We start from the raw sequence: 122490 nt of genomic DNA, 5'->3' as shown, positions 1-122490 counted from the left end.
TTTTCTATTACTCTGCTACACCTACTAGTAAATTATTTGCCATGTAGAAATATAATTTCTACCAAAAACAGTGATGGATCAGGTTAGTGATGTCGGACTGCTATTATTCTGAACACAACTGTAATTGATTATGAAATAGATTAAGACATTCTTAGTCAATGCCCTTTTATTCCATAGGGCTGTTCTAGAAGCTGCTGTACATAAGACAATGAGTAAAATTCACTAAAGAGTGCATTTTCGCCTCAGAAGGCTTCACCACACTTCACGCAACTTTGTCAGGTGCAAATTCGCTACCACTTCTCTAATTCACTAAAATGAGAAGAAGTTGTGTCTCAGCAGCCAAACCCTGCTGAAGTTTCTAAACTGCACAAGTGATGCTCTCTTTTGGTAGCAAATTGTCCTCTACGCCTGTTCGTGAATTAGCGATGTTCCTGTAAATTAGATTTCTGGTGAATTTTTGCTGGCGACGGCCAGTTTGCCCTTTAGTAAATTTTCCTCAATGATTCAGCTGAAATAGTTTTCCAATACAGCATCAGATGGCAATGGCAAGACTTCATATACATTTTCAGGGTCCATGTCTATATGTTGCACCTGGTGAAAGCTGAAATGTAACCCTTTAAATATAGACTCTACAGAACTGGCACAAATGCACCAGCATGCCAGAGCTGCAGACTCTATGTGCTTCCAAGTTCTCTGATCTATGACAACATCACCCTCACAATGAGCTTCTGATGGATTTTGCCTAGTCCAATAGGCTGAATTCAGAATTGTGCCTAACTATATTGATAAACAGTTTGGCTGAATTGTTTCTCTTCCTCATATTAATGAAACTGCACTAGAGTTGTGGTGCATATTTAGATCAATCCAAGTTCCATTACTAATGACAAAAGTAGGGACATTTCTACAGTAGATCAGATATCACTACACATAGATTTGGGTCATTTTTTCAGTTAGATCTCTTCTTTGCTCACCAACTGAATGAAGCATATCACCATTACAGATATAAAATGCCCAACTTTTAACCTTAAAGGAACAGTTTGGTGTAAACATAAAAACTGGGTAAATAGATAGGATGTGCAAAATAAAACGTTTCTAATATTGTTAGCCAAAAATGTCATGTATAAAGGCTTGTCAATCAAGGATAAGTTTAGTGGTTTTGTACTTAAGCACAGCAGTAGCTATACTAATGGTCTTAATAGCAAATTATTTAAAGGTTCCAACTATCTACACAAAGCGGCACACAATCTAATCACTTAGTTCTACTAGGCTTCCTGTGGAACAATATCTATATATACAAAACAAAGGCATCGTTCTGCTCCATTCTGTTATGTTAAGTGTATTTTGTCAGAAAATAATAAAACCTGACATTTTGGGCAGAACACCTAGACACAGTGATGGTTCTGGAGTAAATATTTCCTTAATATTGGTTAAAGTGAAAAAGCTGTACATTTCCTCTGAGCAAGGGCTTGTGGCTGATCAACTGATTGAGTGTTAAACAGCACCGATCTTGTGATGATGTTCCTGTAAGCTACACGAGGGTGAATCAGAGAATGATGTGAAAGCAACTTCTCCAGTCTCTGTCCTTTTCCAAATCCTCTCCTCGGTAATCCCGAGTGCAGGCTTCAGCAATCCTTTCTCATTGCTTTCATTAGTGTTTTTGATGGAAAACAAACTATAGTCCTTTCTCTATATAAAGAGTTAAATACATTTTATTATTAAGGATAAAAGTGAGGCATATAAATATTGTAGAAAAGGGGCTATGTCCAGAACATATTTGTCCTATGCGCTTTACTTCTTGGCAATGAGAATGTGACAAGTGTTCCAAATAAATATGAGTAATAAGTGCTAAAGTTTATAGAACGTCTGTAACAAATTCCCCATTGAAACAGAGTGGGGTTTATCAGGCACAGATGGTATAAGAACTGGTGTCTTCAATAGCTTTCCTTCACCCACTGCCTTTCCTTTTCATAATGAACCTCAAATCTTAGCCTTGTTACAAAAGGACACATGAATTCTTTTCCTTCTCTTTTTCTCGAGGTTCTTTCCTCTTTCTTTCCCCACTAGTGGTTGGTCTGCTGCTGGATGGACTTGAAGCAGGCACTGGTTGCTGCACTCCCTGAAACAGAAGAGGTAATGGTTAGACCTTAGTCTAACCACAGAATAGGAAAAGGAGGAAAGAATAGAAAAAATGGAAAGTTGTGCTCACTACTAAATTTGAAACCATTAGGCGCAGATGCAATGAGGCTAAGGCCACAAAATGCATACAGACAAAGACAAGAGGTCATCTGAACTCCCCAATTATCAATATATTAAAGACACTGAGATAATTTGTGCATTGAGCTGCTAATAAACGACATTTCGCCCCCGCCTAGTGATTTAAAATTAAGTGGTGACCACAATTTCCCTTTTTGCTCCATAGTTTATACAGGAGCAAATAAAATAATAATATAAATAGTTATAAATAATATAAGAGAAAGAAACTTCAACTGGGAAAATATTGTTGTGAAGAATAAATACAGAGCGGATGCAATGATGAGCTTCTGAAGAAACTGCAGAAAAAGGAATGGATGATATTTTCATGTATCTTAGCAGCAAGTCTTGATGGTTTTCATAAAGAAAAGGACTGTTGCAACATTCCCCATGACCAGAGGCCTTGTACAATATAAGACAGAGCTCACAATCTGCTTACCTTCTAGGGTTGATCTGTGCTGCCCTGCACCTTTATACTCTAGGCAGTGATCTCCTTTGGCTACCATATCAAAGTAAAATACCCTTTACTCTGGGGAGGTTTATATGCATGAATTGTGTGCTAGACAAACAGTAGCAGGAACTCTGGGCTGTAACCCTTTTACAGTGGGTCACCAGAGGCATGGGTCATTCTTACAGTTAGGTCCATAAATATTTGGACAGACAACTTTTTTTTTTTCTTCTAATTTTGGTTCTGTACATTAACACAACAAATTTTAAATGAAACAACTCCGATGCAGTTGAACTGCAGACTTTCAGCTTTAATTCAGTGGGTTGAACAGAAAATTGCAGAAAAATATAAAGCGTTTCTTTAACAAAAACACTTCATTTCAGGGGCTCAAAAGTAATTGGACACTGACTCAAAAGCTATTTCATGGGAAGTTGTGGGCAATTCCTTTGTTATGTCATTATCAATGAAGCAGATAAAAGCCCTGGAGTTGATTTGAGGGCTGTATATGGCTACCCTACATATGTACTAGCTGTTGTGGTTTATGGGCTTTATTTAAACCGTAAAGGGAACTAAGCGTACGTGAAGGGTTTGGTGTTTATTATTTGATAAAGGGTTCTGCATTATTCTTCATTTTTTTTTTTTTTTAAATAGCACAAATTGCTTTATCTTTATACAGTACACCTGCCACAATGTTCTGAGCTGGGATGGGAGGCATGGCTGAATACAGGTTGGACCTAAAATGGGGGGTCAAACTGAAGTCTGATAACCACTGCACATTAACAGTATGCCCAGATAAAGTGGGTCTGACATGGTTGCAGCTGACTTAGGTCAGCTCCATCTAATCAATGAGAACCACCAAAAACAAATAAGAACTGGTATGCAAAAGTTAATTAGTTTTCATTATGTCCACTTCAGTTAAAACAACAGAGCTTTGTTGTTCTGGGGGCTTTATGACCACACTCAATTCCCATTATGGGTGCTAGTAATTATAGGGGGTAAAGAATTGTGTTCACTTTGTACAAAACTAGCATTGTTTTTGACAGATTATATATATATCTCTGCAGAAAACTGTAAAGAATATTAGAAGTCACCTTAAAGTTCTGGTGAGTTGTATATATTCACTGAACTATGTTACCATTGAAATGCTTATTTCCTCCATTACGTTATCCATGTTTTCATGGGGCCAATAAGAGTTTTGGAGGAAGCAGACAATTGTATGCCAATACCTGGGGTGGAGCAGCTGATTCCGCTTGCTCTTGCTCCTGGTAAAACTGTGAGGCTCTCCGGTCCTCCTCCTCTTGAAGTTTTTTAGCCAGTTCTAGATCACTAATACCTTCTGGAATTTGCTCCCAATCAATATCTTGGTTTTGCTGTTCTTGTTGTAGTGACAGAGCCATTAAATAATCCTGCAGTCAAAAAAAGTAAAACAAATTGAAAATATTTCTAAAGTGAATTTATATATACAGTTGTGTTCAGAATAATAGAAGCGTTGGAGCTGAGCTTCACAGGTGCCTTTGTCACTCACAAACAACTCAAACTGACTGGAGGCTCGTCCGAGGTTTTGAAAAGAAACTCAGTAGTGGAGAGAGGCTGGAGGGCCGAAATGTCGAAGTACAAGGAGTAAACAGAAGAAACATCAAACTAATCTAGGGCGGGCGGCAGAGGTTCACAAATGGACAGGCAAAGAGTCACAACAAGTAGCATTAGTAGAATAACACAAGGCACAAGGAGTAAGGCGTTCAGGCCTTTTGAAGCATCAAAAATGGCGCCAAACATGGTGACGCAACTGCGTCTGACCCAACGTGTGCATCAGGATTGACACGCACGTCCAAACTGAAACGCACAGGAATGCAAATGACGTTTACTTTAGTACCAGGCTGGCAGGCGTCTTGCTTTAGTGCGCCTGAACTGTGGGAAGATTGGTGAGTAACCTTACAAGCAGTGTGTTTAAAAAAGTGAATAAAGCTCAAAATCCTTATAACAGCCAACCAACTTCTGGCACCTGTTACATTCCTAAATTGTTTTTGCCTCAGAAACAGCATTTTTGATGTCACCCCACACGTTTTCTATTGGATTAAGGGATTAAGGTTTTGGGATTAGCCTGGCTGCTCCATAACGTCGATCTTGTTGGTCTGGAACCAAGATGTTTACTGGTGTTTTTGGGGTCGTTGTCTTGTTAAAACACCCATTTCAAGGGCATTTCCTCTTCGGCATAAGGCAACATTTAACCTCTTCAAGTATTTTGACGTAGTGAAACGGATTCATGATCCCTGGTATGCTAGAGGGTACTCTGACAAACAATCTGGAAGGTGGCACCCAGGAGCTCCGCTGCTCTTACTCTGCACCGATACATGAGCAAACTCTTACGGCAATTTTAGAGGTAACAAACTAGACGGGAGAAGCGCGGGGGGGGGGACTACCTAGGGTATTTGGTTGGTGCCTTTCTTATTGGGGGGTTTAGTTCTCCTTAAAAGGCCAGTCAATGTGTTCTTTGGCAAATTGTAACCTCTTCAGCATGTCTTTTTTTTTTTTTTTTTCTCAATAACGGGCTTCTTGCCGATAGCTTGGCTTCACATAGGCGTCTTCTAATTGTAACAGTACTCACAGGTAACTTTAGTCTTCCTGGAGTTGATCATTGGTGGAATCTGCCATTTTGGCTATTCTTCTATCCATTCAAATAATAGTTTTCAGTTTTCTTCCATGTCTTTCAAGTTTTAGTTGCCATTTAAAAGCATTTGAGACAGGGCCGGAACTAGGGGTAGGCACGAACCTCCTCTGTCGCCTACCCCAAGTCCGGTTCCCTTCTCTGCATTTTTTCTCGTTTCTTTGCGCTTCTGCACATGCGCGCAAACTTGAATTCGCACGCAAATTCGCGCACACAAATTCGCGCACACAACTGCCGGGCCTGCCTAGGGCGTCTGCCCAGCGTGGCCCGGCGTGGATTTGAGATCATTTCAGCTGAGCAGCCTATTTTTTCTGCACTTCTTTATATGTATTACCTTCTCCAATCAACTTTTTAAACAAAAATCTCTGCCGCCTGCCCTAGACCAGTTTGACGTTTCTCCGGTTTACTCCCTGTACTTCGATATTTTGGCCCTCCAGCTTCTCTCCACTACTGAGCTTCTTCTGGATAATGTCTGGAATGACCCATTTTACTCAATTTTAACCATTTTCAGAGAGAAATAAACTATAACCATTATGCACAACATTTGCTGCCTTCCTTCCTTAAATAAGGGTCGTAATTGACACCTGTTTTTTCACAGAATGAATGACGTCACTAATTGAACTCCACATTGCTATAATTTGGAACAAACTATTATTATTTTGAACACACCTCAATTAATTCAGTTACACAGAATCAGCAGCATGCATGTCATGATTGTTGGGTCTGTTGGTTTTCTATTACTCTACTACACCTACTAGTAATTTTTTTGCCATGTAGAAACAATTTCTACCAAAAACAGTGATTGATGAGTTAGTGATGTCAGACTGCTATTATTCTGAACACATGTGTATATATCTATATCTACTGGCCTTTCCCAGAATGCATTGCAAATTAAAAACCAGTAAACATTAAACAAAGATAAAAAAAAAAAAAGAAAAGGAGACAATACTAAAATAAATCTTATATAACTGCACTATGCTTCTTACTGCTGGTTATTTACAGAGAATTACTATATTTCTATTGAAATACATGGGCTTTTTTGTTAAAAACAAACATTAAGATTATTAATGAACACAACAAAATTATTTAGACATCAGCTATGGAGTTGAAACCCTCAGGTACACTAAGCAGGCTATGCAAATCCATTTGTAATCTGCTGCTTCAATGTTAAGTAATTAGAGGAAACAGCAGCCATCAGCTATTGTCACAGAACTGCTAAATAATGTATCAAGGTTTCATGAGCTCTACCATAGGATATGCAAACATTATGACAGCAGTATTTAATCACCACACATACATCAGTAGGATCCGATGATAATGGAGAAAATCAAGTGGATTATTCAACTAGGCTCTTGAAATAACGAAGAGTCCTGTAGCAACTAATTAGTTGTATTTAGTTTTTTGTTTTTTTTTTTAAAGCGATCGAGATACAGTTCTATAAAGATCCACATCAGTCTTCCTTTAGAATTGTGCCCCCAATCCACCCCAACCCTACTTACCACAGCCACAACTCCAACATAGATTCAGTTCCCTAAAAGCAGAGAGGCCACTGCATCAGTTAAAACTGGGCTTGAGGCACTTAAGCTGGTGTAGAACTGGAGACCTTTAAATGGATTATCACCAGAATCACACTATCCCAGCCCAGTGTAACTGGGAGAAGGGCTCTCACAGCTCTCTCTTCTATTGCTGTAGGTACAATTGGGCTGGAGGTCGGCTTGGAAGGCAATTCTCTACTGAAAAATATTGTGCCCATCCTGCTTCAATAATAATGATACGTTATTAGGAATGTGTCTATCACTTTAATGGGTTCCCCATTGAACTTTTACTATGATGTAGAGAGTGATATTCTGAAACAATTTGCAATTCGTTTTTATTTTATTTTATTTGTGTTTTTTATTCGCTTTTTATTCAGCAGTTTTCCTGTTTGCAATTTCAGCAATCTGGTTGCTAGGGTTCAAATTGCTCTAGCAACCATACATTGATTTGAATAAGAGACTGGAATATGAATAGGAGAGGGCCTGGCTACCAAGATGAGTAATAAAAAGTAGCAATCGCAATACATGTGTAGCCTTACAGAGCATTTGTTTTTTTGGATGGGGTCAGCTAATTTTGAAATTCTAATTTCTAAACCAGCATGAGGAGCCATGCTGTGGTAGGTACAAGCATTGCAAGGATGCATTAGATAGTATTTTTTCTGAACAAGACCAATTTTCAATGTATTTATTTTTTATGTATCTCATTTATGTAGGCTATAAGACCAAAGTTCCTGGTGATCACATATTTTCTACTTTAAAGAGAGCAAAATACAGAACAAAATCAGACTTTCTTGGCAACTAAAGTTGTAGGGCCTTGAAGTTTAACTAATTATACTGGAAATCTCAACCTGGGTATACATGAATGGATGCTGAGCTATCAGAGCCAAATGTCGGTGGTAGTAACTTCCTGGGTTTCCCTGTATGTAATGTGCTCTGTACTTCATGCTTTTCTTTGAAGAAGGCCTAACTGGTACGTTGATGGTACACACAAGTTGTGTACTAAATAGCACCCAAGCTTGCACAATGTATCATGGAGTAGAGGATTGAAGTGGGAAACGTCATTTGTTTGTACCTGATCGATTTGGTCTTGCTGTCCTTGGTACACAGTTTGTGGATCAGAAGGAGGCCTTAGGTGGAATTCAGCGTTGCAAAAGTTTCCATCACCGTCCACATTATGTAAACTCTCCCAGACAATGTTTTCTTCAGTAAGAAATCCTTGGTCTGTTACAAGAAGATACAGGTCATCCTGCACAGAAAGATTGACAGTGTTCAAGTTTCTTGCAATATGTACAATAGTAGCTCAGTCACGTAACAGAGTAAGATCAATTTAATTTAGAAACTTATGATGTCGTTTTTATTTCTAAATTACATTGTTTGCACTGCAAGTAATTCACTCTACAATTTAACATTTAATTCCTGAACCAGCAAGTGTATTTTTTAGTTGTAATATTGGTGTGTAGGTACCATTTCAGGTCATTTTGCCTGGTCATGTGCTTTCAGAAAGAGCCAGGATGGAACTGCTTTGTGGCAGGCTGTTGTTTCTCCTACTCCTGAGTGTGTCTCAGTGGGACCTGGATTTTACTATGGAGTGCTGTTCTTAGATCTACCAGGCAGCTGTTATCTTGTGTTAAGGAGCTGCTATCTGGTTACCTTCCCATTGTTCTGTTGTTAAGTATCTGGGGGGTAAAGGGAGGGGGTGATATCACTCCAACTTGCAGTATAGCAGTAAAGAGTGATTGAAGTTTATCAGAGCACAAGTCACATGACTGGGGGCAGCTGGGAAACTGATAATATGTCTAGCCCCATGTCAGATTTCAAAATTAAATTAAAAAAAAATCTGTTTGCTCTTTTGAAAAATGGATTTCATGGCAGGTCTGCTGGAACAGCACTATTAACTGGTGCTTCTGGAAAAAACATTTTTCCCATGACAGTATCCTTTTAAACAATAAGGCAGATACCTCAATATCTAAAGGTGGCCATACACGGAAAGATCCGCTCGTTTGGCGATGTCGCCAAACGAGAGGTTCTCTCCCCGATATGCCCACCTTGAGGTGGGCAATATCGGGCTGATCCGATCGTGGGCCCTAGGGCCCAACGATCGGATCCTAACAAATTGCAACGGACGGTCGGATCGCGGGACCGCATCAACGAACAGATGCGGCCGGGATTTTTACTCCCATCCGATCGAGATCTGGCCGACTTTCAGCCAGATCTCGATCGGTGAAGCCCGTCGGGGGGCCCCATACACGGGCTGTCGGCAGCTTTTATCGGCCCGTGTATGGCCACCTTAAGGCAATGCAAACAGATGTGTGTGTGTGTGTGTTATTTTATTTATGAAGCAGAAAACACCATAATCAAATATAAACACTAACATACACAATGATCAAATTGAGTGCTGGGGTCCCACCCCTTTAATACAAAATGAGCCTTATTAAATAATAGTTTTGTACTCCGTTTTGTACTGCTTTCTATTGATATCACCATCAAAATGTTTATGTTTTTTTATATCAAGGTGACTAAAAATACAGTTCTGCTAAGTTCAATTTCTATCTGATCCTTTGCACCAATTATAACTGATTTACCTGACATGGGTGTCAGGACAGTTTATAACAGAACTGAAGGCCAGACCAGAGTTGTGCAATGTTTAGAGAAACCTATGATGACCCAAACACTGTTTTTTCGCATAATGAAAGAAAAGGTCATTCTCAGCAAATTCCCAACATTCATTCAATAAAAGTTCTCAGTGGGTTTAAATGGGACTGCAAAAATTATTCAAGTTAATCTTTAGTATGTCCATCTCAATGCTTCCTTTATGCTGAGGTCTGGGTCACATTTTGATCGACAGGTAAGTCTTATATGTCTTTTGGGGGGGATTCCTTTTCTTAGCAGATGTTTTTAGAGTGAACTCAAATAACCACTTCCAGCACAAACAAAAGCTAACAAAATGACAGACTCTTGAAAACAACCTGCATGCAGAGAAACAGGATTTCATTAGAGCCGGTTATTTTGAAAGAGTGAGCTCTAATGCTTAGGATACAACCCCCACCCCAAGGATGTATTAGACCTAACTGGCAATCAAAAACTGTCTGCATGATGAGAGAATGAGAGACAGGTTGCTCAGAGGGGGAGAGTGAATATTAACCATTATTCTATAAACCATACAGAGTTTTTAATTGGATTATATTTACAAAGTTTCTTATTTCAACGAGTCAAATCTTATTACATTTTCATGACAGATCCCCTTTTAAAAGTTATTTGATAAGTAATTCCTGACAAACATTCTATGTCTGATTGTTAATATTCTCTGCACTCATGGTTCTGACCCCTAAAACAATGTTGCTAATTCGTTTGAATAAATCTGATAAAGAACCTAGAGAAAGCTGGGCTCCTGATACACCGTTTTAAGTCAGACCAAAAGAACAAAACATTGACTTTTTAAAAACACTGAAAATCTTTAATAAACGTAAATTGAAAGGTTGCTTAGAACTGTATTTTCTTTCAATATGCAAAAAAAGTTGCTTTTGGATGAGGGCGCCATTTAATATAATTCCATATTTTTCAAGTCACCCACTAGTAACAGTAAGAGGACCATTTTTCAAAGGTCGAATTTTGAATTCATATGAAACTCAAAAACTCAAATCAAATTTGATTAGAATAAACTCGAATTGATTCTTTTTGTCTGAAGAAACTCGAATGTCAGGAAGGCTATCAACATCTTCAAATGGGTCACTAGACCTCTCCCATTGACTTATAAATGTCAAATTTTAATTATTCCAAGGGTCAAGGTTTGATAAATCTCGATTTTCAAATTTGAATTGAGTTTGGATTATTCCCAATTTGAATTTGAGAGCTTTGACCAATACATTTTTTTTCGTAAATTCTAATTTGAATTTACAATTCGGCCCATAATAAATCTGCCCCAAAATGTCTTCCAAACAAACCTTTTTATCATAATGACACAAGCCAAATGCTTACTAATAAGAATTGTGTAAATTATTACATATGGTACCCAATAACCCCTGCCCAGCCTGTATAGATACTTGCTATTCTAAAGTAAGAAATAATTGTGTTATACTGGAGGCTCTTCTATACTATATGCCAACATTTGAAAATAGTTTACACATTTGTAAATGAGGCTTTGAGCTAAACAGAACTATGCTTAAAGGGCTTTATATATGGCTGGGGTTTGTTAAACTGTGGATGTGACCCCCCTGAGAGGGGCCCGAGTAGTTGAAGAGGTGACCAGCCTGAAGTCAGTAAAGGAGTGTTATGGGGAAAGCCTCAATTAGATTCTTGAAGCTCAACTAAAGTGCAATTTATGGTAAACATATTTGCTGTCCTAAATATTCTTGGGACTATTGATGAAAGGTGGATACAGCAATATTTCACAAATCTATAAGCCTAATGTAGTTTAGGCAGCCTGTTTTTAGTTTCCTGCTTATCTAATAAGGTACAAATGGAGGAAATACTGGTACTGCTTATTAGGACATACTTTACCGAATGGTACATTGAAAAACGGTAGATAATATAAAAAAGGTTTTATTGCTACTGGCTGTAAATGATTTCTATCAGGTCTGATACCGTTTTGCCAAAAAATGGCGGTTCATAAAGAGCTTGGGAGCTAAGATATACAATTATGATTTGGAATCACAGCCTATAAACTCCAGCCAATGTATTATTTAGGTCTGCAATTTTCTGAGCCTTTAATCCTGTCACCGCTAAAAGACTCTTGCGAATCATTTGCCAAACAATTTTTTAAATCTTTTGTACAATCACACTTTCCTGAGGGGAGCTTTTGTTTACCTAGGAAAACTATATACTGTATACGATAACTACATTTCTTTCATGACAACAACATCTAAATCAAGTTCTGCCTGAATTTTTTGTGTAATTCCACTTGTGTAACAAGACATGCAAGTCATTACATGAAACATGTAAAAATTATACTTTTCCCACAATATGACAAAATATCACAAATGCATCCTATTGTAAATACATGATTTAGAAAACCTCATGTCTCCAAAGCATGCCAATACTAAATACAGTTAGGTCCATAAATATTTGGACAGAGACAACTTTTTCTAATTTTGGTTCTGTACATTACCACAATGAATTTTAAATGAAACAACTCAGATGCAGTTGACCTGCAGACTTTCAGCTTTAATTCAGTGGGTTGAACAAAAAGCATAAAAATGTGAGGAACTAAAGCCTTTTTTTTTTTTTACACAATCACTTCATTTCAGGGGCTCAAAAGTAATTGTCTCACAATTGACTCAAATGCTATTTCATGGGCAGTTGTGGGCAATTCCTTCGTTATGACATTATCAATGAAGCAGATAAAAGCCCTGGAGTTGATTTGAGGGGGGGGGGTGCTTGTATGTGGAAGATTTTGCTGTGAACAGACAACATGTGGTCAAAGGAGCTCTCCATGCAGGTGAAACAAGCCATCCTTAAGCTGCAAAAACAGAAAAAACCCAAAATCTACAGTTTGGTACATCCTGAGAAAGAAAGAAAGCACTGGTGAACTCAGCAACGCAAAAAGACCTGGATGTCCACAGAAAACAACAGTGGTGGATGATCACAGAATCATGTCCATGGTGAAGAGAAACCACTTCACAACAGCCAAACAAGTGAACAACACTCTCCAGGAGGTAGGCGTATCAATATCCAAGTCTACCATAAAGAGAAGACTGCATGAAAGTAAATACAGAGGGTGCACTTCAAGGTGCAAGTCACTCATAACCATCAAGAATAGAAAGGCTAGATTGGACTAAAAAACATCTAAAAAAGCCAGCACAGTTCTGGAAAAACATTCTTTGGACAGATGAAACCAAGATCAACCTCAACCTCCAGAATGATGACAAGAAAAAAGTATGGAGAAGGCGTGGAACAGCTCATCAACCAAAGCATACCACATCATCTGTAAAACGGCGGAGGCGCTTTAATGGCTTGGGCCTGCATGGCTGCCAGTGGCACTGGGACACTAGTGTTTATCCATGATGTGACACAGGACAGAAGCAGCCAAATGAATTCTGAGGTGTTCAGAGACACGGTTTGCTCAAATCCAGCTAAATGCAGTCAAATTGATTGGGAGGAGTTTCATAATGAGCCAAAACATACAGCCAAAGCAACCCAGGAGTTTATTAAAGCAAAGAAGTGGAATATTCTTGAACGGCAAAGTCAGTTACCTGATCTGAACCCAACTGAGCATGCATTTCACTTGTTGAAGACTAAACTTCGGACAGAAAGGCCCACAAACAAATAGCAAGTGAAAGAAGCTGCAGTAAAGGCCTGGCAGAGCATTAAAAGGAGGAAACCCAGAATCTGGTGATGTCCATGAGTTCAAGACTTCAGGCTGTCATTGCCAGCAAAGGGTTTTCAACCAAGTATTAGAAAAAAACATTTTAATTTTTAGTTTTTTAATTTGTCCTATTACTTTTGAGCCCCTGAAATGAAGTGATTGTGTTAAAAAAAAAAAAAAAGGCTTTAGTTCCTCACATTTTTATGCAATCTTTTTGTTCAACCCACTGAATTAAAGCTGGAAGTCTGCAGTTCAACTGCATCGGAGTCGTTTCATTTAAAATGCATTGTGGTAATGTACAGAACCAAAATTAGAAAAAAGTTGTCTCTGTCCAAAGATTTATGGGCCTAACTGTATATACCTTAAACTACCGGCTGCAAGGCTTTCATAAATTTAGCTGTGTAATTAAATTCAATTTAGCTGTTTAATTACATTTCTAAATATTTACTCAAAACTTGCATTTTTAAGGCATCCTACCTCCCATATATACAAAGATTAAACAACATAAATGTCAGTGCTTCTCTAGCAGTTTGATGCCCATATATGTGGGATTACAAATTATGTGGCATATAACTCACGCAAAACACAGAGCCTCTCTGCAGTAGGCTCTGTCACCTCTTCAGCGTTGACTGCAATTGCACTGAGGTGACGCTTGGGTGCAGACATCACTACTTCAACACTCGTGGCTTAAAAGTTTTTCAAATACCACAGAGATTTGAGGCAACTTGCTGCTTTTACAGACTCTTGTTTCTGAAAACCTCTTGAATGTTTCAGTATTACTTTGCATGTCTGAATTTAGCAAACATACCCAGTAAGACAAATAGCTAAACAATTAATGTCATTGTATAATAGACCACCCCTAAATAATCAACTTACCTTTAAATTAGCATCATTTAGACATAAACTTTATTTTATTTTTTATTTTGGTTAACACAGGAAAAAAAGTCAGGCAGCAATGATTTGATAACATGCATCCTCCTACCTTGTGTTTAATCATGGTGCTAAAATGATTATTCCTGAAGAACACGCATAATTCTCCATCTTGTAAGGCTGTAGTCAGCTCACTTAATCCATGGTATGTCAGCTGTGTGGCAGTGCCATTTAGAAACTGTTCGGCAACTAAGCCTAAATATTAATATAACAGATCACTGTAGAGCATAAATAAAACTTATGGATTTAAGATACACTATCACAGTCAAAGGAAATGATTGACTACTTCATTTTAAATACCAATGAAGGATACAGAATTTAAAAATAAACTAGTTTTAAAAAATAATTTAATAAAATAAATTAATTTAAGCAAGTAAAAATTAACACTAAGGGCTATGGGGCAAATTTACTAAAGTGCGAAGTGACTAACGTGGGCGAAAATTCGCTAGCGTGGCGTCATTTCGGTACGTCGCCAATTTACTAACGGTCTCTGGGGTAACTTCGCTAGCGAAGGAGACAGACTCTAGCATTACTTCGCTTCCTGCCTGGCAAAGTTGCGCTCTGGCGAATAGACTTAACTACGCAAATTCAATAAGATGCGGATTTTACTGAACGTTACCTCTTGCTCCAGACTTGCCCGCTGTATGCAAATTAGGCAACACTAGAGCAACTTCGCTTAGCTTGGCGCAGTAACGCTAGCTACACTTCACCAGCATTCGGCGCCCTGGACGCAACTTCGGATTTTAGTGAATTAGAAAAAACAAAGAATAAAAAAGTCCCAAACCAAGTGTAGTTCCCAGTTGTTTGGAACTTTAGTGAATTAGCGTTGTCCTGGCGAATCTACACCTGTCGTAGTGTTGCGCTGTGAGTGAAGCCGTCGCTGGTGAATTTTAAGAGGTTAGTGAATTTGCCCCTATGTCTTTAAGGGCACCTGTTACAGAAATTTGTTTACCCCAGTGGAGGTGCAGTGGCTGCCCCCCAGATGGGGAAACAGTAGTATCTTTTAAGAAACAGGGCTCCACTGAGTGCTATGTTCTACGCAATGAAAGCCCACTCCCAGCACAGGTGGCCATGCTGGGGCACACACATGCCCATAATAAGCAAGTTGGGTGGGACAGTTCCTCATTATGCACATGTTGTCTGTCCTAGCATAGCCAGTCACTTCAGTAGTGGGTGCCTCTGGTGGGGAACCTAATAATGGCCCTTTAAGCTGCCAATACACTGGCAGATATTGATTGCAGATTTAGTAGTTTGACTCCACTGAAAAACGATTAACCCCTGTTTATATTAAAAGAATCTCATTAATGTCGGATATCTAAACTGTTCAGGCATGCAGAAAGCTGAATGAAAATGACTATATTTCAGAACTATTATGCGAAGCTGTAAATACACTAGGGGCTTTGGTGCAAAATGACCCATCTGCTTTAGTTTCTCCTACCAACTACCAGCGCAAGGGAGGAAGAACTACAGTTCAATTTGAAAACACAACATGCTTATGGTTAAATTAAAGAAATGCAAACATTTAAAAACCACCAATACTACAACATGTATATGCCCAACAATCATGATCATATAGAGTCAAATTTATTTAAGTAGCACAATATCCTCACATAAAAGGTAGTATTTTCGTCCTACCACTCAAACCCCACCAGTTTGGCACAACAAATCTGCCCCATTTTCCTTACACGCTAATAAAAAGACACAGGAAGTTTGCCATCTCACATCCACCACTCCTCCCTTTCAAGTTAAAGGAACAGCAAAAAATTAACGTGTTTTAAAGTAATGAAAGTATCATGTACTGTTGTCCTGCAATGGTAAAATAGATCTGTTTGCTTCAGAAACACTACTATAGTTCATATAAACAAGCTGCTGTGTAGCAAAGGCGGAAATTGAAAAAAAGGCTATATGGCACAGGTTAAATAGTGAATAACAGATAACACCATCATGTTCTACAGAGCTTATCTGCTATCTGCTGTGTAACTTTAGCCTTTTCTCCTTTGAATGGCTGCCCCCATGGCTACACTGCAGCTTATTCATATAAACAATAGTAGTGTTTCTGAAGCAAACACACCAGTTTTACCAGTGCAGGGCAACACTGCATTATATTTTCATTACTTTAAAACACTATCAGTTTTTGATGTTACTGTTCCTTTAATGCAGACACAGAGCATGAGCAGTTCAAGCAAAGTCTGGATCAGCTTCAATCATATCTGTTCAGTAAGACCCACATTTATTTTGCCAATACCTACCACACTAGTAGGATATTTCTAAAGGTGACCATTACTATTAAGGAGGATCTATATTTTTTGAAATAAAACTTGACTCATTATGTATATTCCAATATACAACATAAAAAAAATCAGATCAAAGTAGCTTATACATGATTTATTCATGATTTTCATTTGTAATTTTTTACCTTTAGCACCAATTGTGTAAAAGTCATGATGGACTATTAGCTGGATGATGTACCCTACTCAAAATTATAAAAAGTAGCAATAACAATAAATATGTTTTTAGAGGGGGTCAGTTACACTCATTTGGAAGCTGGAAAGAGTCAGAAGAAGACAGCAAATAGTTCAAAAACTATAATAAATAAATAATGAAGTCCAATTGAAAAGTTGCTTAGAATTGGCCATTATATAACCTACGGAAAGTTAACTTAAAGATGAACCACCCCTTTAAGTTTTTAAAGAAATTTCCTTTGCAAATGTTGTTTGTTCGCTGTATTTAACTTTTAGGCTGCTATCCATTCCTAAACCTTAATCTGATAGTAATTAAAATCAAGCAAGAATTGTCACATGGACCAGAGAAAACAGATACTAAAAACATTTTTAAAAAGTAATTATTTTTACTAATTTACCTTCACTGACTAATTCACTGCTGTCTGACTGCTTGCAGAGGATGATTTTCTCCACCAGTTGGTTGTAGCTGCAGTTACCAACTGCTTTTACTACTTCTGGAACCTGGGAAAAGAAAAACATGGAACGCAAATATTTATTATGAAAACAACTGAATTGGGAGGTAAAAATTATAATATACAAGTGATAAAGATCTTCCACTATGCCAATGTTGATGGCGGTTGATTCAAAGTAAAGAAAAATACTTAACACAGGGTAAACAAAAATTTAGGGAATTCACTGGATATTATAAAGCTATGGTACCTTCATTATAGTATTTTCTATTTAAAAAACATAAAAATTGCAAAGTGCTGAACATCTGATTAAAATATAGGGCACATTGACACTGCAGATTTCCCTCTGATTTTTATCTGACTCAGGCTGGAGCCAGTCAAACGATCCAGTTAAAAGCAGCACAAGAAACTGGACTATTATAAACAGTCTACTAAATGGCAGAAATCAAGCCCAGCTAGACCAACACAAAAAACTGGTTGGATAATTAATCAGACCTACACAAGTAAAAACCAGGTTTCCATCACTCTCTATATCAGGGGTCCCCAATCTTTTTTTTATCCATGAGCCACAATTAGATGTAGTTGGGGAGCAATGCAAGCATGAGAAATGTTCCCGCATGGCACAATGTGCCTAGGTGGGACTCTGATTCGCTATTTGGTAGCCCTTATGTAGACTGGCAGCCAACAGGAGGCTCTGATTGACAGTACAACTGTTTTTTATACATCCAAAACTTGCCTTCAAGTCAGGAATTCAAAAATAAGCACCTGCTTTGAGGTTACTGGGAGAAATATAAAGTGAATTAAGGAGCTGTGGCAGATGAAATATTCAATCCTAAACAACTGAGAAAACAAACAATATCCATCTCACAGCGATATCTATCAAGATGGTCCATCCAATGTAAATTTTTTTCAGCCCCAACAAAAAAACTGTTGTGAGCCTTTTACTAAAATCAACATTGATGTCCTGATGATGAGTCCACCTTAACCGTCTTAATCAGCAGCATTAAAAACCTGTGACTATTTCTTTCTGCAACGCTCATATGAAATTTCAGTAATGGGGTACAGTAATTATCACCAAAATAATAAGCAGATCATGCATTTATTAGTCACCAAAATCGGCACTTGATTTGTTTCCAGAAAGGTGATTTCTACAGATGTGAATCTTACCTCATTTTCTAGTCTTTCCATTGGATAAAAAATTGAGCCATCGATTGTAATGCAGCAGTACAACTTATGGAACAAAACACACACAAAAATCTGTACTGTGTCATTGTGTCAGTGCAATACATACCTGAGGGTCCACCAGCCATCCATGGTACAAAGGTATATCAAGGAGATCAAATACAATACATTCAGGAGTGTACTCAAATACTCGAACGTCAGTGAATTTCACATTGACATCAAGGCCTGTTTGTAATTTATGCAGGATAGCCATTGCATCGCTCATGTTCTGTAGGTAAAAAAAAAAAAGGGGTAAGAGGTTATTCTTTATAAAATAAATGCATAGACTTGCTAGGTGACCTTTTCATAAGCAACAGAACAATAAACCAGTATATTTTAAATCAACTGGGCATTGTTAATAATGTTCTCATATGAAATATACATTCAGCACATGCAGTAACGATAAATGCAACACGGTACTTATTTTATTTATCTGTACATAAAAACACAGCCTTCAAAATTTAGAAATGTGTACGCAAATAGAAGCTTTGCTGAACCAGTCAAGGTGTTACAAGCTCAGATAAAACCAGATTTTGCGGAACAACGTCCCAGAAATGATATTTGAGGCCTTGGAACCTTCCTCATTTTCTTTAAAAATGTAAAAGAATAAGTTAAAGCAAGAACACTTTTATTACCTGCTCATAGTTCAAACGTTGCACTTCAGATATTTCTTTCGGTTTTGCATCCAGAATGTAGTCTCCTGCAAGAAAAAAATCATCAACTTTTGTCATTTTGCAGCATTCTGCATTGCTTCCGATGACCCCACAAAGAAACTGATCCTCCAGTGCTGAATTTCCTTAGAGATTTTATTTGATAAAGGATGTCCCCAGGTACCTACAATCCTAGATTTTACAAGCTAACATCTTCCCTCAGGGGAAAGAATCCATATCCATTGCTGAAGAATACAGAGACTCAAATACGGAGTGCTCTGCAGAACATTTACATTACATCTCAATTTAAACACACAGTTACCCAATTATTGTGTATAGTGAATGAACACCTCAAAACTGGAACCAAAACGTCTATGGTTGAAGCCTTTTATCAGCTCCCGACTGTCAACATATAGATAAACAGTTCAGTAGTTTCCATAAGTAGGGCCAAATCAAGTGCCATAGCTAATTAGCCAGTCTAAGGGACAAATAAATAGGCTGCATATTACTCAGCTATTGTATTTCGGTAACATTTTATCTCAAAAAATGGTTTGCAATTGTGAGATTTTATCACATACACTGCGATTGTTTGCAAAAGCAATTTGGTTGCAAACTTTTAGTCGTTGAGGTCTTTAATCAATCAAAAATGGTGCAAACATGGCTGCTAACGTACGCAAAAGGTATTTACAAACATTTTTCGCGCTTATGAAACATATTACACTCCCCCAGTAGGCCCATATGATCTGCACTTTACAAACCACTTAAGAACCCTGTATTCCAAATGCCTGATAGTAGCACAGTATCAACGCATAACATCACAATAGACATCCATGTTTCCATGTATGTGCTTCAAAACCATTAATTATGAAAAGGGATCAATGTGATGAAGGTCATAAAATAGTCACATTCACTTTGCTTACATATTAATTATATTGTGGCCCACAAACTGAATTAAAAACTGCAGGAAGCTGTGTAAGAAAGATGTAGAAAGCTATATAAAGATCACTGAAGAGCTCACAGTGCTCGAGTAAAGATGAATATGCGCAAAAAGGTGCTACCCTTTATTAAATATCTGTTGTGCTTTGTTTTAGCTGAAACTACAAATGAAACCATTATAAACAAAAAGGTTTGTTCAAGACATGTACAGAGATATATTATAAAATTGTATTTCTCTGTATTAAATGAAGTTAACATAAAACTTGAGCTAAAACAAACCACTGATTTAACACCTTTAGAATGCTTTTGAATTATAAACAGTAGTTGACTGAACCAATGTTTTTGGAAAAAGAGGTATGGTTGTATACATTGCTTATTTAGTCTTCATAGCAAACCTTCACTTGCCTGTAACAGTATATGTTTGTAACATTAAACTTACTTACGTAGGTAAGTGAGCAGTAAGCTTAGAGAAAGACTTAGGACTATACTAGACGTTGTTCTACATTGGTAAATTTGCATTCAGCACAGTACATAGCAGCCATTTTGCTATGTGGCATTTGAGAATGAGCAACACCAGCAAAATATGAACATTCTGCAAGACCAAATTAAAGGCTTTTGTTCATGCAAGTACTTGGAAGTATATAAATAACAATTAAATTGCAGTTCTAGACAAGGTAAATATAGAACAGAACCGCAAAACTGGGCAAGCCAGTAGTTTACAATACAAAAATATCTCTCTGTACATTGGCTGGAGATTGTTGTTGTAACATTATAACTGAGCAAGCTGTGCAAGTGACCAACATGTTCAACTTAGCAAACATGAGGACATTAGTCCCTGCATACCAGAATCTGGACCAGCCATTATTCTACAGTTATAATTGATATCCAATGTATTAAAACCTTTTAAATAACCAGAATATTTGAAAGAACCAACCCATTTCACTGCATCAAATGGAAGTTTTATGAACTGCATCTATGCAAACATGCATTCTATCACAACAGGGTTGTCGGACTCCATCTCAAACCACTTTATGTCCTCTTCTGTGCAACTGTTGAGATGGAGCATGCTCAGTTGAAACCTGATGCAGACTGGATTTAATTGAGCATGCTTCTGCAGCCAGCTCACACAAAAGAGGACATGAAGTGACACAAGATGGCGACTACCACCCCACGATCTGAACTGCATTGGCATCTAGGCACCAATATTGGCATAACTGTGCCATGATGGCTTAATGATATAATTTCTGTCACATGATTCAACAAGATTTCAGACCAAATTAAAACAGTAGTGGTATGCAAGCCAGCAGGGTATAACATTTATACAGTATTTATCAGGATTTTTACAGTATTTAAGTGCTTATCCCCTCCTTCTTGTATGTACAGCAAACTATTCCAGATAAATAGTTTAAACCCATATAAAATAAATAATATAATTTTTAGATGACAAAATGTATGTAGCAGTTATCTATAAAGTTAAGGGTTGATTTTTTAAAGAGATACGCCTGCCATATTAAAAAGGGATATGGAGGATTACAACAACAGAGCTTTACCGCTATGCAAGATATTTAGAGGCAGATTATTAAAGATCCAAATCCTGTTGTGTTTTTCCCACAGATCAAATATTTTTCATGTTGTATAAAAACTTTTCACAGCTCAGTCTGGTAAAGCTTTTCTTTTCTTCCACATTGGGTTTTTCCATCAGAATGTGTACCCTAGCCTTGAAAAGACAAAAACAATTCAGCCCACTGAGCTAAAAAAATTGTTAAAAGTGTATAGTACTAAAAAGTCTTTAGTACTTCACTGAATGCACTTTGTTCGCTCAGGAGTAAGAAATAAAATGTAGAAATAAAGGTAAATAAAGATAAGGTAAATAAGGAAACAAATTGTTTGCACAGGTGATAAAAAAAAAGTTGATTTTACAGTACGTGTTTCAATATACTAAATAGATGAGTCTTCCCCTGAAACAAATAATAATGCAGGACAATACCTTTATATGAGTTTATGTCATTTAAAGGATATTCACATCTACATTACATTTTGGTGTGTTGCTTTTGGAAATGAGCTTAACAATTAAGCCTTCCTTTTTATATGTCTTCATAGAACAGGTATGGGACATATTATCCAGAATGCTTGGGACTTGGAACTTTCTGTAAAATCATGCAAACATTAAATAAACCCAAAAGGCTGGTTTTGCTTCCAGTAAGAATTAATTATATCTTAGTTTGGATCAAGTTTAAGGTACTGTTTTATTATTACAGAGAAAAAGGATGGATTACTTGATTATAACAGGTTTCCAGATAACTGATCTTATACCTGTATTTCTAAATGATTCTGCTTTTAAAGGAGAAGGAAAGCCCCAGGGCGCAAAACCCCTCCCCCCCTCCCGTGTATTGCCCCCCCTCCCTCCTCCCCCCTGGCCTACCCCTCCCGCTGGGCAAATGCCCCTAACTTTTTACTCACCCCTCTGCGCAGGTCCTGTCCACGGAGTTCGCAGTCGCCATCTTCTCCCACGCGCGTCTTCTTCCTGCTCTGATCGGCGTTTTCTGGCGCATGCGCAGTAGGAACAGGTACCGGTACGGCTCTACTGCGCATGCGCCGAATGTCACGAAGTGAAATCGGAAAACTTCGTGACATTCGGCGCATGCGCAGTAGAGCCGTACCGGTACCTGTTCCTACTGCGCATGCGCCCTGGGGCTTTCCTTCTCCTTTAACAGGGCATTTGATTCTAATGTAATGATCCCCAACCAGTGGCTCATAAGCAACATGTTGCTCACCAACCCCATGGATGTTCCTCTCAATGGCCTCAAAGCAGGTGCTTATGTTTGAATTCCTAACTTGGCAGCAACTTTTGGTTGCATAAAAACCAGGTATTCTGCCAAACAGAGCCTCCAGTAGTCTGCAAGTCCACATGGGGAATGTGGCTAATGGTTACAAAAGGTTGAGGACCCCTGTTCTAGGTTTATTGTTACTTCACAGATAACTGCTTCTTTAAACTAGAGGAACAGAACTTTAATTTGAAGCAGCGTAGGAGGTTCTTCAGTGAGGTTGTGGAATGCACTGCCAGATGGTGTTGTGATGGCTGATTCTGTTAATGTTTTTGAGAGGGGCTTGGATGATTTCTTGGACAAGCATAACATCATAGTCTATTGTGATACTAAAATCTACAATTATTATAGATATTGGTTTATATAGTTTATGTGAATGTATGGAGAGCTTGGTGTGAGTGTGTGTGCACTGGGTTTCATTTTGAGGGGTTGAACTTGATGGACTTTGGTCTTTTTTCAACTCAATTTAACTATGTATCTATATTTATCTGTGACAACAAAAGGAAAAGTAGGGCAGATTTATGCATTTCTTTAATTCCAATTAGGGATTCCACTACTTCATACCTCCCTACTGTCCCTGAGGGACAGTCCCTTTTTTGAGAGCTCAACCCATAGTCCTGCGTTTGTACTGTAAAGTCATGATTTCTCTACACTGAACAGCCAAAAAAGATACAATGTTTCTAACTTAATTGGCTCTTGGTACAGAGCCCAGCATAGATACTTAAGATACATTTGTAACAGTTTTGTCCCTTGGGAGAAGTTAGACTCACAGCTTTCATAACCTGTCAAATTTTGTAAAATGGGCATGGTAATTAGGGGTTGTGGTCGCAAAAGGGCGTGGTAAAAAAAATGGGTGGGAAGGGGGAAACATTTTATCCTTCCTTGTTTTGTGGCAAAAAGTCACATGATTTCCCTGCCCACCTCTAATTTGCATATGCAATTTAGGATTCAGTTCAGCCGGGCAGAAGGATTCGGCCAAATCTGAATCCTGCTGAAAAAGGCTGAATCCTGAACCGAATCCTGGATTTGGTGCATCCCTAATTTCAATAGTGTGGGTCTGGTATTTACAAAAATAGTGTGGGTTTAGTTCATACAAAAGAATACAGAAGCAAAGTGCTTAATTTTTTTTTACATGTCATAACGGATGGAAAATACATGCAAGATATTACTTAAAAAATTAAGTGCCACACCATGCAGAATCTGCATTCTGTGGTTAAAGTACTAAAGTGCCACAGATCATAGATTCCACCTTCTGTAAGCACTTCTGGGCACAGTGTACAAAGAGCTTCCTTCTATTGCGTAGCACACTTCAACTGATTTTATCCTAAACTGTTTTCTGTACCAAGGCAAAATGAAGATCCCAGGAATACCGTGGAAGAATGGCTGATTGTCTTACTCAAGCATTATATTTTCAACTAACTGTCCCTGAGGCATAATTTGTTTTATACAAGACAATAAACAATTTAAAGTTTACACTAAATGTTGCACTATGATGTACAAAAGTCTCACATCTATTGCCCTTTAAACACAAGTAAGAGAACGGTCTATAGGAGTGTATACAAAGATAGTAAATGTGTTTGCTTAATATGTTTTTTGGCTTACCTAGATATTCCATAAGCTGCTCAGCAGTAATAATTTCCATCATTGGTGGCAATTTTACCTGCAACACAAAGTCTGAGTTAATAAATACACCTTACTAGATACTCCAGTGAATAGAGTGAAAAAACAACTATATTTTAACATACACATAGATTTTATTAGGAAGCATATGTCAGTAGAAGTAGTCAGCAACAATCTTTTTTTTTTTTTTTTTTAGAATTTTAAAAGTCAGTCCCTGATGGAAAAAATAACTGTGAGTATATCCGTGAAGGCAGTTGTACTGTAATACAAACACAGGTAATGCCTGGATAGCCATGACCATAGCTTTCCTATTAGCAATGCAAATTAGCAATTTGGATTTTAACTGCATTAAAAATAGTACTGAAACATATTTTAATCTAAAAAGGATTCAGTAAAGAACAGGATTGCTTCATTCAATATTCACATTAAATAGCTTATAAAACTGGCAGTTTGTGAAATTATTGTGGGATGCAGTTCCATGTGTATAAAAATATTTACATGCATAGGGTTTGTTGTAAACATTATTATATTTTATATAATAAATACAAAGATGGAGAAGATAGATTATGCATTTACACTGGCAAACAATGCATCCAATCTGAAAAAGCTGAAGTGATGAGGAGTAAGTGATGATGGTCATGACATTGAGGTTTTATTCTCTAGTTCTCACAGATAAACACTGAGTAATGAAATAAATTAGGTCATGAAGCAATATACAAAATGCAAATATATATTGCAAAACAACATTTAATATATACCATGTCACTGCCAAAATAATTATGTGCAATTAAAGGGGTGGTTCGCCTTTAAGTTGACTTTTAGTATGTTATAAAAATGTCCCTTTTGCAGCAAATTTGCATTTGGTCTTCAATTTTTACATAGTGTTTGTTTTTTGTTTTATAATTATTTGCGTTCCTCTTCTACAGCTTTCAAGTGGAGGGTCAGCCAAAAACCTATTGCTCATTCACACCATTGACTGGTTACTAAGGTAAACAAGACCCTAGCAACCAGATGCTACAGAAAATCCCAACTGGAGAGCTGCTGAACAAAGGTAAACAACTAAAAAAAAACCACAAAAAATAAAAACTAATTGCAAATCATCTCAGAATATCAATTTCTTTGCCAGTGGACCCCAACCAGTGGCTCTTGAGCCACAGGCTGCTCGTCAAACCCTTGGATGTTGCTCCCAGTGGCCTCAAAACATGCAATTCCTTGCTTGGAGGCAAGTCTTGCTTTATGGTCAAACAAAGCCTCCTGCAGGCTACCAGTCCACATAAGGCTACCGAATAGGCAATCATAGCCTTTATTTGGCACCCCCAAGGAAATATTTCATGCTTGTGTTACTTTCCAACTTTTTCTACATTTGAACCAAGGTTCCAAAGTAGAATATCAGATGTAAAACTGCAAGTAGCTTCACACAAGCGCTTCAGCCTATCTTCTCATCTTCTAACCAGGCCCGGACTGGCAATCTGTGGGTTCTGCCAAATGCCAGAGGGGCTGCTATAAGGTGCCATAGCAAGTCACTATTTAGTGGGCTGGTGGGGGCTGTTTGGGCCTCTGTGTACCTGAAATGTCAGGGCCTATTTTAATTCTCAGTCCGGACCTGTTTCTAACCAACAAAAGTGATAGTTTCAATCTGTTTCTTTGCTTGTATAGTTAGGAGAGTACCTACAACACTACATAAGAAAACGGGCCCCACGGACTGGCTCCAATTGCAAAAAAAATCAACCCCCCCCAGGACAAAACATGGACAGCCCCATGACAAAAAAATGGACAGCCAGTTGCTGGATCTAGAGACCCCTGAGAACAAAATGCAATCAGAGAATTTGAGTATGCGGATTTTTGCAGCTAAGGATTCTGGTATAATTTGTTAACATACCTTCCATGCCAGAAGCAGGACATTCATAATTGCCAACAAGGGACATGGACCATTTTCATTCTGAGTTACTATAGGAGTGCTCTGCTCTTTCCATGGGATCCATTTAATATGATACACTGACTGGCCAGGGATCTTGTCCCTTGGGGCCACTCCATCTTTGCCTTCCTCCGCTTCCTCCGTACCACTGGCTTTCTCATCGGGCCCCTCGCTGTTTAATTCGGAGCTGGGACAAGACAGGAGGTTGGAGAAGGAGGCCAGTGAATCAAGGCTCTGGGAGGCTCCAGGTAGGCTCTGGCCGCTGCTACTTGGTTCCTCGGGGGTAAGTGACTGTGGGAGTGAGAGAGCACAAGGGGGAGCTTCAGTGCCATTTTGCCCCTGACTATAGTCTGGTTCTAACGTAACGGAGTCAGATGCTGCCAGTACAGAGTCCTGATGTGATTCCTGCAGCCCTGACACTGAGCCTCCTTTGCTGTCTTCAGCCACTGCCTGCGCTCCGTCACCATTAAGCCTCTCGCTCTTCTCGTTAACCTTTTCCGACTGATTTTCCGCTGCACAGGAGATCTGACTGGCTGCAGGTAGATCCGATAGGGAAGTCTCCATGGCGAACAGCCGCTGACTTATATTACTTAGACTGCACCGGCTCTTCAGCTGTTGTCCCAGAAGCCATGACAGATCCGCCCCTTGCGTCACGTGTGTGTGACTCAGGATACGTAAGCAACACTAGGGCTTGTTTTGTCTGTGAACGAGTTGTCAATAAAGTTTTATGACAGAAACAAAACGCTGCCAGCTGATTGTTTACCTCGAAGTACGTATATTGTAAAGGGCTCTGCTGTGTAGAGCAGATTCAAGGAAATAATCGCGTTTAGTAGTTGGTCGGAGAACACGAAACGGGTGGGGTTAGAGACGTCGCTTTATCTGTTAACTATAGTTAGAGGAGAGACTGCCCCGTGTTATCAATATGTGATGAGTTCAGATAAGGGCAAGATTTACTACACAGGACTATGTGACTGCCAATGGGATGTAATCAACAGTCGTCCTACGTAATGGGACGTGATGTCTCAGGTCGAAGACCTAACCCACTCCCTGTAAACCAACGAGGAAAAAATACTCTGAAGGGTTAAACCTGAGAGAAAGTGGTTGACGCCAGTGACGTCACCGAACCCAAGCGTTACGCCCACTTCTCCGCATCAGCGACGCCCTTCGGAAATCACTATTTGGCAGGAAGTTGAGAAAGGACACTGCGCATGCGCATTTATAGGAGGAAAGAAAGCCGAAAACTAACATCCTTACTGAGATATGCGACGTGTTGTTATGGCAAACGATGGCCAAAGTGGAACGTTGCAATCGTGTATTGCAGGTTATCCAGGAAGTCTAATTGATAGCAATAAAGTGCTCCAAAAAAAAAAGAAAAATAAAAGTTCTCATTAGTGGACTTTAATACATGGTTGCAGATGTGTTTGGATGATTATGGAATATGCTCATTTTACTGGCGCAATGATGTGTCATTTGTTACAGGATTGTCCATTTTCAGACAATACGCACAAAATACAGACAAATGTATCGCCAAATATGTTTTCGCCAGTGTACTAACCTGCGGTAAATTTTATTTGCAAATTTTCTTGTGCAAGAATGCGTTCGCCAGTTATCACATTCGCTGAAAATAACACTACGTATACATTAATGCCTGGTTTACTAAACAGCGAAATGTGCAAAAGACAAAATTTACGCAAAATTTTACCGCCACCTATCTAGTGGTGTAAAAGTATTTTTTCGCCAGAAAATTCTCAAGGAGCAGGAAATATCCCATAATACTTTTTTTTCACCCATCATTCATTGCTGACAGGAGAGAGATCTGTAGCTATTGCTGACAGGATGTTTTGGCTTCTGCTTCTATCTGGTGCAACAGCAGCAGTTTCAGCTCAGAGTCGTATTATTGGCAGTGGGCATCACAGTCCAAGGATTCGTCAGCCTCTACGCTTTTTTGGTTTCATTGTGATTGGCTACATTAAACTGTGCATTTCTATGAAGCAAAGAGATCAACTGGTATCATTTCTTCTTCATATGATTCTATTGGCAGAAGGGTTTGTGATTGGAGTGATGAACTATCAGTTTATATGATGCATACATGTTTGATTGGTGTTAATGTTGTTGGATGGTATTATCATCATTCAATAAAGTTTATGAGTTTTGAAGATGCATTTCTGGCCATAAATGTCACAGTAAAAATTGCCATAAAACAAGACTATTTTATAGCATAGATATTCGAAAAAACGTAATTTGCCGCCAGAAAATTCGCAACTCGCTAAAATTACCGCTAATGTAAACTGGTTCATTAACTTAGTTACCACAAGTGATGGCAATGACTTCTGAGCGCATCACTGTTTAGTAAACTTAGTCGCTGCAAATATTCTGGCGGAAAAATATTCGCAGCGATAACATGCGGAAACAAAGTCAAATTTACCGCACTTTAGTAAACGGACCCCATTATCTTCAGATAGGAATGCTGGCATCGTGCAGGTAGTCATGATAGCAACTCAGTGATTGAATTTTCATACCTCCCAACATCTGAAAAATGGAAAGAGGGACAGAAAAATCTGCCGGTTTAAGTTTGACATGCTACTTTTGCATCATTCCCCAGATTTAAACTTTACATTTTTTTAATAAAAAAATCTAAATTTAAAGAAAAACAATACCCCTGCACATTGAAAATCTCTATAAAAATACTGTGTATTGCACAAACAGGCCATACATAAAACAGCCTTTCATCTACAGTATATAAATTATTTTCTTAAAAAAGTATGTGCCAGTGGATAATACTACATAGGAAAGGGCCACCCCCTGGTTCATACAATTCACTGAGCTCAGGCCTGGATTTGTGGAAAGGTCACATAGGCCTCGGCCTAGGCTGGTAAAATTTCTGGGGCGGCATGTCACCCAGCTTAATAGCTAATTTTTACACACACTGGGGACGGATTTCAAATCAGGATTTTGCTGCAGTAGTGCTATTAACTGATGCATTTTATATAAAAAAAAATGTTTTCCCATTAAAGGGCAATATTTACTGATTCATACACCTATACATGCCAATATAATTTTTTTTAGTAGGTCATTTATGATATACATGTTCTGTTGGTTAAGTATTCATTCTGAAGTTATCATTTCCTTGAGATGCTTGTGTGTCGGGCTGAACTTTGCAGATGGCCCTCCCCTGCTAAATTCTCTTCTGCCCAGCTGCCATCATTCATTATATACTTGTGCCTGCCCTGCACCCTCAAGTGAAATCAAAGATGGTCCAGGTACATAAGGAACAGTGACTTGGTGGTTTGGAGAGGATAAATTAGGGTTGGGTGGGGGTCGACTGTAGACTGGCACATTACCATCAGACAGGGTTCATACACAACAAAAAAGCTGTCCAATCGAAAATTTAAATCTGCCTGTGTATGGCTAGCTTTACCCAGAGTGCTTCCCTGAGTACTTTTGTTATTAATATCCATTTTCTATTTTTAGAAAATGCTGATTTTGCTTTTTATGATATGTTTGCATTGTTAGACTTGTAATGCTAGCCTATTGGATCAACTGAGTGTCCGTAACACTAGGTTTAACTGAATACAGGAAATGCATAAACAGTTAGGGTTGCTGACAATCTAACCTGCAAAAAGAGCTGTTGACCTGAAAGTCTACTGTTAGCTGTCTAAAATTTATTATACAAGAAACCACTCAAAATAAGAAATTCATGTAAATTGCAAAAGAGGTCAGAGAACCACTCTGAGTAAGTTTATATGAATTCATTTTTGGGGGTTTAGATCCCCATTAATCTATACATGTTATGCTTTTTAGTGAGATCGCACTCACAACAGCATATGTACTAAATCCTTTGTGTTTTATTATCTTACTAGATGACTAATTACCATTTAATTGCCAACTAGTATACTCTGCAACATGTGCTGAAATGAATTGCTAGTTAGTCATTCAGTATGTGTATTTAATGTGACAACCCTAAGGCTTAGTTTCCATACTTCATGAGAAAGCTGCATTGCTTTTACAGCTAATCCCTCTTGTGGGCATAAGGAGGGTGGAGGCTTATATATCATACATTAACCTTTTTTCCCGTTCAGTGGCTTAAAGAGGGTGGTGACTATGCAGTGTTGGTGAATGTTACCATGAAAAGTGACTTAGTTATAGCTATTATAAAATGTTTCTGTTTTCATAAAGGAAACAGAAATGTGCAAGTATGCATAGCTTCCCTATTCACAGCTACTTGCATAATGTGGGCAGGACCAACAAAATATTTTGCAACAGTTCCCAAATCCTAATCAGGCAATTGGACTAGTATTCATTATAAACACTGAGTTGAACTTAACAAGATGTCCACATAACACCTCTGCTGCCTGCTGAAATGCTGCTGTGCAATCAGAAACCTAGTTTTTATCATAGCAAATGCTTAATTACACCAGTACAGTTGGTGACCTTAAACATAGGAGGTATACAAGAGATGATGACACACATACAGTGGCTTTGCAGAGAAATCTCTCTGCAGTTTTCATCATGCATTAGAGGGAAGTGGGACTTGGAATAGGACAGGCCAAATACTGAGAACAATGAAGGATAGGGCTGCCTATCTTCTTGCTGTCTTGGGGAGAACCACAAATAATAATTAGACAGAACAGTTAGGAACACTAACATTCCCCTTTAAAAGGTACACAGTTAAACATTTTAAATGAGTTTTGCATGGTATTGTAACGATCGCCGCCCGGAGCAGGCCCAGGAGCTCCGGGCGGCGCGTCCATCTTCGCCGGCGTCGCTCCCAAAATGGCGGCGCCCATGGCCGCCACGTGGGTAGCGGCGCCGGGCGATGACGTCAGCGCGCCGACGTCGGCGCAAGAGCGTCAATGACGTCAGAATGGCGCCAAAATTTGAAAATAAAAACGCCAACTAGACGCCAGAATGGCGCCCAAGAATAGGATTACTTTCCTGAAGCATATCCTGGGTTTCCTGTGTGCCTTATTGCCTAATCTTGTTCCTGCCTTGTATCCTGACCCTTTGCCTGGACTTTGGACTTTGTTTGTATTCTGCCTGCCTGTGAACTCTTGCCTGATCCTGACTATTCTCCGTTTAACCCTTTGGATACCGCGACCTTGTTCCCTCAAGAGGGCTTCCTCCTTGATCCAGACAACCTCCCTGGAGGGAGCTCCCGGCTCCCTGACATTATTCTTGGGCCATGGATCCTTCTGAGGAAGCCACACCTCATGTCGGACGAGCGCTCCGCGGACTGGCATCCCGCATGGAGGACTACGAAAACCAGCAGGTTCGCATTGGGCAAGCACTCGATGTCCTGCTGGCTCAAGTGCCTTCTGCGTCCTCCACTGCTCCACCTACTGGGGATCCCCCCATGGCGGCAGCCCCCACGAACACAAGCTACCCGACAGGTGAGCCTCGCATTCCACCTCCCCCTCGTTTCAGTGGGGACCCACAAGCCTGCAGGGGATTTGCCACGCAATGCCAAATTCAATTTGAGTTCCAACCCACACAGTTTCCAAGCGAGCGTTCCAAGGTGGGGTATGTGATGTCTCGATTGGAAGGCAAGCCACTGGAGTGGGCAACGTCTCTTTGGGAGAAGAATTCCCCGCTGACTTTTGATGTTAAAGACTTTCTCCAAGCTTTTCGTATAGTCTTTGATGCTCCAGGTCGGGTTACGAACGCCCCTGCCCGTCTCTTGCAGCTCCGGCAAGGAAGCCGCAGTGTCAATGAGTATGCTATAGACTTCCGAACACTGATGGCGGAGACTTCCTGGTGTGATGACGCTTACAAGGCTGTATACTACCAAGGCCTATCCATCCGCATCAAAGATGATCTCGTCTCCAGGGAGACTCCTGACACCCTGGAAGGGTTGATCGCTCTATCCATTAAGGTGGACACTCGTCTCAGAGAGCACCAGGTGGAGAGAGAGCGCAGTAGACGATTTTCTCCCATGTTGGCCCCTCGCTTTCAAAGGCCGATTCTGCAAACACCCGTTGTTCCTGTGACCCATGTGTCGACGTCTCCTTTGGAGGAACCCATGCAAGTAGGAAAGACTCGCCTCTCCGAGCAGGAAAGACTCCGAAGACGTATGGCAGGTCTCTGTTTATACTGTGGTGGGCATTCCCATTTTGCCAACGCCTGTCCTGCCAAAGCCAAGAGTTTTGTACTCCGAGGTATGTCTCAGGTTTCTCATGTAGGGGGCATCACTCGAGGTTCTCTGGAGAAGTATCAAGAAAATTCACGCAGGCTTCTCCTTCCTTTGCAGATTCACCTGGCAAGTAAGTCTATCTTCGAAAGGGCCTTCCTCGACTCCGGAGCGGATGGCAATTTCATGGATGCCTTTTTTGCCGAACGCATGAAGATTCCTCTGCTTCCATTGTCTTCTCCCCTGCGAATTACTGCCATAGATGACAAACCCCTGGAGTTTGAATTCGTCACAAAGTTCACGGCGGAACTATCTGTACAAGTTGGGGCGCTGCATCAAGAAAAACTTTCATTCTTCATCATCCCCTGTCCTTCTACTCCAGTGATATTGGGTCTTCCATGGTTACGTCTGTATAACCCCACCATAGACTGGTCCACTGGGCAGATCTCTCGTTGGAGTTTATTTTGCCTGCAACATTGCCTTCCGCCAAAGCCCCTCGAGAAGGTGAATGTCTCCTCTGCGGAATTAAAGACTTTGCCCTCCACTTACAAGGGATTTTCCGATGTGTTTTGTAAAAAGTCTGCAGAGTTCCTTCCCCCACATCGCTCCTACGACTGTCCGGTTGAACTCCTGCCTGGAGCTATGCCCCCCAGAGGGCGCACCTACCCTCTCTCTCCTGCAGAAACTACCGCTATGAAGGAGTACATCCAAGAAAATCTCCAGCGGGGGTTTATCCGCCCTTCTACCTCTCCTGCAGGGGCTGGGTTCTTCTTCGTGGAGAAGAAGGACGGAGGCCTTCGGCCTTGTATAGACTATCGGGGTCTGAATAAGATCACCGTGAAAAACAGATACCCTCTGCCCCTGATTGCCGAGCTCTTTGACCAGCTGAAAGGGGCAAAGATTTTCTCCAAGTTGGATCTCCGGGGGGCCTACAACCTCATTCGCATCCGGGAGGGTGACGAATGGAAGACGGCATTCAACACTCGGGATGGGCACTATGAATATCTCGTTATGCCCTTCGGCCTATGCAATGCCCCTGCCGTCTTCCAGGAGTTTGTGAATGATGTGTTCCGAGATCTCCTAGGAAGGTTCGTAGTCGTATACTTGGACGACATCCTGATCTTTTCCAAGGACCTTGAAAGTCATCGCTCCCAGGTGAAGGAGGTACTCTCTCGTCTGAGGAAGAACTCTCTCTTCGCCAAGTTGGAGAAGTGTGTTTTCGAGGTATCCAAGATCCCCTTCCTAGGATACATTATCTCTCCAGAGGGATTTGAGATGGACCCCGTGAAAGTGTCGGCCATCCAGGAGTGGCCTCTCCCACTGAGTACCAAAGCAATCCAGAGATTCATCGGATTTGCTAATTATTATCGACAGTTCATCCGGGGGTTCTCTTCCCGCATTGCACCTATCCTGGCCCTCATCCGAAAAGGGGGTAAACCCAGCCTGTGGCCTCCATCTGCTATAGAAGCCTTTCAGTCCTTGAAAGAGGCCTTCACGTCCGCTCCTGTTCTTCGACATCCCAATCCTGCACTACCCTTCTGCATCGAAGTTGATGCTTCTGAAGTCGGAGCCGGAGCTATCCTGTCTCAGAGACATTCCTCTGATGGAAAATTGCACCCCTGTGCGTTTTTCTCCAAGAAGTTCTCATCCGCAGAGCAGAACTATGACGTCGGGAATCGAGAACTCTTGGCAGTCAAGCTTGCCCTTGAAGAATGGCGTCACCTCCTGGAGGGTTCTGAAATTCCTGTCCAGATTTTCACTGATCACAAGAATCTGGAGTTCATACAGTCCCTCAAGAGGCTAAATCCCAGACAAGCCAGGTGGGCCCTTTTCTTTTCCCCGATTTAACTTTGTTTTGACTTTTCGCCCAGGTTCCAAAAATCTGAAGGCCGACGCCTTGTCTCGTAGCTTCACTCCGGTGGACCGTGACCCTGAGAGACAGGAACCAATCATTCCACCTGTCAAGATCATTGCCTCTCTGTATCCCCAATTTGCCGACCAGATTCTGGCTGGGCAGTCCTCGGCTCCTCAAGATACTCCGATTGGCATGGCCTTCGTCCCTCCAGAACTTCGCCTGGCCATCCTGCAACAAACCCACTGCTCCAGGCAAGCTGGACATCCTGGTTCGGCTAAGACCCTTGAACTCTTGAGGCGCCTAGTCTGGTGGCCTGATATCCGCAAGGATGTAAAGGACTTTGTGGCTGCTTGTAATGTCTGCGCCACTTCTAAGCCTAGCCATTCCCGCCCCAGTGGGTTGTTACAGCCTTTGCCGGTACCCTCTCGTCCATGGACGCACCTCTCTATGGACTTTATTGTCGAACTTCCTCCCTCCGGTGGGAATATTGTGATCTGGGTTGTTATTGACCGCTTCTCCAAAATGGCCCATTTCATCCCTCTGAAGAAGTTGCCCTCTGCGGTGGAGTTGTCCCAGCTATTTATCCAGTACATCTTCCGCCTGCATGGTTTCCCGGTGGAGATCGTCTCCGATAGAGGCACCCAGTTTACTGCCAAGTTCTGGCGTTCCTTATGCAAAGACCTGGGAATTGTTCTTCAGTTTTCATCTGCATACCACCCGCAAACGAATGGGGCAGCTGAACGTGTCAACCAAGCCCTGGAGCAGTTCCTGAGGAACCACGTATCCCTCTGCCAGGATGACTGGTCTGATCTCCTCCCATGGGCGGAATTCGCTCATAATAATGCTTGTCATTCCTCTACAGGAAGGTCTCCGTTCATGTCGGTGTATGGTCAGCATCCTCAAGCTTTTCCCCAAGACTTTGTGCTATCTGACGTCCCGGCTGCTGACGACTCCGCAGCCCATATGTCTGCTATTTGGGCTGCGACCAAGTTGAACCTAGAGAAGAGTGCTCTTGTTCATAAGACTTTCGCGGATCGTCGTCGAAGATCCTCTCCTCTCTACAAGGTGGGTGATAATGTCTGGCTCTCTTCCAGGAATATCCGGTTGAAGATACCATCTCCCAAGTTGGGTCCAAAATTCGTGGGACCATTTCCCATCTTGGAAATAATCAACCCTGTGGCTGTCAGACTCCAGCTTCCACCAGAGATGAGAATCCCCAACGTGTTCCACGTGTCTCTGGTGAAACCCGCCATCACCAACCGGTTCTCTGACGGTCAGTCTCCTCCTCCTGCCATCTCAGTGGAGGGTCAACTCGAGTACGAGGTGGAGAAAATCCTAGACTCCAGAATCTCCAGAGGGTCCCTTCAGTACCTCATTCAGTGGAAGGGCTTTGGCCCTGAAGAATGCTCCTGGGAAGGACACCGTGATGTTCACGCTCCTCGTCTGGTGAGGGAGTTCCATTCCAAGTTTCCCCAGAAGCCAAGTCCTGGTGGTCCAGAGGCCCCCCGTGAGGGGGGGGGTACTGTAACGATCGCCGCCCGGAGCAGGCCCAGGAGCTCCGGGCGGCGCGTCCATCTTCGCCGGCGTCGCTCCCAAAATGGCGGCGCCCATGGCCGCCACGTGGGTAGCGGCGCAGGGCGATGACGTCAGCGCGCCGACGTCGGCGCAAGAGCGTCAATGACGTCAGAATGGCGCCAAAATTTGAAAATAAAAACGCCAACTAGACGCCAGAATGGCGCCCAAGAATAGGATTACTTTCCTGAAGCATATCCTGGGTTTCCTGTGTGCCTTATTGCCTAATCTTGTTCCTGCCTTGTATCCTGACCCTTTGCCTGGACTTTGGACTTTGTTTGTATTCTGCCTGCCTGTGAACTCTTGCCTGATCCTGACTATTCTCCGTTTAACCCTTTGGATACCGCGACCTTGTTCCCTCAAGAGGGCTTCCTCCTTGATCCAGACAACCTCCCTGGAGGGAGCTCCCGGCTCCCTGACAGGTATACTCTGCAGACCAGTATTAGTGTAGGTCAGGGGTCCCTAATCTGATTTTACCTGTCAGCCACAATCAATTGTAAAAAGTTGGGGAGCAACACAAGCATGAAAAAAAGTTCCCGGGGGTGACAAATAAGGGCTGTGATTGGCTATTTAGTAGCCCCTATTTGGGCTGGCAGTCTAAAGGAGGCTCTGTATGTCAGTACATCTGTTTTTTATTCAACCAAAACTTGCTTCCAAGCCAGGAATTAAAAAATAAACACCTGGGAGCAAGATCCATGGGGTTGGTGAGCAACATCGGTGTATAATTATCAATTGGTGTTTATTAAATTGGGAGTTGTAACATACCGAGTATGGCTGATTAAAAAGTTGATTGGAGAGGGGAAAACATATAAAGAAGTGCAGAAAATAGATTGCTCAGCTAAAACGATCTCACTTGCTCTTAAAAAGCAACCAAAACCTGAAAGATGTGGATACTATGGTGTTGGGCCTATTCATCACATCACAGGGATCATGGATCAGTTTCAATACATCACAATACTTTAACATGTCATGTTGCCTTATGCCACAGAAGAAATGCCCTTGAAATGGCTGTTTCAACAAGACAACAACCCCAAACACACCAGTGAATGAGCAAGATCTTTGTTCCAGATCAACAATATTGACTTTATGGAGTGGCAAGCCCAATCCCTGGACCTTAATACAATAGAAAACATCAAAATTCCAGTTGTCTCCTTGCAACACTGTTTTCAGAAACAGTGGTTAAACAACTAAATATTAGTTCAGTGATTCAAAGGAAAGAAAAATCTTAATTTTTTTCAGTTTATACAGTGAATGTTTGTGTTTGTAAAGAAGAATGCAGACATTATTTTTTGGAACAACCTAATATTCCCTTTTCTTCACTTAAAGTAATAACACAAATTTGATACATGATACATGGAACTTTACTTTATTTTAACACAACTGTATCTCTGAATCATTTTGTGGACTATGTTGGGTAAAAAAAAATTGGGATTTCATGGTGCTATACTCTAAGGAGATTAGAACTGGTTTTGTCGTAGTTAAAGAATCACAACACACTGTTCTGATTGGAAATAGGGTGATTGTCATCTTGTAGCTCCAGTATTCTGCAAAAGCGTAGTTCCCATATTTTAAAAGGATTAGCTTGAAAGAGATGTTGTACCTGTCTATACAGTAGCCAGTGTGTGTCTGGGATCTCAAACTCTTGCTGAAGTACATCAAAAGATTTAAGGGAGCCATCTACGAGTTTTATGCCCTTACGATCCCATGTTATTGCCAGAAAACTTGTTGAGTGTTGAGTTTTCCCAAATAGGCTTATCTGGGTATTTAACCTGGTGGTCATATAGTGTGACCATGTTCTCTGCCCTAGGGTAACAGGAGATGGTTTGATCTAGTAGTTGTGCTTGTCTGTGTTCTCATGAGTTTCTGGGTCACTTAGCTAGGATGTCTGCAGATGGGCAGCAAGGATCAAGAGTAAATCAGGGTTTAATATGTGCTAACTGTGCTGCAAAAAATCTAGTTCAAAGTCTGGCAGAGCCTACCTTACACTGGTAAATGGGTTTGTTTGCTTCAGAAACACAACTATAGCTTACATAAACAAGCTGCTGTGTAGCCATGGGGGCAGCCATTCAAACACAGGAGACACAGTAGATAACAGATAAATTCATTTAAACACTCAAGTTACTGTTCCTTTAACTCCCAGATATTTTAACTCTGAGGCTACGACCAGTGCATGCCTATTGGGGGTGGGGTCTCTATTAGATCAGGGTTGACCAAATGGCGGCCCGCGGGCCTCATGCGGCAAACGACCCCCCCCCTTGTGTGCCCCCCCACCTAACTGCTGTGTTTCCATGTGTAAAATTTAAATGTTATCACTACAGAGATTAACTGGCCCCTGCATTGTTTAAACCTCAAATTCAGACTAATCCCCTGTGTTGTTCACACCTGTGATCCCCCTGCATTGTTCACACTTTTGACACCTCTATTGTTCACATCCTAAAACCCTGTACTGTTAATCTCCTGAGACCCAGACTGGAACTGCCCACATTGTTACCCCGTTCACACTTTATTCAAAATGCTAATAAGGCACTAGCACTGTGTCACTGTATGTAGTACATTTTAGATGGGTTTCCCTGTCTCCTGCTCTGTTCTGCCTTCCCTATGCTCCCTGTGTGTGCCCTGCTGTGCCTGTGTGTGCCTTACTCTGCCTGTGTGTGCCCTGCTCTGCCTGTGTGTGACATACTCTGCCTGTGTGTGCCTTACTCTGCCTGTGTGTGCCCTACTCTGCCTGTGTGTGACAAACTCTGCCTGTGTGTGCCCTGCTGTGCATGTGTATGCCTTACTCTGCCTGTGTGTGACATACTCTGCCTGTGTGTGCCCTGCTCTGCCTGAGTGTGACATACTCTGCCTGTGTGTGGCCTACTCTGCCTGTGGAACATAAGCCTGGTATTTGTTCTGGGGGTTTGTTAGCATTTGAAAATAAATTATTGTTAGGAACCCCTAAGGTGTTTAATCATATGCTGGGGGTACTGTGTTATCCACAGGGGATGAGGAGGCATATGTATTTAAGATTATGTCTTAATATGACAACTTTTTTCACATATGAGTGATGACTGATATCCCTGCAGTGAGCGCCAACCATATGGTGTTTTGGTGTGCTACCACAATTAATGTGGATATGGTCTTGTGATAACATGGGTGTGATTTAAAGTGGGTGTGGTTTAAAAACAGGGAGTGGTCCTCCATAACACAGAAGTTGGACAGCACTGCATTAGATCATCAACTAAAAACAGGTTTACCATTAGGTTGGATTAGTTCCCAAAGGTCTCTAATATAAGGGCTAGTTGTCTAGTGATGTATTGAAACCTGCTAGGTATGCTAAAGACTAGTCAGCATAGAGTTGTTTTTTCACATCAATGGACCTTATCTTTCAACCAACAATCTCCAAGTTCCTCAGAATGGCTCTATCGCAATAGCGAACAGGAACAGAGATGGGGCAGATCTGTCTCATCCCTTGTGTGAGTACTAAGTGTGGGGAAGGTATGCTGCTGAGCACCACCAGGGCAGAGGAGTGGGAGTATAAAAGTTGGATGAAAGCCAAGAATCTAGGACCGAATCCCATCTTACCTGCCATAGAAAGGGTCATTCAAGGCCCTCCTCCCTGCATTGTTGTGTTTCATTGCCAGGTTTGTATAAAGCCTCCTGAGGTTTACTGCAGTGCTCTTGTGTGGTGATGTTTACCTGTAGAAAAGTTGAAAAAAAAAAAACTTTAAAAAACTTTAAAAACAATCACAAATTATTTCATGAGAAAATGTTATTTAAAACAGCAAAAACTCTGTGAAAAGTCCAATTGTGCCAGGGCATTCAGGACAAAAAACGTATGCTACTCCAAAGAGAGTGCTACTGGATTTGGTTACTCCAATCCAGGAGCCCAAAAGGACTTAATGAGGAATATAACTTGTCCTGCTTTGTTTAAACTTTTTGTAAATATATTTGTGAACAAGCCTGCTATGAATAATCTTGTTCCTTTCATGTTTTTTACAGATAAGAAAATTCTTGTGTATTCTCCAGGGACAGGTAATTTGTCTTTTCTGTATTAGGGCAAGTTTGTGGTTACATAATTGGTACAAAATTGTTACCTTTTAATGTTTTTATTTTTTTAGTATAATAGGCAGTTGCCTAACTACTTTGTATCTTTTTTTTATCTTTATTACATGGTTTATTTTAGCACTCTGAAGGGATTGAATGCCCTGGCACAATTGGACTTTTCACAGAATTTTTGCTGTTTTAAATAACATTTTCTTTCTGAAATAATTTGTGATTGTTTTTAAAGTTTTTTTTTTAAAAAAAATTCTCACATACTATTAGGTAATTGGTCGAGAGCCTTGCCTTTCAAACTGAATGTTGGTAATTTTGTATGCTAATTAATTGAATTGGTCACTCTTTCTATTGTCTGCACTGTGGTCAGTATGTATGCTTGATAAAGGGGTTCGCCCCGAAATGTTGCACGTTCGCACAAGAAATAAAAAGCAAGGGGGAACCCTGCATTTCACTTGTCTTGAGTGCCAGAGTTTCTCTATTTCCGCTATAGTCCATTACATTACAGTAGATAATACTAAGGCCCTGTACCCCAGAAAGCTACCTAGCAACAACCAGGACTACATGAACCAATCCCTGACTAGAAGCAGGACACGCGAAACGTTAGCTTCCGGAAACCATTTAGGAACATATTGCCCGGCCAATAACAAGCGGAACGATGTGAGGGATAACAGGAAGCGAAAATGTCTTTACAAATATCTCGGATTGGCAGCAGATTATAAGTATTTTATCATTGTGCTCACTGCTTGCAAGACAGCTGTTAGACACAATGACGTGGGCGTGATTATGGTGTCGTGACCACAATGTGTAAAGTCAAAATCGAATCTATCATTTCACGTATACGACGTATTCCACCCCACCCTATTTACGGGCGGGAGTGTTGTTCCAGCATGAAATCTGGTACCGGAAGTGTAAATAAAGACAGGCCACTATTTGGCAGCCAGCGATTGGAGCATTCGTTTGGGGGTAGGGCCTTATGACGCCATGCAGCGGGCGGTAACGCCCTGTGGCCCCTCCCCCAGTCAGATAGCGCCGTTCGGGACACCGGAGCTTCCGCTTCCCTTGGAGCCGGAGGGGTGGAGAAAGAAAGCTCATAGAGAATACGGCTTGAGGGGTCAATGTACGAGTGCTGCTGCTGCTGACCCTCCTGATCATGGGACTGCTGAGGCTCGTGTTCCTGCTGTCCTGGGCTGCCAGTGCGGGAGGTGAGGAAAGACACTGGGGCTGACCCCTCTGCTCATTCATTCATTACCTGAGCCGGGTGGGGTGGGAGAAGAGCTGTGCAAGGGAAATAAAGGTGCCCTTACCCACAACGCTGCGGCTTTCCATAGACATATGAGCTCCGGCGGCGGGTGTCACTGCTCTTGGGGGGAGGGGGGATTGTGGGAGTTGATCAATACTTGGAGATATGGCACAACCACTGTCTCGACCGACATACAGGCTCGGCCACTGCTCAGTCGCTCTCCCCACGCAATTCCTGCCCTTAGCCAAGTGTAGCCTGGACAGATGGACATGCGGGGCCGGCCTCCGGTATCTGCCGAGGCTTTGTGTAACTTTCATTGTGTCTGTGGTGCGCGCCCATAGCTGAGCTGCTGACTGACTGGCACCTTCTAGCCTGCGGGTACATTCATTGCAAACGCTCAGTCCGCTCTCAGCCGCTGTCTGTGCTCTTCCGATAAGGAGAGACGGTCGCTGGCGCTCCAGCTGTTGCAGAGATAAAGATACTGGAAGTCGCAGTTCTGTAGCATAACAGGTTTCCAGCTCCCGTTCCAGAATCGGAGAGGAATAAGTGAAAGCTGCTATTATCTCTTTCCAGTGCTGGAAACAGCCTTGCATTGTATTTTCCACTAACACTGGCCAGTCTTCCCCCTGTCCCACTTTTCCTCTGCTGTGGACTATGTTGGCACTTTATAGTTACACTTTAATGATAGCTCTTCTTGCATTGTTTTCTCTATTCAGGTGGACCTTGAGTTTGATCCTGTAATCTCACAGCACCTTGTCATGTGCCAGTTACTGTTAAAGAGTTTGAGTCCAACAAGCTCTCTTCTGTAGGTTCCCAAATGCACATTTATATGGGGTACCCATTCAGTTCCATCTGTCTGGGAGCCTTCTGTGTACAGTATAAAGATTACTGTTGTTGTTGTGCATTGTGTGCTTGGCTGTGTCATCAGAGGACAGCCAGCTTCTTTAGTGTAGGAGAAAATTGCTGCAGACGTACCAGCACTCTCTTCTGTAGGCGGTTGTGGGAGAGAATAAAGAAAATATAGAGGCTTCAGGCATTACAAGACCCAGAGCCATTCAAGCTGTTGTTTTTGTGTTACTGGGTTATTTTCCTTCCCCCCCTCTCCTTTTTTTTAAAGTCACAAATGAGCTGTGAACGATTTAACCATTTTAACCCCAACCTCCCTGTACCATAAAGCTGTCCTTGCCTGGAAAGGGTCGGTGCTGTTTTTCCTTACCATATTTTTGCCCATTATATGTATATGGAACAAAGAGGTGCTGGAACCAAGGACATAAATGAGGAACAGAGTGCTTATTCCAAATGGTTGTATGCAAAATCTGACCCATGTTGCAATGAGCTCTTGGTGTGTGAGGTTAACTGTAATATGATTTGAATGCAATGATAACACCATGCCAACATCTAATGCTGGCTGCGTGATCCTCTTGGCTTAATAAGATTGTCATTTTCCAGTAAAATTCTGCTGCAGTCTGCACTAACTCAGCTAGATGTAATGATGTCATTATTTCATTTATTTTCTTCTTATGCATGCGTGCACAGGAATGTTTGGCATTGTTCATAGTAGTAGGGGGGGATTGAATAAATGAAGGCTTTGTCAGTCAGCTGACTGCAGCGAGGGGGAAAATTCCTTTCTGTAAAAGTATCGTGGACACAAACACTAAGAAAAAAAACACATGGCAGGGTTGCTTGGTGTCTGGATCAAAACACTTCTTAGGTCTCCATTGGGATATTGAATCACCTGCATTAGTTGGTCATTTGGTTGCGTGACATTCTGCCTTTTGCCAGTAGATTATTGGATCAATTTGCCTCCAGTCATTTTGTATTGAAATTAGTCTTGTTTTAAGCAGTCACATCTTTTAATAATCAGAATAATTCTGCTTTTTTTTTTTTTCTTTTTAAGATAGGTCTTCATGCATTGCATGGTCCTTAATATATTCAGAAGTCTACAATGTAATGGAATACAAAATGAAATATCCAGAAAATGGATCTTTCCATAATTTGAATTTTTACATTAAGTCTACTAGAAAACTATGTAAAGGTTAAAAAACCCAATAAAGATTAATTATATCTTAGTTTGGATCAAGTACACAGTTTATTACAGGTATGAGATCCGTTATCCAGAAAGCCATTATTGAGAAAGATCCAAATTATGATGAGGCTGTCTCCCATGACTCCATTTTAGCCAAATAATCCAAATATTTAAAAAAGATTTTATTTCTCTGTTAAAATAGAACAGTGCCTTGTACATGATACAATCTAAGATCTAATTAATCCTTATTGGAAGCAGAACCAGCATATTGGGGTTATTTAAGGTTTACATGAATTTATAGTAGACTTAAAGGGGTTGTTCCAACACTTTTTTTCAGTTCAGTTGGTTTCGGAAAATTTTTTCAATTACTTTCTATGTGTGACTATTTTTCTAATATTGAAGTGTAAAAGTGTCCTTTAACTGTTTTAAATTGATACATGTTATTTTTGTCCCTGCTGAGTAGAATCCCTGACTTTTATTAGGCAGCTGTTAGAATTGATACAATAGTTGCTAATACTGCAGAGATGCTTTTTAAAAATGTATTAACTAAATGTTGCAAAATTGTAACAGTTAGAGTCTGCACATGAAATACTCAGATGCCAGACTGAAACTTTAAATTTAAATTAAAAAACAAATCGGTAAACGATAAAAAATGGAAAGTAATTGAGAAAAGTATTTATTTCTGGGACCAATTTGAAAACAATTGAACTGAAAAGCTGAAAGCCCCAGGTCCCAAGTATTCTGGATAACATGTCCCATATATGCCCCAAATATGGATTATTTAGATAAAATGGAGTCTATGGGACATGGCCTTGCCATAATTCGTAGCTTTCTGGATAACTGGTTTCTGGGTTACGGATCCCATACCTGTATATTTATTTTGATCATTTTACAGACTCTTATTGTGTGTGAGATCTAGGCCACAAGATTTTTTGTGTGTGTGTGACGTTTTATTGTCAATTGTTTTATTAATTTGGTTTAGCGGTTTGATTTTAATCTAGGTTGATTTTTTGTTTGTTTACAAGAATGTACAGGAGTCCATATATTGAAAACTGCATGTTTTCTGGGTTTTTTTTTTTTATAAATATGAAAACATACTTTAGCAAAGGTTTAGTCTGGTAATTTGGAATTCAAAAAGTACTTTTCAGTATTTGGTTTCTGTATGGGTTATTTTGGGGTTATGATGAGATAAAATGCAGTCATTGGTTTATTTTCAGGGGTTGAAGTGTTGACCAAGTAAATTTTGCATGCACAGTGTAATTTTTGTGGGTCTGAAAAGGCACATACTCATTTTTTATTTTTTCTGCCTTTCAGTCTAAAGCATGCTTATTTCTGGTATTGTGTTTTGAAAATTTTCTTTCGTACTGGCATGTTGGCTGTATGGAACTATGGGATTCCATAAAAATGCCTGGCCAAGCCTTGACATGTTTTCTGTACTTTTTAGGACCCCCTTTTTATTCAAGGCATCAAACAGATGTCCTGCTTGTCTCTCCTTGATGGCAGCACTGCGTACTACTGTGTGTTTATTGTTGTTTGCAAGTTAGGAATCTCTGTAAAACAACTTATTTCATACAGCAGTATTGGAAGATATAGGGCTTTTAACATTCAGTGTTTTTACCTATGTTTGAAGAAACATTATTTTTTCAGTGTATATGTATTTAGAATACCTTCTATCTTGTTACAGAAAGTGTATATGAAGACAGAGGGCTTTCAAAAAATAATGTATTTACATTATAGTTCTTAATATCCTTACCTTATATTTCATTTTTATGAAAAATATGTAATCATTTCTCTGTTTATATTTATTTAGAACTATATATATCCCAAAAATAAACAAAATATAATTTTCCTAGGTAAACCTAAAAGTACCCAAAAGTTAATGTTTGGGGAATATTGTATGGCAGGGAAAGTGTAAATGCTAGGGCAGATAAACAATTATGAAATTAATTTTTTTTACAGCTTTTTCTTGTTATGCAGCTGATTTGTTTTCAGTCAGTGCTCTGTTACAGGAAGGGAGTTGCCCAAGATAACACAAGTATGCTGGAGGCTGTATTTCAACTATTTTATTGCTTGTGAATTAACTAAAAGTAACAGCAAATCCCTGAAAAGGTGTGGGAAAACTGTCTTGATGGCTATCCTTTACCGAAAGAATTCTGAATACCCAATGTTAGTACTTTGGATGTGTAATCTGTACTTTTGTAATGTTGGTAAATTTCTAGAATGTTATTTATTGTATACCCTTGTTATAAGCAAATCCCTGTATTGCCAACTGCTAAATAAAAACCTATTAAAAAGAAAAAAAGTAACAGCAGATCCCACAGTTATTGTTAAAACTAAAGTTTGTTTATGCCACTATATAAATTCTTTAATAATGATACATTTTACTTTTTATTTAAGCTGCCTAAATCCATATTAGTTGGAAATCAATTTTGTTGGCTTTGTTCAAATTATTTTTTTGCAGACTTAAAAGTATGATGAACCAAACTATCTTAACATCCCTTACCTGGAAATGCCCTGGTCTCAAGCTTTCCAGATAATAGATCCTATACCACTTTGTTTGCTGTACAAGAATATCCAGACTCTGTTTTCACATTTAAAAATAAAAAGCCATAAATGCACTAGAAGAGATTGTCGACTTCCACTGATTAGAAGCAGCAATCAGACTTATTATTGGTGCACACTCCATGCCACATACAGATCCACATTACGGCCTCTCTAAATCAGTCTTTAATGCCTAAGCAAGTCTGTTTTAAGAAGTGCTTAAATCCTGCGTGCCAGCCATGCTTTCTTTGTGTTGGTAATCATTATTTTTCAAGATCATATGTTGCTTTGAGTCTCACCGGATTTGCAGTAGAGCCTCACAGTTTGAGAAACTTTGTTGAAGTGGATATCTTACTTTTTCCAAATACAAGCGCTAGAGGAATAGAAAAATTCTCTGGTGGTGGATACTTTGGTTCATATTGTTTTAAAGAGACTTTTTTTATAGTGGTAGCCACAGCAAAAAGCAAAAAAAAAAAAAGCAAAGCTCAGCTGACCTCATACTATTTTTAGATATTGGGGATGTTTTTGTAGTTTGGAGCACCATGCTTAAAATTAAGTAAAAACCTTTCAAAACATTTGTCTTGCAGTTTGCTTGGGTTTATTCTAGGTTAAAATGGAGCATAAGGTATTGTTTTTTAAACTTCTACCTTTGTAACAAATTTTGTTTTTGTTTAAAAAATATTTCTGATTAATGGTGTTTTTTTTAGCTAACAGAAACTGTAATTAATGTATCTTTATAGTTGTCTGAAGCCAGTGTTTGAAGCTGTTTTGCCTTTTTTTCATCTTTCTAAATGGGATTTTATGAAAAACTTTTTTAGGTAAAAGGTTTGCTTACTGAACTAACTATGCCTGCTTCATCCTTACACAGCTGTATTACAGCATTGCTGCAAAAGATTCATTTTCTAAAAACTAAATTCTTTATACATCTTTAGCTCTTTATATTCCTGAACTGTGTCATTACGAGACTAGCCCTTTGCACAGTACATATAAGATGAAGTTCAGAACTTTCTGAGCTACAAGGTGACTCATCAGAAATTCAATACAAAGAATTTCTATACCTTTATTTTCTCAAAGAAACATTGTGCTTCCATGGAAACAAACAGGCTGCACATTCACCTGGCCAGTTATTTGCCATAAGGGGCAACAGCAATTGAACCCTGGAAAATAAAATTCTTTGTGGTTGTTTGAGGCCTATAATTATTTTTTCACAAAATAACATTTGAAGCATTTTATTTAAAAGTACTGAAACTGCTCTTCTGTTGACTACCATGCTATATCATTCTCAGATTTTAGTATGAAAGTTGCTTTTTAAGGAAATACTTGTCTAATATTGTCTGTACCTCTCTTGATGAGGAAAAAACCATACTACGGGAAAGAGATCACCATTTTCAAAGCGTTTAGAGTGTTCTGAATGTTATCAAGTGAAACACAAGTATCATACAGTTTGCAGTTATTTTCGACAATTGCCGCTTAAGTACAGTAGACCTCTTCTGAAAAATATCTACAGGGAAAGGCAGCATTATGGCCAACCGACTTCAAAAATAATTGTATGTCTCCTGTCTGGCAAGAAATGCCACTCCTTGTTTTCCTTTCACATGGCTGTAGGATCAGACTATTCCTAGGTGACCCTTGAAAGTTTTCCATTGAGTAGCCTGTCAGCCAAATAGACAGATACTGTTTGCTGCCCATAAATATTCTATCAGGCAGTATGGTTATAATTTCTCAAACTGCTTGATGAAATATGTGCAGGTATGGGCTACGTTAACGTGACCTGTTATCCAGAATGCTTGGGACCTGGGGTTTTCCGGATAAAGGATTTTTCCGTAATTGGATCTTCATACCTTAAGTATACTGGAGAATCATGTAAACATTAAATAAACCCAAAATGCTGGTTTTCCTTCCAATAAGGATTAATTATATATTAGTTTTTTTAGATCATGTACAATATACAGTTTTATTACAGAGAAAAGGGAAATAATTATTAAAAATTTGTATTATTTGTATAAAATGGAATCTATGGGAGATGGCCTTTCTGTAATTCAGAGCTTTCTGGACAACGGGTTTCCGGATAATTGATCCCATACCTGTACTGTTAATGAAAGCTGTGTTTGAGTGTATTGGGATACACTCACAGGCTGTCTGACCCACGAGTACAGCCACGGGCCCAGGCAGTTTCCATAGAACTGACTAGGAGCTATTCAATGTTACAGGGCCCTTATGGAGGACAGGAAAGAATAGTAGGTGAATATAATCTTGCATTATTATTTTTACAACCTAGCAATTTAAACAAAGCCACACTTCCAAGTTAATGTTAAAAAAAAGAGTAATATATGTTGGTCAGACTGTTACTTCCTAAAGGCAGGCCATATTTATGGAGTTTTATTAACTCGAAATGTATATATTTATATTCATTTTATTAAACTTTTTTTAAGTGTTGTTTGAGTTTGGTTATAGTAGAGAGTAATATTCTGAGACCATATGCAATTGGTTTTCATTTTTTATTATTTGTGGTTGTTGACTTGTTTTTTCAGCAGCTCTCTAGTTGGCACAAATTACCCTAGCAACCATGCATTGATTTGAATACCCTAGCAACCATGCATTGATTTGAATAAGAGACTGAAATATGAATCAGAGAGGGCCTGAATAGAAAGATGAGTACTAAAAAGTAGCTACAGTGCCTTGCAAAAGTATTTACCCCCCCCCCCCCCCCGGCATCTTCATGTTTTGTTGTCACGCAACCTGGAATTAAAATAGATTTTTTTCAGCGTTTGCACCATTTTATTTACAGAACATGCCTGCAACTTTTATTATGAAGCAATCCACAAATAGGACAAAATAACACAAATCTTAAGCATGCATAACTGTTCACCTCCCCTAAAGTCAGTACTTTGTAGAGCCACCTTTTGCGGCAATTACAGCTGCAAGTCACTTTGCATAAGTCTCCATGAGCTTGCCACATCTTGCCACTGGGATTTTTGCCCATTCCTCAAGGCAAAACTGCTCCAGCTCCTTCATGTTGGATGGTTTTCGCTCGTGAACAGCAATCTTCAAGTCAGATTCTCAATTGGATTGAGGTCTGGACTAGGCCATTCCAACACATTTAAATGTTTCCCCTTAAACCACGTGAGTGTTGCTTTAGCAGTATGCTTTCGTTCATTGTCCTGCTGGAAGGTTAACCTCCGTCCCAGTCTCAAATCACAGGCATAATGACACAGGTTTTGCTCAAGAATATCCTTGTATTTAGCACCATCCATAATTCCCTCGACTCGGACCAGTTTCCCAGTCCCTGCTGCTGAAAAACATCCCCTCAGCATGATGCTGCCACCGCCATGTTTCACAATGGTGTTCTTGGGAGGATGGGATGTGTTGTGATTGCGCCAGACATAGCATTTTCCTTGGTGGCCAAAAAGTTAAATTTTAGTCTCCTCTGACCAGAGCACCTTCCTCCATACAGTTGGGGAGTTGCCCACATGCCTTTTGGCAAACTCAAAACGTGCCTTCTTATTTTTAACTTTAAGTAATGGCGTTTTTCTGGCCAGTCTTCCATAAAAGCCCAGCTCTATGGAGTGAACAGCTTATTGTGGTCTTATGGACAGATACTCCAGTCTCTGCAGTGAAACTCTGCAAAGGATTACCTTTGGTCTCTGTGCTGTCTCTGATTAATGCCTTCCTTGTCTGGTCTGTGAGTTTTGGTGGGCGGCCCTTTCTTTGCAGGTTTGTAGTTGTGCCATTTTGCAGCCTCTGGGGCCATTCAGAAAAGTGTGTTTTATACTGACAGATCAAGTGACACTTAGATTGTACACAGGTGGACTTCATTTCACTAATTATGTGACTTTTGAAGGTAATTGTTTGCACCAGTATTTTTAGGGGCTTCATGGCAAAGGGGGTGAATACATATGCATATTCCAAATTTTCAGTTTTTTTATATATTTTTACTTCACCAGCTTAGACTATTTTGGTGCAGATCCATCACATAAAATAAGATTAAGAAACGTTTAAATTACAGGCTGGAATGTAACAAAATAGGTGAATAGGGGGGTGAATACTTTTGCAAGGCAGTGTATTGCAATACATTTGTAGCCTTAAGCTCAAATCCTCGATTCGTACGATTTTCAGACTTTGTGTGGAGAGTCCCAATGTTTTTCGTCCCACGGAGATCGGTAGTTTGGATGATCGGCCAGGTTAAAAGATTTCTGTCAGCCGCCAATAATTTCTCTGCATGTATTGCTGATCTGACTATTTTCAGTGGGAGACTGTCACCAGCTTTGTCGGATATAAACGAAACCATAAAATTAAATATGGCTAGAAATACCGTATTTTATATATTAAAATTACTTAATCAGCCTACAGGTTAAACTTCTCTATAGTAGTAATGATCCAATCCTTCAAAGTTATCACAGGAATTTCCCATCTTGGATTTTGCAGGGGTGTCTTCCACCTGAACATTCAACAGATGTTGAGAAGCTAAGCTTAGAAAATTGTCAAGCAGAAAATGAGGTTGTTGGTGTTGTGCTGGTATCTGAGATGCCATGCATCAATGTTTATTTGCTAATCGGCCTCGGCCTTATATTGTGACATTTATTTCATATGTATTCAGAATCTTGGGAGTCAATCCGTAAGCTCAGGTAACTGACAGCAGCACAGAGCATGTGCAGTGAATCTGTAGAAAAGATGATGGGGAACTACTGGGGACATCTTTGGAGACACAAATAAAGGCTGTGGTTACTTCAGGCCTGTATAGAAGCTCAAAACATAGACTACAATATTTCAACCCTACTTCCTTAGCTAAGCTTTAGTTCTCTTGTAAGGTGGCCATAAACACTCATAGAAGCTGCTGGTCTCGACCACCAGACCAAGTCAGCAGTTTATTTGCCTATGCAGGAGTCCTGCCAGTGACATGACCAACAGATATTTGCTGAAAACCCTGCTGCAGCAGGTTAAAGGGGTGGATTACCTTTAAGGTAACTTTTAGTATGTTATAGTATGGCCAACTCTAAGCAACTTTTCAATTGGTTTTGTAGTTTTAGAATTATTTGCTTTTTCGGAAACACATTTTATTTTACTTTTCGGGAACACAGTAGCACCGTGACTTAGTGGCTTATTTAGCTTTGCTTCTGTAATCCTATAGTTAGCTAAAGACCCGCATCTTTACATAAATATATTCTCTTTAACACCCACATGCTATATGAAACTCTTCCGAAATTCTGCTCATATTCAGCTTAAAAATTCAAGTAGCATGTAAGTGTGTGGGTGCAGATTGTTCTACAATCATAAAAGATCTGCATATGTATAATACTTTTACAGGTGAACCGTTACTATAGCAAGAGAAAAAGACTTTTAGGATAATGTCTTTATTTTTAATTATCCTGATCATTCTTCTGTAATGGCTTATTGACATAAAGTGCCATGCAAAATTATTTCCTGCAAATAATTAGAATAAAACCATCTCTGCTAAAAATGTAAAAATGGCATTTCTGTGATGGTCATATGGTGTTATTCTGAGTTAGTGTGTGTGAATCCAGCTTTTATTGTCAAAGTTTTCCAATCTGTGATGTGGCCCCCCCCCCATGAGAGGGAGAGATGGAGAGAGATAGAGAAGAAAAAAAACAAAACAAGTGAACGTTTGCATTCTCATGCTGAAATCTGCACCTGGGTTGAGACGATTGTTCATGGTTGTTTTGGTGCAGGGAGGACAGGAGTGGTTCACCTTTACCTTAACTTTTAGTATGCTGTAGAATGGCCAACTGTAAGCAGCATTTCAAATGGCTTATTTTCTATAGTTTTTGAATTATTTGCGCCTTCTGACTCCTTCCAGTTTTCAAATGGGGGTCACTGACCCCATCTAAAAAACAAATGCTTTGTAAGGCTAGAATTTATTTTTAAATTTTAGGGGTTGATTTTTGGCCTGCGTATTTCAGTGGGCAGATTTTCAGCCCCTTTCAAAACCAACACCAAAAATCCGCGAGTTTATTTGTTCCTGAAATTAATGGCCTGTTATGAAAAGCAGTACAGGTTTGATTTTGAAGCTTCTTTTCCTTATGCAATAATGCTAATGCTACTGAATTGACTTTCTTCCTGGTAAAAATAGCACTTAAGCAAATGTTTGCAAAGGTGCAGTTTTAGTGGTGCTTCCCTGAGCCTCCAATTTTCACTAACAATAGGACACAGCAGCTACAGATTAAAATCACCTTTTATTATATTTTTATCAGTTCAAGCTGTAGAGCAATATTCTGAGCCCCCCCCCCCCAAACTACTATCCGTTAGTCGTGTTTCACACATGGGAAAAAAATCTTTTGGATAAAGGGGTTGCTGAATCCAAAAAAGCCAAACTACATGGTAGAAAATGAATGCAAATAGAAGGGGTTGCTGAATCCAAAAAAGCCAAACTACATGGTAGAAAATGAATGCAAATAGATCATTGTTTGCACTTAATAATAGTATGTCAGCCCCTGATCTCTCTTGTCAACAAATTGCATTTAGTCACTTGCATGGCATTCCATACATTTCTATTTGCACTTCACTTCAGAGCTAAAGCATCAAATAATTTTTTGAGGTAACCCTAAAATGTGCAGGGAAACACCTTCAATTACATCATCAGAAATAGAAGTCTGTGGATGCAATTCCTGGGTGCCCTAATGAGCAGTGGGGACCCAATTATCTATGTTAGCAACTTCATGCATTATGAACTGGTGGACAGAAATACCTCCATTCATTTAGTATTTGCTCACTTAAAGTCTGTGCTGTGTTAAGCGATCAACTCAAGTGTTCTCAAAGGAAAAAAAAACCCATTGTATCAACCTGTTGATACTCTGAACAGTCAGTGATCAATGTATAATGTTGCACTTCTTTGACATTGTGCTAAGGTTCTGGTTACTTTTCGGAATATCATACTTAAGCTATGGGAATTAACATCTTTAGCAAAGATGCCTAGAACCATTTTATAAAGCCATGTCTGTTGGTATGTCCTATTAAAGGTTCCCTTTACCTAATCTCAATTGTACTTGTCTAATAGAAATTTTGTTAAAGTAGTATTTTTTCCTAAGGGTAAGGTCACACTGAGCGCTTCTGGGAGATTTAGTTGCCTGGCGACTAATCGCCTTGTCTTTGCGGCAACCAATCTCCCGAACGTCTTCCCACACTCTGCGCTGACGATTTTTCATTTTAGCCAGCACAGAGTGAGGGAAGGTGTTCGGGAAGATTGGTCGCCGCAAAGACGAGGCGATTAGTCGCCAGGCGACTACATCTCCACGAAACACTCAGTGTGACCTTACCCTAAACGTTCACTCCATGGAGTTCTAGCCTATCGAACATGCATCTAAACAAAGAATATCTTTAATTAAAGTCCACTTGATGTATGCATTGTCTCCTTATCTTCACTAGACTGATGTTTAATCAGTAACACAATTTCTAATCTGCATGGACGTTAATGTTATTTTTAAAGAGGAGTAGAGACCATGATTTATATTGTGTGTGAGTGCGGTTGTTTTTCTAAAAACAATGACACATATTGGGTGATTTGCACTGGTTTAAGGCACCGTAGGCAAAGGCAAAAATGCTCCAAACCATCCATTGAAAGTGCCTGACACAGTTTGAAAGTGCCTGACACAGTTGCAGGCATTTAGTTATAGTTTGAGAGTATTTGCTTGCCTCTCTTTACCAAATCAGAAACTATGTGGAAACTGTGATAACCCACTAAATTTGCCCATAGTGTGTACAGAGAGTTATGCTTGTATATGTTATTTCTAGCTTTTAGTCTCTGTAAGGCAGTGGTTCAGAGGACAGCCCCCCCAAGAGTGGTACAGATTTGAGGCTGGGCTGGCTCCTGAGCTGCTTAAAATCACAGGCTCCAAAACTATTGAAAATTCCCTGTGTGCCATCACTATAAAAGCGAGGAAATCTTGAGCGATATACTTCACAGTACTAGTACCTGTTCTCTCAACATTTAATCTTCTTTTGTTCAGAACTAAATATGTTCTAATCAGATAATGTTATGTTTACCTTTTTTCTAATCACCAACAAAAAAATTGAAGGTTAAACCAGTTTACTCAAAGGACAAGAAAAGCCATAATTTGACCCATAATATGTTCCCTGTACACTGAAAAGGCTGAGTTCATCTTCATGTTTGACCTCTTGGCCTCTTTCTGTATTGAAAAAAAAAACTTGTCTGCCCTTATATTTCAGGAAGATTGGCAGCAATGTGGCTACTACAGTATATAGGCTGACACCACTTCTGTAGCAAAATTGCTGCCAGTCTTCCTGAAATGTGAGGGCAGACAAGTTTTTTTCAATACAGAAAGAGTGGTTCTCTAGTAGAGCCATGTGAAGTACTGGAAGGGACTAGGTGGGAATCTGTATGTGATGTTTTGGGAAGATGTTTGTAGAAATGCCCACTGCATGGTATAAAGTTAAACAGTGCTGCTTATAGAAAAAAACACAGTGAAGCATTACATTTAAATTATTATATGTAAAGCGCTAGTTTTCAAATGTAGCAAGGTAAAAACCTAATTCCGTTTTACAAGGAGTACATTTTATGTAACATTTTTTGTCATAATTAGTATGTGAACGTGTTTTTTTTATATTTTTTTAATTTTTAATTGATGTCAATTTCTGAGATTGGCTAAGTGTTCAGCTGTGTACTACAGATTCTACCAGCAGAGACTATATGATGCAAGAAGGTATTTTCCCTCTCCCGTCTACTTGGAACCAGCAGTGACACCCTGATCTATGAATGCAGACATGTGTAAAACGAGTTGGCACATCTGAGTCACCCAGTCACTGTTTTTTAGTTACAGATTTGACTGCTGAATCTTGCTAAAAAGTTATTTGCTTACAGGGGTTATGTAATTTTACATGTAATGTAAGCACATTGGTAAAATCAATCATTTTACAAATGATTTTGGGTTCCAACTTAGAATGGTAGACATATTTGAAGCCTGCTTTACTCTTTTGTTCAGAAATTCTATGAACCGTAGATTTTGGTTGGTTTTTTTTTTTTTATTTGTTTCTTGCCCCACCATATCTGAAATTTTTTTAAGTCTCCCCTCCACCTCTGTAAGCAATCCCCATATGTTGTAGTGGGGTTTTAACTTCATTGGAGCACCTTCGTAGTAGGTTGTATAAGATCCACTTTTAAGCGGCATATGCATTACAGTTTATATTGGTTAGATGGACCCTAAAGTGGACTTACTGTATACCAGAGCCTGTAAAATGCATGCTTAAAAGCTTCTCTTATGCATATGTTCACAAGACAACAATTCTTGGAAGTATCCAACCTGGTCTCATGGTGCCTCACTGTTTACCAAAAAGAGTGAAGTCATTGTTTCAGCACTAAAAAATTTATTAAATCTAAATGAGCTCATCTGTTTAATTTCCCTTTTAGTCATTCTTCAAGAACATTAAATGGGAATCACCCGAAGATGATTGTGGCCATAGACACAACAACTACAATCTTTCCTGCGAACAATTGGTCAGATATACAGGTAGAAACAATAGAATTCTACCTGTGGCATCAGTGGCTGATGTTTGACAAACCAACCAATATCAAAGTATTCTGCTGATATTGGCTGGCTTGTCTCCCGCCGTTTCGTAAGATATTATCAGTTCATATATGGCCACTTTTAGTCAGGTTGTGTAGACGTTCTTCCTGACACTCTGTGCCTATGTTGCATCTTTAGGGGTCCCTTTTTCTTGATCATCATTTGCTCCTGAGGCATCACAGTTGCTCTCTTGGACGATGGCCCCCAGCTGCATTCAGATTTTTATTTTGTGTCTTGTTCTAGAACTGAATATTGCTGTTTTGAAATGCGTTGGTCCATGTACTACTTAAATCTGTGTTCTTGTTATTCAAGTAATTTCGGTCAAACACTCTGTTTACTCTAAAAAAAAAAAATGTTCTAGTTTCTTCCATATAATGTACGACTTTGGACACCGCTTCCTTCCTTTGATGTTTCTTTATGGCTTTGTAAATGGTTTGGTATAACTGGGAGCAGAGCTTTCATAGGAACCAGTATTCAGAAACCCTGCATGGGCAAGGTTACCTGTGGTACTTCTATAAGTGAAATGTTATCATTTAGACTAATTTTGCTGAACTGTAGACTGCTTTAAAGTTACTCGATTGAAAATGAAAATCTGTTTTTCTGATGCCTCTCGTCACACGAAGGGTGTTATGAGCCATCCCAAAAATTGGCAGACACAGCCCCTCTAACCAAAGCACAAAGCTTTTCATATGCTTTGTGCTCCTTTAATAACCTTGTTTAAATCACTCCTTAGGGGAAAATACTAGGAATCCAATTACAGGTGTCCTCTAAGAAATCTGTTCCCTTTTGGAGATGTTTATAATGAAATGCTCCAACAGGCATAATTAGCAGTTTTACTTCATAAGTGTATCATCAGAAAACTCCCATTTAAACAAATTGTGCTGATGAAGAGCTGCTAAGGGGACAGGCTTACAAAATTACACTGCCACTTTCAAACACTTTTCTGCATGTCACAAGAATATTTTGCTTTGTAGTCAAGAATTTCTACTTGGCTTGTATTCTTTATTTTTCTTGGTTATTTAGTGCTACCATATTTAGCAGTACTTTACAGAGCTTCTATATCTTTCAAATCAGCCCCAGTGGAGTTTACAATCTCTGTCCTAATCTTTTTCATGCTCATTATGATCAGTTTTATCTGGAAACAATTCATCTGCCTGTTTTTGGTAGGTGGGCAAAAACCATAGCACCCAGAGGGCCCTCCATATTTTAATATTTTGACACACCTCCGTTGTTATACCTTCCCTTTCAAGCACTTTGCCATGGTGCCCAGCGAAATGTCCTGTAAGCCATATTTAATGTACATAGTGTGCAAACTGGAGAAGGAAAGAGTCTTGAGATTCATGTCAGATTACTGACAGGTCTCAATATTTTTCTATTTGGTTACATATAAAGCTGTGCTGAGCTGTAGGAAAGTCACAGACGGGGTATGAGCTGAGTGACAACTGTTCTAGTGAAGTTCTGCTAACCCCAAAGTCTGATATTAAAGGAGAAGGAACGTTGTTTCACAATTGGGGTGCCAAATGTTAGGCACACCCAAGTGGTTGTATTTCACTTACCTGAAACCCCAGGCCAGTGCTCCTATCAGCAGAAAACTGCACCGGCCCAGGTTATTCCAGGGAGCACCATGGAACGATCCTCTTCCGTCTTCTTCTTTCTCGTCGCAGATGCGCATGCACATTAGAGTGCAAAGCCAAACTTTAACTAAAAAGCCACCTATTTCACTCTACTGAGCATGCGCCTGCCCCGGGAAATTTGAAGAAAGAACAAGCCGGGAGATGCGTATAGGAGCACTGGCCCGGGTTTCAGGTAAGTAAATACATTCACTTGGGGGTGCCTAACATTTGGCACCCCTAAGTGTGAAACAACTTACTTCTCTTTTAAGGGCCTTGTTTACCAAAGTCCGAATTTATCTGACTATTATCTGACTAATTCCAGCGCAGACCACAGAAAATTCCAAATAGGATAGGGACCTCTCCCATTGACTTATTTACAACCTCGGTAGGTCTGAGATGCTGGATTTTTTTCTATTCTCTGTGTTTAATAAATCTTGAAAAATTAGAAGTTTTTTTTTTTTTCACTAAAAATTCGATTTTAATTTTATAGTTAAAAAAAAAAAAAAACTTGAATTTTGCGAATTTTTGGCATTTGGACTTTAATAAATAACCTCCTTAATGTCTGATATGTCTAAAATGTCAGAAAGCAGTGAAAGTGGGAAAATTATCCATCCATTGAAAGTGCCTGACACAGTTTGAAAGTGCCTGACACAGTTGCAGGCATTTAGTTATAGTTTGAGAGTATTTGCTTGCCTCTCTTTACCAAATCAGAAACTATGCGGAAACTGTGATAACCCACTAAATTTGCCCATAGTGTGTACAGAGAGTTATGCTTGTATATGTTATTTCTAGCTTTTAGTCTCTGTAAGGCAGTGGTTCAGAGGACAGCCCCCCCCCCCCCCCCAAGAGTGGTACAGATCTGAGGCTGGGCTGGCTCCTGAGCTGCTTAAAATCACAGGCTCCAAAACTATTGAAAATTCCCTGTGTGCCATCACTATAAAAGAGAGGAAATCTTGAGCGATATACTTCACAGTACTAGTACCTGTTCTCTCAACATTTAATCTTCTTTTGTTCAGAACTAAATATGTCCTAATCGGATAATGTTATGTTTACCTTTTTTCTAATCACCAGCAAAAAAATTAAAGGTTAAACCAGTTTACTCAAAGGACAAGAAAAGCCATAATTTGACCCATAATATGTTCCCTGTACACTGAAAAGGCAGAGTTCATCTTCATGGTTGACCTCTTGGCCTCTTTCTGTATTGAAAAAAAAAAACTTGTCTGCCCTTATATTTCAGGAAGATTGGCAGCAATGTGTCTACTACAGTATATAGGCTGACACCACTTCTGTAGCAAAATTGCTGCCAGTCTTCCTGAAATGTGAGGGCAGACAAGTTTTTTTCAATACAGAAAGAGTGGTTCTCTAGTAGAGCCATGTGAAGTACTGGAAGGGACTAGGTGGGAATCTTTATGTGATGTTTTGGGAAGATATTTGTAGAAATGCCCACTGCATGGTATAAAGTTGAACAGTGCTGCTTATAGAAAAAAACACAGTCAAGCATTACATTTAAATTATTATATGTAAAGCGCTAGTTTTCAAATGTAGCAAGGTAAAAACCTAATTCCGTTTTACAAGGAGCACATTTTATGTAACATTTTTTGTCATAATTAGTATGTGAACGTGTTTTTTTTTATATTTTTTTAATTTTTAATTGATGTCAATTTCTGAGATTGGCATAAATTTTTTTTTTTTCACTAAAAATTCGATTTTAATTTTATAGTTAAAAAAAAAACTTGAATTTTGCGAATTTTTGGCATTTGGACTTTAATAAATAACCTCCTTAATGTCTGATATGTCTAAAATGTCAGAAAGCAGTGAAAGTGGGAAAATTATTGTAAACTGTAAAAGTGAGAGCGCGGAACAAGTTTATATTCATTTTGTTTGGGTTTAGTTTTAATTATAAACATAAAACTCATTTTTATAAGACACAGGCTTAAGTAAAATCATTTTGTACCTTCATTGTTAGCATTTCTCTTTATAACGGTGTCAGTGTGAGGTTGGTTATGTGTGCTACTTTCTTTGTGTACTGTTACCCCTTTATAAATTGGCACGAAATCCTAGACAACAGTATTGCTGAACTGCTCTCTTCCCAATCAAGTACAAAGTGTCTCCTTTCTTGCAGTGTTTTCTGCCCTTCCTATGAATCAAGTGTGTTGAACTGACTGTTCATTGACTAGAGTATTTGTACCAGTGAACTAATAGCAAGATCATTTCAGATCGGCAAAAGCAGTTTTTATTAAAATAGGAAACCGGACAGTGGCAGAGGTGCAAAGCCGGATTTGGAGGTTCAGAGGGCTGTGGAAGTCAGGCCGGATGACAGGAAGCTCAGCCCTCCCTGACACAATGGTTGAGGGAAGCTGTTCCTTGCTGGGGTTAGCAGTTGGGGGGGGGGGGTAGGGTGCCGAAACAGAGAGCGTTTATTGCATATTTATGTTGCTACTAATATTGTCTGTGCATGATTTTTGCTATGCTATTGTTGAGCCAGTTTTCTACTCTTGTGTAGAATTGCTGTTTCAGGTCTGACCAAGCAAGATGCAGTAGTTTCAGTTGACTTTGTGCAAAAAAAGAATGTTTTGAAGCATCAAATAATTCTGGTGGTTTATTCTCAGCAGGGATGAAGGAAAACGTGTTTTCAGATATGCCCTTTGTCCAGAAATGTTTACAGAGGTATTAAAACGAATTGCATTCATTTTAAGAATGTAGAGTTGAAAGAGATCAGCTAGCTGAATTTTCATGCTACTGGATTTTTTTCCCCTGCCTTTATTTTTCTAACTCTGTATAAGCAAGTTTTGCTAAAACATGGCAGCCTCAGACAGATTGGATCAATTTGTGCAAAAGTGCACTAACAGTGTGTCAAGTGTAATATTTAATGTAGTTTATCTGAGAAAGAAACTAGTAAATTAAAATTTTCCCATAAAAGGAGCTAAACACTCTTTTTCCCCACTTTCTAATTAGGAGCTATTACTTTTGAATGGTGTATCTGATGTCATATTTTTATTCTTGCTATTTCATCCTTTTGGGGGGGGTTAATATTTTGTTTATATTTTTGTCAGGTCTTAAGAGACATACGCTCACACTTCTTCTGGACGACTAATCTCCCCGAACTGACTTCCCGCCGGCTAATTGCCTGCGGGATGGCACTCTTGAGCGCTTAGTTTTCCAAAGTTGCCTCACAAGAAATTCTAGCCAGCGGGAAGGCAGTTTGGGGGGATTAATCACCACGAAGAAGAGGAGATTTTACGATGGGCGTCTCATCTCCCTGAGTCTGAGCATATGTCTCTGCCCTTAAAGTCCTATCATTAGAAGTATTTTAGGCTAAAGGTGGCCATACATGGATAGATCCGCTCGTTTGGCGATGTCGCCAAACGAGCGGATCTCCCTCCGATATGCCCACCTTGAGGTGGGCAATATCGGGCAGATCCGATCGTGGGCCCTAGGGTCCAACGATCGGATCCTAGCATTCGGTAAACGGGCGGTCGGATCGCGGGACCGCATCAACGAACAGATGCGCCCGCGATCCGACGGGATTTTCTGTCCCATCCGATCGAGATCTGGCCGACTTTCGGCCAGATCTCGATCGGGGAAGCCCGTCGGGGGGCCCCCATACACGGGCCAATAAGCTGCCGACACAGTATGTCGGCAGCTTTTATCGGCCCGTGTATGGCCACCTTTAGTCTACACTGGACTGTTTTTAAGCCTGCATATAAGTGCAGGCCGAACAATATGAACAATAGCCCCTCTGGTCATAACTGAGGTCTTCTGTGTCTGCAGGCAGCCCTGGTGCAGGCACACAACTTAACAGATACATAGTAAAACGGTATGTTAGGTTGAAAAAAAGACTTGCTTCTATCAAGTTCAACCTTTTAAGTCTATATATAACCTGCCTAACTGCTAGTTGATCCAGGGAACCATTTGAAGCCTCTCCAATTTTCCTCAGAGGGGGAAAAATTGCTTCCTTACTCCAAGATGTCAGTCGGACTAGTCCCTGGATCAACTTGTATTATGAGCTGTCTTTCATAACCTGTATTCCTTCCCTTGCTAAAAATCGAATGTATCAGCCAGCACGACTTCAGGGAATTCAGGGAGAGAAGCCCACATCTTTACGACTCTGCAAAAACCAGCCCCTCCCAATAACCTGTCCACTCGTTCTACCACATGCCGAACCCTAGCACCAGGCAAGCAGCAGACTGTTCGGCAATCAGGGTCCTTGTGGCAAATCCTATCCACCTTTCTAGTAATTGAATTCCCTATAACTAGAACCTGCCTTTCCTTCTTTGCACTCCCCCCACCACCTGTATTAGAGACACTGCCTCTTAAGGTGCTCTGAAAGTCAGTGTGCTCCATAAATGCCAGTTCAGAGCTGTCCTTCCCATCATCTTCACCCAAAATCGTGAATCTGTTGCTGAGGACCAGCTCCCCTACCCTTTTGTCCCCTACCTACCATCTTGACTGTCGCAAACCTGTCTCCCTCATTAGCCTCCACTGCCCCTTCTCCACCCCACTACACTGACTGCATTATAAAGTTCATCCTTTAGGACAGTAAATGTGCAAATCTGAAGCCTTTGTGAGAAGGGGTCAAATGATCAGGTCAGTACGATTTGTGCCATCCTGGTGAATTAAATGGATCTTCTGGTGTGTGGCCAGCTAATCTTTAATCGCGTATCGGTGCAGTGGAGCTCGTGGGCGCCATCTTTTGGATCTCTGATCTTCTTCGAGCCCTCTTCCTTCCCTTTGGCAATATCCCACACTTTTGGTGCATGCCCAGTTGCTACAAATTGGAAGACCACTCCAACTGCTCATGCACCAATACGGGCGCTCACTTACAAAAGACAAGGTGGCGCCCATGAGCTCAGCTATGCTTACTCTGCACATAAGCAACGGGCAGTAAACTCTTAGGGGCAATTTCAGGGGTAACGAACTATGCTGGGGGGGGAGCAGGGAGGAGGGACTAACTAGGGTAGTAGGTAGGGGCTTTTCTAATTGGCAAGGTTTATTTCTCCTTTAAAAATATCAACAGTAGGGAGTGTCAATCTTCTGCAGAAGAAAGGCATTTTAAAGGGGAACTATTGCAAGAATAACCTTTAAAATTAGCTTTATCCCATAGAAACCTTTCTAAACATAGTTAAAATTTTTAACGTTTTGGAATTAAATTACATTTTGACATTTGACATTCCTCTGTAAGGAATCTGCCTCTCTTCATACAGGGAGTGCAGTCAGATTGACTTTGATTGACTTTAGGTCACATACATTGTTGTGTACTCCCTAGAGCAGGGATCCCCAATATTTTTTACCAGTGAACCACATTAAAATATAAAAAGAGTTGGACAGTAACATGAGCATGCAAAAAGTTACTGGGAGTGTGTCAAACATGGGCTATGGTTTGCTATTGGTAGCCCCTATTTGAACTTGCAGCCTATAGTAGGCTGTATTTGGTAGTACAGCTGTTTTTATCAAAACTTGCCTCGAAGCCAGGAATTCAAAATTAAGCACCTGTTTGAGGCCACTGGGAGCAACATCCAAGGGGTTAGTATATTCCAGCTGTTAAGTTTCAAAATAACCAACACAGTCACAGAGCTGCATATAGAATGACAGAGGTGGGATAGTAAGAAAGTAAGAAGAGCTACATGATTATTTCAGCAATGGTGCAGATGCTTTGTTTTTTTGTTTTTTTTAGAAAGTTTCTTATTTCCATGAGATAAAAGTATCTATTATATTTTCAGTGTAGCAATAGTTTCCCTTTACACAAGAGCCATGTTGACACAGATATGCTGGGATGTGCAAGAGCAAAGCAGGAGACTAGAATGTGACTGAATGTTGAGGGTCATGACCACAATGGTGCCTTAATCAGCCATTGCTCAACTCTTGTTCTTAGTAGCTGCGAGCAGAATGTAACCCACTATTTGATAATGTAACTGTATGTTTTCAGGGCTTTGAATACAGTTGGCAGCTTTAGCACCATTGCTTTGATTTTTGTTGGCATTTATTCATGGGTGACACTTTTGACATGATTTCACGCAAGTAACATTTATTATAAATATTGATTTAATGTGGGCTGTTAATGAAACTTTTGGGGCTGTTTGAGCTCTGAAAATTTCTCACTGATAAAAACTTAAAAGATAGTAAGCAGTAAGTCCTACATTGGAAAAGTAAGAAACCTTTTCGGCAGTACGGAATGAAGTGACAGACGAATACAGATAGAGATGAGCTGTCATGCATGAAAGATAAATGATTACACAGAGCTCTATCCGACCCTGAGGGACAAGAGATTAGAGGACATTAGAATCCATTTACTGAGATGTTCTCAGAGGGGCAAGTAGCTACAAGAAGATAAGGAAAAACAACAGATGTCCTTCCTTGAGGACAATGATTTCTTAGTTTTCTTCTTAGAGCTGTAGTGGGGAAGTAAAGGTGGGCGATATCGGGCTGATCCGATCGCGGGCCCTAGGGACAACGATCGGATCAGAATCGAGGCCAAACGGGCGGTCGGATGCGGGATCACATCAACGAAAAAGATGCAGCCGTGATCCAACGGGATTTTTTAACCTGACCGATCGGCATCTGGCCGACTTTCGGGCAGATATCGATCGGGGACAGGCCCGGATTTGTGGAAAGGCCACCTAGGCCCGGGCCTAGGGCGGCAGGATTTTAGGGGGGCGACATGTTTAACCACACCCTCATTGGTACAAAAACACTGGGGATGCGCAGGAGATGCAATCATTTTTTAAATTTCCCATGTGCCAATCCACATTGCTCCTGTCACCCTGGAGGGGACAGGGGCAACAAATGGTAGTGGGCCTAGGGGCGCCCACTATGTAAATCCGGCCCTGATCGGGGACGTACGTCGGATGGCCCCACACACGGGCCTATAAGCTGCCAACTTGGTCTTTCAGCAGCCTTTATCGGTCCATGCATTGGGGCCTTAAGAGTTACCCTGGTAATTCATAATATAGGTATAAAAATAAACAGGCAGGGAAAGTTTGCCAATAGTTTCAACATAGGCTAGATTTTAGATCAATGGCACACAAGCCTTTTGTTCATCAATACTAGATACGATTTTTGCAGAAGGAATACTCTTTATAAAGTATTAAAACCGTTTTTGTTTTAGATCAGTTCCCATTTACATTATGAATTATGTTGACAACAGGCTGGTTCATGTTATAGGTGATGATTACCTGTGTGTTATTACCCTAAAACTTGCTTTAATCTGCAGTCAGTACATGGCTGTCATCTTGTTGCTTTAATTACTAGCTTGCACTTGTTTTGTCTGCTGTGTTGATGAAAATGCTATCTCAGAGCCCACATTCCAGTAAACAAGAATTATGATTTCAATTCACTGTAGAAGGAGGTAGCTTTTAGTGAGTTGTAATGTATTTTAGCTGTAACCATCATGCAATTTGAGCTATTAGTCTAAGGCAGGGGTCCCCAACCTTTTTTACTCATGAGCCACACTCGGAAGTATAAAATAATGTTGGAGAGCAACACAAGTATGCAAAAAGTTCCTGGCGTGCCAAAAAAGGTCTGCGATTGGCTATATCTAACCCCTTATGTGGACTTGCTGCCAACAGGAGGCTCTGTTTATCAGTACCTGTTTTTATGCAATTAAAGCTTGCCTTTAAGCCAGGAATTCAAAAATAAGCACCTGCTTTGGAGGCCACTGGGAGCAACATTTAAGGGGTTGAAGAGCAACATGTTGCTCATGGGCTACTGGTTGGGGGTCACTGGTCTAAGGCTTATTAACTAGCTATTGTTACATCCTATTTATTTGGGGAAACTGCTAGTGGTGTACTTGGGGTGCTTTCTTTTCAGTCTGAATATTTACTGTAGCATTTTTAGGCTGAAAAATGCCAGTATAACCATTTACTATTCGAGTGGATTTGGCTGCAATGTTTTCTGGCACAAAACTACCCCCAGAGGAGAGAATATGCCCTATATATCATCAGCTAAGAGGCAGTGAATGAACGATTAAAGCTACTTATGGGTAGGATGTATTTTTCTGCATTCTTTGATTTTATCTAATTATATTTGAGCTAAATACTAGAGTTTTTTTTTTTAAGAGACCATGAATAATTTAATAAGGGTGTGTTGTCAAGTAGTGTTGGCCCACATTCAAAAGAAAACACTATATATGCTACAAGCTTTCTGTGAAAAATTCAAATACTGAGCTTATTTTATTCTCTCCTCAGGTCTCTATGGTAACCCATTAAATAAATACATTAGACATTATGAAGGATTATTCTACAATGTGGATTCCTTACACCAAAAACACCAACGTGCCAAAAGAGCTGTATCTCAGGAGGATCAGTTTGTGCACTTGGATTTCCAGGCTCATGGCAGGTAAGAGCTTTCTTTATATTATTTCTTTATAGCCTTGTTCAGAATTCTCAAACCTTCACCAGTGGATTCTACATGTGACTAGCATTCTTATCAAATATGTAGTGTCTGACAAGAAAGAGCATGAGCTTGCATATAAATTCATTAATTCCAGACATTTGAAGACATGATATATTTATTTTGAGCCACTGAGTTCTCTCAGATTGCATTGTGCACTCATATACAGTGCAGGATTTCACTACACAAATTGGCTGAAATTGCACAGATTCTTGTTGCCTACAAAGCTGCAAATCACTCAGGCAACAAAATACACAGAATGGGCCCATGTGCCTTTTGCAGGTAGGGCTAATGTTGAAAACATTTAGGAGCTCTGTAATGTAATAATGACATTTTGCCTGAAGCTATTTTTGATGTGATATTTTTCACTCAGATTTGTCGGCATATGATCTGTAGCTATCTTATGAACTCTTCAACAAAGATTTCATCTTTTTGTTTCTTTAGGATTCAATAATTCAGTTGTTTACAACACTAGCAAATAGGAGCCTTAGGCTGATTTATAATGGCTTTGTCATTGTCATATTGTGTCAGGCACAGCATGGTGTAGACAAGGTATTTGGCCTCTTACTGAGCTGCTCTGGTTCTGAGCATCTCCGTTGCTGATTGGTCATAATACATGACGTCACAGCTATATTTGTCTATATGTACCATAGCCTGCATTTTCATTGCATTTCCCGTCCTTATCAGTTTAACATCTTCTAATGCCTGTTCACATTTGCCCCTAAGGGTAAGGGCAGACGCTAAGATTCGGGGAGATATAGAAGCTCGGCGACAAATCGCCTCTTCTTCGGGCGACTAATGTCCCCAAAATGCTTCCCCGCCGGCTATAATCCCGCCCGAAGTTTCCTCGTGAGCCAAGGGAAGGCTTTTCGGCAAGATTAGTTGCCCGGAGATACAGATGTTACAAGTACAGGCAGTTGTTTTTATCTCTGAGCATATTTAGCACTTTATGGTTTAATACAATTCTATAAAAAAAGTATGTTAAAACCATTAGGCCTGCAAGGACCCTACTAAATGAAACTGCTGAATTGTGTTTCAAGTCAGGTTGGCACTATTCCTTTATTAACTTGTCATTATACGTAAAGGTCCCTGTATATACCTTCCTAAGCAACCCACCTAATATTTATACTAATAAAATCTTTTTACCTAAATGTGATGCCATTTGTTTTATACTGTTGAACTAGTTCAACTTGGCCATGGGTATCGTTAAGCAAAATTACTGTTTAATGATTACATTTAATAACTAGTTAAATGAACTTGTGTTAATTTTGTACTGTATATGAATATACATGTATAACAGGTGCTTTCCCATAGTAGAAAACTATTTCACATGTAATGTAACTTTTTAAAATAAAAGCAAAACATATGGCACAAATGTCCGGTTTCTAAAGAGTAATCTACTGCTTTCCCTTAAAAGTAATTTTTAAACTACTGTTTGTAATTCAATTTCTCATATGCACCCCAATTGTCCCATTTGTTATTCGTCCCCTCTAATCTTCCCCTTCATGCATTCAAATCTTATTCTGGCCATGCTCGGGGACATCACCATGCGACTATGAACAATGTCACTGGGCAGGGCTGGATCATAACTGGAATCCACTATTACTCTGTTTCCTCCGATCAGATAGGCCAGTGATCCCCAACCAGTGGCTCTTGAGCAACATTTTGCTCACCAACCCCCTTCGATGTTGCTCTTCCTCAAAGCAGGTGCTTCTATTTGAATTCCATGCTTCATGAAAGTTTTGGTTGCATAAAAAAGCAGGTGTACTGCCAAACAGAGCCTCCTGTAGGCTGCCAGGCCATATAGGGCTACCAGATGACCAATCACAACACTTATTTGGCACTTCCATGGACTTTTTGCATGCCTGTGTTTCTCCCCAACACAAGCATTTACATTTGGCTCATGAATAAAAAAAGATAAACTGATGCCATACAAGGGCTGATCTGGGCCTGAGAACTCCCCTCACATATTTTATACAAGTGCGGTTGTTTGAGTATCGAATATAATTACACTTATTTTTAGAGCAGTCATTTATGTATTAAAAATGTCAACACATTATGAACTGCAGTTTTTGGTCGATAGAGAGCAATCTGTGCTATCTTTGTCTGTAGCGTGTGGGAGTTTTTTTCTGCCCTTAAAACTCATACCTCTTTCCTGGTATCTACCTGTTCAAGGGCAAAAGTCCTCCGTGTTTGGAGGGAGTGTAATGCTCTATAGTTGTTCACATAGGAATGAATAGAACATGGGGAATTTTTTATGTGGTGAGTTCTAATCTCACATGTGATAAATCTGCCCCTTAAAGGAACAGTGACATCAAAAAATGTGAGTTTTAAAGTAATATATAATGCAGCGTTGCCCTGCACTTGTAAAACTGCTGTTTGCTTCAGAAACATTATTGTTTATATAAATAAGCTGCTGTGTAACAAAGGGCTCAAGTTACACAGCAGATAACATAATGGTGTTATCCGTTATCCACTATTTAGGTCTTAAGCAAACAGGCAGATTCGGGGAGATTTAGTCGTCTGGCAACGAATCGCCTCTTCTTCTGGGTGACAATCTCCCGAGCTGACTTCCCTCTGCCTTTCGTCTGGTAAAATGAAGAATCGCCAGCGGCAATGTACTCGTGGTGCTTCAATTTCCTAAGTCGCCCAAAGTTTCCTCGTGAGGCAACTTTGAGCGACTTAGAAAATCGAAGCATCTTATGGCAGAGACACACTCAGATTCGGGGAGATTAGTCACCCGGCGACAAATCTCCTCTTCTTTGGCCAACTAATCTATGAACTGCCTCCCGCCGGCTAGAATGTAAATCACCAGCGGCAAGGCAGTTTGGGAAGATTAGTCACCCGAAGAAGAAACGATTTGGTGCTAGGTGACTTATCTCGCGAAATAGCAGCGTGTTTCTCTGCCCTTAACCTGTGCCATATAGCCTTTTTCAATTTCCGCCATTGCTACACAGCAGCTTGTTTATATTAACTATAGTAGTGTTTCTGAAGCAAACAGATCAGTTTTACCAGTGCAGGGAAACACTACATGATATTTTCATTACTTTAAAACACTTTTTTGGTGTTACTGTTCCTTTAATAATTCCATATGAGACCTGATTATAAATGGTAATGTCTGCATATTCTGAAAATTTGTCAATTTATATTTTAGCAAACCATCTCTTTAATTTAACATTCATATTTATGATTCCTAAACAAATAATTGTGAAAGAATGAAAAAAATCATGAATGGTTTCTAATGGGGAGATTCCAAACCCCTTTTTGGGATAAGGCACACGGGCACTTTGATTTCCACTGCATATAGTGCTTTCATGGATTGCTTTCCATACATTTCTATGGGAAGAGCTGCAAGATATTCTTGACCTTGGATTATCATCCTAAAATGCACTATTGCTCTTTTTGTGGGGGCAGTAAATGTTGCAGGGAAATGCACAGTTGACTTCTCTGAGGAGATTACCGGGAGTTAATGATTACTCTCCTCAAATCAACATATAGCAGAAAACAAAACTTCATGCTTAAAGTGAGACTGACACTAAAAATGTATTAATCTACATTAAAAGTTACCTATAGGTTTTTTGCTGATCGTTCTGCTTTTGTAAGTAATTGTTACTTAATGTTCCTAAACCTGACTGTTTTGCCAACCTGACTGTCCCTTCTCAGCCTGTCAGTTAAAGTTTCTAAAGCTAACGGACTATTGCTGCACAAATATGGCAGTCCCCTTATAAAGAACCATGATGGTAAAAAGGTAATGTAAATGCATCAGGCAAATACTTTTATGGCAAAATTAAATACACCATTCAAAGATAATGTTATGATGGATATAAAAAAAAAGGTTATTTTCTGGTGGCAGTATCGCTTTAATATTCTCCTTAGAAAACAGAGATTTGCCTCCTCTGCATTAGACAGGATTGTTAAAAATGAATCTCACGTATACAGTATAATGTGCTGGATGTTTTTATCCACGTGAACTGGACTTGTCAGTTTTTGGTTTTTTTCCCTGTGCTTTTAAATCCTTTTGTAAAGCATTTTTACCCACCTGACCATATTCCTTTAAGCTAAACCCTAAGATCTATGAGCCATATGAGTATCATGTGAGAAGCATGCGGTATCTAGTGTGAGAGGGAAGAATGCTTGCACCTCCCTTTCGCATAAGTTACTCATTCCAGGGCAGCCATATTATGAGTAAAAAGCCACGCCAGGATTGGGGAAAATCCACCAAAAAATTTTTTATATACAGATAAGATGACAAATACTGCTCAAAGGATTTCTGTTCCATAGTCAGAGCTATACATTAAGGCTAAGGCCACACTAGGCGATAGCGCCGCGATTTGACTCGCGGCGACTTTTAAGCCGCAATCGCTGGGGAAACTTTTGCGCTGGCGTCTATGGGGAATCCAGCGTAAAAACACACGCGGCGATCTTTTTTCTATTGTCGCTCAAAATCGTCTAGCGAGGCAATTTCGAGCGACAGTAGAGAAAAGATCGCCGCGTGTGTTTTTACGCTGGCGATTTTTCGCGATTCCCCATAGACGCCAGCGCAAAAGTTTCCCCAGCGATTGCGGCTTAAAAGTCGCGGCGAAAAGTCGCCGCGAGTCAAATCGCGGCGCTATCGCCTAGTGTGGCCTTAGCCTTACATGGCTGATACAATTTGCTTTTAAGTACTGCTATTGGCAGTTTCAGAATATACTTTTAAAAGTCTTTTGATCTTTCCAGCAAACCATTTTTTGGACAGCACTGACAAAACATTACTGCTAGAAAGATAAGCAATGTTTAATCTGTGTTGTAACCTATCACTTCTTCCCACCTGTGACAAATATAACCTTTCCTTTCTCTATAGCGAGCCTTTAAACATTCTCTATCAGTACAGACAGGCTGGCAAGCCATGACATGGCTAAACTACGACAAGCAAGGAAATGAAATAGACTGATAACTGTGACAATCCGTCCAGATCTGTTCTAATCATGCAAGTTTAAACATGCAGTGCTTAAACTAAATGGATAATGCACCCTACAAGGGAATAATTAACAAACAAATTTAGCTGTATAATTTGCAATATAAAGCCAATAGTATTATCTGTTTATTAAACAGCTATCAGACCTGTAAATTACTGCCACTTGGAGAATTATAAATTCATGGGTTAATTTCATAAACAGGCTTTGCTGCTTTTTCATTCTGAATTCTTCTAAAAACCCAAGCTATTCACTCCTGTGTCTGATTCATGTATTTTGTTATGTTTTCAATCCTGTGTACCTGAGTATATTGTGTGACCCAACAGAAGACCAGAAATCTGGGAATGTTGTATGTGGTAACACAAGCTCAGTTAAGACTTAAACAATCAGAACCTTAAAGATCTGGTTATACTGGGCATGCTGGTGCAGGTTAAGCCTTGACTAAACTTGTACATCAACAACATTTCACTAAAGGAGTGGTGCTATTTATTTGTGCAGTGGTGTCTTAGAGAAAGGTGAAAGCTCCTTACTGTGGGAAAATCCTTTTTTCTTTTAGAACTGTCTTGACATAGTTTGTATGAATAAAGCATTCTCCTATCATAATAGGAGAAACACACTGCAGTTGTGTTTGTTTTATGTATGAAATGCACATATGTATGCACATAGGTGCTCCGTTGCCCTTCGTGCAATTGCCTGTAGCAACCAATCAGCAGTTTGTTTTAAAAGTTAAAAAATTAAAACTAAAATCTGATTGGTTGCTATGATTAAATACATTTACCTGTTAGTGTTCAACATATAATGAGCTCATTTTTTTGTGAAACTTTGTTACACTACAACTAATGGTGATTGACAATGTACACAAAAATTTCTAGACGGTTTTTTGGATTTGTTTTCGATCTCTAGAAATAAAATTCAGTATCCCCACACTCAAAAAAAATTCTATAGCCGGTTCAGATGAGAAAGTAGCTGGTTGGGGGTAAAAATATATATAATTAGCCTGTTCCATCCTTGCTAGTCATAATAAAACACTTTTTTTTTTTTTTTACAGAAGCCTGTAGGACTTTGTACTTGCAAATACAGTGTGCAGCTCTGCAAAAAGTTAGAGCAGGCATTGGGGCAAGGCTGGGCAACTTAAAATAAATGAATGCTGGAAATGTTATAAATTCTTTGCAGGCTTTTTACATTACCACTTCACCTCATCCCTTTTATTAAGCAAGGACTAACTTTAGAGATTAAAACTAAAAACACCCTGTAGGATATGGATAGTCAAAATTATTCTCATCTATCAAATTAGAAGGCAATACAAGGGGGTATATTGTGAAGAGTCGTTGAGATGCACCAAGGATATTAACTTATTAATGTACATGCTACCCCATAAGTTACATTTCTACATAATTGGTGGATATTTTGTACTGTCTAATGTGTATAATCTATAACCAGGAGTATTAAAATATTTTAAGGATAGCTATGAGAGCCTTGGGCAAAACAAGACGCCATTTGTTCGGAGTTTCCTTCCTTGAGGGCTGATGTAATTGCATTGTGATTATTCCATATGCATTCAAGTAACGTAATATCACTTGTCTCTGTGCACTATAATTCACAAGGGAAAAGTGATTAAATAAATAATACAGAATTGCATACAAGTGTTGCTTAATGATTTTTGCCTCAAGTGTGTGCCACAAAAATGACACACATTGTGATGTTTTTTTAACCGTCGATTCAGCATTTCACACTATTGACCCCCAAGATGTCACTCATTAACCTGAGAAAAAAGTGCCAGCCCCAGGATGTTGATATCTGGGGATGGCATCTCTGATATATTGTTACATGTGTACAATTTACCTTGGTATGTCTTTAATAACGTGTTTTCTCTTTGCTGATTTCCTACATAAATGCGCCTTTATCAAGGAGCCAGCCTTTTTGTGGTCTTCCTCTGCTTGAAAGCTTAGGGAAATGTGATCCAAAGGTATATCTGTCTTTTTTGTACTAACTGCCCTTGGCATGAATCCCAAGTCTTTTTGAGCATTATTTTGTTTCAGTTCCCAGGATTTAACGTCTGCAGGTATGTGCTGCTGTTTTGCAAATGTTTGATTTTTATTTTATTACCGGTAGTTAGTGTTTGAAGATTTTTCAGTTTAAGAATAAATAAATCAACACAATACTGTTCCTATCACTTTTTCTCATTTCATAAGTGCGCCTATGTTGTTGTGATGCGCTAGTTTTTTTTCTTGAAAATATCATTTTTGGCCACTACAAATAGCAGACTGCCAGTGCTGTTGATTGAAGGCAAACAAAGAACATTATAACAATGGTATGGTTCTGAAAATGCAGTAACAAAACATTTAAGGGGTAGTTTTGACTGATGCCAAGTTATCATTACCTCCCATAGAGAGAGATGTGGGGGCAGTCAAAAACACTTACTGGCAGCTTGGGGTGTTAAACCACTGCACCTATTTTGAGAGTGCCGGTTAACTTTCACCATAGCTGGTAGCCCTTTGCCACTTAAGGGCAATGGTACATTTTGTAGTTTATATATTGGCAACGACAAAACATCCCTAGTTTCCTTTACACTTGCAGTAATGTGAATCGCCAGTGTGAAGACATATACGTGGCGCGAAGTAGCCACAAGTTCCTTATAAGGCAACTTTGGTTTACATTACTGCCAGTGGGAAGGAATCTAGGGTGGTCTTGTCACCTGTAATACTGAAAATGTACTGTGGGCAACAAAATGTCCTGTGTTCTATCACCCTAAAAGACATGGAAAGTCCTTGGACTTGTCATATTAAAGGCATACTGTTAAGATAAAAAGTGATAACTCTTGTCTGATTCCTTTCTGTAAAGTAATGTAGCCTTTGGGGGGGGGGAATATATGTATATTTTAGACAAAACTTGACAATGTTTCCTTTGAGAAATTCATTTTATGGTATGTGACTATTGTTCGTTTCCTTTTAGAGAAAATAATTGCCTTATTCTGCTTGATGACACAGTTTAGATATAAATAGAAACAGAAATGTGCTCCAGAATGTCAATATAAATAGCTCACCAAGTACATCCAGTGGTTCAGGTGCACCAGCCCCAGACCCTCAACTTCAGGGAGCAGCAAGCCAATATGTGCAAACAGAAAAAAAGGGGCTATCAGGCACTGAAAAGAATACACAGGGCCAAAAAAACAAAATATAAAACTATATTTATTAGTAGAAGTTAAAAATACATCTCCATGGGCTCTACTCGTTTTGTACCTTTAGGGCACTTAATCATGGACTTGCGATTAAGTGCCTACAGGGTATGAAACACTTGGGGCCGTGGAGATGTATCCATAATTTGGATCTTCATACCTTACGTCTACTAGAAATTCATGTAAACATCAAATAGGCTGCTTTACAAGGTATTGTTTTATGATTACAGAGAAAAAGGAAATCCTTAACGGTATCGGTTTATATGATGCATACATGTTTGATTGGTGTTACTCTGGTAATTTTGTTGGATGGTATAATCATCAGTCAAAGTTTGAGTTTTGAAGATGCATTTCTGGCCATAAATGTCACAGTAAAAATTGCCATAATAACCGCCATAAAACAAGAATATTTTATAGCATAAATATTCGCAAATGTAATTTGTCACCAGAAAATTTGCAAATCACTAAAATTACCGCTAACATAAGCTGGTTCATTAACGTAGATACCGCATGTGATCACGATTTCTGAGCGCATCGCTGTTTAGTAAACGTAGTCGATGCGAATATTTTGGCGGAAAAATATTGGCAGTAGTAACATACGGAAATTTACCGAGCTTTAGTAAATGGACCCATAAGAGAGACAGCCATTCCATAATTTGGAGCTTTCTGGATAACTGATCCTATACCAGTATACCTCAAACTGAAAAGTGTTCTTTACCAGAATGCTGGCAGTGTTCTTGTCCTTATCTTAACTGCGGGCCAAAGGCAACATGATTAGTTTGTTCATTTAATTTTGAAACAAACATTTTATAGGAGTTTTGAATATGGATTCATATCTGTATATCATATAAATCAGAATATCTTGTGCTATATGCCTGGTATTAATGCTGTTAAAATTTATAGTTGGGTAACAGACATTTCTTGCCCATTTCTTATAATCATGGGAAGTAAATTCTTGCTCTACATCAGAATTTCTGTTTCATCTAAAATTCACCAGCAGACAGACTTCGCTGAGCTGTGTAGAGGCAGTTTGCAACGGACACTTTTTCATAATTAGGCTCTTGCTACAGTCACGCTGACATCAAATGAAAATGTTATTTGTCTAAGTAGAAACACATACTAAACATAAGATATGGCATTAGTAATGCAAATGTAGGGGCGTTTTGGAATTTTGTTTTTTGGAATTGTAATGTAAAGGTGTTTTATCTCTGTCAATTAGTAGCTATGTGGACTTGTGACAAAATAGTTAGGATTGCTCCCCATTCCTTTAAATGGCAATCACAGTTGTACTTGCATGTCCAATTTTTGCTGCTTGATGTGTAAGGGCACCCAGGGTCATAGGTGTTTACTGTTTTGATACATGAAGAGTGAGTCTCATTGTAATTAATTGCCAAATCAACATTAAAGGGAAAATATACCCCCCCCCCCCCATGTTTAACATGAATCCATTCAGTTGGGCCTATGTAGAAACAGTGCATAAACATTATCATAACTCCCAACTGTGGGACAGTCCAGATTTTGACAGCTCAGCCCACAGTCCCGGGGTTTCTCACTGAAATTTCCCAACTTGCTCATTGATCTCCTGCACTGACTCAAAAAAAAAAAAAAAAAAAAATTACAAAGTTTCTGAAACTTAATTAATATAAGAAACTTTTTGGCAGAGCCCAGAACAGCCAGCAGGTGCACTTGGATACTTTTGTAACAATTTAAGATAAGCAAAGACACGATTGCAATAACTATTTAAGATAAGAAGATCTCTTGGGAGAACTGAGACAAGCAGCTTAAAGGGCAATTCACAATTTCATTAGCAAAACTATCATAACACATAAAACATGGCACTAAAACTTCCAGAAATGTGTTCAAACTTTCATAACCTGTCAAATTTTGTAAGTGGACATGCTAATTAGACGTTATGCCCATAAAATGGGCACGACCAAAAAGTTTACATACCTTACGTGTGGCACAAGTTTTTGTCCCTCTTTTCCTTTTTCAAATGATGGGAGGTATGCATTATCTGTACTTCCAGAAATGAAGATTGTGAATATGTACAAAGAGGCCAGGCACTACAGAGATAAAAGTGTGAAGACTGTATAATGCAATTCTCAGTCATTTTCTCTTTTTCTAAAGTTAGTTAACTAGATGGTCGTTCAGGTTTGTAGCTTTCAACTAAACAAACAATCTCACTGCGCAGACCCCTGTCTGTACTCTCTTGACAAGCCAATATGAGATGCATTGTGATTGTAATTTGCAAGCAAGTTGTCTAAGGGCAAGACTCGACGGACGTTTCCGATGTGATCCGACGCGTTGCGCAAAAACGCAGGCGTGGCGTTGGATGCGACAGAAATAAGATAAGTAATTCTATTGGATGCTGGATCCCGATGCTGCGTCTGCATCCGACAGTCGTGTCGCATCAACAATGCAACACAATCCGACAATAGCATTACTTACCTTATTTCCGTCGCAGCCGGCGTGACGCCTGCGTTTTTGCGCAGCGCGCCGGAATTGTCCGTGGAGTCCTAAGATTAGTAAAGGTATGGGACCTGTTATCCAGAATGCTCAGGACCTGGGTTTTTTCTTTCCATGATTTGGATCTACTAGAAAATCATGTAAACATTATATAAACCCAATAGGCTTGTTTTGCTTCCAATAAGGATTAATTATATCTTGGTACCTTGTGCTTGATCCAAACTGTTTTATTATTACAGAGAAAAAGGAAATCATTTTTAAAAATTTGGATTCATGTGGATAAAATGAAGAGAAATGAGAGACTGTCTTTTTCGTAATTCAAAGATTTCTGTATAACTGGTTTCTGTGTAATGGATTCCATACCTGTACTGCCTTTTTAACTGACAACTCCTTCACCGAATACCTCCAGAGTTTCACATTAGCTCTTAAACATAAATTTAGATAATGCATAGTTCTGAGATTCTTTTTTTACTCATTCTTTAAATTTATACTACTGGGTGTAAATTTCTGGGTTTATTTCTGTTATTTGTATTGGGTATATTCACTGCAGCCCAAACAGCACTCACTTTGTTCCTGATATAAATGGGGAGGCTATTTGGCCATATGTGGCCCTTCAAGGCACTGATGTGTTCTACACCCTGCTTACATGTGACACCATAGTCATCATCTAAATGTAGTGTAAACATGGATAATAAGCCCTTTATATACAAGACACTGATCCAGTACACAGAGATTAGAATTTTCTAAGGAAAATTTTAAGGTGATTTGTAACTGGTTACTGAGTTGATTTATCAGTACAGTAGTTTACATTGCCAACATGCAGCACTTGGGTTCAATTTCAGCCAAGTCACAGCCTACAAAGAATATTTGTGTTCTCCTGATATAAAATTGATGTGTGTATCTGTAAGGCATTGCAAAATATGTCTGTGCCCTATAACCAAAGGACAAAAATAACACGTTAAACATCGAGCCAGCTTTGAAGTAAGAATAATGGCAAGTAGCTAATCTTACATACAAGGAAGATCCAGCAATGGGGAAACAGTCACAGTTGATTTCTGTAAACCTGCCTTTGACGTTGATGCTAGGTCAGTCTTTCTATTATTAGCAGCGTTATCCTATAATCAGTTCAACAAGATAGCTTCAGTGAAATTGTTGAAGCATGGATGTTAATTAACAGTATCCACACGGTTGTTGTGTGTGTGATTTGTTTAACCAGTTGGTACAGTTGAGGCTTTTTGCTTTTATATTCAAACCAAAGCTGTTTGACTATGTATTCTATGAAACAGCTGGCTGAGGAGCTGTAATTTACTGTCAGCAGGATTGCTATGGATTTCTGCATTCCATCATTAATTCAAAATGAGTATTTCACCTTCCTAATCATGCAGAGGTGTTCATTATACATTTAAATGTCTTTAGTTTATCCTTTGCCCCCCCCAACTATTTTGGACCATTTTGTGGCATTTCCAATGCCTAATTTTCCTTTTTTATTTAATGTAAGTAATGCAGATGTGTCTGCAATGTTCAAATCCGTGAATGACCTTTAAAACATGTCTGTTAAAAGTGCTCAGAAATATCACTCGCATAACATGACCCACTGAAACTCGTGTATCAATTTTTTTATATTGGGGAAATCGAATTTCTCATAAGTAACCTTTGAGTTCCATGGCTATTACCCTATAACTTTGTATGGTGTAGGACTGCTTGGTGACTTGTTATATGTACCCTTGTGTACATTATGTCTATATAATACACATAAGGCTTTAAACATATGAGAAATGTTCAGGAAATTGTGTTACTCTTATTGTAAAATACAGATCGAAACCCTATTTAGAGAGTACTTATAAAAGTGAGTTATAGGAAATTGCATCATTAAGCACCATCTATATATTTATATAGATACATACAGGTTGTTTTTTGCTTCTGTGTTTTCTAAATATTGCTTTGTGATGTACTTACTAATACTGAGTAAGCGGGTACATCTTTCCTTATATAAAGGTGTAGCAGGCCCCATTTGAAGATTCTTCCTCAACCCTCTATTTTTTTCCACAATCTTCACTATCGTAGCAGAGGTTTGGTTTGATATCCGTGTTGACTGGTCAAAAATGGCAAAACATATATTTACATATAATCTAGACAATGAAACATATAAACCATAAGCATTCACCTGAATTTGGTTTAATTAACTGCTTTCTATATGCTGCTACTATATTAACTTATTTAATTTATTTGATATAACCCTTTAAGTGCCACCAGAATTTCACTTTTTGGTTGCGGTAAATGCCAGCCGTTTTTTAAACATTTTGTGATCTCTCACTTTAGGGGCATTTTCTGATGGGGAAACCTATAGTTTTCCTAGGAAAACTATACATTATTCTTTTTCAGGTGAAACTAAGCTTTCTAAATCTGCCTGAGTTTTCATGTATTTCCACCTCTGCAAAAAGATTTATAGCGCTAAATACCAAACCAAAATTAAAAATTTGTATTTTGCATAGTATATGAATTTATACCAGCAAAATATTTAATTTTACTCATGAAATCTAACTGATTTGGAAAACCTTGTGTCTCTTGAACATGCCAATACCAGAAATATATAGTTTTAGGGAGATTTAGGACTTATGTACAGCAAAAACTCCCTGCAGTATATTACCGAATTTTGAAAGCACTAAGGCAGAAAACGGCATACTTTAGATTCCAAGGCAAAAAAATCCTGAAACAGTAGGTTTACCCCAGAAACCCATATATTTCTGAAAAGTATACATTCTGCTGATTTCAGAATGGGTAAGTGTCTCTCTATACTCCTAACTTCCAAACATCAAAGCTTGTCTGAACATAGCGGTTTTAATAAAAAAAATAAAAAAAAAGGTTTTGAAAGGTTTTATTTTGCTGCTCTGCATATCTCACACTGTATTAGGTACCAAGAAAAAGCACCCTGAATATGATTGCCAGGGGTCCACTGAACAGTTTGATGTTCATTGTATAGGTTTACAAAAGTTTCTGGCATTTAGAAACACCAATATGAAGTTTTCCAAATTGTTCAGGACTTTACTTCAGCTATTGAAAAATCAACACATTTACTGCAGTTTTTGTGGGGTAAAAACACAGAAAATAGGTTTACCCCCCAAAACCATATATTTTTGGAAAGTACACATTCTACTGAATCGAAAATGTGTACCCAGGCCTTGCTTCTACACACTACAGAGAAGCAAGGCTTTCTCAAAAATGTCAGTTTTGGGGAGATATCTGAAACTTTCCTCAAAGCTTCAATGTTCCAGCATCATATCGCCCATGTATCGTTCAAGGGCAAGTGACCACTAAGACCATAAATTCTCATCAGAACATAATATAGGCTACAGAAAACAGCTTTGCTAAAATATCAGGACACTTTTATTTTAGTATGTCTCTTGCAACGTACTACATGTGCCAATGCTATAGTGTTTCAGGGGATTCTTAAGGACAATGGACAGATATTTTAGTTGTTTTTGCAGTGCATGTTTGGGGCATTATATGTTTGATCAATGTGGAATTGCCCTTATGTGACAGAAAATAACATTGTCCTGTTCAAAAAACTCTACCCACTGCACTCTTTATAATTAAATTAAGTATTGCATATTAAAAGCACTGTTACATGAAAAATATATATTTAAGTTTGTGCCATTAAGTTATCTCATATTGAAAAGCCAGTATAGTAGTATAGTTCTTCCATCTGGCTCATATGAGGCACATTCGTGAACACTGGTAAAATTTGCACCTGGGCAGTAACCCATAGCAACCAATCAGATGATTGGTTTCAGTGTTCAGCTAATCACTGATTGGTTGCTATGGGTTATTGCCCAGGTTCAAATTTGCCCAATGTTTATAAATGAGCCCCACTGTGCTCACAATCTAACCAAGAGCTAGGTTACATAAGCCAATGAACGGTCAGAGGTGTCTTTTTTTTTTTTTTTTTTTTTTTTTTTTACACTGGCACGTCTCAGTTGAATCTGCATTTCAGGTGATCAAAGTTGAGACTCGTAGATGTTAAAGGATAATATATACTGAAATGTTCACTTGATAGGCTATACAGAAGGGAAAACAATTACTTGGGTTGTTACCGACATCTGGTGTAAATTTCATGTCAATAGCCCCATTAGAAATATATTTACTGAGCAAAAACTTTGACGTGTTAAATACTCATTTTCCCTGCTGTAAATATATATAAATATATATATTCAGAATGTAGCGCCATTTGGTGGCGCATGCGCAGTAGAGGGATTTACCGGTAAGGATCTACTTCGCATGTGCCCGAAAATCTTTCGGAGCATGCGCAGTAGATCCTTACTGGTAAATCCATCTACTGCGCATGCGCCACCAAATGCCAGCGAATACAGGGAGAAGAGCGCACGGGCGAACACCAGACTATATTAAGATGATGATGAACAAAGATACATGTAGTATACTGCATCTTTAAGACAAAGTGATTTGTGTATTTGTTTTTCCACAGCTCTCGGAAGACATAGTATGTTATTGTGTATACTCTGATGTTTAAAACTGCATCTTAACTATTGAGATATTTCTTGTTTTTCAGGCAGTTCAACCTTCGTATGAAGAGGGACACATCTTTATTTTCGCCTGATTTTAAATTGGAGGTTGGAGGAGAAACTGTTAATTATGATACCTCTCACATATACACTGGGCAGTTATTTGGTAAGTCTAGATTTAAGTGCAAAATGTGTTCCTCCACAAAGCTACTGCCTGCTTATTACCTTGCGTGTCAATTCCCCCCCCCCTCATTTTTATCGTATGTTGTACAGTGAAGCAGAATATGTTGGCGCTTTGTAAATGAGAATACGCCAATACTTCAATGCGGTGTACACAGTATCCGCAAGACCCTGCTTTTGTGTGTGTGTCTGTAGTGTTTTTTCTCTCTCTGTATTTAATGTTACATTAAACAAGAACACTGCAGACATATTGACCTAACAAACTATAGGACCAACATGAAAGCAGGATGAAGATCGATCATGTCTGCCATACCACTTGCATTTTTAATTGTATCATTACTAGAATGAGGGCCATGTTCTGTTAACAAATCAGTTTGCTACTATATATATATATATAATATATAATTTTTTTTACTTCTTTTAAATTGTATTCTTAATTCTTTTTCAGGTGAGCAGGGGACTTTGAGTCACGGATCTGTTGTTGATGGTAGATTCGAAGGATTTATTAAAACCCCTCAAGGCACATTCTATGTGGAGCCATCTGAGAGATTCTTTAAGGACCAAGCAGTTCCTTTTCATTCTGTTATGTACCATGAAGATGACATTAGTAAGTATCATAATAGCTTGCACTATTGTGGCTGATCTATTGGCAATAAACTGCTTCAGTAGCTTTCCTTCTCCTGTAAATCATAGTTCAACTGTGTGCTGGTGGGTGCCCAAAACAGAACTGTGTTTGATTCAGAGTACCATGGGTGCTATTATCTTTTATTTTTCGTATTTTATGCAATTTGATGATTTGGCACCCTTTTCCTTGACGATTTTACATACTTAGTACTGTATATACTTAGCCTTTAGTTTTGATTAGGAAATAACTAGGGTTTTTGTTGTTTCTTGCTCTAAACAGGGCAAATCTTGCAAATAAAACTAAAGTTACATTCATTTTCCTGGTCCCAATGAGCAAAGTAAAAAAAAAAAAAAAACCCGCAGTCCATTGAAGCATCTGTGTAATGTATGGCTCTTTATAAAAAAAAAACAGCCTGTAATTAGATGAAGTACACACATTTCAAATTCTCAAATATAGAAAAAATTATACATAAGAATAATAAAAACTATTATTATATATCAGTCTGCCTTCTTACATTGAATCCTTTCAAATGAATAAGATATATGGTTAAAATCAACCCAAAAAATAAAACCGTAACTACATTTAAATGGCTTTGCTTTTTTGTGTTATGTTTTTAAATACTTAAACCTTACATTAGTATAGTTTCAAAAGGATTATAAAGAGGTTTCAAGTACAGCAACCCTATTAGCAAAGTGATTTCAAAGCCTGATTTTGCAGATTTGCTGAGTTTGTTCTCACATTAACCCTGCCTTATATGCAGTCCAATAAATTGTTTTCTGGAATGTTAATTTACAGTAGGAAAATTTCACGATGGGTGGTAAATTGCCCTCAGAACTGATTGCTCACTTGTATTCTCTTAAAGCCTTTAGGCAAAAACTTTGATCCAAACTTCAAATGCTTTTTGTTCTATGGTAGTACGCTTATCTGCCCAGTCATTCTTTATATATGGGTTGTAGCTTCCATTATTTATTCAAGATATGAAGAATATGCATTGGGTGTGTTATTGTTGAGAAAACTTTCCAGAGAGCTAGTTTTAAATGCGTTTTAAAACCCTGTTTGAAACTTTATTTGTCACTTATAAATACAGTGGTGTGAAAAACTATTTGCCCCCTTCCTGATTTCTTATTCTTTTGCATGTTTGTCACACTTAAATGTTTCTGCTCATCAAAAACCGTTAACTATTAGTCAAAGATAACATAATTGAACACAAAATGCAGTTTTTAAATGAAGGTTTACGTTAAGGGAGAAAAAAATCTCCAAATCTACATGGGCCTGTGTGAAAAAGTGATTGCCCCCCTTGTTAAAAAATAATTTAACTGTGGTTTATCACACCTGAGTTCAATTTCAAAGGTTATAAAGCCATTTCTAAAGCTTTGGGACTCCAGCGAACCACAGTGAGAGCCATTATCCACAAATGTCAAAAACATGGAACAGTGGTGAACCTTCCCAGGAGTGGCCGGCCGACCAAAATTACCCCAAGAGCGCAGAGACAACTCATCCGAGAGGCCACAAAAGACCCCAGGACAACATCTAAAGAACTGCAGGCCTCACTTGCCTCAATTAAGGTCAGTGTTCACGACTCCACCATAAGAAAGAGACTGGGCAAAAACGGCCTGCATGGCAGATTTCCAAGGCGCAAACCACTTTTAAGCAAAAAGAACATTAAGGCTCGTCTCAATTTTGCTAAAAAACATCTCAATGATTGCCAAGACTTTTGGGAAAATACCTTGTGGACCGACGAGACAAAAGTTGAACTTTTTGGAAGGTGCGCGTCCCGTTACATCTGGCGTAAAAGTAACACAGCATTTCAGAAAAAGAACATCATACCAACAGTAAAATATGGTGGTGGTATTGTGATGGTCTGGGGTTGTTTTGCTGCTTCAGGACCTGGAAGACTTGCTGTGATAGATGGAACCATGAATTCTACTGTCTACCAAAAAATCCTGAAGGAGAATGTCCGGCCATCTGTTCGTCAACTCAAGCTGAAGCGATCTTGGGTGCTGAGCAGGACAATGACCCAAAACACACCAGCAAATCCACCTCTGAATGGCTGAAGAAAAACAAAATGAAGACTTTGGAGTGGCCTAGTCAAAGTCCTGACCTGAATCCTATTGAGATGTTGTGGCATGACCTTAAAAAGGCGGTTCATGCTAGAAAACCATCAAATAAAGCTGAATTACAACAATTCTGCAAAGATGAGTGGGCCAAAATTCCTCCAGAGCGCTGTAAAAGACTCGTTGCAAGTTATCGCAAACGCTTGATTGCAGTTATTGCTGCTAAGGGTGGCCCAACCAGTTATTAGGTTCAGGGGGCAATTACTTTTTCACACAGGTTTGGATTTCTTTTCTCCCTAAATAATAAAAACCCTCATTTAAAAACTGCATTTTGTGTTTACTTGTGTTATCTTTGACTAATAGTTAAATGTGTTTGATCAGAAACATTTTGTGTGACAAACATGCAAAAGAATAAGAAATCAGGAAGGGGGCAAATAGTTTTTCACACCACTGTAAATCAATCTAGTCTGTGTAGTGCAGGTCTTACCTTTTTTTCCAACTAGAAAATAAGCTGCCAAGTAGTTAATTATAGAAGCAAATTAAAACATTTAATTAAACTCCTTATCAATTATACCTGAGAGCTTATCTATGTAAGCAATACCGGGCAAGTCAGGATAGAAGAAATTAGTATCAATAGTTTTTTATATAGCTTTTTTTAAATAACTTTTTTTTTTTCCTTCACACAGTAGCTAGCTAGCATGGATCTAGTTTGCTCGTGTCCATACCCTAGACAAGATGTTTTCATACATTTTGGAATCAGATGCCACTTTTTGGTCAGATATGTTGCAGGCTCCCCATAGACAATAAAGATAGTCTGAATTATTTGAAAACATATTATAACAGAGTTCACTACCCAATCTCAACCATTAGACTGGAAATTTCTTTGCTTTTATATTTTAACTGTTAGTTGCTATAAGGTAACTACATTGGTACTATTTAGTTACCTATGCTTGCAAATCAGCCATATTATTTTTACAGGTGCTGGCATTGTTTAAAATGAATTGCCATTTTATATATTTATTTATGCACAAAGAATATTCACCCTGCACCTGTGATCCTTACCTGCTCACTTAAAAATTTCTCCACACGTTTTACATAAAAATTGTGGTCCCTGAAAACTGTAAAATTGGGGTTAGATACATTCGTCTGTAGAGTATGTGACTAACCATGTCTAGATTCTCTTTCCCCTTGCTTATTTTCATACTATAAGGGTAAGGACACACTGGACGATTTGTCGCCAACGTTTTAAAAAAGTAAATCGCGGCGACAAGACGATCGTCTTTTTTGAACAGACGATTCACAGCGACTAGTGGCACAGAGCGATTTGTATCCCATTACTCTGTGCAGTACGTGCTCCACCCAAACCGGAAACGGTTTGTGCTTCCCGCTGTAACCTGGCGTCTACGTTCTTGCATCATTGCGTTCGCATTGTAATTTGAATACAATTGCTGCTACTTATCTGTATGTGTGTGCGTGTCTAGGAGATTTCAGTGCTTTTCTAAGTACATGCTATTTCTGATAAATCGCTCGGAAAAGGGTCTTGGAGCTACAGGCGATTCACAAACGCGCTGTGGGCACAGGAGCTGGCGTCTTTCATTTGTTTTTGTTCAGAGACAAAACGAGCGATATGTCGTCGCGATTTGCTTTTTAAAAACGTTGGCGACAAATCGTCCAGTGTGTACTTACCCTAAAGCGACCGTAATCCCTACTTGATTTTCTACATTTTTCCCTCTTCTTATTCTTCTATTTTAATGTTCCAGTTTTTTCTTGCTTTGCACATCAGGTGTACTTCCACTCTGGGCTGCTCCATGACTCTCTTCATCCTTTCCATTTGGTGACACTTTTTTGCTTTGCTATCTGATTTTATGTTGGCATTATGTAAATTACGGACACTATATTTTCCACAGGGTTAATGACATGTATGTGGTAGTTTGCCTTATTCAGAAGTAATGCTTTCTTGCTAGGAAATGCTGCTGGAATTATTCTCTAGTGAGCGGTGATGACTTGCTTCTGAACTTTTAAAGGCTCTATGTTGCACTTTAAGCTACGCAGAAGAACATTTACTAACAATTAGAAGCAGCAACATTGAAAGATTTCATGCTGATACATGATTAGGCTTCCACTGTGTAGCAGTCAGTCTAAGGAATTTGGTTTCATCCTTGGGGTATCTAACAAAAGCAAGTAATGAGTAACAACAGACATTTTGCCTTACATTGGAATTGCCTTTTTTAAAGAATAAAATGTACAGGAAAGAAAGTTTTATATTCTCTGGTTAAAATATTCTCGCGCCAAATATTGATTGTGCAATCAATGTTACATGTACCACTGAAAAGCACCTGAATCATCTACATTCTACCTTCCAAAGACTTTGAATATGCCAGTATTGCTGCTTTTTAACCTGAAACTGCGAAAACCTGAATGGCAACCACTTTGGCTACATAGCATATTTATATAAAGTATATTGATGCATCTAAAGCAATCTGCTGGGTGAATTTATAACATTTAGTTTTGTTGTTAATACTGGCCCTTAAAGGGATACTAACGAAGAAATTTGCCAAACACAAAAGGCTAGTGTAGCAGGGAAATCCCCTGCACGTTTATTTAGTCATATGATGTAACCTTTTCGGGGGCGTGCCCCTTCCTCAGACATCAGCCGACCCCTCCAGCCAACACTAGCCAATTATCGACTGAAGAGAATCTAGGGGAAATAGGGATTGTTTTGCTGCCTTAAGGATGATGGTGCATTAGAAATGTTGTTGGCAGCACATCTGTTTTACCATGGGTAACCAAACCTCCCTAGTTTCCTTCCCACCGGGAGTAATGTTAATTGGAGGTGGGAAGACATATATGGCTTTTCCTGATTCCAAAGTTGCCTTGTGAAGAACATCATGCTGCTTATGTCTTCTCACCAGTGAATTACGTTACTGTTGGTGGAAATAAAATTGGGGACAATTGTCGCCTGCAGTAGTGCAGATGTACCATAGGCAACAAAACATCCCACTTGACCATTAATATACAACTGTTGTGCATTTCTGGTAGGAAGTAGCCTTAGCTAAGAAATGTTCGCGGCCTGTAATCAATGCAAAATGTATATTTTCTTTATTAAACCTCACATTATTTAAAAAAAATTGGGTCTATGTTACTTAACAGGTATCTTTTCCATACAATCTACACTAACCAGCACCCATTTTTTGGGTGGGGTTGGTTGGTGAGGAGAACTATCATGAAAATAACAAGCAATATCTCTTGGAAATCACACTCAAGTCTTCATTGATTTAGCTTTTTTTTTTTTTTTTTTGTTCAGCAGATCTTTAGTTTGGAATTTCTGCAGCTATGTGGTTGCTGGGGTTCAATTTATCTTTGCAACCATGGGCGTCTGCACACGGGAGTCAGGGCCTTAGGCCGATTGGACCTATTGCGCCCAATCAGGCTCCGAACATCAGCTCAGATGAGGAGCTTTCTGCAGGGCTTTTCCACTGTGCTGGATAGTTGTCCCAAACTTGCACTGACTCTTTGGCTCTTCGTCCCGCTGTTTGGGTTCTTTCAAAGTCAGAAACAGTTCTATCTTAGAGAGGATAGATAAAAAAGAGGTCACTATAGAGCATTTTTTTGATAGGGCAGTTAAAAGTGGTTGTGCATGGTATCACATTTGATAGGGAAGATATTCATGGACTTTTGGAGATAGTTTTAATTACCTATGCATACTATTCAAACTGCTTTTTAAAAGCATTCTGCCTCAGTGGTGCATATTCCTATCTGCAGCCCAGTTCAAGCAGCATTTCTGTTCTGGCAGACTTTAAGGGCTATTCCACACGGGGAGATAGCCACGCGTTTGCGGTCGCGGCGACAAAGCGCCGCGCCAGTCGCCGCGACCGGCGCAGGCGACAGTTTTGTATGGGCGCCTATGTAAAAACGCCTGTGCTAACCACACGAGGCGATGCGCTTTTCAACAGTCGCCTGAAAATGCCTGGCGAGGCATTTTCAGGCGACTGTTGAAAAGCGCATCGCCTCGCGACCGCAAACGCGTGGCTATCTCCCCGTGTGGACTAGCCCTAAGGCTGAAAAGTAAGTTTATTTTTGCATTCTGTCCCAGTGGCTGCACAGATCCTATCTGATCCCCATTAGAAGCAGCAGTCCTGTCCTGTCCTTTATGGCAGCTGAGATTCTAGCTATCTGTATAACAACAGTCTGTCCCAGTGGCTGCACAGATCCTATCCCCATTGTAAGCAGCAGTTCTGCTTTATGGCAGTCCTCTGTACTAAGTACAATTCAGCTCCTACGTTTGTTCATAGCCTGTACAGAGAAAGCTATGACAGCATAGGTATTCCCCTGTACTAAGCACAATTCAGCAGGAACAGCCCCCTAAGTTTGCTCATAGTCTGTACAGAAAGATACCATAAAACTATGATAGCATAAGTATTTCCCTGTACTAAGCACAATTCAGCAGGAACAGCCCTCTAAGTATGTTTGTTTATAGCCTGTACAAAGACATTACATAAATAAATACCAGTATTTCTCTCTACTTTACTTCTTTACTCAGTTTATTACCTTTCTCCTGCCATTTAATCCCCTTATTTATCCTTTTCCTCACTATATCCCATCAAAAAAATTGGTGATCCATAAGTGCAATGGACATGCAGTGTATTGCAAGTAACTGCATGTCCATTTGCTCTTCTTCAAAAGTCTATAACCTCTCAACAAGTAAATTACACGTCATTCTACTACTTGAAGGGTTAAAGGGATACTGTCATGGAAAATTTTTTCAAAATGAATCCGTTTATAGTGCTGCTCCAGCAGAATTCTGCACTGAAATCCATTTCTCAAAAGAGCAAACAGATTTTTTTATATTCAATTTTGAAATCTGATATGGGGCTAGATATATTGTCTATTTCCCTGCTGCCCCAAGTCATGTGACTTGTGCTCTGATAAACTTCAGTCACTCTTTACTGCTGTACTGCAAGTTGGAATGATATCACCCCCCCCTCCCCTTTACTCCCCAGCAGCCAAACAAAAGAACAGTGGGAAGGTAACCAGATAGCAGCTCCCTAACACAAAATAACAGCTGCCTGGCAGATCTAAGAACAGCACTCAATCGTAAAAACCCATGTCCCACTGAGACACATTCAGTTACATTGAGAAGGAAAAACAGCAGCCTGCCAGAAAGCATTTCTCTCCTTAAGTGCAGGCACAAGCCACATGACCAGGGGCAGCTGGGAAATTGACAAAATGTCTAGCCCCATGTCAGATTTCAAAATTGAATATAAAAAAATCTGTTTGCTCTTTTGAGAAATGGATTTCAGTGCAGAATTCTGCTGGAGTAGCACTATTAACTGATGTGTTTTGAAAAATAAATTTTTTCCGATGACCGGATCCCTTTAAATACGATTCTAAAACCCCTTTTACACAATGACTGGCAGCACATTTTTAATGTGCTTTTTTTATTTGGTCACTGAATTAAATTTTTTAGCCAAGGGAAATGGTTGCATTGCAACGATATTCTTTTTATGATACCTGATTTAATCTGCAAAATAGAACAGCCAGTTCCAAGCACATATCCTGAAGTGACAGTGTTATTCTGTGTCATCGGTGTAGAAGTACATATTTTGCGATATGAATTTTCCGTATTTAAAATGCTGATGTTTGTCGGGTGTTGGTGCTTTCCATGTGACAGTAGTTGCTTTGTAGACCACAAGAATAATACACTTCATATCCAGCAGAAACCATGTAAACTATTGGCAAGGCTGAAACCCTGTTATGATGATGGAAGACAGGAGATTAACCGCTCTGAGAGGAAAGCTTAGTCCAATTACCTGAGTCATTATGAGTTTATCCATATTATAGGTGTGCCCTAAGCTTTCAGCTGCTCTACATTGTTATCCTTGGGCTTGGTGAGGTCTTACATATATCATTCCAGTCAAATGTACAAACTTTTCCTTTTATATGAAAGACTCTGGTCCTTTGGTGTTTGATGACTCCTCTTCAAAATATGCCCTGTATCTCGTTCTTTTCTTCATTTACAGAAGAATTTTCAGATATCATGAGCACAATTATTTTTTTGCCTTAGGTAGTGATTTTTAAATTTAGCTCTACCCAAAAGAAATATACATATATCTTGATTTAAGGGGGGATGTAAACCTTCCAAACACTTTTTAAGTTCAGTTGTGAAATAAAGACTTTTTTCAATTACTTTCCATTGTTTATTTTTTACTGTCTTTCCAAAATCTGATTTTAAAGTTGAGTGTTCCTGTGTCTGTTGTTTGTCTGGCAGCTCAGTGATCCAGGTGCAGACTCTAAACTTCTAAAATTTTGCAACATTTAGTTGATACATTTCTCAGCAGCATCTCTGAGGTATTAGCAACTATTGTATCAATTCTAACAGCTGCCTTTAATGAAACCCAGGGATTCTGCTCAGCAGGGACAAAGAAATGGATCAACTAAATACATAAATTTAGAACAGTTTACAGGGTCAGCAACCCATCTCCCAGAGCTTCTTTAGAAGCTGAAAAAAGACACTTTACACTTCAATATTAGAAAAAACAGTGACACATAGAAAATAAAAAGTAATTGGAAAAGTCATTTTCTATCTGAAAACAACTAGTTTTTTGAAGGTAAACAACCCTTTAAGAGTCAGGTTAATATACTATTTGCCCATTTCTCTCTGTATTTGTAGGTGATTTTTTTTAAATGATGAAATGCATATCTTTTTTAGCCCAGATACAATTTGTCTATGTGTAGGACTAGAAAGAGAGAGAAGACCTGGGGTTTCCTGGATAAGGGGTCTTTCTGTAATTTGGATCTCTTTACTTTAGATCTGCTATAAAAAATAATTCATTTAATCCAATAGGATTTTTTTGCTTCTAATAAGGATTAATAATATTTTAGTTGGGATTAAGCGCAATGTACCTGTTTTATTATTGCAAAGAAAAAGGAATAATTAAAAAAAAATTAGTTGATTAAAATGGTCTATTGGAGATGGCTTTCCTGTAATTCAAAGCTTTCTGGATAACAAGATTCTAAATAATGGATCCCATACCTGTATTGACCTTCACTGTTCTGTTTGCTGAACATGAGGGGTTTTTTTTTTGTCTTTTTCTATGGAAAATCCTCATGATCAAGAATTTTTCTAAAATGCATTCAGATAGTTGAATGATGGAATTGAGATGTATTATCACAAAGATGCCTGGGTTGTACACAAGTGACTGAATTTTAAGAAGATCACAAAAGAGGGACAGCCATTTCTGTGACAGAATCATTAGTACGGATCACAGTCCAATTAGAGCTAATAATGATCGGGTCTTCCAGGTTAACTGATCTGTTTTCACAGCTTGTGATGTTTTTAAGTAGTAATGGGCTGATGACTCAATCTGACATTTTCCTCGGTGCAAAGAGATAATAGCTGTATGGAGGATTCTTATTTTCTATTTTCCTGCTAGGGGGCCTGCAGTTCTGCACGCTAGCTATCAAATCATTATCAGACCAACACAGGTTCTGGCTGGCTAGGGATTTAGTCCAAGCTCTCTTTTAATGAAAATATTAGGAATACATGTTAATTATCATATTTATTTTCATGTTTTGGATAATTTTTCATTTTGATTTGTATAATGCAACTAAGCTGAACCCCTTAGGAGACAGTTAGCTAAGATATAATACAATGTCTTTTTCTAAAGCCTCATTTCACTGTCCCTTGTTTAAATACCCAAGTGACTGAATCTCCTTATATGTAGTATATGCACTTTTATTTATTGCTTATGAAAGATAGTCTAAATGTCGAGTTGGTATTTGTGTTCTTTCTCTTCCTGCTTCAACTTCTGTGCTGTATGATGATGCATCTTCCATGTTTATGTTACTCTAGGCAATGTTCCTGTATTTTGCTAAAGATACAATATAATTAATCTGGCCATGCATAGAACAAGGTATTTGGTCACTTATTTGAGGAGAGGTCATTTTAACAAACGGCAACTATAAATATATGTTAATACGGGCAACTATAAATATAAGTTAATACTACTAACTAGTAATATGAAAGTGTTGCTGTATTCTGCAGTGCTGTTCATCCAATAGAGGATGTAAACATCAAACATACAAATTATATGCAAATACTGACCCATACAGAAACTAAACTTGGCCCTGCTCCTTAGAGCACAACTACATTATTAGTATATTTAAAATTGATACACAAAATGTCCTGTGTGCCGTTGTCCTTAGTAGACCCCAGAAGTCAGGAAAAGGAAAGCCATTTATAAACCCGATTAGGACTATCTTATTTAAAATTACCATTAGCCTATTAAATATATCCAGGAAAGCACACACCCAGTTTCTCTTTTTGAAAACTTCAATTGTTATAGCTCAATGTTTATTTAATAAACTATTTTGCAATGTTCTAGAAAGAATTTTTTTTCAGTCAGGTGAAGTGGCATAGTGTTCTACAAATAAATAAATTCCTGCATAAATACATAAATAGCTCTTATGTAGAGTTTACTGGAGCGTTACTGGGGACTCTATTATTTATTTAGAGTTTGCTTTGGAGCCAGACTTCATGGTGATGATTAGTCAGCAGTCATTCAGACCAAGCCTTTGTATGCCTGCTGATCTATTTTCCATTCAACAATCTGTATGGGGTAGTGACTTTTTTTTTTTTAAAACCAGTTTTGTGGATGCAGACTGCCTTGTAATGCCACTTTTTTTGACATATGCCTCATTACAACAATTGTTCTTTCAATTTAAAGGGGACCTGTCGCATGAAAAAATTATTCCAAATCCAATTTTATCACGTTTGTCAAGCAAAATAAACTTTTATTACAATATATACATTATTTGAATCTTGTTTCCTTCGGTCTGGGGTTTCAAAATTATAGCAAGCAGACAGGAGCCATTATGTGGCCATTGTTATTAAGGCAAGCCTTGCATCATCTCAAAATTTGTGCACCAGAATGTGGAACCTGTGTTCACCCCCATGCACTGGTTACACAATTAAATGTTAAAGCGAGAGAGGGAATGTGGGGAGTGCAGTAGTGATGTGCAGGGCAGGTATTGGGCCTGCCCGCACATTACTAGAGTCAGTGTCGGACTGGCCCAAAGCGATACCAGGAAAAGTACCGGTGGGCCCAGGTGTCGGTGTCCCTCATGCTGCTAAACATTCCCTATTTTTATGAGAACAAAGTGGCTAAATAGAAGGAATAACAGATTAAAGTATTATAGTATGTAAAGAAAATAGACAAGGAGAATAGAGGTTGAGTGAGGAGAGGAAGAATAATAGTACTGAGAGTGGGCCCCTGGTCTAAGATTAATTGGTGGGCCCCTGGTCTAAGGTTTTTGGGTGGGCCCCTGGTGTCCCAGTCTGACACTGACTAGATTGCAGTGACATCTAGTAAGTGCTGAATGGAAAGTGAAAGTAATTGCCTGTCCCGCCTCTATGCCTAAGGCATAGAGGAGAGGCAGCAATATTTGATTGACAGCTGAGATTTTTAAACAAGTTTACAACAGTTATTAATGCTTTAATAAAAAACAGACATTGGATTTTATGTTTAATTTGAAAAGGGTTTTTATACAGCTTTTTATGTCTAGGTGACAGGTCCGCTTTAAGGCACGAGGAACCTTCTGACAAATCACAGCACTCTAGTGCAGTATCCACTAGAATATGTGGTTTACATCTGGTATTATTTTAAGATGGTCAAAGACAGGTTTTCAAATAATATAGATCTCTCACTTTGACCCCACAGAGTGAGCTAAATCAACATTATATAAACATGATGAGGAATCCACGGTGCACACTGTTCTGATATAAGAACATCAACTTCTTGTTACCTTGGACAGTTTGCAGAATATATTATTCACCAGTATTCAGAGAATATATTATTTACCAGTATGATAGATTAACATACTGGTTTTACAGATAAGGCGGTGGGCTTAACTGGATATGGTGATTTGATTAAATGCCTTCTCTTTCTCATACAGTTGCAATTATGAACCAAGGAAGCAGTCCAGTGTAATCTGAAAGTCTTTCAATTTCTCCGTTCTGCTCTGTTTAGTGCAAGAAATAAAAACAAAAAAAATGTTTAATTATATTTATAAATTATACTGAGTTGCTGAAAATAGTCGTATATTGGCACTTTAAAGTTAGCATAACTTCAGAAACATTATTTGCTATTCTTAAACAGGGGAATGCACATGAAGCATAGTACAGTAGAACCCCATTTTACATTTTTCAGGGGACCAGAAAAAAATGGTGTAAAATCCAGGAAAATGTAAAATTGGGGAAATGTATTATGCATAATATATAGGCGGGGACAACAAAACAACAATGTAAAATGAGGGGAAAAGTCAAATCAGGGGTTGATAAATTGAGGCTCCACTGTATTTATATAATGACTCTGCAATGTCTGAGCCAGTTGTGTTGTGGTGCTATCCTAATGCAACATAAATCCACCAGAAGCGATCGGTGAATATGACCTGTTTTGCCTCACGTCCGACAATTTCTCCTCCTTTGGAATCTATAAGCATCTTATTTGCAGCGAAAAAAAAAAAATTTGCTCATCAATATCCACAGTACTATCTTTGGCAGAAATGTAAGATACAAGGCTTCCAACTCACCAACTCGCTCTCAAAATCTGTATAAAACCAAAAATAAAACTAATAATTGTATATTGTGTAGGCTATTTACATCATTTATTGGAAAGCAATGATATAAACCAGTCTAAATGGCAAAACATAGCCCAATCCCCCTTAGTTGAGCTTACAGGCATTATATTTTTGGTTTTCTTTTTGCTTTTACATGATCTTTTGAGTTCACAACCCTGTTGTCATCGGGCTATGTCATCAATACACATTAAAATGTTATATGTTTGTGTACTGTCAGCAAGTATGCTTATAATTGACTGCACTGCTTGCAGTGGCGAAGCAAGAAAGGATGCATTGAGCCAACTAGAGATTCTGAGCAAAGTCACCTCTTTCGATATGGATTCCCTTCTGAATAGCTGCTAACGTTTCTGTACAAAAAAAATTGTTGTCTATACTTACAACTATCATTAGACATATTCAGGCAACACCAAAGGGCTGTAGGAAAGGAATGCTGTCTCTCACTGGTATATTTATGCAACCCGTTTAATATTTTCAAATAATTTTTTCAGAGTATCCACATAAGTATGGATCTGAAGGAGGATGTGCGGATTCTTCTGTCTTTAAAAGAATGAAAGAATATCAGATGTCGGTACAAGAAGAACCAGAGAAACATGTAAGATGGTACTTTATCTGCACATTTGCCAAGAATATATAGAAATGAAAATACAGAGTTTTCCACCTGTTGGTATGTGACATGGTTTATCTCACGGGTCCCCAACCTTTTTTACAAGTGAGCTACATTCAAAAATAAAAAGAGTTGGTGAGCAACACAGGCTTGCAAATAATTTCTGGGGTGCCAAATAAAGGCTGTAATTGGCTATTTGGTAGCCCCTATGAGGACTGGAAGACTACAAGAGACTCGGTTTGGCAGTACACCTGGTTTTTATACAACCAAAACTTGCCTCAAAAATAAGCACCTGCTTTGAGGCCTCTGGGAGCAACATCCAAGGGGTTGGAGAGCAACATGTTGCTCACGAGCTACTGGTCAGGGATCACTGGTTTATCTAGTTCTCCTGTCCACTATTAAAGCTTTGTAACAAATGTTTTGTTTATATTTTCCCTGACTGAACATGTTGCATAGACAGAGCTGTACAGATCTCTATAGAATTATTTGTTGCTGTATTTCATGTAGGATCACAAGGAAGACCATGAAGATAGTGGTCCAGTCATCCTACGGAAAAAACGAGCAGCTCAGGCAGAAAAGAATACGTGCCAGTTGTTTATACAAACAGATCATCTCTTCTACAAACGATATGGAGAAACCAGAGAGGCAGTGATAGCACAGGTACTGTAACTTTTGTGTTGTATGTGCACTGACATCTATGTTTTGAATGTTATATAACACTTATGATAGCTCTATGTCTGATACAGTTAAGCCCATAAATCTTTGGACAGAGACAACTTTTTTCTAATTTTGATTTTGTACATTACCACATTGAATTTGAACTCGGCAACACAAAAAGACCTGGACGTCAACGGAAGACAACAGTTGTGGATAATCGCAAAATCATTTCCATGGTGAAGAGAAACCCTATAAACAACAGCCAAACAAGTGGACAACACTCTCCAGGAGGTAGGCGTATCAATTTCCAAGTCTACCATAAAGAGGAGATGCATGAAAGTAAATACAGAAGGTGCACTGCAAGGTGCAAGTAACTCATAAGCATCAAGAATAGAAAGGCTAGATTGGACTTTGCTAAAAAAAAAAACCTCTAAAAAAGCCAGCACAGTTCTGGAAAAACATTCTTGGGACAGATAAAACCAAAATCAACCTTTACCAGAATGATGGCAAGAAAAAAGTATGGAGACAGCTCATGATCCAAAGCATGCCACATCTCTATAAAACATGGCGAAGGCAGTGTGGCTTGGTCGTGCATGGCAGTGGCACTGGGACACTAGTGTTTATCCATGATGTGACACAGGACTGAAGCAGCTAAATAAATTCTGAGGTTTTCAGAGACATAATGGGGGTCATTTATAAAGTTCGCGCAGGACAGATTGGTTCGCAAAGTGAATATATTTGCCCTGCGCATGGTTATATTTATAAAGCTGAATAAGAGGGTGCAAACAGAATTGCGAATGTCTAAAGGGGCTTTATAAATATGTTACAATTCGCAAATTGCGAATCTTTATGCACACACTCTGCGACTCAATTACGCCACAACTTTGGTGGCGGATAAAATATTCGCAAAACAGTTTTGCAAACTGCGAATTTAAGATACTGTCAACGCTATTTTCGCGCACAACAACCTTGCACATTGGGTGCGCTCGCGCAAACTACTGTCTCATTTGCACACCATTTGCGAAAATTTATTCACACTGCGAGTTCGCAAAAAACGGAAAGACGGGCGGAGCAGTGCAATATATTAGCGTTGAGGAAAAAACATGCACAATACAACCATTTGCGAAAAATATGCGCTGCGCGAACTTTATAAATGACCCCCAATGTCTGCTCAAATCCAGCTAAATGCAGTCAAATTGATTGGGAGGCATTTCATAATGACCCAAAACATACAGCCAAAGCAACCCAGGAGTTTATTAAAGCAAAGAAGTGGAATATTCTTGAATGGCCAAGTAAGTCACCTGATCTGAACCCAATTGAGCATGCAATTCACTTGTTGAAGGCTAAACTTCTGACAGAAAGGCCTACAAACAAACAGCAACTGAAAGCCACTGCAGTAAAGGCCTGGCAGAGCATTAAAAGGAGGAAATGCAGAATCTGGTGATGTCCATGAGTTCAAGACTTCAGGCTGTCATTGGCAGCAAAGGGGTTTCAACCAAGTATTAGAAATGAACATTTTATTTTCAGTTTTTTAATTTATCCAATTACTTTTGAGCCCCTGAAATGAAGTGATTGTGTTATTTCTTCACATTTTTATACAATCTTTTTGTTCAACCCACTGAATAAAGCTGAAAGTCTGCAGTTCAACTGCATCTGAGTTGTTTTATTTGAAATTCATTGTGGTAATGTACAGAACCAAAATTAGGAAAAAGTTGTCTTTGTCCAAAGATTTATAGGCCTAACTGTATATACCATGATATCATTGGATGGTTATTTTGAATCATTAATTAAAGTAGAAGGAACATCTAAATCACTGGGGGTGCCAAATGTTATGTAACCCCCCCCCCCTCCACTAAATGATTGTAAGCACCTACTTGGGGCCTGGGCCAGTGCTCCTGTTAGTTGAAAACTGCACCAGCCCGGGGTGATCCTCTTCCTGCTTCTTTTTCAAACGGATGCGTATGAACAGTAGCATGAAAAGCTTCTAGAAAAAAGCATTTGCACTCTATTGCTCATGTGTCTGCTCCTGGCACTGAAGAAAAAAGAAGCAAGTGCGGATTTCTGCTAACAAGAGCACCGGCCCGGGGTATCAGGTGAGACATTACAATCACTTTGGGGTTTCTAACAATTTGAACCCCCCCCCCAGTGATTTAACCTTTCCTTCTCCTTTAAGGAATGCTACCTATTTATATTTTTTCTTAAACATAAACTATTGCAAAAATGAAAATTTCATGTATGCTTCTTCATACTGAAACAAACAACTTTCTATATGTGATTGATTGCATTCTGTTCCTTTCCAGAAATAATCAAGTTACTCTTCATTATTTCCCACTCAGCAGTCTCTCTCTACTTTCTCTTCATGCAGGAGTCAGAGGTCAGATTTTTTATTTTTTTTTTGACAGATCTAATATATCTTTTAGGGAGGCTCCCTTTCCTATCAGATGTATTCGATCCAACACAATAACACATCCTGCATGTAGAGACTCTAGATTTCTGGTGATTTCTAATGAGCACTAATAGATTATCTGGACAAAAGCAGCACCCCTCCACCCCAATGGCTGTATGAGACCAAATCTGATTCTGGACTCCTGCATGAAAAGATAATGAAGAGGGACAGATGTGAGAGGGAAATAGTAATAAGAAACTTGATTATTTTAGAAACAGGTCTAGGGGGTATTTACTAAAACTCTACTTTTTTTTCACTCACTAGGATTTAAAAAAAAAAATTAAAAAAATGAGACCATACTCCCAAACCTGAATCTCTTTAATTTTTTTATTTGAAAAAAATCTCTGCAGGAAAATCACTGCCCGAAACTATTGACAATCCTGAAGGTAAAAAAAACTGTTCCTGTTGTTAAAGGGACAGTGTGTCATTGACTTCTACATGACTTTGACAGGTTTTAGCTGGAGTACATTCAGATTCTGATTTTTTACAATTTTTCCCCTTCAAAAACTTGACCAGAAAAATGTCATGTTCATTTTTCCAATAGTTCCCCATTAATAGTTCTTATATGTAAAATAATATGCACAAGGAAAATTATAGCACTGTTTCTTAGAGCTGTAGTAGGTACCTGTTGCACGTGAGGAAACATTGGCTAACAAGTAGAGTAATGAAAGCTACACAAGGATGCAGATTTATGATCTATTTAAAACTAGGGTTGTAGTATTAGTATTTATTGCAAAGGCTTTATACTGAAGTAGAAGTAAAGTATAAAACAATGATTAAGGAAACTGCATTACTAAATAAAGCTTACCTAAACTTTTAACAGCAATATATTCTATCTTGGACTTCTAGTATTTCTGTGGTTTCTTGAATGCCACAAGACTTAAACAATTTCAAATATAATCCTACTGAACTAAGAAATATATTGGAGGAATACTTTAAAAATCAAAGTAACATCTTGCTTTTCTCCTGCTTTTTATATTTTTCCACTTTCTCTTGGTGCAGCAGACTGATGCAAAGCAAGGTTTTCTATCTCTCACCATTAATGTTGAGGAAGGTATTATCCACCAGCTGTCTGCTCTGCACCTCCTGCAAGATCATTATTGTAATGGACTGTATATTCAGTCTTGGTTTTAAATTCATAGTGAGAACTGCACTATTCCATTTTGTTCTCTTTACTGTATAATTCTTTCGCTCATTCATTGTGTTTATGTCAGGAGATAAATTTAGCATGTCTTCCTACAAATTTTTTTTGTACAAATGGAAATTCAGAAATTAATTGAACCTTTAGGAGTGAAAACCCTTTGTATAGAAGCTTAGAAAATAATGTCATGCTTTATCATGCCACTTTAAGTTAAACAGAAAGTGGCAGCCATAACAGTGAAAGTGTCATGTATCAGGTAGAGTAATGTAGCACAAGAACGTCAATATTAAAACCGCTTCCATAAATAATTATATATTGGTGTTCGGTAATTAAAGCTTTTGGGAACACAGCAGAAAGCCATTAAAGACTGATAAAGAGGAGGTGCACAGAAGGCTATTGCGTAAAACTGTCTGTGTTGTAGCCAATTTGGGCAAAAGCATGGTGGGCCAAATCAGGCTGATACAATTATTCAGTTCTCATTCCAAGAATCAGGTCACATTGCAGCCTGTCCAAAGCTTCATCCCGCTGCAATCCACAGGAACTGGGCAATTTGGTATCATACCAAGCCCTATTCAGATATTAACCTTGCCATTTATGGGCCCATGCTAGAGAGGCTAAGTTGGTAGCCAATATTAGCCGGTGTATGAGCATCTTTTTCTAATTGTTTTAGAAATGTTTGTATATGCATCTGTGTGTGTAGGACGAGCTTGCATTTTTGCTACAGTTCAAAGCTATAGCACATGTAATGATGTTCAGGTAACTGATCCACTGTGGGCAGCAGCATTTTGTTCATTATTCTGTATAAGCTATGGCCTTTAAACACCACAAAATCCTAAGGCACAGTAATTTAAAGAGATGTGTTTCAGTCTGATGGTCATGGTGATGGTGAATTCAGCCTCTCTCTTATATCATACATTCCATTCACAAAGGCCTACTTTAGCATCTGCGAGCTTTTTGCTGCCAGATTTTTACACTCCCAATATGTGGTGTATTTGTTTGCCATTTTATAAGTGGCCCCTACAGTAGTAGCACAGGTTCATTACTTTTAGATTACAAATTTTAGGTTGTATTGAATGATTTAGAAATAGTAATTCTGCTCTACCATCTGGGGCACAATATGGGCGTTTTCATTACTATTATATATATGAAACTTCTGGAAGGGCTTGTATTTTATAAGCTTTGTGTGCAATCCTGATTTAATTCACAACATAGACTTTTGCAGGTTCATTTTAATATAGTTCCTTAAAAATTACATGGTAAGCAAGGCTTACTAAGAAGTACTTAGCTTTAATGCTTTAAACACTTCTTGGTAAAAACTTTCCATATTTTCAAACATGAATGGGATTTATACTATTAAGCCATTTAAAAGAAAGCAATCTTTTACTTATTTGTACTGCCTATGGGAAGTGATAGCAATGTGTTTCCTGTGAAAGGAAGGCTCTGTTTATCTAATTTTCCCTTCTCCATGTTAAATACCGTTGGTCTGGACTTTTCCAAATAAAATAACACATTATTTGGCTTATGATTTGTGTTTTTTGTATTTTCTGTTCTGTAAATATTATACTTAAAATATATCTTGTTTTTCATATACCCAATAAATAGATTTCTAGCCACGTGAAGGCAATTGACACAATTTATCAGTCAACGGATTTTAGCGGAATTCGAAATATCAGCTTCATGGTGAAAAGGATACGGGTGAGTTTGTAGAATACAATTATCTGTTCAACTCTGTGCTGCATTTCTTAGTAGATACTGCTGCAGCTCTGGCAGCATAAACAATAAAAGAGCTGGAGGTATGTGGAACAGAATTCGGTAGAACTCACTACTGAATTAGTTGCCTAAAGTCTGTGAAACCTGACCCCCCCCCACCCACCCACAATGCATTCTCATTCAGGCGTGAGCACGTCCATTAAAAGAAGAACGATGGTGAGGTTGATTTGAACGCTATAGAGGAAGCAGACTCTGTGGTCTGGGCCCCCTTTTCCCTGTGCCCGCAAGCCGGTCCACTTCCTCTATAGTTACACCACTGTCTCCAGCTTTGCATTTCAGCAGTAGCTATCTGGTTGCTAGTGTCTTGGTTAACATTGCAGCCAGGCAGCAGTTTGAACGAGAGACTGGAATATGAATAAGTGAAAGGCTGAAAAGGGGGATAAGTAATCGAGTGTAAAAATAAAGTTGTAGCTTAACAGAGAATTAGTTTTATGCTACAGTGGTTAGGGACTCCCATTTGAAAGCTGGAAAGAGACAGTTAAGGAATGCAAATCATTACACTATAAAAAAATAAATAATTATCACCAATAGCAAAGTTGCTAGGAATAGGACACTCTATAACATATTGAAATAAAACTTAAAGGTGAACAACCTCTTTAAAGGAGAACAAAAGTGTGGGGGGAAAATGATTCACATTAGGGCTCATTTACAAACGTTTAAATTACCCAAGAGAGGAACTAACAGAACAGTTATTAGTGTTGCACAATCCAAGTAAAGAATAAGGTAAATGTGGAAAATAGACTGAAAAGGACATTATTTTATTTAAAAAAAAACAAAAAAACAAAAACCCATTGCTGATTCTCTCCCACCTCCTTTTTTTTTTTTTTTTTTTTTTTTTTTTTGATTGCTTGTGTTTTGCCGTTTGCTACCTTGGAGCTACTGCCACCTTGACGGTGGTGGTATTACCTCCAGGATCCCACAGCAACCTTCACCAATTTACACAGCAAAACAGTGGCTAAAGAATCGCACGTTTTAATTGTTTTTGCACGCACCCACCTCATGGCCACAATTACTCATAAAACAAATACACATTGACATGTTACAAAGAAATATGTATGTAATATGTTTTAAACATTTTGTGAATGTTTTATATGTGTTTCCAGATAAATGTAACAAGTGATGAGAAAGATCCTACAAATCCCTTTCGGTTTCCTAATATTGGGGTGGAGAAGTTCCTTGAATTAAACTCTGAGCAGAACCATGATGATTATTGCCTGGCATATGTGTTTACAGACCGGGATTTCGATGATGGTGTCCTAGGGCTTGCATGGGTTGGAGCACCTTCAGGTAATGAAATTGGCCTGGCATATGTAGCTTGTTGGCTATATACATTGTGTATGTAGATACAAACGCATAATAGCAATCAAATTAGGTTGTCTGGCAGTATGAAGTATATGCACTGGAAGGGGGGTAAGTGCAGTGCTTATGAAAATTAATGGTATAGCTTAGAATACAAAAGGGCAGGTGACTAATTTAATGCTCATTTTAATATCCACTCCCAAATTTTCCTGGATTAATCCTAAACTACTGCTGCTTAGAGTTAGGGTGTAATTGTCTGCCCAAATGTCTCCTCAGTCAGGCATAGAGTGACCACTTGTAGCAGATGGTTTTACCTGGCTATAGATACAGTGCATGGAAGGCATTATTTTAGCAATACCATGGTTGGATGCATCAAAGTTTTCTTTGCTACTTTTTTTTTTTTAATTTTTTTTTTTACAATGTATTGTACATTATAAGTTGGTTTTTTATATGTTGCAATTTGTTAAATGCAATCACACAAAGCATATGAATTTGATATACCGGTATGGGGAAAATAGTTTAAAAAAAAAAATGCTGATTGACTATTGATTTTACCCATTGCATTAATGTTGGCTTGAGTTAAAAAAATATTTTTGCATTGTATGCATATAAAATTTTTCTAGAAGAAATTTGCCATCTGCTTTCTTGAGAAATTTTGATAATGTAATATCTGATCTACCGAAAAGCGACAAAAAGGCAGCAAGGTTTTACAGCTCAGTTCAGTGCCTTTGCGTGTCGTTGGAATATTTTGTGTTATGTCGGCGGAGAAATGATGCATGTGCGCAGGTGCCTCTTCTCAGCAGGAGCTAATGTGATTGCTAGTCTCCTTGTTGAGATGCCGCTGATTCCCACTGTGCGAATGCTTCTCCATCAATGAAAGTTCTTCCAAGGCTGCGCACTACGAGAGCAGAACTTGCTACAAGATGCTACCGTCATGTGAAGCTATGGGCCAAACAGTCACAGTCACAGCTTTTAGTAGAGAATGAAAGGTGCTGTGTTGGAGCAATGACACCAGGGTCCCTCTGTCATAGTTCAATGTGTATTCAGTGCAAAGAAGTACATTAAGTGCTATCAGGAGCAGGGAGGTGGTAGGTGGGAAGCTTTGGCTGCTGCTGTTTTGCACTGCAGGGCAGCAGCAGTCAAACTGCTCATACATTTTTGCAATATGAAAATGTATGGCTTTGTGAGAAATATTAATTTTGCATGAATTTAATAACTTTTGCAAACCCAGAAGCTATTGCACATCTGACAGTGCAAGAAAAATGGTGCATTTTATAGTTTGCACCAAGGCACACACACCTTCAAGCACTTCCTAAAAATGCACAATTAAAATTTACATTTCAATAACCATGTAATGAAGAATATTACATTGCTGAATGCAAATTTATTTGTGAGACTTGTCTCTCTTTAGAACATTTATTATATTTCTGCTATATTTTTGCTTACTCACGGGGCGTTTCACCCTGCACTCCCCTGCGTTCAGTTTTATTGCCGTCCATCACAGGAAAGCACAGGATGCAATTCATTCTTCGATTTCTTCTGGGGCTGTACTCACACTCAGTCATGTAATCGCAGAACGCAGGTGAATGCAACATGCGACTATTATAAGAATAGAATGTGTTTCATCCTTTGTTCACCTTCGGTGAAATGCATTAAAATAAATGCAGGGGAGCACAGGGCAATATACCTGTGCATAAGAGCCCTTAGACTTAAATAAAATGTTAGTATATCATAGATTAACCTATTCTAAGCAACTTTTCATTCGGTTGTTGTTTATACTTTAAGGGGCTGTTTACCTTCAAAACACTTTTTTTCATTCAATTATTTTCAGATTGTTCACCATAAAACCAGACGTGCTTACCATCTTTTTTTTGCCAGTTTTCTAAAACTGAAGTTTAAAGTTTGTTAAAGTTAATCTGACGCTAGGGCTTCCGTCTGGCAGCTCAGTAATCCCGGAGCATTCTAAACGGTTACAGTTTGCTACATTAATTGATATAATAGTTGCTAATATGCTACAGATTATGCTGAGAAATGTATTGATTCTAACAACTGCCTTTAATGAAACTCAGGGATTCAGCTCAGCAGGGACAAAGATAACAAATGTATCGGCTAATGTTTCAATTTAGAACAGTTTACAGAGCCGGTAACCCCCTCCCAGAGCCGCTTAAGAAAGGCTTAAAGGAACAATAACATCAATTTTTTTTTTAAAGTAATACAAATATACTGCAGTGTTGCCCTGGACTGGTAAAACTGATGTGTTTGCTTCAGAAACACTTCTAATTTTTATATAAAGAAGCTGCTGTGTAGCCACGGTGGCAACTAGAAAATGCTCAAGTTACACAGCAGATAGCAGATAAGCTCCATACAACATAATGGTGTTATCCACTATTTAACCTGTGCCATATAGCCTTTATTTCAATTCCGCCATTGCTATTCAGCAGCTTGTTTATATGAACTATATTAGTGTTTCTGAAGCAAACAGATCAGTTTTACCAGTGCAGGACAACACAACATGATATTTTCATTACTTTAAAACCATTTAATCTTTTGGTGTTACTGTTCCTTTAAGGAGGTGAAAAATGAAACTTTACACTTCAATATTAGAAAAAATGTCACAAATAGGAAGTCGTTTTAAAAAGGCTTTATTTCTGGTGAACTATCTGAACTGAGAAAAGCATTGGAAGGTGAACAAAAAATAAAAATGCACTTCAGTTGCCTGGATCATTGAACCTGGAAACCAAAGATAAACATCAACTGTAAGGCTTCAGTTTTGTGGTACTTTTTATTGCTAATTTGTGCTAATTATTATCACAGTTACATATCCAATTATGCTGACCGCTGCAAAATCATTAAAAATGAAGACCAGTTGTAAATTGTCTTCCAATACCAGTGTCTGTCTATGTGAAACAACCTTCAGAGAAAACTGAACTCCTTGGGAAAGGCATTGCTGCAAAAACTACAGACACTGAACAGCTTTGCCAGCGGTATTATCTTCTAGATAAAGCCGCATTTGTCTGTCCCTTTCTATTCTCTACCGAGGCTCAGATTGTTGATACAATTTAAGACAAGGCAGCCGATAACAGACCTTTCTTTGCTGGGGAACCAAGACTTTTGCAACATTGTTTTAAAAGGAACAACTAGGAGTTAAACAAATGGCGCTTTCAACAGCAATAGTTTTTACACATAACTTTAAAAGCACAAACAATCATTTTTAATAAATGTATATTGGAAGTTTTTTTTTGGAATTATGTTTTCTTTTATAAGGCAAACTTTTATTTTAAGATTGACTTGCCCTTTAAGGAACCAACTGTGGGATGTACAGTCAGGTTACTTATTATCCAACCTGAAGTGAGAAAACCAGTTTGTTTTTGAATAACCCTTGGCGATTTTAACTAAAAAGGGGTAATGTTGCAAACATTACGGCAATAGTTCTTTTAAGGGGAATATCCGCAGTCAAAATGCTCTGCTTCATATAAATAGGAAGTGGCAACTTTAACTACTGCAGTTCCTCAGAGCACCATGTGACCAAAATGTCTTGTGTGCCTTTCTTTATTTTTTTATGAATCGTTCACAAGGGCCAGTAAACTACCTTGTCTTTTTTTTTTTATCATCCCCTATTGCCATGCATGCTGTAACTTTTGCTGTGATTTTCAGGTAGCTCCGGTGGAATATGTGAAAGGAACAAATTGTACTCTGATGGCAAAAAGAAATCCCTGAATACTGGAATCATTACTGTTCAGAACTATGGCTCTCACGTTCCCCCCAAGGTCTCTCATATCACCTTTGCACATGAAGTTGGACATAACTTTGGCTCTCCAGTGAGTAAACATTACTTCCGCATTATTATCCCTTTTTTTCAGTAAACAAGTTACAAAACTAATAAGGGATTGTAGCGCTTTGCCGGCTGAAAATTTTTAGTGTATGTCAGGTTGGTGAGACTAGAATATTCTGCCTTCCTGCTTTCCACTATGATAAATGTCTGGCAGCATTACCTGATAATCGACATGCCCTTTCAGACCTAAAATTTTGCTTGCTCGGCTCTGTTTTCATGTTTATTTGTTTTTTCAACTTCGTGGAAAAAGTAAAAAATGAAAAGGGAATTTTAGCAGATAGAAAAGGCCAGAAAGTCTGTCCCAGTACTTCAAATAATTTATTAAGGAGGTGTCTGTGTCTGTGTCTGTGTCTGTCTGTGTGTGTGTGTGTGTGTGTGTGTGTGTCTGTGCCCTTCAATTGCTGAAATAGTTGTATAGCATGAGACATTCACATAATCTGGATACTCTGTGCCTGCGCTGAAACACCCTGCAAAGGGCAGACCTTTTGAGTGCAGTAAATTAAACAGCTTTCCGGCTCCATCTGGTGATAGGAGATGATATTGCACTGGGAACACTACTACTTCATTAACCCTTTTAGAGCTGTATGAGATTGAATCTAAGTCTTTGGCATAGAATAAGAATGAGTGGCAACAGGTCTAGGTTTCCTATTGATCTGTATTCGGCACCATGTGTTTAATGGCAGTACATAGCATGGTCAAAGACAAGCCTGCATTGAAAGGGTTAATAGTTTTGTGTGTTTATACATTTCCAACATTTTTGCCATGCTTTACAGAGACTATTAATTGATTTTGCTTCAAACCTTTTTTCCTTGTATTGGGTACACACATTTCTTTCATCAGAAGTGAGCTAACCAAACGGCATGCTGTTGTTAACCACAACACTAAACCTCAAGTAAACATGACCTAGCCCTATGTGGATCATTCATGACGATAGTAGTTTTTTGGTTTTTTTTTTCATAAATAAATTGAGGCCCCCTTCAGTGGCAGCGCCATGCTGTCTGCTGTTCACGCTATACACCATAACAGCCTCTGAATTAATCTTTATTACTGTTTGCATCAGGCCCGGACTGGCAATCTATGGGTTCTGGCAAATGCCAGAGGGGCTGCTATAAGGTCCCATAGAAAGTCAGTATTTAGTGGGCTGGTGCTGGCTGTTTGGGCATCTATGTCAGCTGATTGGGCCTCTGTCTACCTGAAATGCCTTGGCCTATTTTAATTCTCAGTCCGGACCTGGTTTGCATCCTGGCCTCTATAAGATTCCCTACATTCAGCAATGGATCCATTCCCCACAACAGGTAGCATATGTTTTTTTAACCTCGTATTGCCTATATTTTATTGCAGCATGACTCTGGCAATGAGTGCACCCCAGGAGAAGCCAAGAATTTAGGATTTAAAGAAAATGGCAATTTTATTATGTATGCCAGAGCCACATCTGGGGACAAGCTCAACAACAACAAGTTCTCAATTTGCAGTGTTCGAAATATAAGCCAAGTGCTGGACAAAAAGAGGAACTCCTGTTTTGTGGGTATGTATTTACTGCATAATGTGCTGGCACTGGGTGCTAGGGGTGTCTTGGGGAACATCAACTCCTGTTGTAACCTGGCGATCCCTACCATCTTAGTCTGTATGTAATCAAATTATTTTTACTTATTTGATGCCAAAAGTGTTTTACCATCCACTTACTTGACATGTTGGGATTTTATCATGTTGTTTCCATTGTTGAAAGTATTCTTCATGTAAGAAATTATAGGCATATGTAAGAACCAACTGAACCATTCAGCAAAAAGCTTTTAGGATCCCCTTAATGTTAGCAACATGTACTGGGAACAGGTGCTGTACTATTCATGATATATTCATATTGTCCATGATTCTATAATGCTCTCTCAAGCATTTGAGAGCATTTTTACAATTCTGCATATCAAAATCTTTTTACGAAGGCTTGTATATTTGAGACCATGTTATTACACCAGGAATTGCTACCTGAAGATTGGTTGCTGTGGGTTACTAGACCAAGAGAAAACACTTTATTAATAGAAATAAAGACCGAATATCCGCAATTTAATGTTTTACGTTATCTGTCTCATTGACGCAATAGATTGTAGGCAATTACATGTAATGGCACTTAAATTGGCAATAGAGGTAGCGATACGTTTTGTTGAGATACCCCTGTTGGAATAGTTCCAGATAAGGCAACACAGGGAATGCCTTATGTCTATATAATTCATTTTACAGCCAAAGTAATTTTAAAACGGAGATGTGAGATATATCTGTCACACCTATGGCATATATATCACATTTGATGAGTTTATGGGGTTCAGTGTGATGTTAACCTTGTTTAACGGTCTGTTTTGCAGAGTCTGGGCAGCCAATATGTGGCAATGGACTGGTGGAGCAAGGAGAGCAATGTGATTGTGGTTACAGCGACCAATGTAAGGATGAATGTTGCTATGATGCCAATCAGCCAGAAAACCTAAAGTGCACATTAAAGCCTGGAAAACAGTGCAGGTATCTATGCTTTTCCTTTCATACCTGGGACAGAGATAGGTTGTTTGCTTGCTTCATATCAGTTAACCATGAAAACATGGAGGCCTAGACCACAATCAATTGTTCGAAGAATCTCTTTACATTGGCCCATGAGCCAACATTATTAATGATAGAACATAAGTCAAATTCAGCTCCTGTGTGTAGTTTGGCTTTTTCATTTTCTTAAAGTCAGATATTGCTAGCCTGCCTCCCATGCCCCAGCTTGTGTAGGACTGTATCCAATTACAATGTCATGACAATCAAAATTGCACACTTAAGGAAAGACACTGGAGAAGTTGGGTGTTTTATCCTATTTTATGTTTTCAGTCCCAGCCAGGGCCCTTGTTGCACCACTGGATGTACCTTCAAGCGAGCAAGTGAGAACTGTCGGGAGGAATCTGACTGTGCCAAGATGGGAACTTGCAATGGCAACTCTGCTCAGTGTCCACCATCCGAACCAAGAGAGAACCTGACTGAGTGTAACAGGGCAACCCAAGTTTGCATCAAGGGGGTTAGTACTTTTAATCGTTACTTTTTTTTCCTCTGAAAATCAATAAGGATTCTTTTTTACTTGTGATCCAATAAACGTTTAAAGCCACCTTGATATGGAGTATTGTGGAAAGGGTATCTTAACTGAGTAAAAGGACTTGTATTCTATAAACATTTCAGAATTGTATGGCTTGACAGGTGAAGTGACATCACCTGTCTTATCAGACTTGACAGATGAAGTTGTAGTTGTGGCACCTGTAAGGCCAAGTAAGAGATTCCTGGTTTTAAAGGAACACTAACACCAAAAAATGAAAGTGTTTAAAAGTAGACCATATAATGTAATGTTGCTCTGCACTGGTACAACTGGAGTGTTTGCTTCAGAATGTCATTCAGTGCTGAAAAAGGAGAAAAGGCACAGGTTACACAGCAGATAGCAGATGCTGCTTGAGTACGATACAATGGTATTCTGCAGAGCATAACTGTACTCTTTTGTGCATCCTGTGCTTGAATGGCTGCCCTCATGGCTACACCGCAGCTTGTGTATATAACCGATAGTAGTCTACCTGAAGCAAACACACCAGCACAGGGCAACATAACATTATATTGTCATTATTTTAAACCACTTTTATTTTTAGATATTACTGCTCCTTTAAGATAGTTTGAAGCAGTAATATGGGGTTAGAGCTTATTTACAGCATATAAATTACTTTACAAGGGGTGCTAACCATTGTCGGCTCTATTCAAACAAATTTCAAGTTACTCAGTCGGACTGAACCAACCCAGGCTAAAGCCTGTATTCTGTCTGTCATGATAATATGCAGGCGGGGTGTAGGCTACATGGTCATGAGGTAAATTCAGGGTCCACACGCTGAAGCTGCCATAACTGGTATAGATTATAATATCAAATATTAATGGCTCATGTCTATAAATGTGTTTTAAACAGTAAAAACAACGAATTGCTTTTGTTCACTTGCTGATTTAGTCTAGACTATAGACATAAACTCGTTGTGAATATTAATTGAAGAACATTGTTACACAAATCTTGTTTTAGAAGAACTGATGTCCACATTATTTTCTGTACTCTGCTTTTTAGCAGCTGAACAGCATGCTACTCTTGCCACAGTAGCGTCACTTTAGGACCTGAAATCCTGTGTACTCTCAAAGGTTTTTTGGGTTTTTTTTTTTTACTAGTGAACAGTCTTGGATATATTCTTGCACATGTGTATTCACTAGCTGACTCCTTTCTCTCCCTTCCTCACAGCAATGCTCAGGATCTATCTGTGAGAGGTATGACTTGGAAGAGTGCACTTGCGGCAGTACTGATGAAAAAGATGACAAAGAGCTGTGCCACGTTTGCTGCATGGAGAAAAGTAAGACCTGCATGATTGCTGTTTTCATGTAGCTTGCACTAAGACATGAGCGAGTTGAAAGGCATTTCTTTAATAAACACCAGCTTTCTGCTCTGATGCCCATCACTTTTTTTTTTTATGTCTCGATAATATGTATTTTTATCTCTATGCTAATTTCATACAGCAACACCCACACTATATGGGCTTCTGGCTCCACACTCCATCAAAGGGACAATTTGTGTAATTTCAAGGACCATTATTATGCTTAGTATCTAGCTGAGAATGATCTGATCACAATGGAAGCACAAATTTTGCTCTCGGTTAGAATTTGCATGAAACTGACAGGTTAATAATGGAGTGTCCATAATATGACGCAATGCAAAGCAGCAGTACAAGCCGAAGCAGAAGCTCTGCATTCAGAGTTAGTCTGTTTAGTTCTGAAAATGATTTGCAATGATAGTTGTCTAAATGGCAAAAGCAGTGTGAGTGCTCCTAGGGGGTAATAGCTTGCTTCCTCAACATAATTCATTTGTTCTCATTCACCACAGCAATGCGTTGCACCAAAGCAATATATGTTAGGTTTGTATTTCTACAATCCCATCTGAATTGCATAATTGATAGCTGTCCTATTTTAACTTTTTTTGAATTAACTTGGCTTAAAATCAGAAAAATGAACATAAGGATCATCAAACTAGTACTTTTTCTGGCTAATAATGGTAGCAAGACACAGATTACCCAAAATTTTTTGGGAGCCCATGTAAGGCCAAAACAGCTCTCGATTGCCCTCAATGACTATTTCCTTAAAAGAACAGTAAGACGCAAAAATGAAAGTGTTCTAATATAATGACGATAAAACTGAACTGTTTGCTTCAGAAACGCTACTATAGTTCATATAAGTTGCTGTGTAGCAATGGCAGAGATTGAAAACGGACTAAATGGCACAGGTTAAATAGTGGATAACAGATAACACCATTATGTTCCACAGAGTTTATCTGATATCTGCTGTGTAACCTGAGCCTTTTCTCCTTTGTTTATATAAACAAGCTGCTGTGTAGCAATGGGGGCCATTGCTACACAGCAGCTTGTTTATATAAACAACTGTAGTATTTCTGAAGCAAACACACCAGTTGTACCAGTACAGCTCAACTGTAAATGATATTTTTATTACTTCATTTTTTGATGTTTACTATTCCTTTAAAGTGATTCTCTGAAAAATCATTAAAATCTTATGCTGGATGTTTTGACCCTGTGTGTTTAGGCTACTAAACTGGGTAATGTCATAGCCAGCACTAGTCCTGGGTTTAAAATGATCTTCTGCTACTAGTCTATTCCCTAAACTCTTCCTTTCTTTGGACTGGATGTTTGAACTGTATATAACAAATACAAGGTGTTTAAGAAAGAGAACAATGCATTATTTTCCGAGTGAAAACTACTGCAGCGTAACCTTGTTTTAATACCGTTTATTTTTCCATTTCAGTGAAACCGCACACATGTGCTAGCACTGGTTCAGAAGTATGGAAAGCTTACTTTAAAGGAAAGACTATTACGTTACAACCAGGATCACCTTGCAATGAATTTAAAGGATACTGTGATGTGTTCATGCGGTGCCGATTGGTAGATGCCGATGGCCCACTGGCTCGTCTGAAAAAAGCCATTTTTAATCCTGAACTCTATGAAAATATCGCTGAATGGATTGTGGTAAATATCATCTTAGCCATTAACACTTAGGATGTAAGCAAATTAAATATAATCATTACAAATTAAAGTTAATCTGTCGTAAAGAATTTCAACCTGGCTACAGCATGGCAAGATCTGGTTATCCAACTTGATCAACATAGACATTGTGCTTTACTGATCAACATAGACATTAGTGGCCAGCTAATTCACATTAAGGGCCATACTTGAACAGGTAGACTGATTTGCTCAAGTCTCCTTATACCAGCAGATGCAGTTACCACTTGCAGACTTGCAAACCTGCCTAATCAAAACCTCTTTGACCTCAAAAAAGTATGACAAGTGAACAATCCTGGGCTCCAACATTTGCCTACATTGGCTGATTGCATTGTGTCCAACCCAACAGTACTCATTTTTGTTGTTTGTATGTTCCACTAGTTTTTAAAAACTTTGTTTTTGGGCAAGAAAAGAAAAAACCCAAGAAGCTTTAATTTACTTCTGGGATAGTTATCTCCACTTTTTGTGCTTGTTTGGGGGAGTACATTTCCTGCTAGTTAACTTCAGGAAACTTCAGGAAACTTTAGGAAAAACAATGTGACTTATGTTTTCCCACCACAATTTATATTATTGCTGGCGGAAAAGCATTTTTGGGAGTTTTATTGTGGGTGACAAATCTGTGTGCATCATGGCCTACCTCAGTATTGCATTTTCTTTGCGGCAAGCAACAGGATCTGTCTTGCTGCAAAGTAAAATGATTTAATTACAGATGTGTTTTATGCAAGGCTGGCTGCCATCGGCTGAGTTAAGCAGGTATAGTCTGCAATGATTATTTGTGATTTCTATCTAGCGTTCTCTGTTTAGGGTGCATTAGTAAAGATGACTTCTAGGGCAAAAGGTGCCTCATTCCCTTCCTTTAACCTCTTAAATATTTTAATGTGTGATCATGGTAAAAGCATTGACCTGAACCATTTTTTGTCTCTCTTACAGGCACACTGGTGGGCAGTATTGCTAATGGGAATAGCACTAATAATGTTAATGGCTGGATTTATTAAGATTTGCAGTGTGCACACACCAAGCAGCAATCCAAAACTGCCACCTCCGAAACCCCTTCCAGGTATGTGCAAGAAAAGCAAATCTTCATGTGTACATCTAGATCCCTTGTGCTGTACTGTGTATGCTGTAAAATACATTGGCATTACCAAATCTGCGGCATGATTTAGCATTCAACAAATAATCATGGGAATATGTTACAGCAGATTAATGTAGCAATTACAGAGCATTGGTTTTTAGATGGTGACCCTCATTTAAAAGCTGGAAAGAGTCTGAAGAAGAAGGCAAATAATTCATAAACTATAAGAAAGAAAAACATGAAGACCAATTAAAAAGTTAATTAGAAATGGCCATTCTATAACATACTAAAAGTTAACTCAAATGTGAACCCCCCCCCTTTAAAGTGCAACAGTTCAGTGTAAAATAAAAACTGTGTAAATAGATAGGTTGTGCAAAATAAAAAATGTTTCTAATATCGTTAGCCAGAAATATAATGTATAAAGGCTGGAGTGACTAACAGAACAGAACACTACTTCCTGCTTTTCAACTCTCTAACTCTAAGGGGGGCCATATGGGACATAACTGTTCAGTGAGTTTCCTTCGTATTCAGCTCAGATTCAAAAGCAAATGGTTATGACCCATGTGGCCTCCCCTCAAGTCACTAATTGGTTACTGTCTGTTCACGTTCTTTTGCAGCCTTTATTGTTGTATTTGTATCTTATTTGATGATCACAAGCCAATGTTATGTTACAGGCACTCTCAAGAGAAGGCGACCACCACAGACAACTCAACAACCTTCACGCCAGAGACCTCGGGAGAATTACCAGATGGGACACATGAGACATTAACTGGAGCTTATTTGCCTTTGGTTCTTCCTAGTGCCTACCATAGGAAAGATTCACTCCAAAGAAATACCTTTCCCCAGTGAAGAAAGCAAGAATTACAGCAAAACTAGAAAAGAAAGGCAAGATCCAATCAGTGTTCCCTCGTGGTGATGCTGTTTTTAACTTGCTAAAACATTAATTTCTGGATGAAGAAATTAACTCCTGGGTTTTTTAACTGATATTTTTAACCTAACGGCACAAAGTATTCGAATATCATGATCGTTTCTTTTCCTGCCCCCCTTCCTTTCTCTCCTTCTTGTTTTCTTTCAACTTCTCTCTCTTGCAAAACTGGCATCTTTCTTTTTTCTTTTTCCGTCAATCGAGGCTAGGAAGATAGACCACTTCAGCATTGGAGACATCTCTTGCCAATGTGTATCATTATTATATGCAGATGTGTATCTCTAATGTACGAGCATACATCTATGTGCAATTGTAAAAAGAAATAATTGCAATATGCATATGTTATTGTATTATAGCTCTTTTTTCCACTGTTAATGAAGACATTACTGTTTAAGTGACATACTCAGGATTACAGAGGATTTGGTGTATAAAGGAGACTGCATATTTTTTTGGAAGCTTCTACTCGGTGTGTGGAAAGCAAATCCATCTGCATTCTTTTTCTATAAATCTTAGAAACAGAGTTAGTTTAAAGTCTCCATTTCATATATTTCCTTCGTCCAGCCGCTGTTTGGTGCGGCACACAAGACCGCTCCTCTGGATTCATACAAGCAACAAATGTACAAAAGACACAACTCTGGACTTTAAGACTATTTTTATGATTTTTTTTTTAAAATGTCTCCGAGATTATTCAGGTGAGAAGAGCCTGGATGATTACATGTTGTAGGCTTGTATTTTATAAGAAGACAGGCCTCTTATCTGATCCATCTGTAAGAAAGCCATGGTATCATTGTTGTACATGTGCTGTGCCACCTGTCGTATTACAAGAAGGGCATATTGAATAATGTGTACGGATGACAGTTGGATTTTTGTGGTTTTTTTTTGGGCAAAGTCCTTCATGAAATGATAAATGCATAACCACTAAATTTGTGTCTTTCGATATTATTATATTAAGAGAAGCAATGCATTACGCAGTGTGTTTTCAATTCCTTCATACACTGGTAGTATCTATTTTTGCCATAATCCCAATTCAGACATCCAGATGCTTGGTAACATTTTCAATATGTATAGAAATAATATATAAAGTATTCATGCATCAGATACTATGCATGTAAATATTTGGGCATTACTAAAATGCTTCTACAGTTTTTCTTTCCTTTTAAGCTGCTTCAGTATCTTGGAGTAAGCATGATGTTGTCTCCCTTATGGTGACAATTTTCTTGACCTGTCCATCTTATAAAGCGAGGCTTTGCATTACTCAGTGGTGGCACGATCAGCCCCTCCCCCACAAGGCCTATTCGAAAAACACGAAAATTCTGCGATGTTGCTGTATCGGGCTTAACACACTTTTAAATGCTTGTCAGTAAGGGCAATGTGGGTAGAGCAGGAAGATGGTCCGGTGCAAATGTCTCACCCTTGCCTGTAGGGGTTACGATATGTTGGTCACAGTACTCTTTTGGCAGGAAGGGAATTAAAGAGATATGTAAAACAGCGTCATTTAACTGCTGCAGTTGATATTTGATAACTTTTATACCCATCTTTTGCTCTGGGTGCGCTTACTTTTAATGTTAAAAAAAAAAAAAAAAGAAATAGATGGGGTGCAAATAAGAAAATGTCCAAACAAACTGAAGCAGTCTCTTCATATATCCCAAGTTCTGTCAAAGTATTCATCAAAAAATATACAAAATGCTTTTTCCATATAAGAAGCGTGGATTTTATGTACAGTTTCCCTTTAATCGTTGAGTATAAAGTTTACACATTCATGGTCCCAATAACACGCCAGCAAGGTAAAAAAAAAAAAAAAAAAACCTGAAAACGTAAAAAAAAAAAAAAAAGTGACAAACTCTCCCTTGTAAAATTGTACAGCGTGTGATAATTTTTTTCAGAACCACATCTTTTTGTACAACCGTTTAGAAACAAATTTTATACATGAAATCCCAGTACAGTAGCTAGGAACTATAAATAATTCTGGATCAATCCTAGGTAACTAGGGGATATTTTAATATTATTCTTTCTTTTGTTTTCAGATTAGGTAAACTGGTGGGGAAATAGCTTTTGATTTTACCAAAGGGTGGGTTGGTATGTAAGTTGTTCAGTATGGTAGAACTATAAATTGTGTAAATTTTTTTTTTGCTTTTTTTTTCTGTGGTAAGGTTTGGGGATGAACTCTCAATTCATTTTAATTGTGATGTATGAACAGAGAAATGCACTGAACCACAGCAAGTCAAGATGTGGCAAGCAAAGCTGGAGAAATAAATAAATTCAATCTAATACTACTGTCAATTTAATGTCCACTGTGTTTTATACAGTAATTTTTTTTTTTTTTGTTCACTTTGGAAATTTTTACAAAAAATTTGCAAAATAAAGTATTGTGCAAAGAAATGTAATTTTTTTCCCCAAAACTTGAAATGCATTAATAAATAGACCTGATGAAAATGTCCACTTGCCTTGACTATTTTTTGTGCTGTAAATGTGCAAATGCAGGTGATCCAGTCTGAAAAATGTTGCCTCCTTAAAAGAACAGTAGTAAGGCAGGTATTGTAGATTGTGCAATAATCACTTGGCAATGGTGGTCAGAATAACCAAGATGAATCATGTCGGCAGTCTTGGATAAGTTGTAAAGATATGTCCGGCACCACAAGCATCACACACATGTCCATCCCCTTGTGTCTGCCAGTGCTCCTATGTTCTTAGCAATGGAATTTGGAAAAACCAGTGAAAGTAAAGGCCCCCCATACACGGGCCGATAAAAGCTGCTGACAGACAAGAGTCGGCAGCTTATCGGGCCGTGTGTTGGGCTATCCGACGGGCTTCCCTGATCGATATTTGGCAATAAGATGCCGTGGTCATATCGGGGAGAGATCTCTGCATCTATGGCCACCTTTAGGCAAGCATGCAGGCAAGGGGTGGCCACGTGAGGGGGTGTTTTTGAGCTGGAATTGGACTGATTACATAGATTTGGAAAACCTTGTTGTCTTTATTGAAGCCAGCAAGGGTGGTTGAGTGTGGTCTGACATCAGTGGGGGCTTGACGAACAACCACCTGTAAGTGTGGTCATACATCAATGCTAGCTTAGGCATTAACTTATGCTTGGTAGAATTGCTTGCTATTCTATATAATACAGTATTCAGGGGAGATCAGTAATTTCAGTTGTTGGTATGCAAGTCCACAAAGCTGCAGTATGCCATCAGTAGTCCATCAAGTCCTTTTAGCCTAAAAGATCAATGATGTAACCAGTATAGGCCAAGGTAAGCCACATTTCTCCAGCACTTTGCCTAATTATTGAGCTCATTTCATGGACTTCCCCCATCTTCTGCACTTATAATTAACTATTTTCCAGCAGATCGCCCTTTTCCTGGAATACATGTAGATGTTTTTCAAATTCTCTGAACATTGCTATGATCAGCTAAAATGTTCCCTCTGTATGACTGCCAGTGAACATCTTATTACAAAGGAGACTATTCAAGAAATGTCCTTCATATTTAATTTCCAAGGTTGTGTTACAGGCCCAGGGGATGTGGGGGAGGTTTGTTTAAGCATGGAGACTTTCAGAGCTTGTTTGATTATAATCACTTAACTGATACCCTGGGCCTGTGCTCTTGTACAGTGAAAATGTTCTGCTTTTCTCTTGCTTGGGCGAGAACAAAGAGAAGACGCAAGATGCAGAGAAAGGTGGTGAGGATGAGCTTCTACAGAAGTATCCTGCGGCATGCAGTTTTTAGCAAATAGGAGCAGTGGGTATCGGGTTAAGCAATTACAAATATATTTGCTTCTCCTTTAAATACGAGACAATCTAGTTAAATAAGGAAACATTGAATCCATAATTTTTTAATCAGTGATCATACCTTTAGTTTTCCTTTAGTGGGTTCTACATTGTAGCAGTTCAGTTGTCCATAGCAACCATGAGAGGTAAGAAGTCAAGGTGTGGGTAGGCATGTCACAGAATGGCAAGTGAGGTAGGAATGCAGGAACGTAACACATTGGCAAAGGAGTGTCAGGGCATGTAACAAGGTAGAGGAGGAGTAAACATGTCAGGGGAGGAGTGAGGCTACAGAATGTTACTGATTCTGGGGGGGAATGGTAAGGGAGAAGGATTCAAGATTATCCTATTAGTCCCATGTTACATAGTGCCAAATGGGAAAAGTTAGTGACGTGTGTTATAAAGCTGCAACAGACTCTGTAGTGGATAGAAGGGTACTGGTCCTCTGAAAATCTGATTTTGGGAAATCTGCTCCTGTTGTAGGTTTATATATCTTCCTAGTTTCTCACCATCTGACCAGAGAACTGAAGTTCTAATAGCAGAAAACGCAAGCTCAGATCTTGCTGGGTGATCAGGTCCTATAGTACATGATTTTAGAATTTAGTGAGGTGTTGCTTCAAGGTGGGTTTCCATCTACGCCTTGGCAAGGATCAGTTGAGCAATAGATGTTACAATCATGGGAATTATACTGTATATACGGTTGTGTTGAGAATAATACCAATGTGTTTAAAAAAAGTGAATATAGTTTAAAATCCTTATCCTTCCTAAAATAACATTTATTTCCATACACAAATATGCATTGTGAACACTGTACATTCCAATTTGTACATGTACCAATTTTTACCCTATGGCCTATAGATCACAGAGGACAACCACAGTTCTTTAGTTCCAATATCTACTTTACTTGCATCTGCAAAAATCTCTAGGAAAATTATTCTTTTGCAATATAATCAGGGGAGGAAGTATGTCCTGCTATATTAAGCGCTCCAGGGGTAAAATACGTGATTGAATGTATCTGGCCCTACATATCAAAATGCAATGGGGGGAGGGGGAATATACTAATCACCAATATTATCGAGGGTGCACACCTCCATTACTATTTTGCCAAGCTGGTGTGGTGTAGATGTATGATGAACATGCAGCTCATTGTAGCTACTTCCACATTACGGAACAAAGATAACCAAGTATTTTGTTATGATTATGCTGGAAAATGTCATTTTCTGCTCACTCTGACCTCTAGATTTGAGCATTTTTGCCCCACTCCTGTAATTGCATGTAGATTGCTTACAATAATTTATGTGAGGAAGCAGCACACGCTTCAAAATTGAAACAACTGGATTTTATGTATAATATGTGCAATTATGTATATGTGTTACAAGTCCCCACATTCAGTAAGAGATGTCCAACAACCAAAAATGATCTGCAGTCCCTGGCTCAACCATAAGTCTAAAGCAATCAATTGTATGACAGTGATATGTGGGAAAACAGGGAATAAGACAAATTATGGACAAACTGCAGCCGTTCACATGATTTTTCCGGCAATGGAAATACAGTATATTGAAAGCCTTTTGATTGCAGATTTTGTGTCCCTGAAGATCACAATCGTTCAGGCAGCAAATGGCATCTCATAGTGTAATGAATGGATATCTGCATATTTCTTGGTTATATTTTCCCTGGATACTGTTCCCTTTATGAGTGCACACATAGGATTTGTTCAAGGCAGCTCAGTGAGAGAAAAAAGAAACTACTGGAAAGAAAGGGCTATCACATGCACTCCTTGTTCTTACTAACCAAACACTTACTAAATATTAGGGTCCTCTCAAGTGCTCTTGCATTGCATGAATAATTGCAGGGTTAGAAGGAAGTTTCCTTGGGTCCACAGCAGGGCCTAATATAGTGGGATAAGCAAGAGTCCAGTCAGGGGCCCAGATCCAGTGGAATTCCGTCTCTTTACGTTACCCAGGAGCCTTTTTCCTCCCCTGGTAACCTGTGGGCTGCTGCAGCCTTAGGCAAAGTGGAGCGGCATTAGATGGGCTTTTTGCCTTCCTCTGGATCAACTAGCAGTTTCATTTACAAATAAAAGTTTGACCTGTCTTTTTTCAACTTACTTTTTCAGCTGCAAGTTACTATGTTACCCATCACCTTTAAATATCTGGTACTAATTCTAGTTCTAATGAATTGAGCTGACTGAAACCTGTTATGTGATGTGAATATAGACATTTTTATGCCTGTTTAGACCCAGATTACCTACATTTTTCCCATGTGCAAATCAAGACTAATTATGAAAAATAGACATAATTTTTAATTTGCATATCAATTCACCCTGTAGGAGATGTGCCCTTAATGTCCTTGATATATCTGAGAAAAATGAATGAAAATACATTTTTTAATGAATGGTAATTTATTTATATTTTATTTGAGACAAACTGATTGCATTCTGATAATTAATTTCCTAGAAGATGCATGCTAATGTTATTAACAAACATTTACACAAGAAACCTGAGTATCATATATTCTGTTATGTATGTGGGAGTTTGTGTTTGCTGCCTGACTTAGTTATAGTTTGTGTCCATTTATGTACAAATCCCGTAAATCCACCTTCTTACTGATAAACACTAGTGTTCAAAATGTTGATGTATGGGCCTTTAGCCATTCCCGTATATGCGTGCCTTTGACTTTTTGTAGAATCTTTGGCTTTGACTTCAACCAGGTCTGGACTGGGATTCCAAACAAACCCTGGCCTTTTAGGCACACAGAGACCCAAACAGCCCCAACAGGCCCATTAATTACTGACTGTCTATGGCAGTGATCCCCTACCAGTGGGTACTGAGCAACATGTTGCTCACCAATGATGTTGCTCCCAGTGGCCTCAAACCAGGTGCTTATTTTTGAATTCCAGGCATGGGGCAAGTTTTGATTGATACAAAAAATTCATACTTCCAGACAGAGCCTTCTAGGACTTTTTCATGCTTGTGTTGCTCTCCTCTCTCTTTTTACTTTTGAATGAGGCTCACAGATAAAACAAAAGGTTGGTCCCGACTGGTCTAAGGCATCATGTAGCAGCCCCCTGGCATTTGCCAGAATCCACAGACACATTAACATCCATGCTGCTTGAAAATTGGCTTGGAAAGGCTCCTCTTTTGATGGGGCTATACAGGCCTCCCATGTGATTGATCATTAGTTTAAGGTCAGCTTGATTTGTCCTACCATCTGGTAGTCAACTGTAGCAAAATATCTTAAGCGTAAGCAGGAACTCCAGAGCAAACACATACTATTGGCAGCTGATTTAAATTAAACTCTAAGAGAAGGAACTTGCAGTCATACACAATGTATATCGTAGATGTTTTGAAGCACAAATGAGAGGACTGCAAGTGTGTATGGCATCCTAACATTACTGCTGCACTGTGGCACAAATGACTTGAAGACTGGGCAGAAAGCCTTGTACCTCTACTAGCAAGTTTGACTAAAAAGCCGCAGGAATCACATATTTGGCTTCAAATATTGTAGAGGCTCAAAACTGAAAGAAATATATATTTGCATATGCATTTTATTCCAGCTGGTGTAAGAGACTCAAATTCATGTTCAAAACAGAAAGACTGCCGTTAATCCTGCCCTTGAAGATAAACAATCTAGCAAGTTAATGCATTTTAATACCATTTGTTAACAACAAGCAGAGAACATTGTGCCTAGAGCATTTTTAATAAAATAAACTGGTATATTTGCTTAATTATTGAAATGATTAATTAACAAATTAAACTGAGTGGGTGGCAAGGCAGAATCCTGCTATACACCACCTCTAATATTAGACCAATCTCAGAAGCCAAGTTCCGCTACATGCCTATGTAAAATTTATACCACCAAAAGATGTTCATTTATATCTTTATCTCTTTTAACATTCCTACCATATTGCATAAAATCTGTCCAGGCTAAGAATGGAACCTGCTTATGCACCTTCATCGTGGTTGGGTGACGGGTTTTGTAGATGATACAAATAAGTGAGATGAGCTGGAAGCTCAGGGATATTCTATAGAGGACAGCTTGCAGATGGCCCATCTGATATGTCTTCCTATCTGTCTTTAGGGGCGTGTCCCTCTTAGCAATAGGTTGGGTCAGAGAGAGCAGCACATCAACTAATATCTCCTTATCCTTCTGGGCTCAGGTACTGAAGCAAACTACTTATTGTCAGCTTTATCTGCCTTCTGGATCCCAATATTCCCTTGTTCCCTTTGCACAGTACTGTATGTATGTTTATTCATCTTTTTTATGTCGCACCAACATATTCTGTGCTGCTTTACATAGATGATACATAATGCAATCTAAGGTCCCATTACATTTACAAGTACATTAGTGCCAATTTATCATTAATCGGTTAACCTGCCTGTTTGTTTTTGAACTGCGATCAGTTAAAAAGTGACACATCTAGGGGCAGATTTATCAAGGGTCGAAGTGAATTCGAGGGAATTTTCGAAGTAAAAAAAATTCGAAGTAATTTTTTGGATACTTCGACCATCGAATAGAATCTTCTAATACTACGACTTCGACTTCAAATTCGTTTGGAAGTAATATATTCGACAATTCGATAATCTAAGTACTGTAGACTTCAATACTCCGCCAAAGCCTATGGGGACCTTCTAGAGCATTTTTCCAAGTTTGTAGAAGTCGAAGAAAAATCGTTTGGTCGATCACTGAAATCCTTCGAATCGTTCGATTCAAAGGATTTAATCGTTTGATCGAACGATTTTACTTCGACCGCAAATGGCCAAATTCTATGAAAAAAAAATTCGAAGTCGAAGTAATTCAATTCGATGGTCGAATTTCGAAGTATTTTCAACTTCAACCCTTTATAAATCTGCCCCCTAATGTATGCATGTCACTGGGCTGCATTGATTGCATTTAAATGAATTAGAGAATCCCTTCTATCTGTATTTTTTTAAGACACATCCCCACATTTTCAAGTGATCTGGTAACGCAATTCTGGTCCAAGGATATCAATTCCATAGTACTTTGTGGCAACAGAGTACAGAAGGCCCTGTTTTGCTATCGTTTGATAAAGCCCACAAACAAAGCGATGTCTGTTCAGAATTGTTTTGCAGAGATGAGAATTAGACAAATCTGAATGCTCTGCCATGTCCTCAACTCAATTTA

The 122490-nt window shown here is 39.0% G+C and overlaps 2 protein-coding genes across 2 annotated transcripts; one reads left to right on the top strand and one right to left on the bottom strand.

Annotated features, from left to right (window-relative positions):
• Positions 1-1123: 1123 nt before the first annotated feature.
• Positions 1124-27878, bottom strand: mindy2.S (to MINDY lysine 48 deubiquitinase 2 S homeolog). The gene is made up of 9 exons (XM_018255481.2): positions 26172-27878; positions 24275-24332; positions 18897-18961; positions 18332-18490; positions 16990-17092; positions 14182-14324; positions 7971-8144; positions 3925-4104; positions 1124-2116 (listed from the first exon to the last, which is right to left on the bottom strand). Exons 1-9 carry the CDS (start codon positions 26769-26771, stop codon positions 1994-1996), a joined length of 1605 nt encoding a protein of 534 aa, XP_018110970.1. The 5' UTR covers positions 26772-27878; the 3' UTR covers positions 1124-1993.
• A 13071-nt stretch (positions 27879-40949) lies between these two features.
• Positions 40950-113432, top strand: adam10.S (ADAM metallopeptidase domain 10 S homeolog). Its single transcript, NM_001090443.1, is given in 18 exon segments — positions 40950-41001; positions 64939-65089; positions 80301-80419; positions 80882-80936; positions 80938-80959; positions 80962-81040; positions 94239-94342; positions 94862-95014; positions 100201-100293; positions 101472-101655; positions 105322-105485; positions 106841-107024; positions 107854-108004; positions 108350-108533; positions 109773-109881; positions 111338-111558; positions 112522-112648; positions 113338-113432. Coding segments are annotated over 18 exon segments (2247 nt in total).
• The last annotated feature ends 9058 nt before the right edge of the window (positions 113433-122490 follow it).

This window comes from Xenopus laevis, chromosome 3S (assembly GCF_017654675.1).
Source record: "Xenopus laevis strain J_2021 chromosome 3S, Xenopus_laevis_v10.1, whole genome shotgun sequence".
Lineage (NCBI taxonomy): Eukaryota > Metazoa > Chordata > Amphibia > Anura > Pipidae > Xenopus > Xenopus laevis.
This window is presented reverse-complemented; position numbering and strand designations above follow the sequence as displayed.

Bases quoted from the DNA above. Each gene is read 5' to 3' on its own strand.
- mindy2.S (XM_018255481.2), bottom strand. From the start codon at position 26,771: ATGGAGACTTCCCTATCGGATCTACCTGCAGCCAGTCAGATCTCCTGT. The intron at 14,325-16,989 runs GTAAATTAGTAA...ATTAATATTTAG, and splicing joins CAGTGAATTAGTCAGTGAAG to GCTTAGTTGCCGAACAGTTT. The intron at 8,145-14,181 runs GTAGGAGGATGC...CTTTCTGTGCAG, and splicing joins GCACCATGATTAAACACAAG to GATGACCTGTATCTTCTTGT.